This window comes from Ranitomeya variabilis, chromosome 2 (assembly GCF_051348905.1).
Source record: "Ranitomeya variabilis isolate aRanVar5 chromosome 2, aRanVar5.hap1, whole genome shotgun sequence".
In the NCBI taxonomy this organism is placed as follows: domain Eukaryota; kingdom Metazoa; phylum Chordata; class Amphibia; order Anura; family Dendrobatidae; genus Ranitomeya; species Ranitomeya variabilis.
Window position 1 is genome coordinate 599,459,108 of NC_135233.1, and position 144,179 is coordinate 599,603,286.

Here is a 144,179-nt window from a genome sequence, read left to right on the forward strand (position 1 = left end):
AGTAGGAGCCACATTGCTGCGACTCCTGGTGGAGCGTCTCACCCCCGAATCCTCTGATGTGCAGGCTGGTTGCTGGTTCATTCTGCCCCCTGCCAGCCTGGTCCGGGAAGGAGAAGCCTGGGACTTAGCTCCTTCACTCATGCCAGGAAACCCACTCCCTCCCTGGGTAAGAGAGAGAGCAGGTCCCCGGGTGGAGAGGTGGTGGTTCTCAGGAGCTCAGGAGCACACAGCAGGTTCAGTGGCGACCACACCCACAATCACCACAATGAGCAGCAGCTGAGCTGCACTCACTACTCTGCTGGTGCAGTCACTGTGTACATACATTACATTACTGATCCTGAGTTACATCCTGTATTATACCCCAGAGCTGTACTCACTATTCTGCAGGTGCAGTCACTGTGTACATACATTACATTACTGATCCTGAGTTACATCCTGTATTATACCCCAGAGCTGCACTCACTGTTCTGCTGGTGCAGTCACTGTGGACATACATTACTTATTTTGTACTTTATGCAGACATTATGTTGCTTGTGTACAAAAGAGACAAGTATGAGAGAAATATATTTTTATATTACTCCTGCCATTAAGGGTAAGTATGAATTAAGTCTCATCAATAAGCCAGCCAACATGGGACTAAGTGAATGGAGGAGAGGATGTTACATGATGTAAGATAACACCATTTCTGCAGCAGGGACATAACCAACCCGTTATGCTAACCAATAAGAATATGAACAAAGAGATTGTACTGTTATTTTCATTCATCACAGCCAATAAGCCAGCAGCAGAGGTAGAGTGTGCTGCTTCTGCTGGAGGCAGTGACCATGAAGAAATAGAGGACATATGAAATAAAAGCAGCATCTGGGAAATGTGGAGTAGAAATTTTCCAGAACAGTAGACATGGTATAGAGGAGTATATAATCATCAGGGTGTATCGAATAATAAAAGCCCATTGACATCATCACATTGTATCAGCCCCTGAAAGCCGATATTATCCTGGGGTAGAATTACATCGGCTACAATGTGACATTGACTTTATGGATTAGTTATAAGGTTGAAAACATTACACAACCCTGTGTTACGAAAATGTCTCAGTTACTAAGTCAATAATCAGACTTTCCTCCTTTTCTTAAAGGGTCATGCCCATTTCTTCAGGAACAAACAGGGACAGAAACGCTGGCCAGATCCATAGGCTAGGGGATAAGGTACTGATCGCTGGGGATGGATCTGACTGCTGGAACCCCCAACAATCATGGCTTTGGAACCCCAAGAGCATGGATCTGCAGCCCTGAACTTAACAAAGCAAAAGTTCATGTGTGGCCTTCGCTCCATTCATTGTCTTTGGGATTGCCAGAGGGCTGTACTCGGCAATGCATGTGCACTCCGCTCCATGCAGGACCACTGGTCAGCCCCCTGTGATCAGCAAGCTATCGCCTATACTATGGATTGCGGATATGATTTTTATAAAATAAAACTTTTATAAGATGAGGTAGTCCCTTTAAATTCATAGTGCATCATCCCCCCCACAAAAACAAAAAGTCTAACAGTTCTAGGGCTTATGTATGAATTATACTGCAGAGCTGACTTCACAATTCTGCTACAGAATGGTCAACAAGCTCGACATTCATGGGAGACAATAGCCTGAGATGTGTCCATAAACTAATATCGTCTGCAGGAAAAGATGGAGTACTGCCTCCCCTTAGAGGTCAGGGAGTGGTAGAGGAGTCTTTAAGGGGAAGTCCAGCTACAATCTTTGCTTACGGAGCATAAAAAGAAAAAACTTCCCAAGACAAATTTTTAGATCGGTTTGGGTTGAGCTATTTATGACCTCTGATATTGGTCTCGGTCCTTCTGCTTCCACATTGGTTTAGATACAGGTAGGGTCAGTGACATGATGGAGACGACTGGCTGTCGGCCTCGCTGGTGGCTAAGCCAGTCCCCTTCTTTGTCTCTTAAATCAGCCATGAAGACGATTGCTGGCACGTGCGATACAAAACATGCCCTTTCCAATTACCAATTCCTTTCCGCAATGACTTAGTAATAACCCCTTTTGATTACAACTCAACTGTCCTCTGATGAACACATTGCGCATAGACACGACCCTTTTAAACTTCTCCTCATCCTATACAGTGATATGCTGTCTGATCTCGGGACCTGGTCTGACGCATGCGCTACTCGGGACTCATTCTTGACTTCCGGTCCTGCGCATCCGGTTACGTCAGCGTTCCACTCTTGCGCTCCAAGCGCGGTGAACCCGAAGTTATATTTTACCTTCGGAATTCGGCGAGCCGAGCATGCACAATTACCCACCCGAGTCTCCGACATTTGAAACAGCAGGCAGCACACAGGACCTTTCAAACATATGCCAACACTGGAAGAAGCCTGTTAGGCGAAACGGCAATGTCAGGGAGGTAGCAGTGATACATTTCCAGCTGGGCAATTTACCCATTGAAAGAATTTTTATACAGAATAGCATTTATTTCTGCCTCAGTATTGCCCACTTATAGCTACAGATAGCATACACCTCGATGCTACTTATTTTTTAAATCCTTTTGCTTAATTTTAACAAATATGTTAATAATTTCTAATAAAACATTGTATTTTTATGTTATTTATGCTTATGTCTTTTTTTATCCCACTAAGTTGTTCCACTTACTGGAGACTGCTATTTATGACATGACAGTAGCGCAGAACAATAAGAAGGTCCCGCCTATCGTAGGCATAGAAAGAACAAAAGGCCAAGAATAGTTGTCAAGCCCTCCAGAGATTATGCCTACAGGGGTAAGTATCGGAACTGGATGAAAGGAGTGCTCTCTAAAGTAAGACGAAGTAGAAGAAAAAGGCCTGCCCAGGAAGGTGTGAATCAAGAAAACGGGCGGAGGAGATATAGAAACAGGATGATGAGCTGAAGAGAACCCCACCCAGCAAAAGAAGGAGCCGTGACGGGCCACAAACGGTGGAAGAAATGGCACCATTTGTTGGTTGTAAGTCGGAGAAAGGACAATGTGGTATAATGGCAGAGAGGTATGCACAGGCCAGTAGTATGAAAGAACCAACTTCTGGGTCTCAAGAGCATGATGAGGACCTCGAGCTGGCCAAGATTTTCATGGATAGAGTAGAAGTTTGTGCAGCAGGTCCAGAACAGGCAATGCAACCAAGCCAGCGGTGAGAGCCTGAGCAATGCCTTCGGACCCCCTGTGACCTGAGAAGACGGAGGTGAAATTTCTGCCGTTTGTGGAGGACCTGCAAAATATGGGTCTTTCAGCAGCCCAGAGAAGGAAAGCTGAAATAAGAGCCGAGAAGATGCAGCTTATTTTAAAGAACAGACCTCCAATGGAAAAGTTATCTTGTGAAAGAGCCATAGCAGTGGATTTAGCTGGAGGTGCTACATCTAGGGCACCAATAGAACGCTGGAGGTTTCCTTCCCCAACACGAGAACTGGATGTGGTGCAAGTGATGCAAGAAGCCGTGGCCATATTCCATATGGCTACGGTATCAGAGGCTGGGCCGCCTGTGGATCTGGTACAGGGAAACAAAGCTCCAGGAAGAAGCTAAAGGTTGTCACCAAGTCCTTCTCTGGAGGAGGTAGAAGGAACTGAGTCGCCGGCCAGGGCCGTGGGGTTACTCGGTATCGGGTCTGGTCGCAATTAAAGGGGATGTCACGGTGGCTGTGACCTGGTCCCTGGCCCTGGGTGCCCAAATAAAGGGGAAGGTCTTTTAAGGGTTTAATAAAGTTTGTGTTCGTGACGCCACCTGTGGTGTTCAATCAGTGGGGACCGACGCTGCTTTAAGGGGTCCTCTGGGGTGATGTTATGGCAGCTAGATGGTATAACTTCCCACAGGTGAAGTAGGTCCCCAGGGCTCCCGGTGTATAGATGAGGATGATGAGAGGCGCAGTAAAGAACGGAGGACACAGGTTTGCAGTCTCTTTACCTGGTTTACTGAAGGCTTCAGGCAACCACAGTCCAGGGCACCAGATCACAGGGCAGGCAGGGTCTGCCTGGCTTGGAAGCAAGTTCAGAGTCCCCTCTGCCAGGTAGTGTCAGGACTCTGAACATTTTTTACCTTTTGTGCATTACTGCCCTTTTCCAAGATGGCGTCTTTGGTCTCATGTGCACTGTGTCTTCCTGCTATAAAACTCCACCCCAGCCTTCAGTCTGTGCTAGAGTATTCTGCCTTGCATCCAGCTCCTGACCTCTGATTACTCCCTGGCTATACACCTGCTCCTGTGAACCTGTGTGGTGATCCTGCTACTCTGCTCTGAGTTCCTGCTGCATACACAAGTTTCCAGTAATCCTCCTTCATCTGCTGCTCGTGTTTACTTCCATCTGCATTTGCTGGACATGTAAGCTGTTGCTGCTTTGCAATAACCTGACACTATTAACCAGGCCTCCCTGGTTGAGCTAAGATATGATTTGAACTGCCTAATAAGCATATCTATCTGTGCCTGGACTAAGACAAGGATTTATTCGTGTCAAGTATCCTCAAGAATAACTGTGCTTCATAGACTTTCTGCGTGATTGCATTTTCCTCTGAAGTTTCCTATAGACTGCTAAGCTGCGTTTATTATTTGCACCAAGTGTTGTGGACTTGAGTTTCTCTCTGCACCTGTTTGAATCACCGTGTGATAATATAGACTTTACCACTTCTAAAACTGTGTCCTGTAGTTGTCTTGTTCCACGCAAAGAGTCTCCTGAGTTATCCCCTATAATTATTACAGGTAGAGATGAAAGCCTTCCTCATAGCACAGTGGTGTTGTAGTCCCTTACTGCCTATGGCTTCTGGCAAGGTCCTCACAGTTCTGGGACACAAACCCATATGACAGGTGGCTTGAGCCTTTTGACAGGGTCCCTATCATGACCCGGGCTCTATGTGCCACTGTGCCTCCTGGGTATTAGGGCAGACAGGTGATATGTAATCCAGCTGTCCTGCCGGTTTCTGCTGTGCCTCCTAGAGTCCGACACAACCTCGGTCTTCTGGCTACCAGAATCTGCGCTCTGCCAGGGAGGAAGCCCAGTCACAGCTATCCTCCCCAGATGTCACTCTCCTGTGCTTTGCTCTCTTGCATACTTTCTACTAACTGTCCTTTCCTTCTCAGTTCTCTTTCTCCAGGAGCTGCAGCAACTCTGGCTACACGGCCCCTTCAGTCTTTCTGACACTCGCTGTCTGACTGCTCTCTTCCTGTCCTCCTGACAGACTGCCCACTGACTTCCCCCTCTAGCCAGAATATATATCAAGAGCAGTTCCCCGGAAAGCCGGGTTCAGAGCTCCCCCTTCTGGCCTGGAGTACGAACATGTTGCATGTATGTGTTTACCTGATAGAAGAGATCTTCCCTTGCTTCCAAGCGTGACGTCACTCTCCCCGTGAGGAAAGCAATGCCACTGTGATGACCAGGACCCTGGGGCATCACAGAACAGACCCAGGATAAGTCGAAAAGTAATAAAAGAGGGAGTCAGAGGCTGAAACTAGCCAAGTTGTGCTCATTGCACCTGATCACTGGGAAAGTTCTAGATTCCTTAGGACCGAAGTTTTAGCAGGGCTTAATTGCCATTAATTGCTATGGATGGCCCCACTATATTTCCCCACAGTTTGTTGCGCTTGTTGCACATTCCCCTGCTGGATTAAGAGACATTGCAGCCACTGGTGGGTCCTATCATCCTCAATTGAGGACTGAATCTCATCCAGAATGGATGTCGTCCCTAAGGGACTATGTGTGTACCTCTCTCATGGAAAGGAGTGGAGTGAAAAAACTGTATTCCCGTCCTATGGATTGATGTGGGACAATGGGCTGTGCCAGTGGTGAAAAGCGCTACCCTTAAAGGGGGCAACTGTGTGGTTGGCTAGAGGGCCCTTGCTAAGAAAGACCAGATCGACCTGAGGGATGAATTTGAGGTCAAAGGACTTGGTCCCAGGTTCCTCAACAATGAGGACCGAGTCAGTGTTGTTCCTTGAGGAGAAAAGGATTCTGTGAAGTTGGACATTATATGTGCGTCAAAATGAGTTTTCTGGGTTCCAGTTGCCCAAGGACAGCCATCATTAAAGAAGATGGAAATGTAATGAGATAAACATACTGCCCACGTTCCACCTTGAAGAGCAAGTACATTGCTATGCTGTGTAATGTGAATTGTCCAAAGCATTGTTTAGTTTGACAGTAGGAAAAGCAAGCATTAATGGCTGGGACTTGCCCAGAGTGGGAGGGGCTCAAGTGAATGGAAAGAGACACTTTCCTGTTAAAATGTCAGAAAGGGCCCACTGTGCATAAAGAAAAGACCTAAGGTCTAATGTGAGCAGTGATGCATGACATGGGTGTCCCATCTAAGAGAGGAAGCAGAGACAGAAGATAGCCAGATTCTGAGCAGAGAAGTAGAAGAAAAGGGACTGAAGAAACAGAGTGCTTGATCAGAGATGAGTTCCTTAAAGGGAAAAGGACGTGGAACCATGGGTTGAGCATAGGACTCTTACAAACTTGATTGTAGTAAGAGGATGGGTTGTGGTGAACAAAAGAGGACAAGTGAAAAAAGAGAAAAGAATCTAGGTGTGGAAAATGCTTCGTCTTGTAAAAGAAACCTTCATCATGATATGTGCCCACTATCTCATGTATATAAACCCTACCAAGTTTCTGTTCAGTAAAAACTTTATTTTTGAATGGTGATCTCCCTCTTTGAACTGTGAAACATCTGGTCCTAACAAACCAGAGTCATTGGTTACATGCAGCACAGCGCCCTCACAACACAAGGTCACACAACCAACGAGGACCCCCACCTTCATGTAATGGTCCAGCGTGCAAGAGCCAAGTAGCTACCGCCCCATGCTGCTTTACATTGTTTCAACAAACTTTGAATAAATCACTAGCACAAGGGATCTCATTGGATAAATATGCTCCTTTCTCCGCCTATGAGGTATTTCCCTTGCCTCATGAACTCAACATTCAATCTGAAAAATACAAGAAAGGAGTACAGTAGGTGAACAAGCAAAGAGAATCACAGACAGATTGTGTTACTGATTTCTATAAAATGTTTCCTCTCACGCCAGTGTTGTACTCACAGCTACACTGCATAGTACTGATGCATAATGTTCTCATGCTGCTACTGATGATTCTGAACATATACTACAAAGAATCAGGTGAGGTGGAATCTCGCATGTCTCTGTGCATTGTGTATGGGAGACATTGTGGAAGGAAGTCTCCACTCATGAGCGCAGAGTCGACTGACAATTAGAGCCTGCAAAGGGGAAAACTGGTGTAAAATGCAGGATGCAAGTCATATAATGGCCAGAAATAGTGATATTCCTCATGTAAAAGTACAGCAGGTTATTCTTAAAAGAGACCTCCAAAGACAGGTATGCGGTAAATCTCCACTCTTGATTGATAAAGCATCAAATGATAATGAGATGACTCTGTTGACCCTACCCCAGTCTACACAGCAAATCTGACAAGTGAGCTGCAGCTTAATTATTATATACTTTATGTGATATTTTTACAACTGTCATTTTTCTAACTTTATAGAAGTCAATCTACTGTCTGCACTTCTTACCCAGATCTTCTAATACACAAGGTCTAATATGCGTGAACTGCTTTGTTGTGCGGGTTCTTATTTTGCAACAGAGGGTTAAACAAAGGAATTTTATAACAAAACTCATAGCTATAAAATTGCAGAGAGGTGGAACAAGTGAGACACATCCAGGTGCCAAGCTGTCAGAAAACTCAGTTATAGATGAAGGAACAGTGAAGAGGAGGTGACAGGAGGAGCTGGGGTCAGATCGTCGGCTGCACCTTATCAGATCCAGGTCTCATTGACTACGGGTAAGACTGTTTTCAATATTATTTTACTCATGTATCTGTAACCCCCCCACTGATAGTAACGCCATACAGAGTATCCCTCATTCTGCATCAATACTTTCACCAACATTATAACAGATACATGTCATAGCGTAGGGGCCTTAATACAAAATGTTTTGACCACCTGATCCCCCAACTGCGGTGAGCGAGTCTCTATATATATACAGTACAGACCAAAAGTTTGGACACATCTTCTCATTTAAAGATTTTTCTGTATTTTCATAACTATGAAAATTGTACATTCACACTGATGGCATCAAAACTATAAATTAACACATGTGGAATTACAGGTCCTTCTCAAAAAATTAGCATATAGTGTTAAAATTCATTATTTACCATAATGTAATGATTACAATCAAACTTTCATATATTATAGATTCATTATCCACCAACTGAAATTTGTCAGGTCTTTTATTGTTTTAATACTGATGATTTTGGCATACAACTCCTGATAACCCAAAAAACCTGTCTCAATAAATTAGCATATCAAGAAAAGGTTCTCTAAACGACCTATTACACTAATCTTCTGAATCAACTAATTAACTCTAAACACATGCAAAAGATACCCGAGGCTTTTAAAAACTCCCTGCCTGGTTCATTACTCAAAACCCCCATCATGGGTAAGACTAGCGACCTGACAGATGTCAAGAAGGCCATCATTGACACCCTCAAGCAAGAGGGTAAGACCCAAAAAGAAATTTCTCAACAAATAGGCTGTTCCCAGAGTGCTGTATCAAGGCACCTCAATGGTAAGTCTGTTGGAAGGAAAAAATGTGGCAGAAAACGCTGTACAACGAGAAGAGGTGACCGGACCCTGAGGAAGATTGTGGAGAAGGACCGATTCCAGACCTTGGGGAACCTGAGGAAGCAGTGGACTGAGTCAGGCGTGTGCAGGAAATGGGCTACAGGTGCCGCATTCCCCAGGTAAAGCCACTTTTGAACCATAAACAGCGGCAGAAGCGCCTGACCTGGGCTACAGAGAAGCAGCACTGGACTGTTGCTAAGTGGTCCCAAGTACTTTTTTCTGATGAAAGCAAATTTTGCATGTCATTCGGAAATCAAGGTGCCAGAGTCTGGAGGAAGACTGGGGAGAAGGAAATGCCAAAGTGCCTGAAGTCCAGTGTCAAGTACCCACAGTCAGTGATGGTATGGGGTGCCATGTCAGCTGCTGGTGTTGGTCCACTGTGTTTCATCAAGGGCAGGGTCAATGCAGCTAGCTATCAGGAGATTTTGGAGCACTTCATGCTTCCATCGGCTGAAATGCTTTATGGAGATGAAGATTTCATTTTTCAGCACGACCTGGCACCTGCTCACAGTGCCAAAACCACTGGTAAATGGTTTACTGACCATGGTATTACTGTGCTCAATTGGCCTGCCAACTCTCCTGACCTGAACCCCATAGAGAATCTGTGGGATATTGTGAAGAGAAAGTTGAGAGACGCAAGACCCAACACTCTGGATGAGCTTAAGGCCGCTATTGAAGCATCCTGGGCCTCCATAACATCTCAGCAGTGTCACAGGCTGATTGCCTCCATGCCACGCCGCATTGAAGCAGTCATTTCTGCCAAAGGATTCCCGACCAAGTATTGAGTGCATAACTGAACATTATTATTTGATTGTTTTTTTGTTTGTTATTAAAAAACACTTTTATTTGATTGGACGGGTGAAATATGCTAATTTATTGAGACAGGTTTTTTGGGTTATCAGGAGTTGTATGCCAAAATCATCAGTATTAAAACAATAAAAGACCTGACAAATTTCAGTTGGTGGATAATGAATCTATAATATATGAAAGTTTAATTGTAATCATTACATTATGGTAAATAATGAAATTTAACACTATATGCTAATTTTTTGAGAAGGACCTGTATATACTTAACAAAAAAGTGTGAAACAACTGAAATTATGTCTTATATTCTAGGTTCTTCAAAGCAGCCACCTTTTGCTTTGATGACTGCTTTGCACGCTCTTGGCATTCTCTTGATGAGCTTCAAGAGGTAGTCACCGGAAATGGTTTTCACTTCACAGGTGCGCCCTGTCAGGTTTAATTAATAAGTGGCATTTCTTGCCTTATAAATAGTGTTGGGACCATCAGTTGTGTTGTGCAGAAGTCTGGTGGATACACAGCTGATAGTCCTACTGAATAGACTGTTAGAATTTGTATTATGGCAAGAAAAAAGCAGCTAAGTAAAGAAAAATGAGTGGCCATGATTACTTTAAGAAATGAAGGTCAGGCAGTCCGAAAAATTGGGAAAACTTTGAAAGTGTCCCCAAGTGCAGTGGCAAAAACCATCAAGCACTACAAAGAAACTGGCTCATATGAGGACCGCCCCAGGAAAGGAAGACCAAGAGTCACCTCTGCTTCTGAGGATAAGTTTATCCGAGTCACCAGCCTCAGAAATCGCAGGCTAACAGCAGCTCAGATTAGAGACCAGATCAATGCCACACAGAGTTCTAGCAGCAGACACATCTCTACAACAACTGTTAAGAGGAGACTTTGTACAGCAGGCCTTCATGGTAAAATAGCTGCTAGGAAACCACTGCTAAGGACAGGCAACAAGCAGAAGAGACTTGTTTGGGCTAAAGAACACAAGGAATGGACATTAGACCAGTGGAAATCTGTGCTTTGGTCTGATGAGTCCAAATTTGAGATCTTTGGTTCCAACCACTGTGTCTTTGTGCGACGCAGAAAAGGTGAACGGATGGACTCTACATGCCTGGTTCCCACCGTGAAGCATGGAGGAGGGGGTGTGATGGTGTGGGGGTGCTTTGCTGGTGATACTGTTGGGGATTTATTCGAAACTAGCTGAAGAGCCCGACGTTGCCCAGGCATAGTAACTGTTAGCTATAGCACCTCACGTCTCTCATTTTCCCCCTCACATCTCTCATTTTCCCCTCACTCCTCTCATTTTCCCCCACACCTCATTTCCCCCCTCACACCTCTCATTTTCTCCCCTCACTTTTCTCATTTCCCCCCCTAACACCTGTCATTTTGACTTCACACCTGTCTTTTTCCAATCACTCCACTATTTTCCCCTTACTCCTCTCCTTTTGCACTCACACCTCTTATTTTCCCCTCAGTATATACCTGTATGTCATCTGCTCCTGTATATAGTATATACCTGTATGTCACCTCCTCCTGTATATAGTATATACCTGTATGTCATCTCCCCTGTATATAGTATATACGTGTGTAATCTCCCCTGTATATAGTATATACCTGTATGTCATCTCCCCTGTATATAGTATATACCTGTGTGTCATCTCCTCCTGTATATAGTATATACCTGTAAGTCATCTCCCCTGTATATAGTATATACCTGTATGTCATCTCCCCTGTATATAGTATATACCTGTATGTCATCTCCCCTGTATATAGTATATACCTGTATGTCATCTCCTCCTGTATATAATATATAGCTGTATGTCATCTCCTCCTGTATATAGTATATACGTGTATGTCATCTCCCCTGTATATAGTATATACCTGTATGTCATCTCCTGTATATAGTATATACCTGTATGTCATCTATCCTGTATATAGTATATACCTGTTTGTCTTCTCCTTTATATACCTGTACGTCATCTCCCCTGTATATAGTATATACCTGTATGTCATCTCCTGTATATAGTATATACCTGTAAGTCATCTCCCCTGTATATAGTATACACCTGTATGTCATCTCCCCTGTATATAGTATATACCTGTATGTCATCTCCCCTGTATATAGTATATACCTGTATGTCATCTCCTCCTGTATATAATATATACCTGTATGTCATCTCCTCCTGTATATAGTATATACGTGTATGTCATCTCCCCTGTACATAGTATATACCTGTATGTCATCTCCTCCTGTATATAATATATACCTGTATGTCATCTCCTCCTGTATATAGTATATACGTGTATGTCATCTCCCCTGTATTTAGTATATACCTGTATGTCATCTCCTCCTGGCTGTCAATTTGCCTCTAACACCTTTCCTTTCAATTTTTCCCCATTATGTAGATAGAGGCAAAATTGTTTGGTGAATTGGAACGCGCGGGGTTAAAATTTCACCTCACAACATAGCCTATGACGCTCTCGGGGTCCAGACGTGTGACTGTGCAAAATTTTGTGGCTGTAGCTGCGACGGTGCAGATGCCAATCCCGGACATACACACACACACATACACACACACATTCAGCTTTATATATTATATTGAAGGCATACTGAACCAGCATGGCTACCACAGCATCTTGCAGCAGCATGCTATTCCATCCGGTTTGCATTTAGTTGGACCATCATTTATTTTTCAACAGGACATTGGCCCCAAACACACCTCCAGGCTGTATAAGGGCTATTTGACCAAGAAGGAGAGTGATGAGGTGCTACACCAGATGACCTGGCCTCCACAGTCACCAGACCTGAACCCAATCGAGATGGTTTGGGGTGAGCTGGGCCGCAGAGTGAAGGCAAAAGTGCCAACAAGTGCTAAGCATCTCTGGGAACTCCTTCAAGATTGTTGGAAAACCATTCCCGGTGACTACCTCTTGTAGCTCATTAAGAGAATGCCAGGAGTGTGCAAAGCAGTCATCAAAGCAAAAGGTGGTCAATTTGAAGAACCTAGAATATAAGACATAATTTCAGTTGTTTCACACTTTTTTGTTAAGTATATAATTCCACATGTGTTAATTCATAGTTCTGATGCCATCAGTGTGAATGTACAATTTTCATAGTCATGAAAATAGAGAAAAATATTTAAATGAGAAGGTGTGTCCAAACGTTTGGTCTGTACTGTATATATACACAAACACCAATAGCTAAGCCCTTCATAGGAAGGCAAGAAACACTTCTTCTGGATAAAGCTGCGTGATGTAAGTAAAGTTCATAGTGGATACTGCCAACCTGGTCAAGGGTAAACAGAGAAAAATAGAAATTGATAGATAAATAAATGAGATGGATAAATAACTACAGTAGATATGAGATAGATAATTAATAGATAGATATAAAAATATTAGATATGGTAGATAATTCAACCTATAGGTAGATGATAGAAAATAATGATAGCTAGATCGATAGATAATAGAAAGATGAGAGATAGATAGATAATAGATAAATGAGAGATAGATAATAGAAAAATAAATTTGAAAGCAACACTAGCAAACAATTGCCATAGTCGGGTGTCCAAAATTCCAGGCACAGACCAATCCTCAAAATAATACAAAAAAAAACTGCCTTCTATTTTTTAGATAAATGGATAGATATATAGGCGCTAGGTATATAGATTTATAGGAGATAGATATAAAAATACATGAGATGGATGGATAATAGATAGATATAATATATAGATAGGAGATTGATATTGGATAGATAATAGATGAGATGGCTAGATAATTAATAGAGGATATAGATAATTGATAGATAATTAATAGACAAAAATAAGCTAGATATTGGATATGAGATACATAGTTAATAAATAAATGATAGAAAGATAATAGATAGATAGATAGATAGATAGATAGATAGATAGATAATAGATACAGAATAGATAGATAATAGATAGATGATACATAATAGATAGATAATAGATATAGATAACAAATAGCTAGATGATAGATAATAGATGATAGATAGATAGAACATACCACCTTATTTTTTGCATTTACCATCAAATATGGGTGCAAAAAATGAATTGAAGTGACTACATAAATTAAATAAAATAGCACGTTTTTATTAATTCTTACGACAATATTTTAAAATTAACAGGAACAAAGGTAACTGGAAAACGGAGGTGCCTTTATAACATATCCGTCATATTGATTATACAGCCACTTAAAAAACTTTACTTCAATATAAACATACTAAATTTCTACAAAAAAGTCTTAATATCAAATTACTCATATGATAAGGTGCCACAAATGTGCAAAAAACACAGAAGTAATCCCTGTAATTAGTAACTTGACCACCAGGTGACACTATTGCTTAATTCAGGGGAAATAAAGGCTATATGAAGTTTATATCAAGCTTTTAGTGACCTAATATCAAAAGAAGCGAGCACTATTGGACATATAGCTAAATATTCAATTATATCAATCGTTTTAATATAGTTGTGAAGATATGGCGTAAAAATATACCATACAGGAATATATAGTGCCAAAAATACACAATGTTGTTATAAATTATAAAACTAAAGATGGAAAAAAAAGGAAAGAAATAATCTTGTAATATTTCAACAATTGAACATGGATTTTACCTGGTTGTCCTAAAGATCTATACTGTGCCGCTGACGGTACTATGAAACCTCCTGCCCCTAGAAGTCTCTAAGGCTAGTTTCACATTTGCGTTAGAATCCGCAGCGTTTAATCCGCATCCGCAAGTGCTGGAAAAAATGCATATAAACGCGGCATTTTTTTAGACGCATGCGGTTTAAAAAACACCGCGTTTGCACGCTTTTCCATGCGTTTTTTTCTGCATTTGCGTTTTTGGTGCGCATGATGACAATTTTTACAGGAGAAAAATCTAGATAACCAGACACCGCCAATGGGACTACAGAGGGCATGTATTATGGGATATCTTTATATACACCCTTGAACAGCTGAAATCTTCAAATTTTGCTCCTGTATCCTGTGTCATGATGGATCTTCGCAAGGAGAGCTTTTATTTCAACCTGGATTTAAGCATCAAGCTGTTTCTTGCCTGTGCATTTGCTTGGGAGCAAGACAGAAATCGCGAAAGATGGAGAAGGAGACGGCGTAGGCGTTTTTGGAGACACCCCATTAACGAACTACGTGAGAGCCGTGGAGCCTATCACACGCTCTATGCCGAGCTTAATGCCAACCCGGAGAAATTCCAGGAATACACAAGGATGTCGCAAGACTCGTTCCGGGATTTGCTTGCTCGTGTCCAAGGAGTCATACGGAGACAGGACACCCAGCTCCATAGAGCGATTCCACCGGAGGAACGTCTACTGGTTACATTAAGGTAAGTAAGAAATGTAAACCAATGCCAGTGCTAATTTTGGGTGTACTAAACATGTTTTTTTTTTGTGTGGTAATTTTCTTTCTGTCTTTAGCATAACCACACCTTAAATAGAACTGATTGTAATTTTTCTTTAATTCTTTTCTTCCAGATTTCTGGCAACCGGAGAGTTTATCATCCCTCCATTTCCAATACCGGCTTGGAATATCCACCCTGTCGGGAATAGTTGCGGACACCTGCCGGGCTTTGTGGAATGTACTCCGGGATGAGTTTATACCCCTACCCACCGTCGACATGTGGATTGGAATTGCGGAAAAATTCTGGAGTGTGTGTGATTTCCCCAACTGTTTAGGAGCGGTGGATGGAAAGCACATCCGCTGTTGTGAATTTGGATTCTGGGCTCCCCCGGTGGCTACTGGTGGAATTGAACTTGTGACATCATCTTCCCTGTTCACCTGTTCTGATTAGATCTGGGTGTCGCTATATAACCTGGCTTCTCTGTTAGATGCTTGCCGGTCAACAATGTTATCAGAAGCCTCTCTGTGCTTGTTCCTGCTCCCAGACATCTACTAGATAAGTTGGACATTCGTCCATGTTTTGTTTTTGTATTTTGGTTCCAGTTCACAGCTGCAGTTTCGTTACTGTGTCTGGAAAGCTCTTGTTGATCAGGAATTGCCACTCTGGTATTATGAGTTAATGCCAGAGTCCTAAAGTAATTTCTGGATGTGTTTTGTTAGGGTTTTCTACTGACCATGAAAGTATGCTTTCTGTCTTCTGCTATCTAGAAAGCGGACCTCAAATTTGCTAAAACTATTTTCCTGCTGCGTTTGTTGTTTCATCTCATATCACCGCCAATATATGTGGGGGGCCTCTGTCTCCTTTTTTTTGGGCATTTCTCTAGAGGTGAGTCAGGTCTTATATTTCCCTCTGCTAGCATTATTTAGTTCTCCGGCCGGCGCTGGGCATATAGGGATAAAAAGTAGGACATGCTACCTGGCTACTTCTAGATGATGCGGTAGGTTTAGTTCATGGTCAGTATAGTTACATCTTCCAAGAGCTTGTTCCTATAGAGGCTTATGCTAGTTCTCTGGCCATGGAGATCATGACAGTTTGACCGGCCCACTAAAGGGTTAAAATCCTTGGCTGAGAAAGGAGAGAAATAAGAAGTCTGCTGAGAGTTTTTTTTTTTTTTTTTTTTTTTTTTCTGTGCTCTTAATTGGATCACTTGCCAGTCTGTCTATGCTGCAGTCTTTCTTTTTTTTCTCTCTCCTTATAATCTTTGAATGGCTTTGTGTTCACCTGTTAATAATGGATCTTCAGAGTGTAACTGCAGGTTTGAATAATCTCACCACGAAAGTACAAAATTTGCAAGATTTTATTATTCATGCTCCGGTATCTGAGCCGAGAATTCCTTTGCCGGAATTCTTCTCAGGGAATAGATCTAGCTTTCAGAATTTTAGAAATAATTGTAAGCTATTTTTGTCCCTGAAATCTCGTTCTGCTGGAGACCCTGCACAGCAGGTTGGGATTGTGATTTCCTTGCTCCGCGGCGACCCTCAAGACTGGGCTTTTGCATTGGCACCAGGGGATCCTGCGTTGCTCAATGTGGATGCGTTTTTTCTGGCCTTGGGGTTGCTGTATGAGGAACCTCATTTGGAACTTCAGGCAGAAAAAACTTTGATGTCCCTATCGCAGGGGCAAGATGAAGCTGAAATTTACTGCCAAAGATTCCGTAAATGGTCTGTGCTTACTCAGTGGAATGAGTGTGCCTTGGCGGCTACTTTCAGAGAGGGTCTCTCTGATGCCATTAAGGATGTTATGGTGGGGTTCCCTGTGCCTGCGGGTCTGAATGAGTCCATGACAATGGCTATTCAGATCGATAGGCGTCTGCGGGAGCGCAAACCAGTGCACCATCTGGCGGTGTCCACTGAGAAGACGCCAGAAAGCATGCAGTGTGATAGAATTCTGTCCAGAAGCGAGCGGCAGAATTTTAGACGGAAAAATGGGTTGTGTTTCTATTGTGGGGATTCTACTCATGTTATATCAGCATGCTCTAAACGTACTAAAAAGCTTGATAAATCTGTTTCCATTGGCACTTTACAGTCTAAATTTATTTTGTCTGTGACCCTGATTTGCTCTTTGTCATCTATTACTACTGACGCCTATATCGACTCTGGCGCCGCTTTGAGTCTTATGGATTGGTCCTTTGCCAATCGTTGTGGGTATGATTTAGAGCCTTTGGAAACTCTTATTCCTCTGAAGGGGATTGACTCCACCCCATTGGCTAATAATAAACCACAATATTGGACACAAGTGACTATGTGTATTAATCCGGATCACCAGGAGACTATTCGTTTTCTAGTGCTGTATAATCTACATGAGGATTTGGTGCTGGGATTGCCATGGCTGCAGTCTCACAACCCAGTCCTTGACTGGAGAGCTATGTCTGTGTTGAGCTGGGGATGTAAGGGGACTCATGGGGACGTACCTTTGGTGTCCATTTCATCATCTATCCCCTCTGAAATCCCTGAGTTCCTGTCTGACTATCGTGACGTCTTTGAAGAACCCAAGCTTGGTTCACTACCTCCGCACCGTGAGTGCGATTGTGCTATAGATTTAATTCCGGGTAGTAAATACCCAAAGGGTCGTTTATTTAATCTGTCTGTGCCTGAACATACTGCTATGCGAGAATATATAAAGGAGTCCTTGGAAAAGGGACATATTCGTCCATCGTCATCTCCCTTAGGAGCCGGTTTTTTCTTTGTGTCAAAAAAAGACGGCTCTTTGAGACCATGTATTGATTATCGGCTTTTGAATAAAATCACGGTTAAATATCAATACCCATTGCCGTTGCTGACTGATTTGTTTGCTCGCATAAAGGGGGCCAAGTGGTTCTCTAAGATTGATCTCCGTGGGGCGTATAATTTGGTGCGGATCAGGCAGGGGGATGAGTGGAAAACCGCATTTAATACGCCCGAGGGCCACTTTGAGTATTTGGTGATGCCTTTTGGTCTTTCTAATGCCCCTTCAGTCTTCCAGTCCTTTATGCATGATATTTTCCGCGATTTTTTGGATAAATTTATGATAGTGTATCTGGATGATATTCTGATTTTTTCGGATGACTGGGACTCTCATGTCCGGCAAGTTAAGAGGGTTTTTCAGGTTTTGCGGTCTAATTCTCTGTGTGTCAAGGGTTCTAAGTGCGTTTTTGGGGTTCAGAGAATTTCCTTTTTGGGATATATTTTTTCTCCCTCTTCCATTGAGATGGATCCTGTCAAGGTTCAAGCTATTTGTGATTGGACGCAGCCCTCTTCTCTTAAAAGTCTTCAGAAATTTTTGGGCTTTGCCAACTTTTATCGTCGATTTATTTCTGGTTTTTCGGATGTCGTTAAGCCATTGACCGATTTGACTAGACAGGGTGCTGATGTTGCTAATTGGTCCCCTGATGCTGTGGAGGCCTTTCAGGAGCTTAAGCGCTGTTTTTCTTCTGCCCCTGTGTTGCGTCAGCCTGATGTGACTCTTCCTTTTCAGGTTGAGGTCGACGCTTCTGAGATCGGAGCTGGGGCAGTGTTGTCGCAGAAAAGTTCTGACTGCGCCGTGATGAGGCCTTGTGCCTTCTTTTCCCGTAAATTTTCGCCCGCTGAGCGGAATTATGATGTTGGGAATCGGGAGCTTTTGGCCATGAAGTGGGCGTTTGAGGAGTGGCGCCATTGGCTCGAGGGGGCCAGACATCAGGTGGTGGTATTGACTGACCACAAAAATTTGATTTATCTTGAGACCGCCAGGCGCCTGAATCCTAGACAGGCGCGCTGGTCATTATTTTTTTCTCGGTTTAATTTTGTGGTATCGTACCTACCAGGTTCTAAGAATGTTAAGGCGGATGCCCTTTCTAGGAGTTTTGAGCCTGATTCACCTGGCAACTCTGACCCCACAGGTATTCTTAAGGAGGGAGTTATCTTGTCAGCCGTTTCTCCAGACCTGCGGCGGGCCTTGCAGGAGTTTCAGGCGGATAGACCGGATCGTTGTCCGCCTGATAGGCTGTTTGTTCCTGATGATTGGACCAGTAAAGTCATCTCTGAGGTGCATTCTTCTGCGTTGGCAGGTCATCCTGGAATTTTTGGTACCAGGGATTTGGTGGCAAGATCCTTCTGGTGGCCTTCCCTGTCACGAGATGTGCGAGGCTTTGTGCAGTCTTGTGACGTTTGTGCTCGGGCCAAGCCTTGTTGTTCTCGGGCTAGTGGATTATTGTTGCCCTTGCCTATTCCTAAGAGGCCTTGGACACACATCTCGATGGATTTTATTTCAGATCTGCCTGTTTCTCAGAAGATGTCTGTCATCTGGGTGGTGTGTGACCGTTTTTCTAAGATGGTTCATTTGGTTCCCCTGCCCAAATTGCCTTCTTCTTCCGAGTTGGTGCCCCTGTTTTTTCAAAATGTTGTTCGTTTGCATGGTATTCCTGAGAATATCGTTTCTGACAGAGGAACCCAATTTGTGTCTAGATTTTGGCGGGCATTTTGTGCTAGGATGGGCATAGATTTGTCTTTTTCGTCTGCTTTTCACCCTCAGACTAATGGCCAGACCGAGCGGACTAATCAGACCCTGGAGACATATCTGAGGTGTTTTGTGTCTGCTGACCAGGATGATTGGGTTGCTTTTTTGCCATTGGCGGAGTTCGCCCTCAATAATCGGGCCAGCTCTGCCACCTTGGTTTCCCCGTTTTTCTGTAATTCGGGGTTCCATCCTCGATTTTCCTCCGGTCAGATGGAATCCTCGGATTGTCCTGGAGTGGATGCGGTGGTGGAGAGATTGCATCATATCTGGGGGCAGGTGATGGACAATTTAAAGTTGTCCCAGGAGAAGACTCAGCTTTTTGCCAACCGTCACCGTCGTGTTGGTCCTCGGCTTTGTGTTGGAGATTTGGTGTGGTTGTCTTCTCGTTTTGTCCCTATGAGGGTCTCATCTCCTAAGTTTAAGCCTCGGTTCATCGGTCCGTATAAAATATTGGAGATTCTTAACCCTGTTTCCTTCCGTTTGGACCTCCCTGCATCCTTTTCTATTCATAACGTTTTTCATCGGTCGTTATTGCGCAGGTATGAGGCACCGGTTGTGCCTTCCGTTGAGCCTCCTGCTCCGGTGTTGGTTGAGGGTGAGTTGGAGTACGTTGTGGAAAAAATCCTAGACTCCCGTGTTTCCAGACGGAGACTCCAGTATCTGGTCAAGTGGAAGGGATATGGCCAGGAGGATAATTCTTGGGTCACTGCATCTGATGTTCATGCCTCTGATCTGGTTCGTGCCTTTCATAGGGCCCATCCTGATCGCCCTGGTGGTTCTGGTGAGGGTTCGGTGCCCCCTCCTTGAGGGGGGGGTACTGTTGTGAATTTGGATTCTGGGCTCCCCCGGTGGCTACTGGTGGAATTGAACTTGTGACATCATCTTCCCTGTTCACCTGTTCTGATTAGATCTGGGTGTCGCTATATAACCTGGCTTCTCTGTTAGATGCTTGCCGGTCAACAATGTTATCAGAAGCCTCTCTGTGCTTGTTCCTGCTCCCAGACATCTACTAGATAAGTTGGACATTCGTCCATGTTTTGTTTTTGTATTTTGGTTCCAGTTCACAGCTGCAGTTTCGTTACTGTGTCTGGAAAGCTCTTGTTGATCAGGAATTGCCACTCTGGTATTATGAGTTAATGCCAGAGTCCTAAAGTAATTTCTGGATGTGTTTTGTTAGGGTTTTCTACTGACCATGAAAGTATGCTTTCTGTCTTCTGCTATCTAGAAAGCGGACCTCAAATTTGCTAAAACTATTTTCCTGCTGCGTTTGTTGTTTCATCTCATATCACCGCCAATATATGTGGGGGGCCTCTGTCTCCTTTTTTTTGGGCATTTCTCTAGAGGTGAGTCAGGTCTTATATTTCCCTCTGCTAGCATTATTTAGTTCTCCGGCCGGCGCTGGGCATATAGGGATAAAAAGTAGGACATGCTACCTGGCTACTTCTAGATGATGCGGTAGGTTTAGTTCATGGTCAGTATAGTTACATCTTCCAAGAGCTTGTTCCTATAGAGGCTTATGCTAGTTCTCTGGCCATGGAGATCATGACAATCCGCATTATCAAACCAGCCAGAACAGGATCGGAGTACTTCAACTCTAAAAAACATTTTTGTGTTGTGCACATGGCAATAGCCGATGCGGACTGTCGCTTCATCGCTGTGGACATTGGAGCTTTTGGCCGTGGCAACGATTCCCAGACTTTCAAGAACTCAGATATGGGCCGCCGTGTGTATGTCAAAAATTTTAATTTTCCACGGCCACAACCTCTCCCCAACACTCAAGGTCCACCGATGCCATTTGTTATGGTTGGGGATGAGGCCTTTCAGATGTGCGAAAACCTACTGAAGCCATATTCCAGTCGGGACTTGAACCACACTAGAAGGATCTTTAACTACAGACTGACCAGGGCTATAGAGTGTACCTTTGCGATTCTAGTCTCAAAATGGCGCATTCTTGCATCAGCCATTAATCTAAAAATAGAGACAGTTGACGAGGTGGTCAAAGCCTGTGTGGTTCTGCACAATTACATTATGGCTAAGGAGCAGCCCAACATTGAACTGGATGAACCAGTTGCACACCCACTGCCCGATTACCAGCATCACACGCTGCGGTCAATAGCTGAAGTTGGCCACATGCGGAACCAATTTGCTGCCTTTTTTGATTCGGATATTGGACGTGTGTCATGGCAGGACAATGTTGTGTAAATGTCCTGTTGTTATTTTATCTGTACCAGTTATTTTCTTACATGTTACTAATGTTTCTCGTTAATAAACTTTTTTTTGTTGTCTTGACCGTGTCTCATATGTATTTCCTCACACTAGCAGTATTTGGTCTGTATTTATTATCAGTATTTGTAATCCAAAACCAGGAGTGGGTGATGAAGGCTGAAGTGCTAGATATGCTAATATTATACTTTTCCTCTAATAGTTCCACTCCTTGTTTTGGCTTACAAATACCAATATAAAATAGTGACCACCTTCTGCTAGTGTGACGGCAGCCATGTGGTTTCAGTGATAAGGTTGTTGACGTCATTGCATCCTGATTCTGTTCTGCTATGCAGTATCCATTGGACACAGACTGAAGAGACAATGCTGTCATACAAAACAGATCTATACTCATCAAGTCAGGTGTCAGAAATAATGAATTCATGATGCACATATAGTAGCCTCATGAATTCACTATTTCTGACACATGTGCAGGTGAGCATAGATATGTCGTGTATGACCGCCATCGTCCCTTGAGTTTGTGTGAAATAGATTATGTACACAGAAGAGAAAAAGGAGGCTATACAATGCACTTCTCTACTCAGCAGGTCAGGCGTCCCAACTAATGATTTTTTGGACACCTGACCTGTAGAGTATAGTTTTGCATGGTATTGCCACCATTTTCTTTTCAGTCTGCAACACTAGTTACAGACTAAGCAGAATGAAGAGATTAAGGAGAAAATACAAGTATAAATTTTTTGGCCCACCTCATAGCTCTATACTATAGACACACAAAGCTGCAGTCTTTTATTTGCTAACTACTGGAGCTATGATGTGGCCAAAAAATAAATAAATAAAGTGTGTGGCGAAGTTTGTTATTTGGCGCACGGTGTGTGTTGCCGGCGGCGAAAGACACAATAAAACAAACATAATTGGGGCAAAAAAAACAAACAACCAAAATATTTCTTTAACTGCGCTTGCTTGGGGTGGAGTGATGTAAATGGGGGGTGTGAAGCACTGAAGCCTGGCTAACCGTGGACGACGCAGAGGTGGCAGGAGAAGGGGCAATGAAAGTAGTGGGGTCTGGTAGTTCGGGGATAGGGCTTGACACATGAGAGGCTTGAGACGCACTGGAAGGGTGAGACAAACCTGACATTACAGACACACTGGGAGGTGAAGGGGGAGGAATACTAAGAGTCCGCTGTTTATTTATTTATTTATTTTTTTTCTGTGATTGCCGGGTTCTGGTAAGCCTCGGTGGGCTCATATGTCGTGGCATGGTCGTGGTGGGTAACCACGCAATCGACCGCATATGTTTCTAGGCAGCAAATTGACGCCTCTAAAAATTACTACATGTTGCATTTCCGTGACAAGCCTCAGACGACGAAACGACGCATGCGTCATCAAACGCGGCAAAACGCGAATGATCGCAAACGCATGCATCCCTAATGTTAAAGATAGGAATACACAACGCATGTGGATATTTGCGGAAGAAACGCTGCGGACACAACCGCAAATGTGAAACCGGCCTAAAAGCTTGCTATAAACTTCATATAGCCTTTATTTCCCCTGAATTAAGCAATAGTGTCACCTGGTTGTCGAGTTACTAATTACAGGGATTACTTCTGCGTTTTTTTGCACATTTGTGGCACCTCATCATATGAGTAATTTGATATTAAGACTTTTTGTGGAAATTTAGTATGTTTATATTGAAGTAAAGTTTTTTCAGTGGCTGTATAATCAATATGACGGATATGTTATAAAGGCACCTCCGTTTTCCAGTTACCTTTGTTCCTGTTAAAGAAGTTGTCCACTACTATAACTTTTTTTTTTTTTTCATAAATCTTGCTATTATGTGCCACTGAAAACATCTACTGTGTTTATTTTAGCAATATTACCTTTTATCATGCTGTAGCAGCACATCTTTAGTGCTGGATCCAGCTCTCATGGGGTTAATCGACAACTTCCTTTCTCCTGAGTTATTGTGCTTTAATACTACAAGTTCCATGATGCATTGCACTCGCCTGTAACTCTGCACCTGGCACACCCACTCCAAAACACACCCCAACCCCTCCCTCCTCTCCCCCCTCTGTCTTCAAAAAGATTTGTGATGTCATTTCTGTCCAACCTCCTCTTTTACATTTGTCCAACCCACACTCCATTACAGATAGATAGAGGGAAAGATAGATAGATAGATAGATAGATATGGGATGGATAGATAGATAGATAGATAGATAGATAGATAGATAGATAGATAGATAGATAGATATGGGATAGATAGATAGATAGATAGATAGATAGATAGATAGATAACAAATAGATAGATGAATACATACAGATATATCTATATATCTATATCTATTTCTATATATATGTCCATATCCATGTTTCTAAACCCCATCACCCCTGAAGCTTTTTTGTTTTCGTTTATCGCTCCCCTTCTTTCCAGAGCCATAATTTTTCTGTCAATATGGCCATGAGAGGGCTTATCTTTTGCGGGACAAGTTCTACTTTTGATTTTGGTTTTACCATGTCGTGTAACAGAAAATGTGAAAAATGTGAAAAAAATTCAAAGTGCGATGAAATTGAAAAAAAGTGCAATCCGACACTTGTTTTTTGCTTGTTTTTTTTGCTATCTTCACTAAATGCTAAGGCTGTGTGCACACGTTGCGGATTTGATTGCAGATCCGCAGGGTTTTTTGCTGCACAGAATTGCATCAAATCTGCATTGTAGTGCACAACCAATGTAAGTCTATGGGAGCCGCAGACTTGTGCACATGCTGCGGAAAAAGCCGCACCGAAACGCAGCTTTTTTTTCCCGCAGCATGTCACTTCTTTTGTGCCGAACTGCAGCGTTTCTGCACCCTTAGATTTTCATTGAGTCGGGCACATCCGCAGCAAAACCGCAGATGTAAAAAAGATCTGTAGTTTAGATGCGGATGTGGGTCCGAGAAACGCTGCAGCTCGGGAGGAGGGAAGTGTGTGGGCGGAATGTGGGCAGTGACTGTGTGCGTGTATGTGTGTGCTGGGTCTGCGGGCTGTTCAGATGTGTTCGGGACTGTTCGTGTGTGTGCGGGGCTGTTCGGGTGTGTGCGGGGCTTTTCGGGTGGGTGCCTGGCTGTTCAGGTGTGTGTGGGACTGTTCGGGTGTGTGCAGGGCTGTGCAGGGGGTCTTTTGCTGTGTGTGTGCAGGCATCATCCGATGGGACTACAAGTACGCAGCATCCAATCTGCAGCTCATGCGGATGTAATCTGGACAGTGGACACACACCCTACGCTATCCATACATCTATCAATAGATATATCTATCTATAGATATAGGAATATAGATGTATGCATCTATAGATCTATCTATATGTAGATCTGTCTATCCATTTCATCTATCATCTATCTGTCTATCTGTGTGTGTAATGGAGTGTGGGTTGGACAAATATAAAAGAGGAGGCTGGACAATAATGACATCACAAATCTTTTTTTTGTTCAATAATACATCTTTATTTAGCTTTCAAAAATGCACCAAAATGCATAAAAACTGTGCAAAAACCGCACCAAAAGCAAATTAAAAAATGCATCAAAACTGCGCAAAAAACTGCATAAAAAAGCATCAAAACTGCACCAAAAACTGCATCAAAACCGCACCAAAAACTGCATCAAAACCGCACCAAAATTGCATCAACACTGCACCAAAAACTGCATCAAAACCGCGCAAAAACCACACCAAAAACTGCATAAAAAAACGCATCAAAACTGCACCAAAAACTGCATCAAAACCGCGGAAAAACCACACCAAAAACTGCATCAAAAACGCATCAAAACTGCACCAAAAACGGCATCAAAACCGCACCAAAAACTGCATCAAAACTGCACCAAAACTGCAAAACTGCACTAGATTTTGATGCAGTTTTTGGTGCAGTTTTGAAGAATTTTTTGGTGGTTTTGATGCTGTTTTTGGTGCGGTTTTTGCGTGGTTTTAATGCAGTTTTTGGAAATAAATAAACGGAAAATGTGCATGATTTGAATGGAAACATGCATGAAAAAATGGATTCGGAGGCCGGATTCATCATTTCACATCTCAGTTTCATACGTTTTTTGCCGGATCCGTCGCTGTGCGTTTTTTTGCCGGACAGAAAAAGCGTTCCTCTGTATGTGTTTTCCGTCCGGCGGAAACAGCTTTTTTGACTGATCCGGCAAAAAACGGATAAAACGTGTGGCCATCAGGCGCAATCCGGCGCTAATACAACTCTATGAGAAAAAAACGGATCCGGCGGAAAAAATGGATCCGTTTTTTACAAAACTCGCCGGATTGTGCCTGACGGCAAAAACCTGATGTGTGAAAGCAGCCAGATATATGGATAGATACATCTATGTATCTATAGATATATCTATCTATAAATATATCTATAGCTAGATATATCCATAGATATATAATAGAAAGGCCGATGTTTCTAAGGCTACTTTCACACTTGCGTTTTTAGCATTCCGTCGCAATCCGTCTTTTGGGGAAAAAAAATGATCCTGTAAATGTGCTTGCAGGATACGTTTTTTACCCATAGACTTTTATTAGCGACGGATGGCGATGGATGGCCACACGTCGCGTCCGTCAAGTGAACGTTTTTTTGTCCATCGCGTCCGCCATTTTCTACCGCGCATGCGTGGCCAAAACTCCGCCCCCTCCTCCCCGGACTTCAGAATGGACAGCGGATGCGTTGAAAAACTGCATCCGCTGCCCACGTTGTGCACAAATTTCACAATGTGCGTCGGTACGTCGGCCCGATGCATAGCGACGGACCCGTACCGACGCAAGTATGAAAGAGGCCTTAATGAGCGTTGAATTTAATTAAAAAAACGGAAAAAAACGGCGTGGGCTCCCGCGCAATTTTCTGCGCCAGAGGGGGAAAGCCGACATCCGGGGGCCAATATTTGTAGCCTGCTATGAATATCAGCCTGCAGCTGTCTTTGTAGCCTTTACTGGCTATTAAAATAGGGGGACCCCAAAAAAAATGACGTGGGGTCCCCCTATATTTTATAGCCAGAAAGGCTACGCAGACAGCTGCGGGCTGATATTCATAGCCTAGGGAGGGGCCATGGATATTGGTCCCCCCGCCCGGCTACAAATACCAGTCCGCAGCTGCCCCAGAAATGGCGCATCCAGGCAAATCCAGCACTTAGCCCCTCTCTTCCCACTCCCGTGTAGCGGTGGGATATGGGGTAATAAGGGGTTAATGTCACCTTGCTATTGTAAGATGACATTAAGCCGGGTTAATAACGGAGAGGCGTCAATAAGACGCCTATCCATTATTAATCCAATACTAATAAAGGGTTAATAAAACACACACACATTAGGAAAAAAGTATTTTAATATTCTTCATTTCACCATACTTACCATACTTCAGCGCCTGCAAAAAACGTAAAATAATAAACCGTATACTACCTGTCCAATTAATAACGAGTGTCCCACGACGATCTCCCCTATAGAACAGTGACATCGGGTGATGTCACTGCTCTATAGGACCCTCAGTGACACACTGACAGGAGACAATGGCTCCTGCAGTGCATCACTGAGAGGTTACCTTAGGACAAAGTCTCACTTTATGGCAATTGCTGCCTGGGAAAATTTCTCAAACAGCAATGGCATAAAGTGAGACTAGGGACTATTTTCTCACACGGGTGTAGGAATACATTGTGAGGAATACATTGTGGAAGTATACCTTCCATCATTGTATTTCTGGAGCCCCTGGAGAGCGGTCGCATCAGCTGATGCTCCTGCTCTCCACAGGAGATCGTCGAGGGACACTTGTTTTAATTGGATTTCTGCGGATCAGGGAGTATAGTGTTTGTTTATTATTTTAATATTTTTTACAGATGATCCTGGCTTCGGGGATCAAAGTAACAAGTGATGGTGAGTATGTACTCTATGTTATATGTACTGTATGTCTGCATGTATGTTGTATGTACGTACTGTATGTGGCATGTTGCATGTCACATGTTGCATGTCGTTGCATGGTGCATGTCGTCGCATGTCATTGCATGCCGCATGCTGCATGTCATCGCATGTCGCATGTCGCATGTCGTTGCATGTCGCCGCATGTCGCATGTCACATGTTGCATGTCGTCGCATGTCATTGCATGCTGCATGTCATATGTTGCATGTCGTCGTATGGTGCATGTCGTCGCATGGTGCATGTTGCATGTCATCGCATGGTGCATGTCGCATGGTGCATGTCGCCGCATGGTGCATGTCGCCGCATGGTGCATGGTGCCGCATGTTGCATGTCGTCGCATGGTGCATGTCATCGCATGCTGCATGTCGTCGCATTTCATTGCATGTCGTATGTTGTCGCATGTTGTCACATGTTACATGGTGTGTGTTGTATGCATGTATGTAGTGTATATGTGTGTGTGTGTTGTTGTTTTTTTTTTTTTTTTTTTTTACATTCAACACATTAGCCGGATTATGGAACTACTACTGTCCCATCATTGGCTAATGTGTCACTTACTGTCACTGTAGCAGGCAGAGCCCGATGGGACTTGTAGTCCCATCGGACGAAGCCTGCACACAGAGACACCCCCGCTGCCACCACCACCGCACAGCCCCGCAGCAGACCCCAGCAGGGCCAGCAGACCCCAGCACCGCCCGCACATACCGGCGCCGGCCCGCACATACCGGCGCCGGCCCGCACATACCGGCGCCAGCCCGCACATACCGGCGCCGGACCGCACACCCCCGCACATACTGGCGCCGGCCCGCACACCCCCGCAAATACCGGCGCCGGCCCGCACAATCATCCCTGCCTAGCCCCGCCTGCACATCCCTGCCTAGCGAGCACAGCCCCGCCCCCCGCACACCCCAGCCCCGCCCACCCACCCCCCAGCACAGCCCTGCAGCCCCCAGCGCCGCCCACAGCCCAGTCACTCTTGATGAGTGACTGCTGACTGTGAGCCTGGGGTCACGCCTGCTCTTGACGTCACGTCATTTTCCAGAGTCTGGAAATTGACGTGACGTCAACGGAAATAAGCGGTGGCTGCAGCCTGGGGGTCACGTGACCCGGACTCAGCCGCCAGCATAGCGCCGCTCACAGGCAAAAACGGCAACGGAAGGCATTTACACAATTCATCAGGGGCCCCGGGGGGATACATTGGGGGGTTAACTCAAAGTAGTGGACAACCCCTTTAATTTTAAAATATTTTCGTAAGAATTAATAAAAACTTGTTATTTTATTAAATTTATGTAGTCACTTCAATTCATTTTTTGCACCCGTATTTGATGGTAAATGCAAAAAATAAGGTGGTATGTTGATTCATGATGAAGTGTTGCCCGTATTTGATGGGTTATTCTGATATACAAGGACTATTTTGTTTTGATCTTATAGATAGATAGAAGACAGATACAGCCAAACTGTATAGGAATACAGCCAGGAATCCTCTAGACATAAACATCTCAAAAAGTTTAGTGGAGAATGAAAGGATTTTATTTTATCGAGACTGATAGATTACTAGATAGATTGCTGATAGATGGACGGACAGCTTGGTGTATACATAGATATTATGGCAGATAGCAATTGGCGTATACTACACATCTATAAACCAAGGTGTGCCTGGTAAACAGGAGTCTCCCTCCGAAAAAAAAAACTCCAGATGGAAAGCACAGTTATCCAGAACAGATGGCGACTTGGGATCAGATGTTTGTACAGGAAAAAAATCCCAAACCTCCTTTAAAATGTCCTTGTCGTCTAGATGCGAGTTGTCTATTAAAACCTATCACTCTTTGTGCAGCTACATCCCCTCCGGTCTTTGTCTCGTGCCTTGTCATTCTTTACTGCATTTCAATAATGAACCAGGAGGCTCAGGATTAACAGTTCTCATCCAGATAGGGAAGTGCTTCAATTTGAACAGTTTTAAGCCCACACCTGGATGTACATTACAGAACTGATACTCCTCGCTGTATGAGGAAGCCCAGGTGGTCAGGGGGGAATAGTGCATAGCAATCCTGAGTCTCCTTGTTCATGTGCTATATGTAAATGCTAGAAAGGCAGTAGAGACAGATCACCTGCGGGTGAATGGCTGTTGCAATAGCAGCTTTGCAGCTGTCAGGATCCTGAAATCCTCGATTGCTGGGGCTCTCTGGTGAAAAAATCAATTAAATACAATGTCTTTGGTCACCTCTGGATCAGGCCATATTGGGGAAGTGGTGATGGAAACATGCTTCTGGTATGGTAGTCGCCTGGTATCCGGTGTCCATTAAGCAACAAATCCTCTGTCCATTTAACCCAACTAAGTGGAACTCTCAGAAACGATGTCGTCGAAGTCTTCAGTCCTCTGTCTCATTGGACCTAGCCCCAAAGACCATGGGGTACATTAGTTTAACGTGCGCCTCCACTGTTGGCTGCCTCGAGTGGGGCAGTCCTTCAACTTTTTTCCCAGACCTACACAGGTCCATCATTTGAATCTGTGCTTGTCTGGTGGGCCCCTAAGCCTTGACCGCGTATCGCCAATATAGGATCCTTTTCGTAGGTAATCTTCCGCCCCAACTACCCTGCTCCCCTTAACAACTCCGTTTACCCACCCTAGAAATTCACAAAAACACATTAATTTCTTTTGGATAATTTGGCCACAGCGGCCATTTTATTAACAAACAATTACATGAATAACAACATGTATACCATTGTAAATGTAAACAACCTTGAGGGGAGGGTTCTTGGAGCTAAAAAATCTGGCTCATAATAGGCAGAAAGCCACCACAAAAATTTTAACCAAAAACACTTATTTACCCTCAGCCGTAACCACCAGCTCGAGGGCACCATGTAACCCGTTTCGGGCAAACAAACCCCAAAGCTCCCGAGGTAAACTCCCCGTCCAGAGCCCGTAACAAAAGCCAGATCAACCCTATAAGCGTCATCACCAACTCCAAGAACCCCACCCCCCGCCACACACGAACAGCCCTGACCACCTCAGGCTCGTGAGTGCCCCACCACCGCCATAGCCCTTTCGACTCCTTCCTGTAAACCGAGGGCCCACAAATCCAAACCAATGTCATTGAGATGCACTCCGTCCTCTCTCCAAAAATTACCGATCCCGGACTCTAGTTCAAAATGTCTCACGGCAATGCCCCCGTTCTGAGACACAAAGCTCACCACCGTCCTATTCAGCTTCACCCTGGCCCTATTAATCCCTTTATGAGAACGGGCCTCCCGCCACGTCCGCCGTGGCACAATGTCCGACCAAACCGTCATTACACCAGGAAAAGATACCCACAGTCTCAAAAAATCGAACTGGATATCCCGAATCAGTTCCCTCACTGGTTTTGCTCCTAAATCGTTACCTCCAAGATGAACAACCACGATGTCCGGGGGGGCGATCCAAACGGGCGGCGCGGGAACATTCCGACAACAAACTACGCCACAACATACCCCGAAAACCCATCCATCGAATGACCACTGCATCCCTACCAAAACCCAATTGCCTACCATTCGGCCTAGCATCAGCCCGGAGGGCACCCCAGTAAACGAAAGAGTGTCCAACAATCCAAGCCAAGAAGTGGGTCCGACCTGGAAAAATAACAACAATTAACACTACGCAAAAGCTTGCCCCACCATCATGGACTCAATGTCGAACATAAGACATATAACGATTCGAACTCCATCTGCCTATTCTCTTAATCACATCCGGACCCAAGCCCAAACCATCGGCTTCGGACGCGGCCCCAATTCTAAATTAGTGCGACCCGAAATTATCCGGGTTAACACCCAGGAATCCCAAGCCTTTCTTCAGTATGGCTACAAATTGGAAACGCGACAGAAAATCCCCTTTTTGGTGTTGTAACAAAGGGCCTGACCTAACCCGGCACAGACTCCAATATGCTTCCAAACAGTGTTGCGGGCACATACCGCTACCAGCAACCCTTCCCAACACTACCTTCTTTCCCCTACCCAGCTGATCAGTCTTTGAACGCCTGATCCAGAAGACGATAAGGCCATCCCAAAAATCCACATCTTCCACTAGAAGACCACCCGCCTTGCCTTTGCTCGGGGAAACCAATTCTCCCAAGCGCAAAGCGCCAAAAAATGCTAAAGAAAAGGCCAACCGAAACAGTATCACCTCGAACTGAGAACAACAAATGTTCCCTAAAGCCTCACCTAACCGCTGCAACATCCCAAAAGAAATGGGCCTGCGCTTATCAAAAGTCACATTGCACTTTCCTAAAACCCTTCAATGCCTGACTTATCATGAAATCCTTGGTAACATCCCTTAACCCCTGCAACTGAAAACCGAAAGCTAAACCTGCAATAAACTTGTTCAACCTTGACACAGACCAACCCCACTCCACTACCTTACCTATCAGGGCCAATAACGCTAGTGTCCTATCGCTGTCGGACTCGACCGAGCCGCATTGGGCCAACCAACCTTCCCACATACCCCATGCCGCTGCATACTCTGACCATGTCCTGCTTGACACGGAAGCTTGGATCAATCGGCCTCCCCGTCCGCAACAATCTGCCACAAATGCGAAGGACATCCTGCTCCCGTCGCCTCCGAATCTGGTGCCAATTTCCGGAATCGTTCCCACTGCAAACAAGACAAAGCATCGGCTATAGAGTTTTGAACGCCTGGCACGTGTACCGCCGAAATCCATGCATTCAAATCCAAACACTTCAACACCAACTCCCTAACCAACCTAATTACTAGGGGGAGGAAGATGATAGGCTGTTGATCACGGACACCACGCTCAAGTTATCACAATGAAAACGGACCCGCCGGTCCTTAAAAATGTCGCCCCAAATAAACACCGACACCACAATTGGGAACAGCTTCAACAACGCTAAATTCTTAGTAAGCCCATTTCTTCACCAATCTTCCGGCCACACCCCCACACTCCATTTTCCTCCACAATAGGCACCATAACCAACTCCACCTGCTGCGTCCGTGTAGATCTCGCAGTCAAAGGCATTCAGATCCTCCCGCTGAATAAGCGACCTGCCGTTATAATTTTTCAAGAAACGCTGCCAAACAAGCAGGTCGTCCTTATGCTCTCTACTCAGACGGATAAAATGATGGGCCGACCAGACCCCCGCCGTAGCCCTGAACAATCTGCGGCAAAAAATCCTGCCTATCGGCATAATACGACACACAAAATTCAGGCGGACAAGCAACGACTGCAACTCCTTCAGAGTCGTTCTCCGCAATTTTCCGATCCTGAACACCTCCTGCTTAAGCAACAACAACTTGTCGTCCGGCAACCTGCACTTCATTTTTTCAGAATCAATCAAAATCCCTAGGAAACTCAACACCGTGCATGGGCCCTCCGTTTTATCCCGCTCCAAAGGAACACCGAACTGTCCGGCCACCCATTCCATTGTAGCCAGTAGATGTCCACAGACCGCTGAATGCGGTGGACCAACAAACAAAAAATCATCCAAGTAATGAATGACCGAAGGAACATCCGAAACATCTCTAACTACCCATTCCAAAAAAGTACTGAAAGTCTCGAACAACGAGCAAGAAATCGAACAGCCCATAGGCAAACACCTGTCCAAGTAAAACCCCCCCTCCCACCAACAACCTAACAAAGGAATGCTCTGCGGGTGTACCGGCAAAAGCCTAAACGCTGACTCAATGTCAGTCTTTGCCAACAAGGCCCCGGCCCCATACCTCCGCACCCACTGCACAGCCGCATCGAATAACGTGTACACTAGAGTTGAGCGACTTTCATTTTTTTAAGATCGAGTCGGGTTTTGTGAAACCCGATTTTGTCCAGAGTCGAGTCGAGTGCAGTCGGCCGATTATCGCTAAAAGTCGGGGATCGACCGAAACACGAAACCCAATGCAAGTCAATGGGGAAGCATAGTCGGCAGTGAGTGGAGGCCAGGAAAACACCTACAGTGCCCATTTTAATGCCAAAAACATCCATTCTTGTTTCTGAAGCTTGTCAATCTTAATTAACTTTATAATAATAGTTGGGCATAGGGAATTGGGGGTCATTTGGCAAAAGTTGTGGGGGGAGTAGGGCCGGCTCAAGTTTTTCGTGGGCCCAGGAAATGCGGACTACGTCACGGCGGTGTTGCAGGGAAAGGTAAGTATTTCAACGTTGCAAGTGCTGTGATCCTGAGCAAGCAGGGGGGGCCCACTCGTTCGCATTGGCACTGGCACAGGGCCCCTCAAAGTACAGCGATGTGTGTTTGCATGGCGGGGGCGCCTCCCACCAGCAGCGACACTTTTGCGTACTCTGAGGGGCCCTGTGCCAGTGACGTCGCCAACGAGTATGCCCCCCCACCTGATGAAGGAACCTGCACTTTCATCTGCACCTTCCTCTCTGTCCCTGTGTAAGGTGGTATAACATGCGGGAAGGGGAACCTTACTTTCAGCAGGGTCAGATTCTGGCTGTGTAGAGTATAAGGGGAATGTAGTGGTCTAGGTCAATGTACCAGCAGACTCATCTAGCAGTGGCTGGGCAATGGGCAGGATGAGGAGGAAACAGATATAGGGCCAAAGAATAAAGTAAGCTAAATGCAGTTCAAAATTGGTAACAGGACTAAACAGGCGGCATTGCTTTGTTCAGTGGAGTAGCAAACCCAAGAGCAGCAGACACTGTTTCAAGGGCCTAACCACACTAGTAGGCCAAATGCAGTTTAATATCTGATAGTATAGGGCGAAAGCCAGAATGTGGAAGCTCAGCTTTGTTCAGTTGAGGACAACACCAGGCAGGGGCAGACAGACACCTTTAGTAGGCCGGAACAGCCAATTTTTTAAAAAAACAGCAGTTAGTAAGAGGCAGAAGGTAGAAGCTCAGCTTTATTCAGTTGAGGACAACACCAGGCAGGGGCTGACAGACACCTTTAGTAGGCCGGAACAGCCAATTGCATTTTTAAAAATGGTAATTTGGAACTGAAGGTTGAAGCTCAGCTTTATTCAGTTGAGGACAACACCAGGCAGGGGCAGACATTCACCTTTAGTAGGCCGGAACAGCCAATTTTTTAAAAAAACAGCAGTTAGTAAGAGGCAGAAGGTAGAAGCTCAGCTTTATTCAGTTGAGGACAACACCAGGCAGGGGCAGACATTCACCTTTAGTAGGCCGGAACAGCCAATTTTTTAAAAAAACAGCAGTTAGTAAGAGGCAGAAGGTAGAAGCTCAGCTTTATTCAGTTGAGGACAACACCAGGCAGGGGCAGACAGACACCTTTAGTAGGCCGGAACAGCCAATTGCATTTTTAAAAATGGTAATTTGGAACTGAAGGTTGAAGCTCAGCTTTATTCAGTTGAGGACAACACCAGGCAGGGGCAGACAGACACCTTTAGTAGGCCGGAACAGCCAATTTTTTAAAAAAACAGCAGTTAGTAAGAGGCAGAAGGTAGAAGCTCAGCTTTATTCAGTTGAGGACAACACCAGGCAGGGGCAGACAGACACCTTTAGTAGGCCGGAACAGCCAATTTTTTAAAAAAACAGCAGTTAGTAAGAGGCAGAAGGTAGAAGCTCAGCTTTATTCAGTTGAGGACAACACCAGGCAGGGGCAGACAGACACCTTTAGTAGGCCGGAACAGCCAATTGCATTTTTAAAAATGGTAATTTGGAACTGAAGGTTGAAGCTCAGCTTTATTCAGTTGAGGACAACACCAGGCAGGGGCAGACAGACACCTTTAGTAGGCCGGAACAGCCAATTGCATTTTTAAAAATGGTAATTTGGAACTGAAGGTTGAAGCTCAGCTTTATTCAGTTGAGGACAACACCAGGCAGGGGCAGACAGACACCTTTAGTAGGCCGGAACAGCCAATGGCATTTTTAAAAATGGTAATTTGGAACAGAAGGTAGAAGCTCAGCTTTATTCAGTTGAGGACAACACCAGGCAGGGGCAGACATTCACCTTTAGTAGGCCGGAACAGCCAATTGCATTTTTAAAAATGGTAATTTGGAACAGAAGGTAGAAGCTCAGCTTTATTCAGTTGAGGACAACACCAGGCAGGGGCAGACATTCACCTTTAGTAGGCCAGAACAGCCAATTGCATTTTTAAAAATGGTAATTTGGAACTGAAGGTTGAAGCTCAGCTTTATTCAGTTGAGGACAACACCAGGCAGGGGCAGACATTCACCTTTAGTAGGCCGGAACAGCCAATTTTTTAAAAAAACAGCAGTTAGTAAGAGGCAGAAGGTAGAAGCTCAGCTTTATTCAGTTGAGGACAACACCAGGCAGGGGCAGACAGACACCTTTAGTAGGCCGGAACAGCCAATTGCATTTTTAAAAATGGTAATTTGGAACTGAAGGTTGAAGCTCAGCTTTATTCAGTTGAGGACAACACCAGGCAGGGGCAGACAGACACCTTTAGTAGGCCGGAACAGCCAATTTTTAAAAAAAACAGCAGTTAGTAAGAGGCAGAAGGTAGAAGCTCAGCTTTATTCAGTTGAGGACAACACCAGGCAGGGGCAGACATTCACCTTTAGTAGGCCGGAACAGCCAATTTTTAAAAAAAACAGCAGTTAGTAAGAGGCAGAAGGTAGAAGCTCAGCTTTATTCAGTTGAGGACAACACCAGGCAGGGGCAGACAGACACCTTTAGTAGGCCGGAACAGCCAATTGCATTTTTAAAAATGGTAATTTGGAACTGAAGGTTGAAGCTCAGCTTTATTCAGTTGAGGACAACACCAGGCAGGGGCAGACAGACACCTTTAGTAGGCCGGAACAGCCAATTTTTTAAAAAAACAGCAGTTAGTAAGAGGCAGAAGGTAGAAGCTCAGCTTTATTCAGTTGAGGACAACACCAGGCAGGGGCAGACAGACACCTTTAGTAGGCCGGAACAGCCAATTGCATTTTTAAAAATGGTAATTTGGAACTGAAGGTTGAAGCTCAGCTTTATTCAGTTGAGGACAACACCAGGCAGGGGCAGACAGACACCTTTAGTAGGCCGGAACAGCCAATGGCATTTTTAAAAATGGTAATTTGGAACAGAAGGTAGAAGCTCAGCTTTATTCAGTTGAGGACAACACCAGGCAGGGGCAGACATTCACCTTTAGTAGGCCGGAACAGCCAATTGCATTTTTAAAAATGGTAATTTGGAACAGAAGGTAGAAGCTCAGCTTTATTCAGTTGAGGACAACACCAGGCAGGGGCAGACAGACACCTTTAGTAGGCCGGAACAGCCAATTGCATTTTTAAAAATGGTAATTTGGAACTGAAGGTTGAAGCTCAGCTTTATTCAGTTGAGGACAACACCAGGCAGGGGCAGACATTCACCTTTAGTAGGCCGGAACAGCCAATTTTTAAAAAAAACAGCAGTTAGTAAGAGGCAGAAGGTAGAAGCTCAGCTTTATTCAGTTGAGGACAACACCAGGCAGGGGCAGACAGACACCTTTAGTAGGCCGGAACAGCCAATTGCATTTTTAAAAATGGTAATTTGGAACTGAAGGTTGAAGCTCAGCTTTATTCAGTTGAGGACAACACCAGGCAGGGGCAGACAGACACCTTTAGTAGGCCGGAACAGCCAATTTTTTAAAAAAACAGCAGTTAGTAAGAGGCAGAAGGTAGAAGCTCAGCTTTATTCAGTTGAGGACAACACCAGGCAGGGGCAGACATTCACCTTTAGTAGGCCGGAACAGCCAATTTTTTAAAAAAACAGCAGTTAGTAAGAGGCAGAAGGTAGAAGCTCAGCTTTATTCAGTTGAGGACAACACCAGGCAGGGGCAGACAGACACCTTTAGTAGGCCGGAACAGCCAATTGCATTTTTAAAAATGGTAATTTGGAACTGAAGGTTGAAGCTCAGCTTTATTCAGTTGAGGACAACACCAGGCAGGGGCAGACAGACACCTTTAGTAGGCCGGAACAGCCAATTTTTAAAAAAAACAGCAGTTAGTAAGAGGCAGAAGGTAGAAGCTCAGCTTTATTCAGTTGAGGACAACACCAGGCAGGGGCAGACAGACACCTTTAGTAGGCCGGAACAGCCAATTGCATTTTTAAAAATGGTAATTTGGAACTGAAGGTTGAAGCTCAGCTTTATTCAGTTGAGGACAACACCAGGCAGGGGCAGACAGACACCTTTAGTAGGCCGGAACAGCCAATGGCATTTTTAAAAATGGTAATTTGGAACAGAAGGTAGAAGCTCAGCTTTATTCAGTTGAGGACAACACCAGGCAGGGGCAGACATTCACCTTTAGTAGGCCGGAACAGCCAATTTTTAAAAAAAACAGCAGTTAGTAAGAGGCAGAAGGTAGAAGCTCAGCTTTATTCAGTTGAGGACAACACCAGGCAGGGGCAGACAGACACCTTTAGTAGGCCGGAACAGCCAATTGCATTTTTAAAAATGGTAATTTGGAACTGAAGGTTGAAGCTCAGCTTTATTCAGTTGAGGACAACACCAGGCAGGGGCAGACAGACACCTTTAGTAGGCCGGAACAGCCAATTTTATAAAAAAAAAGCAGTTAATAAGAGGCAGAAGGTAGAAGCTCAGCTTTATTCAGTTGCAGCTTCTTGGCAATAATATAAAGAAGACGCGACAGGACAACACTCGGTGGATGCCATATCTGTGTTTTCAATGGAAAAAAACCTTTCAGTTAACTACTTGCAGGAGCAAGTTTTTGTAGCTGGTGGACAATTTTTTTAAAAAAAAGCAGTTAATAAGAGGCAGAAGGTAGAAGCTCAGCTTTATTCAGTTGCAGCTTCTTGGCAATAATATAAAGAAGACGTGACAGGACAACACTCGGTGGATGCCATATCTGTGTTTTCAATGGAAAAAAACCTTTCAGTTAACTACTTGCAGGAGCAAGTTTTTGTAGCTGGTGGACAATTTTTTTTAAAAAAAGCAGTTAATAAGAGGCAGAAGGTAGAAGCTCAGCTTTATTCAGTTGCAGCTTCTTGGCAATAATATAAAGAAGACGCGACAGGACAACACTCGGTGGATGCCATATCTGTGTTTTCAATGGAAAAAAACCTTTCAGTTAACTACTTGCAGGAGCAAGTTTTTGTAGCTGGTGGACAATTTTTTTTTAAAAAAGCAGTTAATAAGAGGCAGAAGGTAGAAGCTCAGCTTTATTCAGTTGCAGCTTCTTGGCAATAATATAAAGAAGACGCGACAGGACAACACTCGGTGGATGCCATATCTGTGTTTTCAATGGAAAAAAACCTTTCAGTTAACTACTTGCAGGAGAAAGTTTTTGTAGCTGGTGGACAATTTTTTTTAAAAAAAGCAGTTAATAAGAGGCAGAAGGTAGAAGCTCAGCTTTATTCAGTTGCAGCTTCTTGGCAATAATATAAAGAAGACGCGACAGGACAACACTCGGTGGATGCCATATCTGTGTTTTCAATGGAAAAAAACCTTTCAGTTAACTACTTGCAGGAGAAAGTTTTTGTAGCTGGTGGCCAATTTTTGTACTGTACCAGTTTTTTGTTGTATGTGTTTTTGTTTTTAATGTTAAAATGTCTGCATTTGATATCTCTCCAGTATTTTCTTTTTTATAAGCAAAATACTGCAGTTTTACATCGGTTACATGGATACACAGGCAGCTTGGTGGTGAGTGGAGGAGTATTTAAAGTAGGGACCGCAGACAGGCTATCAAAGGCCTAAAATAACAAACAATAGGCTCATGGCAGCTTTACAGCGGTTACATGGATACACGGGCAGGCAGCTTGGTGGTGAGTGGAGGAGTATTTAAAGTAGGGACCGCAGACAGGCTATCAAAGGCCTAAAATAACAAACAATAGGCTCATGGCAGTTTTACAGCGGTTACATGGATACACGGGCAGGCAGCTGGTGATGAGTGGAGGAGTATTTAAAGTAGGGACCGCAGACAGGCTATCAAAGGCCTAAAATAACAAACAATAGGCTCATGGCAGCTTTACAGCGGTTACATGGATACACAGGCAGCTTGGTGGTGAGTGGAGGAGTATTTAAAGTAGGGACCGCAGACAGGCTATCAAAGGCCTAAAATAACAAACAATAGGCTCATGGCAGTTTTACAGCGGTTACATGGATACACGGGCAGGCAGCTGGTGATGAGTGGAGGAGTATTTAAAGTAGGGACCGCAGACAGGCTATCAAAGGCCTAAAATAACAAACAATAGGCTCATGGCAGCTTTACAGCGGTTACATGGATACACAGGCAGCTTGGTGGTGAGTGGAGGAGTATTTAAAGTAGGGACCGCAGACAGGCTATCAAAGGCCTAAAATAACAAACAATAGGCTCATGGCAGTTTTACAGCGGTTACATGGATACACGGGCAGGCAGCTGGTGATGAGTGGAGGAGTATTTAAAGTAGGGACCGCAGACAGGCTATCAAAGGCCTAAAATAACAAACAATAGGCTCATGGCTGTTTTACATCGGTTATATGGATACACAGGCAGCTTGGTGGTCAGTGGAGGAGTATTTAAAGTAGGGACCGCAGACAGGCTATCAAAGGCCTAAAATAACAAACAATAGGCTCATGGCAGTTTTACAGCGGTTACATGGATACACGGGCAGGCAGCTTGGTGGTGAGTGGAGGAGTATTTAAAGTAGGGACCGCAGACAGGCTATCAAAGGCCTAAAATAACAAACAATAGGCTCATGGCAGTTTTACAGCGGTTACATGGATACACGGGCAGGCAGCTGGTGATGAGTGGAGGAGTATTTAAAGTAGGGACCGCAGACAGGCTATCAAAGGCCTAAAATAACAAACAATAGGCTCATGGCAGCTTTACAGCGGTTACATGGATACACAGGCAGCTTGGTGGTGAGTGGAGGAGTATTTAAAGTAGGGACCGCAGACAGGCTATCAAAGGCCTAAAATAACAAACAATAGGCTCATGGCTGTTTTACATCGGTTATATGGATACACAGGCAGCTTGGTGGTCAGTGGAGGAGTATTTAAAGTAGGGACCGCAGACAGGCTATCAAAGGCCTAAAATAACAAAAAATAGGCTCATGGCAGTTTTACAGCGGTTACATGGATACACGGGCAGGCAGCTGGTGATGAGTGGAGGAGTATTTAAAGTAGGGACCGCAGACAGGCTATCAAAGGCCTAAAATAACAAACAATAGGCTTATGGCAGCTTTACAGCGGTTACATGGATACACAGGCAGCTTGGTGGTGAGTGGAGGAGTATTTAAAGTAGGGACCGCAGACAGGCTATCAAAGGCCTAAAATAACAAACAATAGGCTCATGGCAGTTTTACATCGGTTACATGGATACACAGGCAGCTTGGTGGTGAGTGGAGGAGTATTTAAAGTAGGGACCGCAGACAGGCTATCAAAGGCCTAAAATAACAAACAATAGGCTCATGGCAGTTTTACATCGGTTACATGGATACACAGGCAGCTTGGTGGTCAGTGGAGGAGTATTTAAAGTAGGGACCGCAGACAGGCTATCAAAGGCCTAAAATAACAAACAATAGGCTCATGGCAGCTTTACATCGGTTACATGGATACACAGGCAGCTTGGTGGTCAGTGGAGGAGTATTTAAAGTAGGGACCGCAGACAGGCTATCAAAGGCCTAAAATAACAAACAATAGGCTCATGGCAGCTTTACAGCGGTTACATGGATACACAGGCAGCTTGGTGGTGAGTGGAGGAGTAGTGCAAGGAGTGTCTGTCCCAGTACTCCCAAAATATAAATAGATGTTAATGTCTCGCAAAACAACCAAAACAAAAAAAAAGGTGGCATACTTAGGTACAGGGGTGGGCTCATCTACTGAGTTTCTGACATAGTAATTTGGCAGTAACTATTTAATGGTGCCAATATAGGACACAGACACAGACTACTTTAAGTTGCATCATAGATGTCTACAAATTTGTATTGTCAGTGCCAGACATTGAATGATGTCAGCGAATAGACTAAAGATTGGTGGAGCTGTGCGACATAATTTTGCACGTGGTAGAGCACATTTTGAGCTGGGGTAGGGGGGAACTCTCTTGAGGCCGGCGGGACCGCCCCAGGGCCCCTCATGTTACAACGGTGTGTCTGACGTTGGGTGCGCACCACCACCGCCAGAGACACTACATTGTACTATGAGGGACCCGGTAGCAATGCCGTCAACCAAAAGCGAGCACACCCACCTCTTCAGACAAACAGCAGTCTCACGGGTGCTTGCGCCAAGTCGCGATACCACGGCCCCGTGTGGGGAGTTTTGCCATTTAGGGAGGTGTAAACATGTCGTATGCTGTACAATCAGCTGCAGCAAATTAGACATTAGAAAAGTAATTCACAGGCAAGAGCTTTTCATAGGAAAGCTAGGTGTCGGCCGGGCAAGGTGGGGCAAAAGATTTCGAAATCCAGTTGTGGTTCATTTTAATGAATGTTAGATCGTCAACATTTTGGGTAGCCAGACGAGTCCTTTTTTCGGTTAATATTGAACCTGCAGCACTGAATACTCTTTCTGATAGGACACTTGCTGCCGGGCAAGCAAGCTCCTGCAATGCATATTCTGCCAATTCTGGCCAGGTGTCTAATTTGGAGGCCCAGTAATCAAATGGGAATGACGGTTGAGGGAGAACATCGATAAGGGATGAAAAATAGTTAGTAACCATACTGGACAAATGTTGTCTCCTGTCACTTTCAATTGATGCAGCAGTACCTGTCCTGTCTGCGGTCATAGCAAAATCACTCCACAACCTGGTCAGAAAACCCCTCTGTCCAACGCCACTTCTGATGTGTGCACCCCTAACACTCCTAGTCTGCTGCCCCCTGGAGCTCGTGTGAGAACGATCACATGCGCTGTGTGCTGGGAATGCCTGAAGCAAACGGTCAACAAGAGTTGATTGTTTGGTTGCTAATATTAGTTCCAAGTTCTCATGTGGCATAATATTTTGCAATTTGCCTTTATAGCGTGGATCAAGGAGGCAGGCCAACCAGTAATCGTCATCGTTCATCATTTTCGTAATGCGTGTGTCCCTTTTTAGGATACTTAAGGCATAATCCGCCATGTGGGCCAAAGTTCCAGTTGTCAAATCTCCGGTTGTGATTGGTTGAGGGGCAGTTGCAGGCAAATCTACGTCACTTGTGTCCCTCAAAAAACCAGAACCCGGCCGTGACACGCAACCAATTTCCTGTGCCCCCGGGAAAGGTTCGGCATTAAAAATATACTCATCCCCATCATCCTCCTCGTCCTCCACCTCCTCTTCGCCCGCTACCTCGTCCTGTACACTGCCCTGACCAGACAATGGCTGACTGTCATCAAGGCTTTCCTCTTCCTCTGGTGCAGACGCCTGCTCCTTTATGTGCGTCAAACTTTGCATCAGCAGACGCATTAGGGGGATGCTCATGCTTATTACGGCGTTGTCTGCACTAACCAGCCGTGTGCATTCCTCAAAACACTGAAGGACTTGACACATGTCTTGTATCTTAGACCACTGCACACCTGACAACTCCATGTCTGCCATCCTACTGCCTGCCCGTGTATCCTCCCACAAATAAATAACAGCACGCCTCTGTTCGCACAGTCTCTGAAGCATGTGCAGTGTTGAGTTCCACCTTGTTGCAACGTCTATGATTAGGCGATGCTGGGGAAGGTTCAAAGACCGCTGATAGGTCTGCATACGGCTGGCGTGTACAGGCGAACGTCGGATATGTGAGCAAAGTGCACGCACTTTGAGGAGCAGGTCGGAGAACCCAGGATAAGTTTTCAATAAGCACTGCACCACCAGGTTTAAGGTGTGAGCCAGGCAAGGAATGTGTTTCAGTTGGGAAAGGGAGATGGCAGCCATGAAATTCCTTCCGTTATCACTCACTACCTTGCCTGCCTCAAGATCTACTGTGCCCAGCCACGACTGCGTTTCTTGTTGCAAGAACTCGGATAGAACTTCCGCGGTGTGTCTGTTGTCGCCCAAACACTTCATAGCCAATACAGCCTGCTGACGCTTGGCAGTAGCTGGCCCATAATGGGACAACTGGTGTGCAACAGTGTCATCTGCCGATGGAGTGGTTGGCAGACTGCGTTCTGTGGAAGAGCTGTAGCTTCTGCAGGAGGACGAGGAGGAGGAGGAGGAGGGGGTGCGAACGCCTACAGCCAACTGTTTCCTAGACCGTGGGCTAGGCACAACTGTCCCTAAATTGATGTCGCCTGTGGACCCTGCATCCACCACATTCACCCAGTGTGCCGTGATGGACACATAACGTCCCTGGCCATGCCTACTGGTCCATGCATCTGTAGTCAGGTGCACCTTTGTACTCACAGATTGCCTGAGTGCATGGACGATGCGCTGTTTAACATGCTGGTGCAGGGCTGGGATGGCTTTTCTGGAAAAAAAGTGTCGACTGGGTAGCTCGTATCGTGGTTCAGCGTACTCCATCAGGGCTTTGAAAGCTTCGCTTTCAACTAACCGGTAGGGCATCATCTCTAACGAGATTAGTCTAGCTATGTGGGCGTTAAAACCCTGTGTACGCGGATGCGAGGATAAGTACTTCCTTTTTCTAACCAGAGTCTCATGTAGGGTGAGCTGGACTGGAGAGCTGGAGATCGTGGAACTTTCGGGTGTGCCGGTGTACATGGCAGACTGAGAGACGGTTGGAGACGGTATTGTTTCCGCCGGTGCCCTAGATGCAATATTTCCTCCTACAAAACTGGTGGTTCCCTGACCCTGACTGCTTTTGGCTGGCAAAGAAACCTGCACAGATACTGCCGGTGGTGCGGAAAATGGTGGCCTTACAGTGACGGAAGGGATGTTGCGTTGCTGACTAGCTTCATTGGCCGAGGGTGCTACAATATTAAGGGACGTTTGGTAGTTAGTCCAGGCTTGAAAATGCATGGTGGTTAAGTGTCTATGCATGCAACTAGTATTTAGACTTTTCAGATTCTGACCTCTGCTTAAGCTAGTTGAACATTTTTGACAGATGACTTTGCGCTGATCAGTTGGATGTTGTTTAAAAAAATGCCAGACTGCACTCTTCCTAGACTCGGATCCCTTTTCAGGGATTGCAGACTGAGCTTTAACCGGATGGCCACGCTGTCCTCCAACAGGTTTTGGCTTTGACACGCGTTTTGGGCCAGATACGGGCCCGGCAGATGGAACCTGTTGCGATGTTGATGCCTGCTGCGGCCCCTCCTCCACCTCCGCTTCTGAACTACTGCCGCCTGCACCCTGTTCCCCCAATGGCTGCCAATCGGGGTCAATAACTGGGTCATCTATTACCTCCTCTTCGAGCTCGTGTGCAACTTCGTCTGTGTCACTGTGTCGGTCGGTGGTATAGCGTTCGTGGCGGGGCAACATAGTCTCATCAGGGTCTGATTGTGGATCTGTACCCTGAGAGGGCAATGTGGTGGTCTGAGTCAAAGGAGCAGCATAGTACTCTGGCTGTGGCTGTGCATCAGTGCACTCCATGTCAGAATCTACTTGTAATGGGCATGGCCTGTTAAATGTTTCACTTTCTAAGCCAGGGACGGTATGTGTAAAGAGCTCCATGGAGTGACCCGTTGTGTCGCCTGCTGCATCCTTCTCTCTTGTTGTAGTTTTTGCTGAGGAGGACAAGGAAGCGACTTGTCCCTGACCGTGAACATCCACAAGCGACGCGCTGCTTTTACATTTACCAGTTTCGGAAGAGGAGGCAAAAGAGCTAGAGGCTGAGTCTGCAATGTAAGCCAAAACTTGCTGTTGCTGCTCCGCCTTTAAAAGCGGTTTTCCTACTCCCAGAAAAGAGAGCGTTCGAGGCCTTGTGTAGCCTGACGACGAAACTGGCTCCACAGCTCCAGACTTAGGTGGAATATTTTTATCCCCACGACCACCTGATGCTCCACTACCACTACCATCATTACCAGCTGACAATGAACGCCCACGACGACCTCTTGCACCAGACTTCCTCATTGTTTTAAAATCTTAACCAAAGTAACTTTATTTGTTGCTGTCAAACAACTTACACGGTGAGCTATAACTTCAGTATGATTTCAATATCCCTTAACAGGTTGGTGAGACCACAAGGAAAATCAGGCACAATGTTACACACTCTGTTTTCTGTGGCACAAAATCACAGAGATGACACACACGCAGGACTGTCACTCAAGCACTAATGTCAATATTAATCTCCCACCTAATTTATTTATTTTTTTTTCTCAGGGAGACTTTAGAAACCAAATAATATTAAAAAAACCAAAAAAATAAATAGGCTTTCTATGGCCCACTGAATGAGAGAGAGAGGTGGCACACCCAGGAGTCAAGACTGGCACACAAGCTGAAAGGGCAATATTACTCTCCCACTGTTTTTTTATGTATTTTTTGTTTTTTAAGGGAGACTTTAGAAACCAAATAATATTAAAAAAACCAAAAAAATAAATAGGCTTTCTATGGCCCACTGAATGAGAGAGAGAGGTGGCACACCCAGGAGTCAAGACTGGCACACAAGCTGAAAGGGCAATATTACTCTCCCACTGTTTTTTTATGTTTTTTTTGTTTTTTAAGGGAGACTTTAGAAACCAAATAATATTAAAAAAACCAAAAAAATAAATAGCCTTTCTATGGCCCACTGAATGAGAGAGAGAGGTGGCACACCCAGGAGTCAAGACTGGCACACAAGCTGAAAGGGCAATATTACTCTCCCACTGTTTTTTTATGTATTTTTTGTTTTTTAAGGGAGACTTTAGAAACCCAATAATATTTTTAAAAAAAAATAAATAGGCTTTCTATGGCCCACTGAATGAGAGGGAGAGAGGTGGCACACCCAGGAGTCAAGACTGGCACACAAGCTGAAAGGGCAATATTACTCTCCCACTGTTTTTTTATGTATTTTTTGTTTTCAGGGAGACTTTAGAAACCAAATAATATTAAAAAAACCAAAAAAATAAATAGGCTTTCTATGGCCCACTGAATGAGAGAGAGAGGTGGCACACCCAGGAGTCAAGACTGGCGCACAAGCTGAAAGGGCAATATTACTCTCCCACTGTTTTTTTAAGTTTTTTTTCTTTTATTTTCAGGGAGACTTTAGAAACCAAATAATATTAAAAAAACCAAAAAAATAAATAGCCTTTCTATGGCCCACTGAATGAGAGAGAGGTGGCACACCCAGGAGTCAAGACTGGCACACAAGCTGAAAGGGCAATATTACTCTCCCACTGTTTTTTTATTTATTTATTTTTTTCAGGGAGACTTTAGAAACCAAATAATAAGAAAAAAAAATAAATAAATAAATAGGCTTTCTATAGCCCACTGAATGAGAGATAGCACACACAGCAGTGGCACACAAGCCCTGACTGAGGCCAATATTTTTCTACCACTGATTGATGTAGTGTTTTTGTGTTGAGGTAGAATTTAGAACACAAATCACGGAAAAAATAAATAGGCTTTCTATGGCCCACTCAGTGAGAGATGGCACACACAGGGATGGCACTGTAGCAGAAATGCCAATCTTAATCTCCCACAAAAAAAAAAAAAAAACAGGGACTGTCCTACAATTACTATCTCCCTGCAGTAATCTAAGCCAGGTATGGCAGGCAGCAATAGGAGTGGACTGATGCACAAATTAAATAAAAAGTGTGGACAAACAAAAAAGATAGCTGTGCAGAAAGGAACAAGAGGATATGTGCTTTGAAAAAAGCAGTTGGTTTCCACAGTGGCGTACACACAGCAATACAGCTATCACGGAGCCTTCTAGGGCAGCCCAATGAGCTACAGCGCTGAGGAAAAAAAAAAAAAAAATAGCTTCCACTGTTCCTGCACACCGAAGGTGGTGTTGGACAGTGGAAATCGCTACAGCACAAGCGGTTTGGTGGTTAGTGGACCCTGCCTAACGCTCTCCCTGCTTCTGACGAAGCGGCAGCAACCTGTCCCTAAGCTCAGATCAGCAGCAGTAAGATGGCGGTCGGCGGGAACGCCCCTTTATAGCCCCTGTGACGCCGCAGACAGCAAGCCAATCACTGCAATGCCCTTCTCTAAGATGGTGGGGACCAGGACCTATGTCATCACGCTGCCCACACTCTGCGTTCACCTTCATTGGCTGAGAAATGGCGCTTTTCGCGTAATTGAAACGCGACTTTGGCGCGAAAGTCGCGTACCGCATGGCCGACAAGCACAGGGGTCGGATCGGGTTTCATGAGACGCCGACTTAGCCAAAAGTCGGCGACTTTTGAAAATGATCGACCCGTTTCGCTCAACCCTAGTGTACACAACGGAGTACAATTCCTCAGCAATCCCTTCGTTAACAGAGGATCCCTTGGGATATGACAGATGCTGAATTAGCCGAAACTTATTCAGCTCCTTCTTAGGTATGACCCCGAGCGGGGAAACAATCACACCTGCCATGGCCAACGAACTAAACGGCCCCACCATTCTTCCCAATTCGACCTCTTTTGCCAACTTAGCTGTAACAACCTCCGTATGCAAACTTGCTGACCTCAAATTTTTTGTAGAAAAGGGGACCACATGCGTCGGGTGAGGAATCTTAAAACCGTCAAGAAAACCGTCCCTAATAACCTCCACCTTTTGACGGTCCGGGTATCTATTTACATAGGGGGCCATCTTTTGAAGCCTCACTAGCGTCACCCCCTTGACCGCCACCCACTGGTGGCTTGCCCCTTGATTTTTTGAAACACTTAGATGCCTCGTGTGAGGCCCCGTTACAATGTGAGCACACGTGTTTAAACTTGCAGGTAGCGCCATACTTGCACTGGCCGTCATTAAATTGCCAGCAAGTCCCCATTCGTTCCTTTGCCCCCTGGGACCCCTGTCCTCCTCCACCTTGTCCTGACTGCTGACTGCTACCCCCCGCCCCCCTGAAAGGACTGCCCATATCGCACAGGGGCCATCACCTTCAACCACAATCCAATGTCCTTTTGATCCCATTTTATCTCGGGCCTAACCGCTTTCCGCTGCCTAAACTGTTCATCGTATCGCAGCCAGGCCTGGCCCCCATAAGTACGATGTGCTTCTCCAATGGCATCAAAATAACAAAAAAGGCCCGAGCAATTCTCTGGGGATTTCTCTCCTATAACACTCGCCAGAATGGCAAAAGCCTGATGCCAGTTTACGAACGTCTGAGGAATCAAGCGCCAACGTCTCTTTTCCTCCTCTTCCTTTTTGCTATTGCAGCGCCCCAGAGTCCTGGTCGTTGCAGTACTGTTGCTCCGCCGCTAAGGGGGGCTATGGTACGTCTGATGGCACTGAAGGAGTTCATCTGACCAGGTATCACAGACACCAATACATTTCACAGTCTGGCCTCCAGGGGGAGCTAAGGGTTCTATTTATTAGGCCACTCCTCACAATCTGGTAAAACTGGGGGTTAGGCAGGAAGTTAGAAGAGAAAGCTGACTGGGTTGGAACCAGGCAACACCTTGTGGCAGAGGGTGTTGTAGGGGAAGATTCGGAGGGGTCCCTGTCAGGGGTGGGATCCTGACAGAAGCCTAGCAACCAGAGAGAACGTTACGGGACCGCGCCTGCACGATATAGCGGCGGTACCCCAAGAAAGGACAAGAAGCGAGGTATATTGTGCTGAGTGAGAAACGAGATCAACACAACAAGGAGAATACCAGTAGGAGTCGTGCTGTAAGACGAGGCAACATCCTATGGAGGCGCATAAACGGTGGCCGGAACGCCGAGGAAGTATAGAGCTCCAGGCCAAACTTCAAACCTACGGCAGGACAGTCAGTTATAGGCGGGCTGTCTCACCCAATTGACCTAGGAAGACACAAGGGGGGTAACAACAGGAGTGGGGCGACGCTAGAGTCCCGGAAGAGCTCCGAGCCTCCCCGTCATACGGGTGCGTCCTAACCATAAGATCTGGGGGACGTGGAAGAACATCAGAATCGAGTTGTGAGGGAACACGAGAAACAGACACAACAGTTGTGCGGACTATCCCGTGGTGCTTAGCAGGGAAGGACTACAACACACAAGCGCTAGAAGGTAGGCACAGATTTCCACCTGCAAAGGGAGCTCTGGATGTGCCATCGGACCAGCCAGGCTTGCGCAGCCCGGTTAACCGTATTCCGGATTGAGGATCCTGAAGCCTTCAGTAAAGAGGTAAAGAGACTGCAACCTGGTGTCCTCGTTATTTACTGCAACCTGCGCCGCACCACTACAACATCACCACCATCCCGCACACCTATCATTGTACGCCCCTCAGCAGGGTCACGGACCGGGCCTAGCCACCGTGACAACCCCAGAGCAGAGACTCAGAGGCCCGGTACCGGGTACCCCTCGGCCCTGCGGCAGTGGGGGCGCTACAATTTGGCGTCACGAACAGGATCTACTTAAGCCTGAAGAATCAGGTCATGTGTGCCTTGGAACTGTGATTTATTATACTTGGACTGTGACTTATTGCAAAGACTGTGTATTGCTACTTGCCGCCAAAAGTTCCCGCCAAAACCCGCCGCCATTGCAGCACCACAGGGAGCGCAGGAGAAGAAGGGTGTGGAGTGGGCGTACGCAAGCTGAAAAGCGCGAAAGACAATGGCCGCCCAGTCTAAGTATTTCTGCCCCTTGAGGACGTGTCCGTCAGCAGCCGAGATCCGCCTCCTAATTCTCAATGGAGGGCGGAGACAGAGAAAATGAAACCGCCCACGAAGGAGAGAGCGGGAAAAGGACCAGGAAGAAGAAGCGAACCACGTGGAGGACGCCATGGCGAGCTGCCCGGAACCGGAGCGTGGGGTCGGAGCAGAGGACTCCCCCAGCTACCCGGAGGGACACCGTGACCAGGCCTCCACTGCTGATACTGACTTCCTGCCGGCCGGAGTGGATGAGCTCAGCGACCAACTCCTGCGGACGCAGCTGAGCACTGAGGCCGGGTGGAAGAAGACCTTCATCGGGAGCCTCATCAGACGTCTGTTGGCAGCCTCATCTGGTCCGGAGCAAGAAAGAAGTTCCAGCGCTCCAAAGCCAGAAAGCAAGGCCCTGCCGGAAAGCGAGATGCTGCAAATGGAGATGACAACGCCGCAGCGCAAGGCCCTGCAATCAGCGTTCCAGATCCCAGCGGAGACGGAGCAGATCGGCATCGGAGGGACCGCATCTGAAGCAGGTATGAAGAACGACCCTGCCCCGCCAGCAGAGGACCTGCTGATAGGCCCCGTCGCGTTACCCCCTCTCCCTGGGACCTATAGACTCCGGCACCTTACACCCTGGGATCGGGCCACGGGTATGGAGCACTTCTTAAAGGCCCCGATCTCGCCGATCAGCTTGCCGAGCGAGGTCTATGCGGAGCTACGGCCGCCAGAGCAAAAGTAAACCTCGATGCCATGGATATGTAAATAGTTAACTGCTTGTTTCCCTGCTTTTTGCTGCTTTAAACCCGACTAGGGTTATTCTTAAAGGGATCCCTTCGTTTACCCGGGATCCCTTCTTCTGCTTTTTGTTTTTGTTTCCTGTTTATTCATCATTGAAAGAACTGCTGAATCATGAACAATGCATGATTACAAACTTTTTGTACATAGTTTGCACCTTCTTAAAGGTGCTCTCTACTGGTTTTACACAAGGAAAGGACTCTTTGCGAAGACACTGGTTTTGGAACCAGCACCGGAGTCCTTACTGCGAACAGACTTGCAGCTTGAGAAGTTGCACTACCTCATAGAGACTTGGTTCCCTCTTAAAGGGAATGTTCACATATTGCACTTATGAACAGTGTTGCCTTAAGATGGTTAAATGGCAATAATGTCTTGAAAGAAGAAGTTAAATGTAACTAACTAGTTGATTGTAAGAAATGTTGGTAATGTGCTCTGAAATAAAGTCTGTAGCTCCCCCACTGCCGCAGGGCCGAGGGGTACCCGGTACCGGGCCTCTGAGTCTCTGCTCTGGGGTTGTCACGGTGGCTAGGTCCCGGTCCGTGACCCTGCCGAGGGGCGCACAGTAGAATGGTAGATTTCGGTGTAAATGGATGAAGGTGCAAGGTGGTGATGATGTTGTAGTGGTGCGGTGCAGTGAATAACGAGGACACCAAGTTGCAGTCTCTTTACCTCTTTACTGAAGATCTCTGGGTCCTCAGTCCGGAATCTGGATAACCAGGCTGTGCAAGTCCGGCCGGTCCAATGGCACCTCCAGAGTTCTCTTAGCAGGTGGAAATCTGTGCCTTCCTTCTAGCGCTATGTGTTGCGGTCCTTCCCTGCTGTGCTTACGGAAAGTCCCCACAACGGTTGTGTCTGTTTCTTAAGTTCCCTCACAACTCGATTAGATGATGTTCTGCTAATCCTCCGTCCCTCCCTGATGTTACGGTTGGGACGGCACCCGTTTGACGGGTAGGCTCGGAGCTCTTCCGGGACCCTAGAGTCGCCCCTCTCCACAAGTTGCCCCCCAAGACTGCATAGGTGATTTAAGTGAGACAGCCCGCCTTAGACTGACTGTCCTGCCGCTGTTTAGAGTATTGCTTGAAGCTGAATGTTATGATACTCCCTCGGCGTTCCGGCCACCGGTTGTGCGCCTCAGTAGAATGTTGCCTTGGTCTTACAGCACGACTCCTACTGGTATTCTCCTTATTGCTTTGATCTCGTTTCTCACTCAGCACAATCTATCTTGCTTCTGATCCTTCCTTGGGCACCGCCGCTATCCTGAGCAGGCACGGTCCCATTACGTTCTTTCAAGTTGCCAAGCCTCTGTCAGGATCCCACCCCTGACAGAGACCCTACTGTATCTTCCCCCCACAACACCCTCTGCCACAAGGTGTTGCCTGGTTCCAACCCAGTCAGCTTTCTCCCTAACTTTCTGCCTGACCCCCAGTTTTACCAGTGTGTGAGGAGTGGCCTAATGAATAGAACCCTTAGCTCCCCCTGGAGGCCCGGCGGTGAAATGTATTGGTGTCTGTGATACCTGATCAGATGAACCCCTTCAGTGCCATCAGACGTACCATAGCTCCCCTTAGTGGCGGAGCCACAGTACTGCAACGACCAGGACTCTGGGGCGCTGCACTCCCCCCTGGTTAAACACAGTACTCCGGGACTGGGAAGAAAAACAACAATACAAGTTAGCAAAAAGACATACAGTTTTGTTGAGTGCAATAACAATAAGTATATTTGAACAAAGCTTCCCTTTATGGGAGGTGAGGACACTTGAACGTTACAAACTTGGTTAACATTATAAATTACAGGCTATAAATAACTCCTGTTACCCAACCGGGTATTCTACTTAGTGCAAACTTTTGAACAATAACTTAACATCGCCTTTAAGGATGTACACTCTGAATCCGCTAAAGACCTTCTTATAATCACATTATAAGGCAATTTAACTTTTACATTCTCCTTCTTCAAATCTGCAGGACCGCCTGTCCTAACGGCACCAGACCTACTGCCTCTCCTTTCTTACAGGACCGCTCCTTTCAGCCCGAGCCTTCTGTCTTTTCAACTACTATACACAGTATAGAACATAACACTACTTTCAGTTTTAAGAGCACTGAGCCATCTCTATATGGCTCCTAAGAGGACTCAGGGTTCACCTTCTGTCCTCGTTGTCTATCAACATTATCAACCATTTTCTGTATAACATTAAACCTTCTCATTATTTTCTTACTGACATGTATGCTGGGCACTACGTCTACCCCTACGGGCCCACCGCATCCTTCTTCTAGCTTTCACTTTCTTTCAGGGAACATTATCAGCATTTCTTTACAATTAACTAGTTGGATACATATAACTTTCTCATGCAAACATTATCATCTCTTTCTTCTCGTCAATACATTATTGCTATCTGTCAGTCTTAAAGCAATATCACCATTTAAGTGCAACAAATGAACATCCCCTTTAAGAGGGGATCAAATCTCTATGAGGTAGCATATCTTCTCAAGCTACCAGTCCGTACTCAGCAAAGGTTCCAGTGTGGTATCTTCACAAAGAGTCCTTTTTGAAGTAAAACCAGTAGGGAGCACCTTTAATAAGGTGCAAACTATTTACAAGCAGTTTGTATCATGCACTGTTCATGATTCAGCAGTTCTTTTCAACAATGAGGAAACAGGAAACAAAAGCAAAAGCAGAGGAAGGGATCCCGGGTAAACAAAGGGATCCCTTTAAGAGTTAACCCTAGTCGGGTTTAAAGCAGCAAAAGCAGGGAAACAAACAGTTAACTATTTACATGTTCAGGTTTCCGAGGTTTAGTTGGACGGCTTCCAGGGCTGCACCTGGCACTTAACCCTTCTTGGCCTGGGAAAAGTGAGGTCCAGGGTTACACCCAGTGCTGGACAAACGCCGTTAATCCGTCTTTCATGTACGATTAAATCATGCGCAGCAACGGAGGTCTGCGCAGCTTGAGTATGGGCATTTGCTGCAGCAGAGGTAGCGGCTGCTGCAAGATCAGTCACTGGAATGGAGTCAGCGGTTGTGGCACTAGCAGTCACCGGAGTGGTGTCGGTCATCAGGGTAGGGTCGTCCTTCATACCTGCTTCAGATGCGGTCCCTCCGATGCCGGTCTGCTCTGCCTCCGCTGGAGTCTGGAATGCTGGCTGCAGGGCCTTGCGCTGCGGCGTTGTCATCTCCGTTTGCAGCATCTCGCTTTCCGGCAGGGCCTTGCTTTCTGGCTTCGGAGCGCTGTAACTTCCTTCTTGCTCCGGACCAGACGAGGCTGCCGACAGACGTCTGGCGAGGCTCCCGATGATGGCCTTCTTCCACCTGGCCTCAGTGCTCAGCTGCGTCTGCAGGAGTTGGTGGATCTGCTCGTCCGCTCCGGTCTGCAGGAGGTCAGCGTCAACTGTTGAGGTCTGGCTGCGGTGCCTCTCCGGGTAGCTGGGGGAGTCCTCGGCTCTGACCCCACGCTCCGGCTCCGGGCGGCTGGCCATGGCGTCCTCCATGCCACTGACTTCTTCTTCCTGGTCCTTTTCCCGCTCTCTCCTTCGTGGGCGGTTTCGTTTTCTTTGTCTCTGCCCACCATTGAGGATCAGGAGGCGGACCTCAGCTGCTGACGGACACGTCCTCAAGGGGCAGAAATACTTAGACTGGGCGGCCATTGTCTTTCGCGCTCTTCAGCTTGTTTACGCCCACTTCACGCCCCTCTTCTTCTCCTGCGCTCTCCTTAGCGCTGTAATGGCGGCGGTTTTGGCGGGGACTTTTGGCGGCAAGTGGCAATCCACAGTCTTTGCAATAAAGTACAGTCCAAGCACAATAAATCACAGTTCCAAGGCACACATGACCTGATTCTTCAGGCTTAAGTAGATCCTGTTCGTGACGCCAAGTTTGTAGCGCCCCCACTGCCGCAGGGCCGAGGGGTACCCGGTACCGGGCCTCTGAGTCTCTGCTCTAGGGTTGTCACGGTGGCTAGGCCCCGGTCCGTGACCCTGCCGAGGGGCGCACAGTAGAATGGTAGATTTCGGTGTAAATGGATGAAGGTGCAAGGTGGTGATGATGTTGTAGTGGTGCGGTGCAGTGAATAACGAGGACACCAAGTTGCAGTCTCTTTACCTCTTTACTGAAGATCTCTGGGTCCTCAGTCCGGAATCTGGATAACCAGGCTGCGCAAGTCCGGCCGGTCCAATGGCACCTCCAGAGTTCTCTTAGCAGGTGGAAATCTGTGCCTTCCTTCTAGCGCTATGTGTTGCGGTCCTTCCCTGCTGTGCTTACGGAAAGTCCCCACAACGGTTGTGTCTGTTTCTTAAGTTCCCTCACAACTCGATTAGATGATGTTCTGCTAATCCTCCGTCCCTCCCTGATGTTACGGTTGGGACGGCACCCGTTTGACGGGTAGGCTCGGAGCTCTTCCGGGACCCTAGAGTCGCCCCTCTCCACAAGTTGCCCCCCAAGACTGCATAGGTGATTTAAGTGAGACAGCCCGCCTTAGACTGACTGTCCTGCCGCTGTTTAGAGTATTGCTTGAAGCTGAATGTTATGATACTCCCTCGGCGTTCCGGCCACCGGTTGTGCGCCTCAGTAGAATGTTGCCTTGGTCTTACAGCACGACTCCTACTGGTATTCTCCTTATTGCTTTGATCTCGTTTCTCACTCAGCACAATCTATCTCGCTTCTGATCCTTCCTTGGGCACCGCCGCTATCCTGAGCAGGCACGGTCCCGTTACGTTCTTTCAAGTTGCCAAGCCTCTGTCAGGATCCCACCTCTGACAGAGACCCTACTGTATCTTCCCCCCACAACACCCTCTGCCACAAGGTGTTGCCTGGTTCCAACCCAGTCAGCTTTCTCCCTAACTTTCTGCCTGACCCCCAGTTTTACCAGTGTGTGAGGAGTGGCCTAATGAATAGAACCCTTAGCTCCCCCTGGAGGCCCGGCGGTGAAATGTATTGGTGTCTGTGATACCTGATCAGATGAACCCCTTCAGTGCCATCAGACGTACCATAGCTCCCCTTAGTGGCGGAGCCACAGTACTGCAACGACCAGGACTCTGGGGCGCTGCATAAAGTCCTGTAAAGGTGAAAGATGGAAGAAAGATGCAGCAGACCCGTAGGGGTAGACATAGCGTCCTGCATACATGTCAGTAAGAAAGTAATGAAGGAAGTTTAATGTTTTATTTAATAGAAAATGTTTAATAATGTGCTAGAAAATGAGGACAGGAAGTGAACCGTAGGGATTAGTGGTGAGTCCTCTTAGGAGCCATACAGAGATGGCTCAGTAATCCGAACTGAAAGATGGATGATATGTTCTATACTGTGTATAGTAGTAGAAAGACAGTAGGCCCGGGCAGAAAGGGGCAGTCCTGTAACAGAAAGGAGAGGCAGTAGGTCTGGAGCAGTTAGGACAGGCAGTCCTGCAGATGTAAAGAAGGAGAATGCATAAAAGTTGATTAGCCTTATAATGTTTTATAAGAAGGTCTTTAGTGGATTCAGCGAGTACGTCCTTAAAGGCAAAGTTAAATTATTGTTCAAAGATTTTGCACTTAGTAGAATACCCGGTTGGGTAAGAAAAGTATTTATAGTATGTTATTTAAAGTATTTAACCATGTTTGTAACGTTCAAGTGTCCTCACCTCCCAAAAAGGGAAGCTCTGTTAAAAAAGTTTACTTGTACTTGCATATTCAAAATTGTATGTCTTTTTGCTGACATGTATTGTTGTTTTCTTCCCAGTCCAGGAGTACTGGATTTAACCAGGGGGGAGTGCAGCGCCCCAGAGTCCTGGTCGTTGCAGTACTGTTGCTCCGCCGCTAAGGGGGGCTATGGTGCGTCTGATGGCACTGAAGGAGTTCATCTGACCAGGTATCACAGACACCAATACATTTCACAGTCTGGCCCCCAGGGGGAGCTAAGGGTTCTATTTATTAGGCCACTCCTCACAATCTGGTAAAACTGGGGGTTAGGCAGGAAGTTAGAAGAGAAAGCTGACTGGGTTGGAACCAGGCAACACCTTGTGGCAGAGGGTGTTGTAGGGGAAGATTCGGAGGGGTCCCTGTCAGGGGTGGGATCCTGACAGAGGCCTAGCAACCAGAGAGAACGTTACGGGACCGCGCCTGCACGATATAGCGGCGGTACCCCAAGAAAGGACAAGAAGCGAGGTATATTGTGCTGAGTGAGAAACGAGATCAACGCAACAAGGAGAATACCAGTAGGAGTCGTGCTGTAAGACGAGGCAACATCCTATGGAGGCGCATAACCGGTGGCCGGAACGCAGAGGAAGTATAGAGCTCCAGGCCAAACTTCAAACCTACGGCAGGACAGTCAGTTATAGGCGGGCTGTCTCACCCAATTGACCTAGGAAGACACAAGGGGGGTAACAACAGGAGTGGGGCGACGCTAGAGTCCCGGAAGAGCTCCGAGCCTCCCCGTCATACGGGTGCGTCCTAACCATAAGATCTGGGGGACGTGGAAGAACATCAGAATCGAGTTGTGAGGGAACACGAGAAACAGACACAACAGTTGTGAGGACTATCCCGTGGTGCTTAGCAGGGAAGGACTACAACACACAAGCGCTAGAAGGTAGGCACAGATTTCCACCTGCAAAGGGAACTCTGGATGTGCCATCGGACCGGCCAGGCTTGTGCAGCCCGGTTAACCGTATTCCGGATTGAGGATCCTGAAGCCTTCAGTAAAGAGGTAAAGAGACTGCAACCTGGTGTCCTCGTTATTTACTGCAACCTGCACCGCACCACTACAACATCACCACCATCCCGCACACCTATCATTGTACGCCCCTCAGCAGGGTCACGGACCGGGCCTAGCCACCGTGACAACCCCAGAGCAGAGACTCAGAGGCCCGGTACCGGGTACCCCTCGGCCCTGCGGCAGTGGGGGCGCTACACTATCATCTTTCTTTCCTTTGTCCAAGTTAAATTTTTCCAAAGGAAGGAGAGAGAAAATCTCCACGTATTCATCCTTCCAAATTTTTACCTTCACCTCTTTCTTCAAATGGGCCCCCAGCGGGCCCTCAAAACACACGTAGACCTCTCCCTTCGCTGTCATGATTCTCAATGGCGAGAGAACATAGCCCAGCATATATGAGAACTAGCTCTTGGAAGATGGAAACTATACTGACCATGAACTAAACCTGCCGCACAACTAGAAGTGGCCGGGTAGCATGCCTACGTATTTTTATCCCTAGATGCCCAGCGCCAGCCGGAGAACTACCTAATCCTAGCAGAGGAAAAGACAGTCCTGGCTCACCTCTAGAGAAATTTTCCCAAAAGGCAGACAGAGGCCCCCACATATATTGGCGGTGATTTAAGATGAAATGACAAACGTAGTATGAAAATAGGTTTAGCAAAATCGAGGTCCGCTTACTAGATAGCATGAAGACAGAAAGGGCACTTTCATGGTCAGCAGAAAACCCTATCAAAACACCATCCAGAAATTACTTTAAGACTCTAGCATTAACTCATAACACCAGAGTGGCAATTTCCGCTCACAAGAGCTTTCCAGACACAGTAACGAAACAGCAGCTGTGAACAGGAACAAAATGCAAAAACACACAAGGACAAAAGTCCAACTTAGCTGGGAGTTGTCTAGTAGCAGGAAAATGCACAGAAAGGCTACTGATTACATTGTTGACCGGCATGAAACTGACAGAGGAGCAAGGTTATATAGCGACTCCCACATCCTGATAGGAGCAGGTGAACAGAGGGGATGATGCACACAAGTTAAATTCCACAAGTGGCCACCGGGGGAGCCCAGAATCCAATTTCACAACAGTACCCCCCCCTCAAGGAGGGGGCACCGAACCCTCACCAGAACCACCAGGGCGATCAGGATGAGCCCTATGAAAGGCACGGACAAGATCGGAGGCATGAACATCAGAGGCAGTGACCCAAGAATTATCCTCCTGACCGTATCCCTTCCATTTGACCAGATACTGGAGTTTCCGTCTGGAAACACGAGAGTCCAAGATCTTTTCCACAACGTACTCCAACTCACCCTCAACCAACACCGGAGCAGGAGGCTCAACGGAAGGCACAGCTGGTACCTCATACCTGCGCAACAATGACCGATGAAAAACATTATGAATCGAAAAGGATGCAGGGAGGTCCAAACGGAAGGACACAGGGTTAAGAATCTCCAATATCTTGTACGGGCCGATGAACCGAGGCTTAAACTTAGGAGAAGAAACCCTCATAGGGACAAAACGAGAAGACAACCACACCAAGTCCCCAACACAAAGCCGAGGACCAACACGACGACGGCGGTTGGCAAAAAGCTGAGTCTTCTCCTGGGACAACTTCAAATTGTCCACCACCTGCCCCCAAATCTGATGCAACCTCTCCACCACAGCATCCACTCCAGGACAATCCGAAGATTCCACTTGACCGGAGGAAAATCGAGGATGAAACCCCGAATTACAGAAAAACGGGGACACCAAGGTGGCAGAGCTGGCCCGATTATTGAGGGCGAACTCCGCCAAAGGCAAAAAAGCAACCCAATCATCCTGATCCGCAGACACAAAACACCTCAAATATGTCTCCAAGGTCTGATTAGTCCGCTCGGTCTGGCCATTAGTCTGAGGATGGAAAGCAGACGAAAAAGACAAATCTATGCCCATCCTAGCACAGAATGCCCGCCAAAATCTAGACACGAATTGGGTCCCTCTGTCAGAAACGATATTCTCCGGAATACCATGCAAACGAACAACATTTTGAAAAAACAGAGGAACCAACTCGGAAGAAGAAGGCAACTTAGGCAAGGGAACCAGATGGACCATCTTAGAGAAACGGTCACACACCACCCAGATGACAGACATCTTCTGAGAAACAGGCAGATCCGAAATAAAATCCATCGAGATGTGCGTCCAAGGCCTCTTCGGGATAGGCAAGGGTAACAACAATCCACTAGCCCGAGAACAACAAGGCTTGGCCCGAGCACAAACGTCACAAGACTGCACAAAGCCTCGCACATCTCGTGACAGGGAAGGCCACCAGAAGGACCTTGCCACCAAATCCCTGGTACCAAAGATTCCAGGATGACCTGCCAACGCAGAAGAATGAACCTCAGAGATGACTCTACTGGTCCAATCATCAGGAACAAACAGTCTACCAGGTGGGCAACGATCAGGTCTATCCGCCTGAAACTCCTGCAAGGCCCGCCGCAGGTCTGGAGAAACGGCAGACAATATCACTCCATCTTTAAGGATACCTGTGGGCTCAGAATTACCAGGGGAGTCAGGCTCAAAACTCCTAGAAAGGGCATCCGCCTTAACATTCTTAGAACCCGGTAGGTAAGACACCACAAAATTAAACCGAGAGAAAAACAACGACCAGCGCGCTTGTCTAGGATTCAGGCGCCTGGCAGACTCAAGGTAAATTAAATTTTTGTGGTCAGTCAATACCACCACCTGATGTCTGGCCCCCTCAAGCCAGTGACGCCACTCCTCAAAAGCCCACTTCATGGCCAAAAGCTCCCGATTCCCAATATCATAATTCCGCTCGGCGGGCGAAAATTTACGGGAAAAAAAAGCACAAGGTCTCATCACGGAGCAGTCGGAACTTCTCTGCGACAACACCGCCCCAGCTCCGATTTCAGAAGCGTCGACCTCAACCTGAAAAGGAAGAGCAACATCAGGCTGACGCAACACTGGGGCGGAAGAAAAGCGGCGCTTGAGCTCCCGAAAGGCCTCCACAGCATCAGGGGACCAATCAGCAACATCAGCACCCTTCTTAGTCAAATCAGTCAATGGTTTTACAACATCAGAAAAACCAGCAATAAATCGACGATAAAAGTTAGCAAAGCCCAAAAATTTCTGAAGACTCTTAAGAGAAGAGGGTTGCGTCCAATCACCAATAGCCTGAACCTTGACAGGATCCATCTCGATGGAAGAGGGGGAAAAAATGTATCCCAAGAAGGAAATCTTCTGAACCCCAAAAACACACTTAGAACCCTTCACACACAAGGAATTAGACCGCAAAACCTGAAAAACCCTCCTGACCTGCTGGACATGAGAGTCCCAGTCATCCGAAAAAATCAGAATATCATCCAGATACACAATCATAAATTTATCCAAATAATCGCGGAAAATGTCATGCATAAAGGACTGGAAGACTGAAGGGGCATTTGAAAGACCAAAAGGCATCACCAAATACTCAAAATGGCCCTCGGGCGTATTAAATGCGGTTTTCCACTCATCCCCCTGCTTGATTCGCACCAAATTATACGCCCCACGGAGATCAATCTTAGAGAACCACTTGGCCCCCTTTATACGAGCAAACAAATCAGTAAGCAGTGGTAACGGATATTGATATTTAACCGTGATTTTATTCAAAAGTCGATAATCAATACACGGCCTCAAAGAGCCGTCTTTCTTAGACACAAAGAAAAAACCGGCTCCTAAGGGAGATGACGAAGGACGAATATGTCCCTTTTCCAAGGACTCCTTTATATATTCTCGCATAGCAGCGTGTTCAGGCACAGACAGATTAAATAAACGACCCTTAGGGTATTTACTACCCGGGATCAAGTCTATGGCACAATCGCACTCCCGGTGCGGAGGTAGTGAACCAACCTTGGGTTCTTCAAAAACGTCACGAAAGTCAGACAAGAATTCAGGAATCTCAGAGGGAATAGATGATGAAATGGAAACCAAAGGTACGTCCCCATGAGTTCCTTTACATCCCCAGCTTAACACAGACATAGCTCTCCAGTCGAGGACTGGGTTATGAGATTGCAGCCATGGCAATCCCAGCACCAAAACATCATGTAGATTATACAGCACCAGAAAGCGAATAACCTCCTGGTGATCCGGATTAACACGCATAGTCACTTGTGTCCAGTATTGTGGTTTATTACTAGCCAATGGGGTGGAGTCAATCCCTTTCAGAGGTATCGGAGCCTCCAATGGCTCCAAATCATACCCACAGCGTTTGGCAAAGGACCAATCCATAAGACTCAAAGCAGCGCCAGAGTCGACATAGGCGTCCGCGGTAATAGATGACAAAGAACAAATCAGGGTCACAGATAGAATAAACTTAGACTGTAAAGTGCCAATTGAAACAGACCTGTCAGGCTTCTTAGTACGCTTAAAGCATGCTGATATAACATGAGTTGAATCACCACAATAGAAGCACAACCCATTTTTTCGTCTAAAATTCTGCCACTCGCTTCTGGACAGAATTCTATCACATTGCATATTTTCTGGCGTTTTCTCAGTAGACACCGCCAAATGGTGCACAGGTTTGCGCTCCCGCAGACGCCTATCGATCTGAATAGCCATCGTCATGGACTCATTCAGACTCGCAGGCACAGGGAACCCCACCATAACATCCTTAATGGCATCAGAGAGACCTTCTCTGAAAATCGCCGCCAGGGCGCACTCATTCCACTGAGTAAGCACAGACCATTTGCGGAATTTTTGGCAGTATATTTCAGCTTCATCTTGCCCCTGAGACAAGGACATCAAGGCCTTTTCCGCCTGAAGCTCTAAATGAGGTTCCTCATAAAGCAACCCCAAGGCCAGAAAAAACGCATCCACATTGAGCAACGCAGGATCCCCTGGTGCCAATGCAAAAGCCCAGTCTTGAGGGTCGCCCCGGAGCAAGGAAATTACAATCCTGACCTGCTGTGCAGGGTCTCCGGCAGAGCGAGACTTCAGGGACAAAAACAATTTGCAATTATTTTTAAAATTTTGAAAGTGAGATCTATTCCCCGAGAAGAATTCAGGCAAAGGAATTCTAGGCTCAGACATAGGTGCATGAACAACAAAATCTTGCAAATTTTGTACCTTTGTGGCGAGATTATTCAAACCTGTAGCTACACTCTGAAGATCCATTTGAAACAGGTGAACACAGAGCCATTCAAGGATTAGAAGGAGAGGAAGAGAGGAAGGCTGCAGTATAGGCAGACTAGCAAGTGATTCAATTAAGAGCACACTCAGAACTAGAGGGAAAAAAAAATAAAAAAAAAAAATTGTAGCAGACTTCTTTTTTCTCTCCTTTCTCAGCCAGTAATTTAACCCTTTTTTGGGCCGGTCAAACTGTCATGATTCTCAATGGCGAGAGAACATAGCCCAGCATATATGAGAACTAGCTCTTGGAAGATGGAAACTATACTGACCATGAACTAAACCTGCCGCACAACTAGAAGTGGCCGGGTAGCATGCCTACGTATTTTTATCCCTAGATGCCCAGCGCCAGCCGGAGAACTACCTAATCCTAGCAGAGGAAAAGACAGTCCTGGCTCACCTCTAGAGAAATTTTCCCAAAAGGCAGACAGAGGCCCCCACATATATTGGCGGTGATTTAAGATGAAATGACAAACGTAGTATGAAAATAGGTTTAGCAAAATCGAGGTCCGCTTACTAGATAGCATGAAGACAGAAAGGGCACTTTCATGGTCAGCAGAAAACCCTATCAAAACACCATCCAGAAATTACTTTAAGACTCTAGCATTAACTCATAACACCAGAGTGGCAATTTCCGCTCACAAGAGCTTTCCAGACACAGTAACGAAACAGCAGCTGTGAACAGGAACAAAATGCAAAAACACACAAGGACAAAAGTCCAACTTAGCTGGGAGTTGTCTAGTAGCAGGAAAATGCACAGAAAGGCTACTGATTACATTGTTGACCGGCATGAAACTGACAGAGGAGCAAGGTTATATAGCGACTCCCACATCCTGATAGGAGCAGGTGAACAGAGGGGATGATGCACACAAGTTAAATTCCACAAGTGGCCACCGGGGGAGCCCAGAATCCAATTTCACAACACTTCGCCCTATCATCTAACTTCACCGCATCGCTCTTCCCCGTCTCAGTTTGCACCGACACAGACACCCCAGCCACTGGAGCCGGCAGCCCGCTACCAGAGCTCGCAATCTCGCTAGCCCCCCCCCGCTCTGCGACCAGAATCTGGCAACCAAGCCCCTGGGGGCGACACGCCCACACCATCCACCACCCCACCATCCAATCTCCTCAAAATCTGCGACATACCCGCCAAAAGCTCTCTAACACCCGGAACTCCTGCACTACCACCCCCACCCCGCTCCGCTAACCCCGCCACACCCGGCACAGGAAAAAGACTGGACATATACTCACGGGGCTGCGCAGGTGCTGTGTCCCCATCAGCCGTGCCTCCTGAATCCTGCCGCTCTCCCTCGTCACAATGATCGCTCCCGGAGTCGTCGCTGCCACTCAGTTGCCCCAGGCCCGCGCCCCTGGCCTTCTCGTCACCAGGGGGGATCGAGACTGGCGAAGCCGACCGGTCCCTCGACCTCCTGCTGGATCTCGACCTGGCATCCTCCGTAGGTCCTCTGTGCTCTTCAGCCGGACTGGCCCCTCTGGCCGCGGCTCCCGTGGCACGACCACGTCCCGATCCCTACCGAACCGCTGCAGCCCGCCTGTCTGACATCCTGCTCTGCCGACCTGTCCCCAAGCCGGGTGCACCGTGCGGCCGTGGTCCCGGTGCGCCCACCGCTGTCCCGTCCGCCTCCAGGCTCGTTGGTGCTGCTCTCGCTGGGCTCCTTCCTCTCCCCGTCGCAGATGCTGCCGCTGCTGGAGCTGCTCCCCGGCAGGTCCTGGCTGTAGTCCCTGGCACTGCGGCGCCCTCGCGCCCGATGCTAGGCCGCACTTCCGGTGCGGCCCTGACTTCCGGTGCGGCGCTGGCGACTGGTCATGTCTGCACCGTCGTCCCAGCGCCTCGTCGCCTCGCGCCGGCAGAGCTGCCGGATGGATTCCTGCTGGAGGCGGTGTGGCTGCACCACATCCCACAGCCCCCGCAGGGTCCCAGGAGGGGCTCCACGGCTTACGTCTGCCGCGCGGTGTCACCTCGGGAGACAATCTCTCGGGCGGCCTCGTCCTCCTGGTCCTGCTGCCCCGGCTCCCGCTGTCTCCCAGCAGCCCAGTGAGCTGCTCCTCGAGCCATCCGGCGCTCCTGGACCGAGCCTCCCTACGAAGCTGGGCGACCAAGCTGTCCACTGTGGCCATGGTAAACGCTGTGGCAGCAGGTCCACTCTCTTCACCTGTCACAGCAAGACTGATCCCTTGCCGCACTTTTTCCCCAGCCCCCACCTCCTGATCCTAACAAAACCCCGCCCCATACCATACCTAAACCTACCAATCCCGAGACACCTATTTATCTTTTTTTTTAAATTCTCCACTCCTCCCCATGGCAACGCCGTCATGTGGGGGCTTTCTTTTAGCTGCACCCAATACAGCCCCCCCCTATACCACTGTTCTCTGGGTGGAGGATACCCCTGCTTTGGTAGCTCTTCATACTGAGGTGCAGAGTTCAGTTCCGGGGTAGCTGTTGGTATTTTTCTTATGCTTCATAGCTCCCTTCTAATTTCTCACATTTCCTGCCGTAATTCATGAGCCCAGTCTGGTTTGGCATTGGGCACCACCGTGGTGGTCACTTCCTGGCTTTGAACCATACCAAAACACAGTCATAGTCTTTTGCTCTCGCACCTGCTTCAACATCGAGGAAGCTCAAGTTAGGATTGTAGTGTAAATGTTCCTTCAGGGCCTACCTCAGGCAAGTGACTCTCAGGCCTGTGGCCAACTGATGTCTCAATATTTCGTTCAGGGAGCCTGGTCCTCTATAATCACCGTCGGTTTTCTTGGTGATGTGAGCCGTTACTTCCTGCAGGAAGTTCAAGCATTGGCTAACCGTCTCTTCCTCTCTCTGAACCCGACGAAAGAGGCGGATACGTAAATTACCTAGATCAGTCGTGTCACAGTGCACGTCCGCTAAAATCTTGACCACCTTATCTAGCATATCACGGTCTCGTAGTTGTCTGAACATGACCGTCTGTCGGGCCTCTCGTCAAAAATCAACAAGGCTAATTCTGCCTATAAGGCAGTAGTCATAGGGTGCATGTGTAACATACTTTTTAGACGCTCCACATCATTAAATTGTCACCTGTAAATGTTGGTATGTTGCTAAGCATAAGCTTTGAGGGGAAGGCTGCCCCCTGTGGACTCAGTTACCGACTGATCCACCATTTCTGCACTTGAGTAATGCATCCAGCCAACTACGCCAAATGTAAACAGGCTACCTGGATGCAACAGTGCAGACAATGAGGAGACAGTGATACTTAACCAACACTATTTGAGTAACACAGAAAGAAAATCCGTACCCGCCATAGTCCGAGTATGCTCCTCTGATCGTAACACTGGCCGTAGAATTTAATACAAGGCAATAATTGTGGTATTACGTAGAGAGGGAAAGGACAAGTAATTACCGGACTTATAGAGACCCATATCTCTGTTGACTAGAGACGTTAAGATTCTGGCCAAAATCCTTGCAACACGTCTGAGTATGATAACTACCCTTACTCTAATCAGGCTGGCTTCATGCCTTCAAAATCAACAGCCATTAATATATATAGGTTATTCCTAAATCTACAAGCGGCTCAGGCTGATTCGAGTAATAAAGCGATTCTCTCCCTGGATGTTACTAAGGCCCTTGATAGTGCGGAGTGGTTATATATCTGTATTGTACTAAAAAAATGGGGCTTGGTCCTAATTTTATTAGATAGATTGTTATTGTATTATGCCCCGATGGCTAGAGTAAGGGCCAATGGGGCTATATCTGACAGTCTTGACTTAGATAGGGGTACCAGGTAGTGCTGCCTGCTGTCCCCACTGCTCTTTGCTCTTGCAATAGAGCCGTTAGCCTGCATTATTAGATGGCTCCCATCGATAGAGGGCTTTAAATAAGGAGGAAAAGATTACATAATATGCTCATAACCTGTTATTATTCATTAATAATTCTAATATTTCCCTTCCAATTTTAATGGACACAATTGAGAAATTTCTCAGACTTAACGATCAACTGGTCAAAGTCAGCTCTAATTCCCTTGGACAACGGAGATGCTTTAGTTCTGGATGTTTTTTCAAATATTAAAGTGGTTCACAAACGTAAATTCTTTGGTATTTATATTACCAGGAAGATTAATTTATACTCTTAAACTTGAGTCCTTTGGTGACTAAAATGAGAAATAAAGTCTGTGCTTGGGAGAAACCCATATCTGCTTTGGGTAGAATTGAAATGTGCCCGCCTTGCATTGTTTATGTTCTTTGTAACTCAAGTCTGACATGGTTTAGTGAATCCCGCATTGAGCAGGGGGTTGGACATGATGACCCTTGAGGTCCCATCCAACTCTAACATTCTATGATTTTTAAATATTAGTTCCGGAAAATGCAAAATATCTTTATAGAGACCTGGTTTTGAAAATGAGTATTCATAGCATAAAACTGAAAAAGCTACAGCTACTTAAAATTCAGGGATTCCTGCCTCACAATTTTTAGCCTCTCAATTCAAGCATTGGAGGTGACTCAGGAGGCGGGGGCACAAGTGTTCCAACACTTGAGGGAAGGGGATAATCTGCTAGAACTTCTAACATCTCTCAAACTTAAAGCCCATTCAAGATGTTACCCTACATTGTTTTTAATACATAAAACATGGTGGACCTGCAAAACGTTCATGGGTATAAGGGACAGCTCTAAGTGCACTCCTATTTGGAACAATCCTTGTTTATAGGAACTACAGCATCTTAAAGGATTAGGGGGAGTGGAAAAGGCAGGGACCAAAATATGTCTATCAGCTGTATCTCAAAGGACTTTTTGCTCATTTGAAGCAAGAGCTTAATCTACGAAATTTATTATTTCTTAAGGATCTACAATTGAGAGCTCAGAAGGCTGTCTCTGATCTTACTATCTCCTATAATGGATTACTGGCTAAAGCGACTAAGGGCATATTTATTTATTGTATAATCTTTTATTAAAAGTTCTAGGTGACCCTATGGCTAAGGTCCAGGCAAGTTGGGCGAGAGATTTGGGCCTTATTTCCACAGAAGAGAGGGATGATATTCTGTAATCGGCAGGGAAAGTCTTGATCAATACATCCTAGAGAAGATCTCAATTGTTTCTCCAAAAGCACTACATAAGATTGGTCTCAGAACTCACGATTGCTGTCCACGTTGCAGAGAGGAGGGAGCGGAGCTCATCCATATGTTCTGGTCATATCCTCAGCTAATTTGTGGGAAAGTGTTGAGAGGTCCAAGCCCCACATAGTCCTAAATCTTGTGTTGTGGGCCAGGTGGGAGAGGGTGCTGGTTCTTCACTAGTGCAGCTGGCTATTTCCAAAATATACTATCAAACCAGGAAATCTATTGCCCAACACTGGCTAACAAGTGTCCCCTCCTTCAATGAAAATGAAGGATGAAATAGTTCAGTGTTTAAATAACACAATTCTGATGGAAAAGGTTTATATAAAAAGGGGAGCAATTGATAAATTTGGATAACAATGGGGAGATTAAATCAGATGCCCAGCAATTGTATCTGATGTGTTGGCAACCGATGTGATTTTTAATTTATTAGTACTTTGATAAACCTGAAACACTTTTTTGCCTGAGAAAAGATGTGGATAGTATTGGTCTTTATTGTACCAGCTCCTAGTTAATTGGCATTGAGTTGTGCCCACCAAAAAAGGACAGGGGGGTGTTCAGTGAAGAAGAGGATTAAGATTTAAATTTGTATGAGATCAATGAATTTTGGTGTGCAACTCATTCGTATGTACTGCATAATATCATATTATTACCAACTGTTCTGCTGTTAATTTTGACAATTGTTTTAATACAAGGTACTTGGTTAAAAAAAAAAAATATATTTTTCCCAATTTTGGGATTTTCTTGCTCATAAATGATCATACGGACAAGGATCTGAATGGAGCATGTGGACAGAGGTTGAACTTGTCTTAAAACCTCTTTAAAAGTGATGGATATGCCGATTAACTCTAATACTACAACCTACCTTATATTGTGTCAGTCCCCTTGTAAATAGCTCTGACCGGTTGAGGGTCAGACTTCACAATATCTCTGAACATGCCCTGTGGTATGTGGCACCAAGACGTTGGCAGAAAATCCAAATATGTCTTGTAAGTTGCTCGGTGTGGCCTCCATGGATCGGACTTGTTTTTCCAGAACATTCCACAGATGATCATTAAAATTGAGATTTGAAGAATTTGAAGACAAGTCATCACCTTGATCTTTTTGTTAGGTTCCTCCAACCATTCCTGAACAGTTTTTGCAGTGTAGTGGGAGCTTCATTCTGCAGAACTGTAATTAGGGAATCCCACTGCTATAAAGGGGGTACTTGATCTGCACAATGTTATGTAGGTGGTACGTGTCACATCCACATGATGCCAGGACACAAGGTTCCCAGCGGAATCTAGCCCCCATCACTCTTGCCCCCTTCAGCTTGTCTTCTTCTACCCCTGGTGAGTGACTCCACCTGGTTGTCCACCTGATGATAAAATATACACTGCTCAAAAAAATATAGGGAACACAAAAACAACAGAATCTAACTCCAAATAAATCAAACTTCTGTGAAATAAAACTGTCCACTTAGGAAGCAACACTGATTGACAATCAATTTCACATGCTGTTGTGCAAATGGAATAGACAACAGATGGAAATTATTGGCAATTATCAAGACACACTCTCAGTACCAATGCTTTCTGGCTGATGTTTTGGTCACTTTTGAACGTTGGTTGTGCTTTCACACTCGTGGTAGCATGAGACGGACTCTACAGGCCACACAAGTGGCTCAGGTAGTGTAGCTCATCCAAGATGGCACATCAGTGTGAGCTGGTAAGGTTTGCTTTGTCTGTCAGCGTAGTGTCCAGAAGCTGGAGGCGCTATCAGGAGACAGGCCAGTACACCAGGAGACGTAGAGGGGGCAACAACCCAGCAGCAGGACCGCTACCTCAGCCTTTGTGCAAGGAGGACCAGGAGGAGCACTGCCAGAGCCCTGCAAAATGACCTCCACCAGGCCACAAATGTGCAGGTGTCTGCAAAAACGGTTAGAAACTGACTCCATGAGGATGATCTGAGTGCCCGACATCCACAGATTGGGGTCGTGCTCACAGCCTAATACTGTGCAGGACGCTTGGCATTTGCCACAGAACACCAGGATTGGCAAATTCGCCACTGGCGCCCTGTGCTCTTCACAGATGAAAGCAGGTTCACACTGAGCACATGTGACAGACGTGATAGAGTCTGGAGACGCCGTGGAGAGCGATCTGCTACCTGCAACATCATTCAGCATGACCGCTTTGGCAGCGGGTCAGTAATGGTATGGCATTTCTTTGGAGGGCCGCACAGCCCTGCATGTGCTTGCCAGAGGTAGCCTGACTGCCATTAGGTACCGAGATGAGATCCTCAGACCCTTTGTGAGACCATATGCTAGTGCGGTTGGCCCTGGGTTCCTCCTAATGTAGGACAATGCCAGACCTCATGTGGCTGGAGTGTGTCAGCAGTATGTGCAAGATGAAGGCATTGAAGCTATGGACTGGCCCGCCCATTCCCCAGAACTGAATCCGATTCAACACATCTGGGGCATCATGTCTCGCACCATCCACCAATGTCACGTTGGACAACAACCTGTCCAGGGAGTTGGCGGATGCTTTAGTGCAGGTCTGGGAGGAGATCCCTCAGGAGACCATCCGCCACCTCATCAGGAGCATGCCCAGGCGTTGTAGGGAGATCATACAGGCATATGGAGGCCACACACACTAGTGAGCATCATTTCCTTTACTTGAGGCATTTCCACTGAAGTTGGATCAGCTTGTAAATTCATTTTCCACTTTGATTTGAGTATCATTCCAACTCCGGACCTCCGTGGGATATTAGTTGCAATTTACATTGATTTTTTGGTTTTATTGTTCTCAACATATTCCACTATGTAATCAATAAAGATTTACAACTGGAGTATTTCATTCAGTGATATCTAAGATGTGGAATTTTAGTGTTCCCTTTATTTTTTTAATTCATCAGACCAAATGAACTTCTTCCATTGCTCCCAGGTCCAGTTCTGGTGCTCATTTTTATAGAAACTATTGGTGGGGTCAACATGGGCACTGTGAATGGTCAACGGCTACACAGTCTCGTGGACAACAAGCAGTATGATCTGGTACCTTTCTATAATAGCCAGCATTTCATTTTCTAGAAATTTTTGCAGCAGTAGTTCTTTTGTGGGATCAGAGCAGCTCAGCTGTCCTTCGTTCCCCACTTGAGTCAAGGAACTTTCAACCTGGTTGCTGGTTCTCCTTCCTAGGGTCAATTTTCCTGACATTTACACAAAACAATTGTACAAATGCAACAGGTTGTAGAATCAAATACGTACAAAGAATTGCTGAATGTTGTATCTTTTAATTTATAAAAGGCTGCGTAGATTATTATGTGTCTTCTTTTAACAAAACGGGAGAAGGATGAGTAATTTATAAGTTTGAGATCAGCCGTGGATCATTTTTGGTGGGTATTAATCACTGAATACTCGGAACACTCCCCAAGACCTGCTAGTCACAAAACTATCACAATATGGTCCTTGCCAAGATTGCTCAGATCCTCAGGGAACATTTCTAGTTCACAATTATCATGAACGTCCATTTCTAGGAGTGCTAGTATTGTGATAATCAGTGTGTCTATTCTGACTCATGGATATGTAGAACGCAGTGGTGCCTGGATAGGCCTTTCTTTTGGGCGCTTCCGTATTGACCTGTACTCACGTTCATACCGATTTATCAGATAGCTTAACTCAGCCACGATCTCATGTAAGAAGACTCCAGGAAAAAAGGGTTGCTTTAACTGAAACTCTTGTATTATGATGAAAGTAGCAGGTAAAAAGGAATATTCAACAGAGGACATGTAGTAGGATGCATACAGATGGAGGAATGATGACAAAATGGAGAATAAGGGCGTGAACAAACATACATCACAGGACTACAGTGGGAGAGTTGGGACAAAATACAAGGAAAAGCAAACTTCTTCCTAGAAAGAAGGATAGAACACAAGCAATGCAAACATTGAATGATTTCCCAAGTCGTGGGACATGACACTCCCCATCTGAAATCCTTGGATTTCACGATGTCCGAAATTCTTCGAAGCCGTTCGAACCTGAAAAAACAAGAGAAAAGAAAACATGCATGCAATAATAAACATCAAACATTTTTAAGTCCAACTCGTTGTTGTCGACCCGTAGATCAAACCGAAAGATAAGTCCAAATATATTAAACCCATCTTCAGATTGGGGAAGCCGCAAACATGCCAACTCTTCCACCAACCCAGAATCCAATGGGAATGTTAACAGTTCAATAAACTGGAGAATGAAGAGGAATGCTCCCCGCCGTGAGCAACGTCCAGGAGCATGTTCAGTTCATGTGATGTCCTCCTTTCGTAGAAGCAGCACGAGTTCAGTGACGGGGCGGAAAAAGGTTCGGGTAGAGCCCCCTTTTGTCACCTTAACTTCTACCTTACGAGTCTTTCCGTCCTCACTGGGTAAGACCTTGGTAATAAGTGCCATTGGCCAGTCATTACGATGAGCCTCTTTATCCTTTAAGAGAACAAGGTCTCCTTCTTGGAGATTGGGACTGGGCGTCTGCCATTTGTGACGGTTTTGAAGCAAGTGCAAATATTCGGTCTTCCAGCAATGCCAAAACACATTAGCCAGGTGTTGAACTTGTCTCCACTGACGTTTGTAAATGTCCTTGTTATCGAAATTCCCAGGTGGGACTGTAGCGGCTCCAATCTTCTGTGTAAGGAGTGTAGCTGGAGTAAGTATCGTTGGAGCATCGGGGTCGGATGATACTGGAACCAAAGGTCTAGCATTTATTATGGCTGACACTTCTGCGAGGAAGGTGACCAGAACTTCATGAGTAAGGGGAAGTTTATGGTCCAGCAACATGGAGTCGAGGATCCTTCGTGCAACACCAATCATGTGTTCCCAAGATCCACCCATGTGTGAAGAGTGTGGAGGGTTGAATACCCAAGTGCATCCATTGTCGGACAAGAAGTTGTCAAACTGCAGTTCCTTGCAGGCTCCTACAAAGTTTGTGCCGCAGTCGGACCGGAGTTGCTTGGCAGGTCCCCGGATGGAAAAGAATCTTCTTAGGGCATTGATGAAGCTGGAGGTATCCATGGATTCAATAACCTCGATGTGAACTGCACGGATACTGAGACAGGTGAATAGGACAGCCCATCGCTTACTGTTCGCGGCTCCTCCACGGGTTTTCCTGGTAACAACCGACCATGGCCCGAAGATGTCTACACCAACATATGAAAACGGTTGGTCCATGCTCAGTCGATCTGCTGGGAGGTTCGCCATTTGTTGTTGTTGGTGTTTTCCTCGTAACCTTCGACACTTGACACATCTATGGAGAACTGAAGAGACGCACCTCTTCATTCCCATGATCCACAAGCCAGCAGACCTGATGGCACCTTCAGTAAGATGTCTGCCTTGGTGCTGTACTCATTCGTGATAGTGCCGAATCAACAGAGTAGTGACGTGATGTCGACCTGGAATGATGATAGGGTTCTGCTCCTTATCGTATAGGTCTGATTTACTTAAACGTCCACCTACTCTTAGAAACTTTAGATGATCGACTACTGGATTCAAGTCGAGTAGAGTGCTGTTTTTGGACACGCTGACTCCCTTGGTAATACTGCCAATCTCATGTGAATATTCTTCTTGTTGCACACACCTGATGATAACTTGTTCAGCATGGTCTATGTCGTCGGCAGTAAGACGACGCTTACACACGTGCCAACCATGGCACCCTGAGGGCTTGTCCTTTGTAAAACAGCGAGCAATGTGAATGAGACGAGCTACAGTTCGCTTGAGAAGCGTTCAAAGCGGTGAGACTTCAAACCTTGTCTAAATGTCATTGAAGTATAGTGAACAGAGATAGTTTGTCTTATCTCCTTGTCAGAATCTGGTTCCACCAGCTCATAAGCATTTTTGGTGTTGTTCACACAGAAATCTTCATACAGGAGACTGGGAGGCGTCAACCACATGTTGTCACCAAGCTTAGAAGCAGCTGTGAGTCTTGTACCTCGGTCGGCTGGGATTAAATCGGTGGAGATGTGATGGACACCAAAGGATGGAAGATACCAACATTCTTCTCCCTCCCTCAGTGGTGGCGCAGGTTCAGCATGATTTCTGTCAAAGATGTTCTGCATAAAGTCAATGAAATGCTTCTCCATCTCTGGTTTCCTCTTTAGGGTACGCTTTAAGGATGAGAACCTCGCAGTTGCTTGCTGCAGGTTGTTCGGCAACCTCGATCTTGGGAAACGAAAGGGTAAAGGAGCTACCCAACTGTTGGAGTCATCTTGAACAAATTCTTTATCCATAACCTTTATGAATTCTTTATCTTCCCTTGTGGGTGCCAACTTATTGTCATTACTTGTGGAAACGAACACTGATCACCCGAGGTTTTCATCCCAGGGCTGGTGCGTGTTCATGTTGTTGAAGGATTCCTGTTGCCAGTTGGTGTTGCTCACTTTCTCTTTCATGCAGTAGTGATGTGGGCATGGTTGGAAATGAGTGCTGCGACCATTTGACAAGATGTGTGTCTTGTAAGAGGAGATGTTGTTAGGTCTCTTCATCTTGTGTATGCAAACATTGCCTATGATTACCCAGCCTAGATCTAAGCGTTGGGCAAATGGTGCATCGTGTGGTCCGTTAATTTGCTGACGTACCTTGTGCAGCCGGAGAATGTCTCTGCCCAGCAGAATCAGGATATCTGCATTGTTGTTGAGGGCTGGTATCTTGTTTGCTATCCTCTTGAGATGTTGGTGATGAAGAGCAGCCTCTGGCGTTGGGATCTCTTCTCGATTGGACGGAATCTGGTTGCACTCGACCAGTGTAGGTAACGGTATCTCGACGGTGTTCTCGAGAGATGTCGCTGTAAGACCACTGGCCCTTCTCCCAGAAACCTCTGTAACACCACTGCAGGTACCTAAGGTGTAAGGGTAAGCATTTCCCTTTAAGTTAAACATATCAAAGAGTTCTGACCTTGCAAGTGATCGGTTGCTCTGATCATCCAGAAGGACGTACACCTTCACGGCTTTCTCTGGGTGACCGTTGGGATATACGTTCACCAGGCAAATCTTCGCACAGGACTTGTCCCAGAGGTCTTCTCCGCAGACTTCTGTGCATGAAGAAGATATTGTTGGTATGGCTTGCAGTTTGAGCTGCGTCCTCCCCGCCATGGCTCGTGGTGGGGGAAGGAGTAAGTGTAGAGTCAGGACGGAATGGGTGGAGTGCTTGTACATGGTCCTCACTGTCACACTCCATGCACTTAATTGTAGTTTTACAGTCTTTAGCAAGGTGTTCAGTAGAAGCACAACATCTGTAGCATACCCCGAACTTCTTTAGAAGCTCCTTGCGTTCTAGGAGCGGTTTCTTCCTGAAGCCGATGCACTTTTTTAAGGGATGTGGCTTCTTGTGGATGGGACACTCACGATTTGGGTTCTCTATCTTTTCACCCTTGTTACTCTTGCCTGGGGCTGATGTTGGTAAGGGAAGAATATCCGTCTTCTTCACTGACACTGGACCCCTGCGGTTTCTATCATTCGAGCGTGCGCTCACGTATTTAGAAGGAGGTGAAGCTGGGCCACTGTATTCTTCGTAGGAAAAGCTTGGGTCGTTCTTACGCTCTGCCACATCTTATATAAACTCACAGAAGTAGGAGAACGGAGGAAATGACACTTGATGGTCTTTCTTATATTTTGACCCTAGTGTAGTCCACTTTTCTTGTACATTGTACGGTAGCTTGGAGATAATGGGATTTACTCCACGAGCAGTGTCCAGATAGCTGAGGCCAGGTAGGTGGGTGTCTGCCTTGGCCAGATGGAGCTCTAACAGCAAGTCACTGAGCTCCAGGAACTTTGAACTGTCTTTGCTTGATATCTTTGGAAAACTCTGTAGACGCTTGAACAGTGCATCCTCTATGGCTTCTGGACTGCCAAAGTTTTTCTCTAGTCTTTCCCATGCAGCCATGAGACCAGCCATTGGATTACTGGTATGTACAGACCTGAGTCTCTTGACACGCTCTGTGGATTGTGGTCCTAGCCATCTGATTAGCAGGTCCAGCTCTTCGGCAGCAGTGATGCCAAGGTCACTAGTGACGGTTCTAAAGGCATTTTTCCAACCTCTGTAATTTTCAGGTTGGTCGTCAAACCTTGTGAGACCGGTTTTAGTAAGTTCGCGGCGAATCATGTACCTTGCGAAGTCGGACATGTCTGTTCTTTCTGACTTAGGATGCACGAATGTGGGCTGAGCGGTGTTGTACATAGGAGTGGAGATGTCTTGGCCTTGAAACGTGGGTAAGTATGGAGTGGCATATGCATTTAGTCCAGCAACCGGTTTGGTGGGTATAGTCTCTGCTACATGCGGAGCTGGCACTATGCGGTTGTCGAGAGTATAATGACCTGCCGGTATATTGGGTTGCGTGCAGATAATAGCCTGTGGAGTTTGATGAGATGCAGGGTCTTGGCGCATACCGGAATACGAAGGAAGTTCAAGTTTGGGAGCATTGTACTGACCTTGAGTGTAGGGTTCTGTAAGTGGATCGGCATCCTGGTGCCCTGGAGAAGCATGAACGCCATCAGGAGTGTTAGTGATGATCTGCGGTTCGCCATTTTGGCTTAGCACGTAGTCTCTTGTGCGTTCAATAGGGTCCTCTGCCTCCACTTCACACAAACCGATGCTGTCTCTTTGACTCCCACTGATAGCTCGCTCCAGGATCCTTAACTCCGCCATGGCTGTTGCGTGCTCACATTCCTTCTCCAGAGCTTCCTTGCGTGCTGCATCCGCATCCATTTCTGCTCTCTTTTGTGCTGTGGCTGCGTCCATTTCTGCTCTCCTTTGCGCAAAGGCTGCTTGTATCTTAGACGTTTCTGCCTTAGCACGTGCCCTTATAAGCTGCTGGCTGAGAGTGGAATATTTTGATGAACTTGACCTAGATGAGCGTTTTGAGTGCTTAGACGATTTGGATGAGCGAGATGATGCATCTGGTGTCCGTGCAATTTTAGCCTCTATCTTTGTCTTAATGTCGCGTACGGTGTAGTCTCTTTCAGAATTAAGCTGCTGGAAACTTTGCAATTCTTTTAAAGTCTCTGGCAGATTCAGTTTCTTCAGGAGAATAATGTATTGGTCAGTCTTCTCCATATACCTTTGGTATGCTGTGCATAATTGTTCTAGGGCTCCCTCAAGTGGTAACTCATGAGAAGCAGGCCTTGATACAGTGTCTATGTGACTCAGCACTTTCTCCCATAGTGAAGAGACACATCACTATATACAACACATTTTTCAGTCTCTAAATTCTCCATGACTTTCCATGTAGGTTTGACTGTACGTTTTCCCCTTTCACTAGCTGGTGGATGGGGATCTGGGTCTCTTTCCTGTGTTTGTAAGTCTGGTAGGGACATTGTATACCTCGCTTCAGACATGATTTGTTTGCAGGCAGGAAGAGTGGATGATGAGGGTTATACTTCTCACTGTTTATCTGCAGTGTGTGCTTCTATGCACGCTGGGGTCTGGCTGGGAACTGGGTTACTGTGTATCTGGGAAATGTCCTTTTCCACTGAGGTTCAGCACAGACCTTGAGTTACTGTCTCTGAAGGCAGGCTATTCCTTTTTACTATTCTGACTCATGGATATGTAGAACGCAGTGGTGCCTGGATAGGCCTTTCTTTTGGGCGCTTCCGTATTGACCTGTACTCACGTTCATACCGATTTATCAGATAGCTTAACTCAGCCACGATCTCATGTAAGAAGACTCCAGGAAAAGAGGATGGCTTTAACTGAAACTCTTGTATTATGATGAAAGTAGCAGGTAAAAAGGAATATTCAACAGAGGACATGTAATAGGATGCATGCAGATGGAAGGATGATAACAAAATGGAGAATGAGGGCGTGAACAAACATACATCACAGGACTACAGTGAGAGAGTTGGGACAAAATACAAGGAAAAGCAAACTTCTGCCTAGAAAGAAGGATAGAACACAAGCAATGCAAACATTGAATGATTTCCCAAGTCGTGGGACATGACAGTGTCCACTGGCGTAGCTAGAGCTTTTGCCGCCCGGCGCTGTTCCAGAGTTTGGCGCCCCCCCCATTGCCGTCACTCAACGCAGGGCGCCGCCCCCTCAGCGCTGTTTACCCATGAAATCCGGAGCCTGCGCTGTGTATCGCTGTTTGGTGCAGGCGCAGAGAGCTTTGGCCCTCTGACGTCACAGCCAGGCTTGCAGGCTGTGCCTGTGCGGCGAGTGCGGCCACCCACCTTGGTAATCCCAGCCCCGCAGTGTGTTATGCATTATGCAGAGTGCGGGGCTGGGATTCACAAGCAGGGCGGCCGCACAGGCGCAGTGTCCAGCATTGCCCCAGTGTGTCCAGCAATCTGCCCCAGTGTTCAGCATTGCCCCAGTGTGTCCAGCAATCTGCCCCAGTGTCCAGCATTGCCCCCAGTGTGTCCAGCAATCTGCCCCAGTGTCCAGCATTACCCCCAGTGTGTCCAGCAATCTGCCCCAGTGTCCAGCAATCTGCCTTAGTGTCCAGCAATCTGCCCCAGTGTCCAGCATTGCCCCCAGTGTGTCCAGCAATCTGCCCCAGTGTCCAGCATTGCCCCCAGTGTGTCCAGCAATCTGCCCCAGTGTCCAGCATTGCCCCCAGTGTGTCCAGCAATCTGCCCCAGTGTCCAGCAATCTGCCCCAGTGTCCAGCATTGCCCCCAGTGTGTCCAGCAATCTGCCCCAGTGTCCAGCATTGCCCCCAGTGTGTCCAGCAATCTGCCCCAGTGTCCAGCAATCTGCCCGTGTCCAGCATTGCCCCCAGTGTGTCCAGCAATCTGCCCCAGTGTCCAGCATTGCCCCCAGTGTGTCCAGCAATCTGCCCCAGTGTCCAGCAGTGCCCCCAGTGTGTCCAGCAATCTGCCCCAGTGTGCAGCATTGCCCCCAGTGTGTCTAACAATCTGCCCCAGTGTCCAGCATTGCCCCGTTTGTCCAGCAATCTGCCCCAGTGTCCAGCATTGCCCCCAGTGTGTCTAGCAATCTGCCCCAGTGGTCAGCATTGCCCCCAGTGTGTCCAGCAATCTGCCCCAGTGTCCAGCATTGCCCCCAGTGTGTCTAGCAATCTGCCCCAGTGTCCAGCATTGCCCCCAGTGTGTCTAGCAATCTGCCCCAGTGTGTCCAGCATTGCCCCCAGTGTGTCTGAGTCAGACATAAAGAAAAATAAAAAGTAAAATCCTCACCTCTCCCGTTCCCAGCGCAGGTCCGGTGCACTCAGCGTCTCTCCGGCTCTGCAACGCTCAGGACAGAGAGGCTGAGCGCGCAGTGATGACGTCATCGCACCCTCTGCCCTGAGACGTCGCAGAGTCAGAGGGCGCCGAAGACGCTGCAGCTGCCGCAGGAACCAGGAGAGGTGAGTATTAGAACGGGGGCCCAATGCCAGCGCTGGTCGGGGGGCCCTGGTCGTGGCGGCGGTCGGCGCCGCCCGAAGATTTAAAGGGCCCGCGTCTCTCTTTTTTTTTTTTTCTTCCTCCTCCTCCTCTCTGGGTCGGACCCGCCCCCGGCATTGTGCCGCCCACGGCATTGTGCCGCCCGGGGCGGCCCGCACCCCCCCCGCACCCCCCTTCCTACGCCACTGAGTGTGTCTATACAGGCTGAGGAGCAACCATCTAATGAGTAAAACACTTGCTCACTGGGTAAAACGATCTTTTGTACTGTGTAGCCAGGACCTGTGCTGCCGAAACAATGACAGTCTCACCGCAATGATCTATTACTGCCACACACTTTTGTGCCCCTCCCCATGAATGAGCGAATATCAAACTTCTCTAGTGGTGGTTTATCACCCACAAAACAGAAGTGGCAGTACAAAATCGGACATGCGAGATCTTTTGCTTCAACAACATCATTTGTCGGGAGATTTAGGAAGTCCCATATGCCCTGAATCCAGTCTTGAAATTGGCAGGCTCAGCCAACTTTTACAAAACACATATATGGGGGTCTTAATGTACACCAAACATTTTGCAAGAAAATATTTGTAGAATATGTTCTTCTGGCGGAAAGTTCTCTCCTTTTGTTCTCTGCCCTTATCTAATATCACGGATCACTGAACTCCATTGTTTTAGCAGATGGGGCTGTGGTCCGGAGGTGTTTTATAGGGGCAATGAATATATAAATTTGTCATATTAACAATTAGAAAACAGTCAATTAAGGAAGCCATATACGTTACGTAGCTGTACAAAAATGCTCAATAAGGCGAGGAAGGTTTTCATTTGGAAACAAAGGTTGAAATCCAACACCCTTCTTTTCTTCATCATCTGCTATTGCATTGCAATACATTAGATGGTTGACCAGTCGGAGTGAAATTCGCAGGCTTGACTAGCTTTTACCTCTTTAGCTCTAGTGATTAGGGAGGTCTTGAGTTTAAAGGATATGGACACCTACTGAACCACTTTATTTTTATTTAAATACATGTTTATTTGGCGACATCGTTTTTGCAATTGAGTTTCATTAAAAATGTAGCACTGTTTAGCACTAAAGAGAATAACTGAGAATTGGTTACTGAGTTTGTTCTGACGGGAAGTTTGTAACTCTTTTATCTGTCTTTTCAGAGCTTCTCTCTCAGGCTTTATGACTATAACAAAGATCAGCTCAACTTTGATTTGGTCTTTGGTCATAAAGAAACTCGAGAGTTTAGAAAAGGGCAGATGGGACAAAGAGATAAAGTGTCTACTTGTGGAGAAGCCAAGCTTGATTGGGGAGGATCAAAGATCGCATCCAGGAGGGTCAAACTGAACTCACCATGTTGTGGAATTTTGGCCTACTAAACTTTGCAGAATTGTTGTAATTCAGCCACATTGGAGGTTTCTGAGCCTGAACCACCTTTTTAACCCCTTTCTGCCATTGGACGTACTATTCCGTCCATGTGGGGTGGGCCCTACTTCCCAAGGACAGAATAGTACGTCCAGCGCGATCAGCCGCGCTCATGGGGGGGAGTGTGGCCGATCGCGGCCGGGTGTCAGCTGACTATCGCAGCTGACATCCGGCACTATGCGTCATCAAACATGATCGCAGTGTTCCGGCGGTACAGGGAAGCATCGCTCAGGGAGGGGGGCTCCCTGCGTGCTTCCCTGAGACGATCGGTACAAGGCGATGTGCTCACCTTGTACCAAGCATCTCCTCCTTGCAGGCCCCGGATCCAAAATGGCCGCGGGGCTGCATTCGGGTCCTGCAGGGAGGTGGCCTCACAGCGCCTGCTCAGAGCAGGTGCCGGGAAGCCTGGAGCTGTGCATGTCAGATCGCCCCCCCCCCCCCCCCCGGGGCAAAGTAAAAATGTAAAAAAAAAAAAATTTACATGTATAAAAAAAATAAAAATAAAAAATTCCTAAATAAATAATAATAAAAAAAAATATTGTTCCTATAAATACATTTCTTTATCTAAATTAAAAAAAAAACAATAAAAGTACACATACCGTAGTTTGTATCGCCACGTCCGTAACGACCCGACCTATAAAATTGTCCCACTAGTTAACCCCTTCAGTGAACACCGCAAAAAAAAAAAACGAGGCAAAAAACGCTTTATTATCATACCGCCAAACAAAAAGTGGAATAACACGCGATCAAAAAGACGGATAAAAATAACCATGGTACCGCTGAAAACGTCATCTTGTCCCACAAAAAACGAGCTGCCATACAGCATCATCAGCAAAAAAAATAAAAAGTTATAGTCCTCATAATAAAGCGATGCAAAAATAATTATTTTTTCTATAAAATAGTTTTTATCGTATAAAAGCGCCAAAACATAAAAAAAGATATAAATGAGGTATCGTTGTAATTGTACTGACCCGAAGAATAAAACTGCTTTATCCATTTTACCAAACGCAGAACGGTATAAATGCCCCCCCCAAAAGAAATTCATGAATAACTGGTTTTTGGTCATTCTGCCTCACAAAAATCAGAATAAAAAGCGATCAAAAAATGTCACGTGCCAGAAAATGTAACCAATAAAAACGTCAACTCGTCCCGCAAAAAACAAGACCTCATATGACTCTGTGGACCAAAATATGGAAAAATTATAGCTCTCAAAATGTGGTAACGCAAAAAACATTTTTTGCAATAAAAAGCGTCTTTTAGTGTGTGACGGCTGCCAATCAAAAATCCGCTAGAAAACGCGCTATAAATAGTAAATCAAACCCCCCTTCATCACCCCCTTAGTTACGAAAAATTAAAATGTATTTATTTCCATTTTCCCATTAGGGTTAGGGCTAGGGTTAGGGCTAGGGTTGAGGCTAGGGTTAGGGCTACAGTTAGGGTTAGGGTTGGGGCTAAAGTTAGGGTTGGGGCTAAAGTTAGGGTTAGGGTTTGGATTACATTTATGGTTGGGAATAGTGTTGGGATTAGGGTTAGGGGTGTGTCAGGGTTAGGGGTGTGTTTGGATTAGAGTTTCAGTTATAATTAGGGGGTTTCCACTGTTTAGGCACATCAGGGGCTCTCCAAACGCGACATGGCGTCCGATCTCAATTCCAGCCAATTCTGCGTTGAAAAAGTAAAACAGTGCTCCTTCCCTTCCGAGCTCTCCCGTGCGCACAAACAGGGGTTTACCCCAACATATGGGGTATCAGCGTACTCAGGACACATTGGCCAACAACTTTTGGGGTCAAATTTCTCCTGTTACCCTTGGGAAAATACAAAACTGGGGGCTAAAAAAAATTTTTTTATTTTCACGTCTCTGCATTATAAACTGTAGTGAAACACTTGGGGGTTCAAAGTTCTCACAACACATCTAGATAAGTTCCTTGGGGAGTCTAGTTTCCAATATGGGGTCACTTATGGAGGTTTCAACTGTTTAGTTACATCAGGGGCTCTGCAAATGCAACGTGACGCCTGCAGACCAAGCCATCTAAGTCTGCATTCCAAATGGCGCTCCTTCCCTTCTGAGCTCTGCCATGCGCCCAAACGGTGGTTCCCCCCAAACATATTGGGTATCAGCGTACTCAGGACAAATTGGACAACAACTATTGGGGTTCAATTAACACTGTTACCCTAGGAAAACAGTGCTCCTACCCTTCCGAGCTCTCCGTGCGCACAAACAGGGGTTTACCCCAACATATGAGGTATCAGCGTACTGACTACACATTGGACAACAACTTTTGGGGTCCAATTTCTCCTGTTACCCTTGGGAAAATACAAAACTGTGGGCTAAAAAATAATTTTTGTGGGAAAAAAAAGATATTTTATTTTTACGGCTCTGCGTTATAAACTGTAGTGAAACACTTGGGGGTTCAAAACTCTCACAACACATCTAGATGAGTTCCTTAGGGGGTCTACTTTCCAAATTGGTGTCACTTGTGGGGGGGTTTCAATGTTTAGGCACATCAGTGGCTCTCCAAACGCAACATGGTGTCCCATCTCAATTCCAGTCAATTTTGCATTGAAAAGTCAAACGGCGCTCCTTCCCTTCCGAGCTCTCCCTTGCACCCAAACAGTGGTTTACCCCCACATACGGGGTATCAGCGTACTCAGGACAAATTGTACAACAACTTTTGGAGTCCAATTTCTTCTCTTACCCTTGGAAAAATAAAAAATTGGGGGCGAAAATATCATTTTTGTGAAAAAATATGATTTTTTATTTTTACGGCTCTGCATTATAAACTTCTGTGAATCACTTAATGGGTCAAAGTGCTCACCACACATCTAGATAAGTTCCTTAGGGGGTCTACTTTCCAAAATGGTGTCACTTGTGGGGGGTTTCAATGTTTAGGCACATCAGGGGCTCTCCAAACGAAACATGGCGTCCCATCTGAATTCCAGTCAATTTTGCATTGAAAAGTCAAATGGCGCTCCTTCGCTTCCGAGCTCTGCCATGCGCCCAAACAGTGGTTTACCCCCACATATGGGGTATCGGCATACTCAGGACAAATTGTACGACAACTTTTGGGGTCAATTTTCTCCTGTTACCCTTGGTAAAATAAAACAAATTGGAGCTGAAGTAAATTTTTTGTGTAAAAAAAGTTAAATGTTAATTTTTATTTAAACATTCCAAAAATTCCTGTGAAACACTTGAAGGGTTAATAAACTTCTTGAATGTGATTTTGAGCACCTTGCAGTTTTCAGAATAGTGTCACACCTGGGTATTTTCTATCATATAGACCCCTCAAAATGATTTCAAAGGAGATGTGGTCCCTAAAAAAAAATGGTGTTGTAAAAATGAAAAATTGCTGGTCAACTTTTAACCCTTATAACTCCCTAACAAAAAAAAATTTTGGTTCAAAAAATTGTACTGATGTAAAGTAGACATGTGGGAAATGTTACTTATTAAGTATTTTGTGTGACATATCTCTGTGATTTAATTGTATAAAAATTCAACGTTGGAAAATTGCGAAATTTTCAAAATTTTCGCCAAATTTCCATTTTTTTCACATATAAACGCAGGTAATATCAACATTTTTTTACCACTATAATGAAGTACAATATGTCACGAGAAAACTATGTCAGAATCACCGGGATCCGTTGAAACGTTCCAGAGTTATAACCTCATAAAGGGACAGTGGTCAGAATTGTAAAAATTGGACTGGTCATTAACGTGCAAACCACCCTTGGGGGTAAAGGGGTTAAGGTTATGCCACAGCATCTCAATTGGATTAAGGTCAGGATTTTGACTAGGCCAGTCCAAAGTCTTAATTTTGTTTTTCTTAAGCCATTCAGAGGTGGACTTGCTGGTGTGCTTTGGGTCACTGTCCTGCTGTGTAACCCAAGTGCGCTTCAGCTTGAGGTAATGAACAGATGGCTGAAACATTCTCCTTCAGGATTTTTTGCTAGGTAGCAGAATTCATGGTTCCATTTAACACAACCAGTCTTCCAGGTCCTAAAGCAGCAAAATAGCCCTAGACTATCAAACTACCTTCACCATATTTTACTGTTACCATGATGCTTCTTTTCTGAAATGCAGTGCTAGTTCTACACCAGATGTAATGGGACATACACCATCCAAAAATTTCAACTTTTGTCTCATCAGTCCACAGAGTATTCTCCCAAAAGTCTTGGGGATCATGAAGATGTTTTCTGACAAAACTGAGATGAGCCGTTATGCTTATTGCTCAGCAGTGGTTTTTGTCTTGGTACTCTGCCATGTAGGCCACTTTTGCCCAGTCTCTTTCTTATAGCAGAGTCATTAACACTGACCTTAACTGAGGCAAGTGAGGCCTGTAGTTCTTTGGATGTTGTTGTGGGTTCCTCTGTGACCTTTTTAATCAGTCATTGCTGTGTTCTTACTGGGAATGCTCACCACTGTCCCATGTTTTCACCATTTGTTGATAATGGCTCTCACTGTGGTTCAATGGAGTCCAAAGCTTTAGAAATTGCTTTAGTGTTGCTAAGGAATTTGAACTCAGCTTCCCAAAGATGTGATAAACCACAGATAATTTATGTTTTAGGGGGTGAGGGCATCACTTTTTCACACAGGGCCCTGTAGGTTTGGATTTATATTTTCCATAATAATAAAGACCTTCATTTAAAAGCTGCATTTTGTGTTTACTTGTGTTATCTTTGTCTAACATTTACGTTTTCTTGGTGATCTAAAAAATTTAAGTGTGACAAACATGCAAAAGAATAGGAAATCAGGAAGTGGACAAACACTTTTACACAACTGTATATACCTTGGTACAGTTACTGCTAACTCCAAGATAACCCAAAAAACTACTTGCTGCAACCACCAATCGTTTTTATACAGGCTGATTGGACGCCTGGTTTCTGGTAGCGTATGGTTTTCAGGAGTGTGGGTTACAGAACAAAAGGAACAGAACTATTAAATATTAAATTTAATCCAGAATGATAGGCAGTGTTTATAAAATAGATACAAAAGATTTTTTGAAGGAGACAGAACAATACAGCATATACAATTACATAAAATAAAATGGATTAACAGAGAAACTTACTGTGCTGGTCACAGAGATGGCTCAGCTTAGTGGAAGAAATAAGATTGAAAATGTCTGGTTAACGTGGATGAAGCCTACATTGATATGTATCGCCCTTACAATTGAATACAGATCATAATTCACCTTATAGTTTTCTAAGCATCTGAGTTACATCCACACACTTCCCAATTTGCAGCTTAATGACCTGGACAATTTTTACAATTATGACCACTGTCACTTTATGAGGTTATAACTCTGGAACACTTTAACGGATGCCGTTGATTCTAGGACTGTTTTTTCGTGACATATTGTACTTCATGTTAGTGGTAAAATTTCTTCGACATTACTTGCGTTTATTTATGTAAAAAAACGGAAATATGGCGAAAATGTTTAAAATTTTGTAATTTTCAAACTTAAAATTTTTATGCCCTTAAATCAGAGAGATATGTCACACAAAATAGTTAATAAATAATATTTTCCACATGTCTACTTTACATCAGCACAATTTTTGAAACAATTTTTTTTTTTGTTAAGAAGTTATAAGTGTTAAAATTTGACCAATGATTTCTCATTTTTACAACAAAATTTACAAAACCATTTTTTTAGGGACCATCTCACATTTAGGCTATGTGCCTACGTTGCAGAAATGCTGAGGAAATGTCCGCAGCATTTCTGCAACTCCCTGCCGCGGGTGAAAAGCATGCAAAATTCGAATGTGTTTTCCCGCAAAACACAAGCGTTTTGCAAGCGTTTTTAGTTTGGAGAATGCTTGCGTTTTCCAAGCGATTTGAAGCATCGCTTGGAAAAGTGATTGACAGCTTGGTCACACTTGTCAAGCATAGTGCTTGACAAGTGTTACCAACTTTTACTATTGATGCTGCATATGCAGCATCAATAGTAAAAGATAGAATTTTAAAAATCATAATGATAAAAAAAAAAATGGTTACTCTCACCTTCCGACGGCCCATGATGTCCTCAGCGGCACTACTGGTACGTTCCGTTCCCAGGGATGCTTTGCGCGAAGGACCTTTGTGACGTCATGGTCGTGTGACCGCGACGTCATCCCAGGTGATTCGCGCAATGCATCCCTGGGAACGGAAGCCGCTTCATGCACCGCTGAGAGGCGGGAGGACTCCGGGGGTCATCAGAAGGTAAGTATATCCCTATGTTTTATTTTAATTCTTTTTTTTTTACAGAAATATGGTTCCCAAGGGCCTGGAGGAGAGTCTCCTCTCATCCAGACTCAGGTACCATCCGCACATGAAGCACTCACTTTACGCATGGTGGGCATAGCCACATGCGTAAAGTGTGCATTTCAATGTAATCCTATGGCTGCGGAATCGCCTCGATTCCACAGAAATTATGAACATGCTGCGGATTTTACCGCTATGCGATCCCGCAGCGGGAAAATCCGCAGCATGGGCACAGCAACTGTGGAATCCCATAAGATTGCATGGGAATGCATTTTATAAGTGTTTAATGCGTTTTCGCTGCGGCAAAAAACGCAGCAGAAACGGATAAAAAACGCAACATGGGCAAACAGCCTAAAAGTCACTTTGAGGGGTGTACATGACACAAAATACCCAAAAGTGACACCATTCTAAAAACGGCACCCCTCCAGGTGCTCAAAAACACATTCAAGAAGTTTATTAACCCTTTACGTGCTTCACAGGAACTGAAGCATTGTGGAAGGAAAAAAATAACATTTAACTTTTTTTTTTTACAAACATTTTACTTCAGAACCAAATTTTTTTATTTTCACAAGTGTAAAAAGAGAAAATTTGTTGTGCAATTTCTCCTGAATACCCCATATGTAGGGGTAAACCACTGTTTGTACACACGGCAGAGCTTGGAAAAGAAGGAGCGCCGTTTGACTTTTTCAATGCAGAATTGGCTGGAATTGAGATCGGACGCCATGTTGCGTTTGGAGAGCCCCTGATGTGCCTAAACGGGAAACTCCCCACAACTGACAACATTTTGGAAACTAGACCCCTTAAGGAACTTATCTAGATGTGTAGTGATCTCTTTGAACCCCCAAATGCTTCACAGAAGTTTATAACGTAGAGCTGTGAAAATAAAAAATCGTATTATTTCCACAAAAATGATCTTTTCGCCCCAAAATTTTTATTTTCACAAGGGCAACAAGAGAAATTGGACCCCAAAAGTTGTTGTCCAGTTTGTCCTGAGTATGCCGATACCCCATATGAGGGGGGACCATAGTTTGGGCACACATCAGGGCTCAGAAGGGAAGTAGTGATGTTTTAAAATGCAGACTTTGATGGAATGGTCTGCGGGTGTCATGTTGCGTTTTCAGAGCCCCTGATCTGCCTAAACAGTAGGAACTCCCCACAAGTGACCCCATTTTGGAAACTAGACCTCCCTCAAGGAGCTTATCTAGATGTGTGGTGAGCACTATGAACCCCCAAGTGCTTCACAGAAGTTTATAACAGAGCCGTGAAAATAAAAAATCATTATTTTCCACAAAAATTTTTTTAACCCCCAATTTTTTTTTTTTCCAAAAGGTAACAGGAGAAATTGGACCCCAAAAGTTGTTGTCCAATTTGTCCTGAGTATGCTGATGCCCCATATGTGGTGGTAAACCACTGTTTGGATGCACGGCAGAGCTCAGAAGGGAGGGAGCACCATTAGACTTTTTTAATGCAAAATTGGCTGGAATCAATGGTGGCGCCATGTCACGTTTGGAGACCACTTGATGTACCTAAACAGTGGAAACCCCCAATTCTAACTCCAACCCTAACCCCAACACACCCCTAACCACACTCCTAACTCCAACACACCCCTAACCCTAATTCCAACCATAACCCTAACCACAAACCTAACCCCAACACACGCCTAACCCTAATCCCAACCCTAACCATAAACCTAACAACCCTAACCCCAATACACCCCTAACCCTAATTCCAGCCCTAATCACAACCCTAACCCCAAACCTAACCCTAATCCCAACGCAAACTCTAATCTCAACCCTAATCCAAACCTTAACCCTAATACCAACCCTAACTCTAATCCCAACCCTAATCCCAACTCTAACCCTAACTTTAGCCCCAACCCTAACCCCTATTTTAGCCCGAACCCTAAACCTAACTTTAGCCCAACTCTAACCCTAATGGAAAATGGAAATAAATACATTTTATTTATTTTATTATTTTTCCCTAGCTAAGGGGATGATAAGGGGGGGTTATTTACTATTTTTTTTATTTTGATCATTGTGATAGGGTCTATCACAGTGACCAAAATGACCAATAGGAAAATTCTTCCTATTGTTGCCGGGTGCAGGCAGATCTCGGCGGGCACACTGCGCATGCACCCGCCATTTTCTTACTTGAAGACGCCAGTGGCCGTGGGGGGAAGCAGGAGGACCCAGAGACTACGGGAGACACTGGTAATTATCGGGGGGATTGGGGACCCTATTTCTCTGTCCTCTGATATGCGATCACATCAGAGGACAGAGAAATTAAATGGCAAATCATTTGGTTTTTTTCGCGGTCGCAGTTATATGGTTAATAACGGTGATCGCAACCCGGTGGTCGGTAAAAAACGACCCGAATCATGTTCTCTGGAGTCTCGGCTACCCACGGGCCCGGATGGCATACATTCCTGAGTACTGCAGGAATTAAGTACAGTAATAGACAGACCATTATTTTTAATATTCAAGGATTCAGTAATAACAAGGTCTGCACCACTGGACTGGCGCATAGCAAAAGTCATGCCAATATTCAAAAGAGGGCAAAATCTCATCCGGGAAATTATAGACCTGTAAGTTTAACCTCTACTGTGGGTAAAATCCTTGAGGGTTCCCTAAGAGACGCTATCCTGGAGTATCTCAATAAAAATAACCTCATGGCCCATCATCAACATCGGTCCTGTCAAACTAATTTAATCAGCTTCTATGAGGAGGTTCCAGATTGGACCACGGAAATGCAATGGATGTTGTCTATATGGACTTTTCAAAGGCGTTTGATATGATGCCATACAAAAGGTTGATACAAACAGTCAAAAGAGAATAATGGGACTAGGGGAAAATATGTATAACAGGGATAACAACTGGCTCAGTGAAAAGAAACAAAGGTTGGTTATTATCAATGGAACACACTTGAACTGGGTCACAGTTAACACTGGGATACAACAGGGGTCAGTATTGGGCCCTCTTCTTTTTAAGATATTTATTAATCACCTTGTAGGTGGCATACAGAGTAGAATTACAATATTTTCAAATTATAATAAACTCTGCAGACTAATCAATACAAAGGGAGATAATTTAGTATTACAGAAGGCTTTATGTAAACTGGAGGATTGGGCTGAGAAATGGCAATGAAAGTTTAACATAGAAAAATGTATGGTCATGCACATGGCCAGCGGAAATAAAATGTATAATTATGTACTAAATTGTAAAACACTGGGTAAAACTTCACTGAAAAAAGATTTGGGTGTAATGCACTAAAAGACGTATAGATGCTCATAAGGAAAGCATAGTTTTGCCTCTATATACCGTATTTTGACAGATAAACATCATCATTATCGAGACGGCACCACCCTGTTCAAACAAAGAATGTTCTGCTGGTAACATGATGCAATGTTATATGGGGACAGGACGATCGTATTAACAATCGTTCTGTTCCCATCATTGTTCTTTGGCCCATGTAAACAGGTCAGTAAATAAGCAGCGAATATAACCCCTGGCAAAAATTATGGAATCACCGGCCTTGGAGGATGTTCATTCAGTTGTTTAATTTTGTAGAAAAAAAGCAGATCACAGACATGGCACAAAACTAAAGTCATTTCAAATGACAGCTTTCTGGCTTTAAGAAACACTAAAAGAAATCAAGAACAAAAAAAGTGGTAGTCAGTAATGGTTACTTTTTTTTTAACCAAGCATAGGGGAAAAAATATGGAATCACTCAATTCTGAGGAAAAAATTATGGAATCATGAAAAACAAACAAACAAAACAACACTCCAAAACATCACTAGTATTTTGTTGCGCCACCTCTGGCTTTTCTAACAGCTTGCAGTCTCTGAGGCATGGACTTAATGAGTGTCACACAGGACTCTTCATCAATCTGGCTCCAACTTTCTCTGATTGCTGTTGCCAGATCAGCTTTGCAGGTTGGAGCCTTGTCATGGACCATTTTCTTCAACTTCCACCAAAGATTTTCAATTGAATTGAGATCCGTACTATTTGCAGGCTATGACATTAACCTTATGTGTCTTTTTTCAAGGAATGTTTGCACAATTTTTGTTCTATGGCAGGATGCATTATCACCTGGAAAAATGATGTCATCATCCCCAAACATCCTTTCAATTGATGGGATAATAACAGTGTCCAAAATATCAACATAAACTTGTGCATTAATTGAAGATGTAATGACAGCCATCTCCCCAGTGCCTTTACCTGACATGCAGCCCCATATCATCAATGACTGTGGAAATTTGCATGTTCTCTTCAGGCAGTCATCTTTATAAATCTCATTGGAACGGCACCAAACAAAAGTTCCAGCATCATCACCTTGCCCAATGCAGATTCGCGATTCATCACTAAATATGACTTTCATCTAGTCATCCACAGTCCACGATTGCTTTTTCTTAGCCCATTGTAACCTTGTTTTTTTCTGTTTAGGTGTTAATGATGACTTTTGTTTAGCTTTTCTGTATGTAAATCACATTTCCTTTAGGCGGTTTCTTACAGTTCGGTCACAGACGTTGACTCCAGTTTCCTCCCATTCGTTCATTTGTTTTGTTGTGCATTTCCTGTTTTGGAGACATATTGCTTGAAGTTTCTGGTCTTGGCGCTTTGATATCTTCCTTGGTCTACCAGTATGTTTGCCTTTAACAACCTTCCCATGTTGTTTGTATTTGGTCCAGATTTTAGACACAGCTGATTGTGAACAACCAACATCCTTTACAACATTGCGTGATGATTTACCCTCTTTTAACCCTGCTGTTCTGTTCGCATTTACTATACACTAGTTCTGTTCGGGTCACTATGACCCGGCTTATTAAACCTTGATTTTAGACACTCTAACTCATTTTTTTTTATAACTTTTTGCTTACTAGACTGTTTGTGAACATGTTTGGTAGTAAAAAAAAGAAAAATGAAACAGAAATCTTTTTTTTTTGTTTTTATTCTGAAAAAACAGATCAATGAGCAAAACGAAAATAGAAAAATACACATTTTTGTAAAAAAAAAAAAAAATCAAAACAATCAAATCAAACATTTTGAAAACTTCTGAAAACAAGCAGATAAGCCAGGAAGACAGACTTACTTAGCCAAAAAAATTGTTTGCAAGACTTTACAGCTCAGATTTACAAACAAAAACCGTCTTAGACAGCGCGTTCTGAGCAGTCCGTTCTGCGCAAAATATACACGTGTAGTGCACACCTAGTGATCTCTCCGGATGCACTCTACATTTTAGAATAGACTGCGCACCAAAAATAATCAATATAAAGCCATTTTTATGGTGCGCAGATCTCAATGCATACCCCCGGTAGAGCGCGCGTACGACCCCATTGAAATAATTTAGGAAAAAAATCAATTGATATACAATAGTAGATGCAATAAATAGACCCAACTGAGGTTATAAGTCCTTTATTTCACTGAAAATATGGCCTCACAGCTGTAAAAAACGATGCCGGGTCACTATGACCCGAACAGAACTAGTGTAACTTTTTTCGTGTAGCAAAAAGTAAACGAAAAAAAAAAAATATATATATACTCATATGTAGGTCCCCCCAAATGAGGAAAAGTCAAGGAGTCTCAAGTTTTAGAGACTTACAGAAAAAAATCTACAGGGCCGCAAAAAGTCTGTTCGGGTCACTATGACCCGAACAGAACAGCAGGGTTAAGAGTTTGATAATCCTCTCCTTTGTTTCAATTGAGATCTCTCGTGTTGGAGCCATGATTCATGTCAGTCCACTTGGTGCAACAGCTCTCCAAGGTGTGATCACTCCTTTTTAGATGTAGACTAACGAGCAGATCTAATTTGATGCAGGTGTTATTTTTGGGTATGAAAATTTACAGGGTGATTCCATAATTTTTTCCTCAGAATTGAGTGATTCCATAATTTTTCCCTATGCTTGGTTAAAAAAAGTAACCATTACTGACTACCACATTTTTTGTTCTTGATTTCTTTTAGTGTAGAAAAAAAAAAAAGAATAGCAGCTGGATTGCAGTCAGAGGGCGTTTTAGGACACTTCTGTTCCCACTGAAACTATGGAACCTTACCTTGATTGACAGCACTCCCTGGCCTGAACTGAATCCTCAACCCTGTACATGCATACTGACACTACAGGAGTCCAGTGAGCACGCGCATACAGTATTAGTGAGGTCCTGCTCTCATTCCTCTCTCCTGTCTGCAGCAGCTGCAGACAGGAGAGAAGGATGAGAGCATTCCCACACTGATACTGAGTGTGTGCACATTTTCTGGTCTAATGTAGTGTCAATGCAGACCTTAAATTCAGGTAGTGCTCACACTTAGCGGAACAAAGTGCAACCAGGACCCCTTTTATATATCTATATTTTTTATTTAAAAATAAAGTTGTGAAAAATCTATATTACAGGTATGACTTTCATTGGGCTGTGTCCCCTATATGACTATGTACGTGCTTTAATTTGAGAGTTAGGGATAGCAGACTCCCTTTAAAAGCAGGGGCATTGCATGTTTAGTACTTTTATAAAAGGGAAAAGTGTAATACTCGTTCTTTGGGATTGATATGGAACCATTATGCAGTGAATATCAGTTGGCTTTTCTTTATCTATATATTATAGTTAGGTAAATTAATTATGGTTTTAGTTGCATGTCTGAAATGAATGCGTCTGACCTGTATGAAAAATCCTAATTTTTTACACTGATTACAACAAAACGAAATGAAGCATCATAGGTAAATATGTACCAGATGCTAAGTAGGACAGTCAAGAATAATTCTACCATGCAAATACAATGTGCTAAGGTGGGGTGCCATAAAATGCTGAAAAGGCTTGATAAGGACCTAGAAGCGTCATTCTCCACCTGTGTGGAAGCTCATTTGACAATACAATAAGGTAAGACAAGCTGTCTCCATACCTGGGTGCAGAAAGCTGTAGGGACCAAAACTGGACCACACTCGGATGTCATTTGAGTGTGATCCGATTTTTCCGCGGACCCATAGATTTGTATTGTCAACTCTAATCTGACACTAGGATCAAAATCTGACATGTCTCCGATATATTTTCCAAAAATGTATGAGTTCTATCCATGAAAACCACAGATAGCATTCGTATACGAAAATTGTATGTCTGAATGAGCCTTAAGGAGGAGACAATGGAGATGGAGACCCGAGTATGCAAAGTGTCCATGTACGTATAAACATCTTCTGACTAGAAGTGTAAGAAATTATAAGACCATGGATATATTTAGGCCATGAATTATCCTCCAATGATTTGGGCATATTTGCTTTCAACATTAACCCCTTCCGACCAGGCGTTTTTCTTTTTTTTTTTGTGCTTTCATTTTTTTCTTCCTCTCCTTCTAGGAGCCATATCTGTTTTTGTTTTCTGTGAACACTGTCATCTGAGGACACCTTTATGAGATTTTTAGGGGATGAGGGACAGGTTGTAATTTTGAATGGCACCATTCATTTTACAGCATAATGTATTGTAAGGCAGGAAATAAAATTACAACTGCAGTGAAATTGTGGAAAAAAAAATGCAAGTTCGCCACTGTTTTTTCTTTTCTTTTTCTATTTTGGAGGGGGTTATTTTTACAACATTCATTGTGCAGTAAAAATCACCTGGAAACCAGAGTGTCCAGGTCAGTATCATTATGACTATGCCAAACATGTATAGCTTTTTTAAATTATTATTTAAGTGGGGGGAAAAAAATGAAAATTTGCAAAAAAAGAAAAAAAAGAAAAAAGGATTTGTGTTGCCTGTTTCTGAGACCCATAACTTTTTTTATTTGTCTACAACTGTATTGTAGTATATGGACAAAATGAAGTTCTCTTATAAAACCCAATTATACGCTGGGCTGTACAGGTGGCCTCTGACGGCCATGACTACTCATCAGACCCCCGCGGGTTAATGGGATATGCACACATGGGGTACCGCACTATTTAAATCCCGCTATCAGTGATTGACAGCAGCATTTGAATTGATAGACAGCAGCGATCAGAACAAACTCTGGATGATGCTATAGAAAGATGTTGCCTGTCTATTACTGCCGGCATATGCTGGGTATGACACGTGCTCAGTTCCTGAGCCCGCTCTAACATCTCATGTACAGGTTAATTAAATTTACCCCTAGAAAATAAAAGAAAATTAAATAATAACCTGCACTAGGTGACACTAGACCACCAGGGACATTAGTATTAATCCACATCACTACCCTAAACCACCAGGTTTTTTATTATAATCATTAAAGGGTATGTGTAGCAAATAAATTAGCTTTTAAACCGCTTAGAAGTGTATAAAATAACACAAGAAGTCATACTCAAATTACTCATCCCCCGCTGCTCTGATTCTTGACGGATCCTCGCTCTATGGATAGGGGATAACTTCTGATTTTTGGAGTAACCTTTTAATTTCCTGCTGATCACTTCCAAGCTGAAGTCCATCCCTTTTCCAAATGGCCTTACCTATCTTTTGTTCTACTGCATATAAAGCAGAGGGGAAGAGGCTCCTGCTGTGGCAAATTGCCTTATACACATGCACGGGAAAAGAACATTGTTGAGACACATAAAAACAATGAATTCCATGTTCCTCATTGTTTTATATTATAGCTTATATAGCGCCATTACTTTCCACAGCGTTTTACAGACATCATTATCTCTGTCCCCATTGGGACTCACAATCTAAATTCATTATTTGTTTTTCTTTGGAATGTGGGAGAAAACCAGAGAACCAGGAGGAAACCCACACAAACACGTGGAGAACATACAAACTCTTTGCAGATGTTGTCCTTGGTGGGATTTGAACCCAGTACCCCATCACTACATGGATACAGTACTAACCACTGATCCACCATGCTAATTGTGGCATGAAATAACTAGTGTTGCAAGTTATTTTTTTTCTGTATATTTTCTGTCTTTAAACAGAGTCCTCGATAATTTTGTCCTTTGTCACTCTAACCAGAGAACGTCACTGCCCTCCTAGAAACCCAGGAACTCCCACAAGTACCCAATTCCTGTCCAAACCAGTCAATGAGGAATATTCATCAAAACAAACTGGGCAAAGTGTTTGCTCTTTAACTCAGACATCCAACGCATGACATAAAGGGCCAGACTCTTCGTCATTGATCTATCTAGAAAGTCAGAACCAGACACCACTCACTTCTCCGGACTCTCATTGCAACACACCAGCTACGGGTATACTGGCCTCTCCCTTCACCTGGGTCTGCTTCTCTCTGTTGTGCTCCATGTTGTGTTTTTGCAGGTTGCCCAGCGTAGATCAATGACATAATTTCCCTAGACTTTTGTAGGGCCCAATGACCACACACACACACACACCGATGTCTTGGGATTGAGACTCTAGTGTTCCTTGCTTGTATGCTTCATTATACACTCACCGGCCACTTTATTAGGTACACCATGCTAGTAACGGGTTGGACCCCCTTTTGCCTTCAGAACTGCCTCAATTCTTCGTGGCATAGATTCAACAAGGTGCTGGAAGCATTCCTCAGAGATTTTGGTCCATATTGACATGATGGCATCACACAGTTGCCGCAGATTTGTCAGCTGCACATCCCAAAGATGCTCCATACAAGGCAGGATGGATCCATGCTTTCATGTTGTTTACGCCAAATTCTGACCCTACCATCCGAATGTCGCAGCAGAAATCGAGACTCATCAGACCAAGCAACGTTTTTCCAATCTTCTACTGTCCAATTTCGATGAGCTTGTACAAATTGTAGCCTCAGTTTCCTGTTCTTAGCTGAAAGGAGTGGTACCCGGTGTGGTCTTCTGCTGCTGTAGCCCATCTGCCTCAAAGTTCGACGCACTGTGCGTTCAGAGATGCTCTTAGGCCTACCTTGGTTGTAACGGGTGGCGATTTGAGTCACTGTTGCCTTTCTATCAGCTCGAACCAGTCTGCCCATTCTCCTCTGACCTCTGGCATCAACAAGGCATTTCCGCCCACAGAACTGCCGCTCACTGGATTTTTTTTCTTTTTCGGACCATTCTCTGTAAACCCTAGAGATGGTTGTGCGTGAAAATCCCAGTAGATCAGCAGTTTCTGAAATACTCAGACCAGCCCTTCTGGCACCAACAACCATGCCACGTTCAAAGGCACTCAAATCACCTTTCTTCCCCATACTGATGCTCAGTTTGAACTGCAGGAGATTGTCTTGACCATGTCTACATGCCTAAATGCACTGAGTTGCCGCCATGTGATTGGCTGATTAGAAATTAAGTGTTAACAAGAAGTTGGACAGGTGTACCTAATAAAGTGGCCGGTGAGTGTATATACTACTGTGTTTCAACTCACATCCATGCCTGCTAGGTTCTACTTGTAGCGCCCCCACTGCCGCAGGGCCGAGGGGTACCCGGTACCGGGCCTCTGAGTCTCTGCTCTGGGGTTGTCACGGTGGCTAGACCCGGTCCGTGACCCTGCTGAGGGGCGTACAATGAAGGTGCAAGGTGGTGATGATGTTGTAGTGGTGCGGTGCAGTTGTGGGGTGCAGGTCGCGGTAAATAACGAGGACACCAAGTTGCAGTCTCTTTACCTCTTTACTGAAGATCTCTGGGTCCTCAGTCCAGAATCTGGATAACCAGGCTGCGCAAGTCCGGCCGGTCCAATGGCACCTCCAGAGTTCCCTTAGCAGGTGGAAATCTGTGCCTTCCTTCTAGCGCTATGTGTTGCGGTCCTTCCCTGCTGTGCTTACGGAAAGTCCCCACAACTGTTGTGTCTGTTTCTTAAGTTCCCTCACAACTCGATTAGATGATGTTCTGCTAATCCTCCGTCCCTCCCTGGTGTTCTGGTTGGGACGGCACCCGTTTGACGGGTAGGCTCGGAGCTCTTCCGGGACCCTAGAGTCGCCCCTCTCCACAAGTTGCCCCCCAAGACTGCATAGGTGATTTGAGTTAGACAGCCCGCCTTAGACTGACTGCCCTGCTGCTGTTTAGAGTATTGCTTGAAGCTGGATGTTGAAATACTCCCTCTGCGTTCCGGCCACCGGTAGTGCGCCTCAGTAGGGTGTTGCTTCGGTCTTACAGCACGACCCCTACTGGTATTCTCCTATTGCTTGATCTCGTTTCTCACTCAGCACAATCTATCTCGCTTCTCGTCCTTCCTTGGGCACCGCCGCTATCCTGAGCAGGCGCGGTCCCGTTACGTTCGTTCAAGTTGCCAAGCCTCTGTCAGGATCCCACCCCTGACAGAGACCCTACTGTATCTTCCCCCACAACACCCTCTGCCACAAGGTGTTGCCTGGTTCTAACCCAGTCAGCTTTCTGATCTAACTTCCTGCCTGACCCCCAGTTTACCCACTATGGTGGGGAGTGGCCTAGTGAATAGAACCCTTAGCTCCCCCCGGAGGCCCGACTATGAAATGTATTGGTGTCTGTGATACCTGATCAGATGAACTCCTTCAGTGCCATCAGACGTACCACAGCTCCCCTTAGTGGCGGAGCCACAGTACTGCAACGACCAGGACTCTGGGGCGCTGCACTCCCCCCTGGTTAAACACAGTACTCCGGGACTGGGAAGAAAACAACAATACAAGTTAGCAAAAAGACATACAGTTTTGTTGAGTGTAATAACAATAAGTATACTTGAACAGAGCTTCCCTTTATGGGAGGTGAGGACACTTGAACGTTACAAACATAGTTAAATGTCATAGCAACATGCTATAAATAACTTACTTTTACCCAACCGGGTATTCTACTAAGTGCAAAATTGTTGAACGATAATTTAACATTGCCTTTAAGGATGTACACTCTAAATCCACTAAAGACCTTCTTATAATCACATTATAAGGCAACTTAACTTTTACATTCTCCTTCTTTAATCTGCAGGACCGCCTGTCCTAACGGCACCAGACCTACTGCCTCTCCTTTCCATGCAGGACCGCCCCGTTCAGCCCGGGCCTACTGCCTTTTCAACTACTATACACAGTATAGAGCATAACATTACTTTCAATTTAAGAGCACTGAGCCATCTCTACATGACTCCTATGAGGACTCAGGGTTTACCTTCTATCCCCATTGTCTATCAACATTATCAACCATCATCTTTACATAACATTAAACTTCCTCCTTACTTTCTTACTGACAAGTATGCAGGACTCTACGTCTACCCCTACGGGCCCACTGCATCCTTCTTCTAGCTTTCACTTTCTTCCAGGGAACATTATCAGCATTTCTTTACAATCAAATAGTTGGATACATATAACTTTCTCATGCAAACATTATCATCACTTTCTTTCGTCAAAACATTATTGCTACTGTCTTAAAGCAATATCACCATTTAAGTGCAACAAATGAACATCCCCTTTAAGAGGGGACCAAGTCTCTATGAGGTAGCGTATCTTCTCAAGCTACCAGTCCATACTCAGCAAAGGTTCCAGTGTGGTATCTTCACAAAGAGTCCTTTTTGAAGTAAAACCAGTAGGGAGCACCTTTAATAAGGTGCAAACTATGTACAAAAAGTTTGTATCATGCACTGTTCATGATTGCGGCAGTTCTTGATAACAGGGGAAAATAGAAAAAGCAAACAAAACAATAGGGATCCCGGGTCAACAAGGGGATCCCTTTAAGAGTTAACCCAAGACGGGTTTAGCAGCAAAACAGGAAACGAACAAACAGTTAAAGAACTATTTACATATTTAAAGCATTCATGCTTACTCATTTTTCGGTGGAGACGGTGGTTTCCTCCCGGGCCTCACCAGACCAACGGGTCGCGCTTCCGGTTCAAGGAGCGGGTCCCGCCTCAGCAACGACAGGATCCCTCGCCGGGATGTTCTTCTCACGGATGAACCAGCACGCCCCCAAGGTACATGGTGGGTCCGGGCTCCCCGCTGCTCCGCAGGGACAGGTTCCATTGTCTTTTCAACAGGAGGTTCATCTTCGGATGTTTCAGCGGCGGCCTGGAGCGCGACGCACCGCTGGACGCCCCGCGCCATCCAGCCAGCTTCGCCTGTTGCCCTCCTCCACCTGGTGTAGGCTACAGCATCACCTGGCTCCAGGTCGCGAGCGAATCTTCTTCCGCAGGGCTCTACCTCCTCCCGGTCCACGTGGACTTGTAGCGGCTCCCCGATCTCCTGTATAACCCCCTTTCCATGTCGGGGGTTAAAGGAGACCACTACACCCCAGTGGGACGATGGAACCTCTGCGACGCTGGTCAGATCAACCTGGATTGCCGGTTGTGGTCGGTCTCGCCATGCAGCCATCAAGCGCCGCAGGTGTTCGGCCTCTGGCATGATCTTCAGGTCCTGCGTCCGCAGCGCAGTTTCAGCCGCGGCCGGGTCGGGAAGGGCAGGGGACACTGGAGACAAACGGATCTCTGTGGGCTGGCCCAGCCGAGCGAGCACGCGGGCATCAGCCTCCAGACGGCGTGCTATCCGGCGGGCCTCGGCTGCAGCTACACACTCCTCAGACGGCGGCAAGGGGGGTCGGCCCATCGGTGGCTCCGTGAGGGTCAGTCCCCGCAACGTTGGCGCATCTGGGGCTGTGTCGAGTGGTGCAGCCTCAGGCTGGATCGGGTCAGTCCCACGCGGTGTTCCCGGTGTCGCCATCTTTCCTTCTTCTCCAGTGTCCTCTTCCCGCGGTCTCTTTCGTGGGCGGCCCCGTCTCCATGGTCTCCACCCTCCAAACAGGATCAGGAGGCGGACCTCAGCTGTTGACGGACACGTCCTCAAGACACAGAAATATTTAGACTGGGCGGCCATTGTCCTTCGCGCTCTCCAGCTTGCCTACGCCCACTCCACGCCCCTCTTCTTCTCCTGCGCTCTCCCCAGCGCTATAATGGCGGCGGATTTTGGCGGTAAATGGCGCAGCACAGTCTTTGCAATAAAGTACAGTCCAAGCACAGTAAATCACAGTTCCAAGGCACACATGACCTGATTCTTCAAGCTTAAGTAGGATCCTGTTCGTGACGCCAAGTTGTAGCGCCCCCACTGCCGCAGGGCCGAGGGGTACCCGGTACCGGGCCTCTGAGTCTCTGCTCTGGGGTTGTCACGGTGGCTAGACCCGGTCCGTGACCCTGCTGAGGGGCGTACAATGAAGGTGCAAGGTGGTGATGATGTTGTAGTGGTGCGGTGCAGTTGTGGGGTGCAGGTCGCGGTAAATAACGAGGACACCAAGTTGCAGTCTCTTTACCTCTTTACTGAAGATCTCTGGGTCCTCAGTCCAGAATCTGGATAACCAGGCTGCGCAAGTCCGGCCGGTCCAATGGCACCTCCAGAGTTCCCTTAGCAGGTGGAAATCTGTGCCTTCCTTCTAGCGCTATGTGTTGCGGTCCTTCCCTGCTGTGCTTACGGAAAGTCCCCACAACTGTTGTGTCTGTTTCTTAAGTTCCCTCACAACTCGATTAGATGATGTTCTGCTAATCCTCCGTCCCTCCCTGGTGTTCTGGTTGGGACGGCATCCGTTGACGGGTAGGCTCGGAGCTCTTCCGGGACCCTAGAGTCGCCCCTCTCCACAAGTTGCCCCCCAAGACTGCATAGGTGATTTGAGTTAGACAGCCCGCCTTAGACTGACTGCCCTGCCGCTGTTTAGAGTATTGCTTGAAGCTGGATGTTGAAATACTCCCTCGGCGTTCCGGCCACCGGTAGTGCGCCTCAGTAGGGTGTTGCTTCGGTCTTACAGCACGACCCCTACTGGTATTCTCCTATTGCTTGATCTCGTTTCTCACTCAGCACAATCTATCTCGCTTCTCGTCCTTCCTTGGGCACCGCCGCTATCCTGAGCAGGCGCGGTCCCGTTACGTTCGTTCAAGTTGCCAAGCCTCTGTCAGGATCCCACCCCTGACAGAGACCCTACTGTATCTTCCCCCACAACACCCTCTGCCACAAGGTGTTGCCTGGCTCCAACCCAGTCAGCTTTCTGATCTAACTTCCTGCCTGACCCCCAGTTTACCCACTATGGTGGGGAGTGGCCTAGTGAATAGAACCCTTAGCTCCCCCCGGAGGCCTGACTATGAAATGTATTGGTGTCTGTGATACCTGATCAGATGAACTCCTTCAGTGCCATCAGACGTACCACAGCTCCCCTTAGTGGCGGAGCCACAGTACTGCAACGACCAGGACTCTGGGGCGCTGCATACTCATCTGTCTGTCAGTTCTTAACTTTTCAGTTAGACCTAGTCCTTACTATTCCATGTGTTCTCTGGAAGCAGCACCAACGCCTGGGGTCCATATGTCTACCTGGACAAGAGGCTTAGCAGATCCACCTCACCTGGTGAGATCTTACCCTTATTTGTGTAGCTAACCAAGAGCAGGAGCTTAAAAATGCTACCACATCTACAGAAATTAGTTTACTCAATCAATAATTTACATAGGTGCTAACTTACCAACTGCGGCGTTCACCTAAACACAAAGACTCATACATGCATCCAAATATGTATCTGTAGTATTTTATTTTGTTGCATCGGTCGCTGTATTGACCTTGTAAAATATGCTACGGTTATTATTACAATCCTTTTTTTACAGCTTTTCTCTTTTTTCTCCCTTTGCCTAGGGCTCATGTAGATTATGTTGAAGGTCTGCGGATGTAAGTTTGTTGGGTTATTCCTGATAACCGCTCAGACTGTGGGATTCATAGTCATGATGATGGGGATTCAATACTACAATCCGTCTCCAACGGTGAAGAAACCAGAGCGGATGCACATCCTCATCCTTTCTACATGGAGATCGGGATCTTCCTTTACTGGCCAAATCTTCAGTCAACACCCCGACGTTTTCTACTTGATGGAACCTGCATGGCACGTGTGGACTACCTTCCAAGGCCAAAACATTAAAGTCTTAAAAATGGCCGTCAGGGACTTGGTTCGTTCTGCCTTCTTGTGTGACATGTCCGTGTTTGATGCCTACATGCCGGAGAAAAGGTATAAGTCAACTTTGTTTCAATGGGAGACCAGCCGTGCTTTATGTTCTCCACCAGCTTGCAAACTTTTTCAGCGTACCGATATTATATCTCAGACCAGCTGCCGGATGCTTTGTAAAGACTACTCGTTTGACACCATTGAAAATTCGTGTAAAACCCACACCCATATTGTAGTGAAAGAAGTGAGGTTTTTCGATCTGCAGAGTCTTTATCCGTTATTAGAAGATCCGTCTCTGAATCTCAAAATCTTGCACTTGGTGCGGGATCCGCGTGCCATTTTTCAGTCCCGAGATATAGCGGCTTCTTATCTTTCTCCGGATAATGATATCATTTTCCGGGGAATAGCAAAAAACAAATCTGACTACAAATCAGATGACATACCTTACAAGCTGATAGAGGCGATTTGCAAGAGTCAGGTAGACATTTATCTTTCGGCCATTAATGGCAGCCACATTGCTGTGGAGAGTCGCTACATGATGGTACGTTACGAAGACATAGTACAGGACCCTATAGAGAAGGCTAGGCAGATGTATCTATTTGGTAAACTAAATTTTACCCCACAACTGAGAAGCTGGATACACAACATAACCCATGGGAAAGGCCGAGGGAGCATGTTTGTCGTCCACTCCAGAGATGCGGAAAAGGTCTCCAATGCGTGGCGCGATATTTTGAAGTTTGAAACTATCCAAAAGATACAAAACGTGTGCTCCGAGGCGATGGAAACTTTTGGGTACAAACTTCTTAAAAGCAAAGAAGAACAAAATAACTTAAATTACGAAACATTGCTGCCTCTGCTGGAAAGAGAAAAGACGTCTGAGAAACTGACCACAGTTTGAAGTGTGAAAAGACTCTTGGTGACATTCAGTTAAAGGGCTTGTACACGACTGCCAACGTATTCTTATTAGCTCTGGTTTGGTCCAGAAAATATAAAAGTGCATATTTACCTCTCGGATTGGACTGTTCTTGCGATTTCTCTGCCGTTTCCTGATGGACACGTGACTGCTGCAGTCACTTTGATGGAATAGAGAAGGCAGCAGCCAAACACGTAGCCTTATCAAGTGACTACTGGAAGCTACAGTGGGGAGATTGCAGTACTGATTTCAGTCCCAGAGTAAAGCTTTTTTTTCCTCTTAATTTTCTGTACCACATTGGAGCTAGTGGACATCTCTTTTGATTAGTAAGCTATTAAATATAAGGATTGTGTCAAGGAACATAAAAAAAATATATAATTAAATTTGTTTGCTTGTGAACGTATAGAATAAAAAATTTGATTAATACGGCCGTAGATTCGGCAGTGTGCTTTTTCTGCACCCTACTCACTTAGCCTTCAGTTCAAGACCTGTATCCTACCGTGTTTCCCCGATAGTAAAACAGCGTCCTACATTCTTTTACCACTCAAAAGTCCCACTATGTCTTACTTTCGGGGGGGGTGTCTTACATTGGAAAAAAAACCTGTGTGGTCGCTGGAGAGCTGTCACACAGACAGCTCTCCAGAGACCAACTATGCGAAGTCCCCTGGTAACCAGGGTAAACATCGGGTTACTAAGCGCAGTAACCCGACGTTTACCCTGGTTACCAGTGTAAATGTAAAAAAAAAAGAAAAAAAAGTGAGGTGTCATATCTTGTTTTTTCCAGAGGTGATTTTGGAGTTTTTGGGCTGTCGGGACAGAATACAGTGGCTCTTCCTTTGCCTTTTGGTGTTTTTAATCCTTCAGAAAGATACTGTTGACTTCCATCTCCAAGTTCTAATCGTCGCTTCGCCGGAGGGCGCCCCAGTGCAGGCTGCAGTAGGCCGGCTCTGGCGGCGGGTCCATGCGGGGTGGAGTAGATGAAGCTGGCCGCTGCTTGCTGCTCCGGAGCGCACAGTCCATGCGGGGGATGGTGCACCGGGCCGGGGGAGGACAGGACGTGCAGGTATCCGCCGCCTCCTGCGCCAACCACAGCGCCGCCCCCGGCCACGAACCCCCCGGAGAAGCTGGAGCATTTGTCGGGGAGCAGCAGCTGGTCGTGCCCGAGGTGGCTTCCCTTTCTCATGGTACGGAGCCGCCGCCTTCTCCGCTCTCCTCCTTGTGACCCGATCCGCACTGCCCGGCCTGCACCCTACAAATAGCCGGGGCTGCAGTTAGAGCAGGTCCCCTCGGTGCTGAGGTGAGCTCGTCGGAGGGCTATCGAGCACCGGGGGAGGCGGATTGTATGGCTGTGTGTGCTCGGGCCCCAGCTCCGACCTCCCTGCCACTGCCGCGGCTGAAAAATGGCTCCAGGAAGCTGACAATGAATGAAGGGGTGCGGTTTACGCGCGAAGGTCGGAGCTGGGGCCCCGAGCACACACAGCCGTACAATCCGCCTCACGAGGAGAGCGGAGAAGAAGGCGGCTCCGTACCATGAGAAAGGGAAGCCACCTCGGGCTTAGTAACCCGGTGTTTACCCTGGTTACCAGTGAAGCCTTCGCTGAATCGTCCGCATCCCGCAGTTAATGCAGCAAAAGGTACCGGTACGGCTTATATTTTTCCAACGTACAGTACTATGTCTTACTTTCGGGGTGCGTCTTACATTAGCCGACCCCGCTAAAACCCCCACTACGTCTTACTATCGGGGGTGTCTTACTATCGGGGAAACACGGTAAGAAAGATGGTTGTAGTCCACAAACTACCTGACAAAAAGGACTATCTATTCAACACACTACTGGCTAAAGCCTGCTAACAGAAGCAGAAAAGCTGCAAGTAGGGATTTGGGTTTGACCGAACTTTTGTCTAAAGTTCAGGTACCAGAACTTTTTCCCATAGAAATCAATGGTAACCTGAACTTTGGAGCTGGAAAATCAATCAGTCTCTCAGCTCCTGGAGAAGTCCGTGTTTGGAGTTCAGCACCGTACACTAGGTGTCCGGTAAAAACCTCGAACTTTACAGATCAGGTTCGCTCATCTATAGCTGCCAGTCAACAGTCATACATAACTCAGCCAGTATTAGTAATTAGATTTCTATAAAATATATTTATATTACTGTTGGAGAAACTGGGGCTGCTTACTGATACTATTTTTTTAAATGGTTTGCATGTAGAATACTAGTTAATTCTGTGACTCTCACTAACCCTTAAGTTCCCCCACAAAGTTAAAGTTTGACGATCCTTGATTGACTGACTATCCGATGTGTATAGAGCCACCAACTATTCTCCCAGAGAAGTAATCCTTTGTTCTCCTGCTAGATAACCTACTGACCGATGTGTCTTGAGCCCCCCATACATAGTAGATAGTTCGTCCGGCAGCTATCTCGCCCAACATTGCCATACACACGAGGGCTCGATTTGGATGATTCGCATAATATTGTTGGTGCAGTTTAGGGTTTGGCCAACTTTACTCTGATGAATATGGGGCCCTTTAAAGCTGCTCACTCTAATGTCCACACAGGGAATACACAAAGTTTTGAGCACTGTCACGGATCCCTACTCCGTGGTGTCACTTATTCGTCACGTGCCCGCTCTCACACGTGACTTGGGGTTGTGCCTGCAAGGGTTAATCTATCTCCCCTCTCTCAGTCCAGCATTCAACCTCTGTCCTATGCTGTAATGGGAGCATAAATCACACACCGACCCAGGCCACACATCTGCTCATACACGCTGCCACCACTCATCGAATACACGGGCGATGAGTCCCAGAAATAATAATACTAATAAAAATATGTTTATCACTCATAAGGCTCCCACACCTTAGGCTATGGATTCTTTTAGAACATTCAAGGTTCAACTTGTTAAAGTTTTATACTTTAATAACAAAAAGGTTCAATGCTTACAATAAGAAAAAGGTATAAAAATATGATAATAAAAAGACGTACAACTTATGCAAAACAGTATAAAATAACAGGAGAAAAACTTACAGAAATCATATAACTGGTAGTTTGCTTTCTGCTCCCTGAGGAGGGGTGAATGGAGTTGGTGGAACACATCACCTTCTCAGGCTGCCTGTTGTGAATTTACCTTTTGGCTCCCTCTAGTGGCTACTAGTGTTTTTACTCTGGGTATGTCTATCATCCCTTGTATGCTCACCTGGGTCGTTAGGTCAGGGGTGTTGCTATATTAGCTCCCTGGACCTTCAGTTCAATGCCTGGCAACGTTGATATCAGAGCTAATCTGTAGTGCTCTTGTCTACTGATCCTGGTTCCTGCTTGATTAAGCTAAGTCTGCTTTCTTGCTTTTTGCTATTGTTTTTGTTTGCATTTTTGTCCAGCTTGTATATTATCTGTATCCTATCCTTGCGGGAAGCTCTAGGGAGGCTGGAGTTCTCCCCCCGGGCCGTTAGACGGTTCGGGGGTTCTTGAATCTCCAGTGTGGATTTTTGTAGGGTTTTTGTTGACCATATAAGTTATCTTACTACATTCTGCTATTAGTGAGTGGGCCTCTCTTTGCTAAACCTAGTTCATCTCTGTGTTTGTCATTTCCTCTTACCTCACCGTTATTATTTGTGGGGGGCTTGTATCCAACTTTTGGGGTCTATTCTCTGGAGGCAAGAGAGGTCTTTGTTTTCCTCTTCTAGGGGTAGTTAGTCCTCCGCCTGGCGCGAGACATCTAGCGACCAACGTAGGCATGTTCCCCGGCTACTTCTAGTGTTGGCGTTAGGAGTAGATATATGGTCAACCCAGTTACCACTGCCCTATGAGCTGGATTTTTGTACTTCGCAGACTTGCTGATATCTCTGAGACCCTCGCCATTGGGGTCATAACAGTTTGCCAGGCCCGTATTAAATGTTAAATGCATTGCAGAAGCGGGATTATAAGAAAGAAAGTTCTGAGTTTTTTTTCTCTCTCTCATTTTTTTTTTCTTTTCCCCTTTACCTCTGAGTGGCTTGTGATTGCTGCAGACATGAATGTCCAGACCTTGATTACAAGTGTGGACCAGCTTGCTGCTCGTGTGCAGGGCATACAAGATTATGTTACCAGAAATCCTATGTCAGAACCTAAGATACCGATTCCTGAACTGTTTTCCGGAGACCGATTTAAGTTTAGAAATTTCAGGAATAATTGTAAATTGTTTTTGTCCCTGAGACCCTGTTCCTCTGGAGACTCCGCTCAGCAAGTGAAGATTATTATTTCTTTTTTACGGGGCGACCCTCAGGATTGGGCTTTCTCGCTGGCGCCAGGAGATCCGGCATTGGCTGATATTGATGCGTTTTTTCTGGCGCTCGGTTTGCTTTATGAGGAACCCAATCTTGAGATTCAGGCAGAAAAAGCCTTGCTGGCTATGTCTCAGGGCCAGGACGAGGCTGAAGTGTATTGCCAAAAATTTCGGAAATGGTCCGTGCTGACCCAGTGGAACGAGTGTGCATTGGCTGCAAATTTTAGAAATGGTCTTTCTGAAGCCATTAAGAATGTGATGGTGGGTTTTCCCATTCCCACAGGTCTGAATGATTCTATGGCCCTGGCTATTCAAATCGACCGGCGGTTGCGGGAGCGCAAAACCGCAAATTCCCTCATGGTATTGTCTGAACAGGCACCTGAATTAATGCAATGTGATAGAATCCTGACTAGAAATGAGCGGAAAATTCATAGACGCCAGAATGGCTTGTGTTACTACTGTGGTGATTCTACACATGTTATCTCAGCATGCTCTAAACGTCTTTCTAAGGTTGTTAGTCCGGTCGTCATTGGTAATTTGCAACCTAAATTTATTCTATCTGTAACTTTGATTTGCTCACTGTCATCGTATCCTGTCATGGCGTTTGTGGACTCAGGTGCGGCCCTGAGCCTTATGGATCTGTCATTTGCCAAGCGCTGCGGATTTGTTCTTGAGCCATTGGAAAATCCTATCCCTCTTAGGGGTATTGATTCTACGCCATTGGCAAAAAATAAACCGCAGTTTTGGACACAGGTTACCATGTGCATGACTCCCGAACATCGGGAGGTAATACGTTTTCTTGTTCTGCATAAAATGCATGATTTGGTTGTTTTGGGTTTGCCATGGTTACAGACCCATAATCCAGTCTTGGACTGGAAGGCTATGTCAGTGTCAAGTTGGGGCTGCCATGGAATTCATGGAGATTCCCTGCCCTTGTCTATTGCTTCTTCTACGCCTTCGGAAGTTCCGGCGTATTTGTCTGATTATCAGGATGTCTTCAGCGAGTCTAAGTCCAGTGCACTGCCTCCTCATAGGGAATGTGACTGTGCAATAGATTTGATCCCTGGCAGTAAGTTTCCTAAGGGGAGACTGTTTAATCTGTCGGTACCTGAACATACCGCGATGCGTTCATATATCAAGGAGTCTCTTGAGAAGGGGCATATCCGTCCTTCTTCTTCCCCTCTTGGTGCGGGATTCTTTTTTGTGGCCAAAAAGGACGGATCTTTGAGGCCTTGTATTGACTATCGGCTTTTAAATAAGATCACTGTCAAATTTCAGTATCCTTTGCCGTTGTTGTCAGATTTGTTTGCCCGGATTAAAGGTGCCAAGTGGTTCACCAAGATAGATCTTCGTGGTGCGTACAACCTTGTGCGCATTAGGCAGGGCGATGAATGGAAAACCGCATTCAATACGCCCGAAGGTCATTTTGAGTACTTGGTGATGCCATTTGGGCTCTCTAATGCACCTTCAGTTTTTCAGTCCTTCATGCATGACATTTTCCGGAAGTATCTGGATAAATTTTTGATTGTTTATCTGGATGATATTCTGGTTTTTTCTGATGATTGGGACTCGCATGTGGAGCAGGTCAGGATGGTTTTTGAGATTTTGCGTGAAAATTCTTTGTTTGTAAAAAGCTCAAAGTGTCTCTTTGGTGTACAGAAGGTTCCCTTTTTGGGGTTCATTTTTTCCCCTTCTGCTGTGGAGATGGATCCAGTCAAGGTCCGAGCTATTCATGATTGGACTCAACCCTCGTCAGTTAAGAGTCTTCAGAAGTTCTTGGGTTTTGCTAACTTCTACCGTCGTTTTATCGCAAATTTCTCTAGCGTTGTTAAACCGCTGACGGATATGACCAAGAAAAGCTCTGATGTAGCTAACTGGGCTCCTGCTGCCATGGAGGCTTTCCAGGAGTTGAAACGCCGGTTTACTTCGGCGCCTGTTTTGTGCCAGCCTGATGTCTCACTTCCCTTTCAGGTTGAGGTGGATGCTTCGGAGATTGGGGCAGGGGCCGTTTTGTCGCAGAGAGGCCCTGGTTGCTCTACTATGAGACCTTGTGCCTTTTTCTCTAGGAAGTTTTCGCCGGCAGAGCGAAATTATGATGTGGGCAATCGGGAGTTATTGGCCATGAAGTGGGCATTTGAGGAGTGGCGTCATTGGCTCGAGGGTGCTAAGCATCGGGTGGTGGTCTTGACTGATCACAAAAATTTGATGTATCTCGAGTCTGCTAAACGCCTGAATCCTAGACAGGCCCGCTGGTGATTGTTTTTCTCCCGTTTTGACTTTGTGGTCTCGTATTTACCAGGTTCTAAGAATGTGAAGGCCGATGCTCTGTCTAGGAGCTTTGTGCCTGATGCTCCTGGAGTCGCTGAACCTGAGGGTATTCTTAAGGAAGGAGTTATCTTGTCAGCGATTTCTCCAGATCTGCGACGTGTGTTGCAGAGATTTCAGGCTGATAGGCCTGACTCTTGTCCACCTGACAGATTGTTTGTGCCTGCTAAATGGACCAGCAGAGTCATCTCCGAGGTTCATTCCTCAGTGTTGGCAGGGCACCCGGGAATTTTTGGCACCAGAGATCTGGTGGCCAGGTCCTTTTGGTGGCCTTCCTTGTCAAGGGATGTGCGGTCATTTGTGCAGTCCTGCGGTACTTGTGCTCGAGCTAAGCCTTGCTGTTCTCGTGCCAGCGGGTTGCTCTTGCCCTTGCCTGTCCCGAGGAGACCTTGGACACACATCTCTATGGATTTCATTTCGGATCTCCCGGTGTCTAAAGGCATGTCTGTCATCTGGGTGATATGTGATCGTTTCTCCAAGATGGTCCATCTGGTTCCTTTGCCTAAGCTGCCTTCCTCTGCTGATCTGGTTCCTGTGTTCTTCCAGAACGTGGTTCGTTTGCACGGCATTCCTGAGAATATTGTGTCGGACAGAGGATCCCAGTTTGTTTCCAGGTTCTGGCGATCCTTTTGTGGTAGGATGGGCATTGATTTGTCGTTTTCGTCCGCTTTTCATCCACAGACTAACGGACAAACGGAACGAACTAATCAGACTCTGGAGGCGTATTTGAGGTGTTTTGTCTCTTCTGATCAGGATGATTGGGTGACCTTCTTGCCGTTGGCTGAATTTGCCCTTAATAATCGGGCTAGTTCTGCCACCTTGGTTTCGCCATTTTTCTGCAACTCCGGTTTCCATCCTCGTTTTTCCTCGGGACATGTGGAGCCTTCTGACTGTCCTGGAGTGGATTCTGTGGTGGATAGGTTGCAGCGGATCTGGAATCATGTGGTGGACAACTTGAAGTTGTCACAGGAGAAGGCTCAGCGTTTTGCCAATCGCCGCCGCGGTGTGGGTCCCCGACTTCGTGTTGGGGATTTGGTATGGCTGTCTTCTCGATTTGTTCCTATGAAGGTCTCCTCTCCCAAATTTAAGCCTCGATTCATTGGTCCTTACAAGATATTGGAGATCCTTAATCCTGTATCTTTTCGCCTGGATCTTCCGGTGTCGTTTGCCATTCACAACGTATTTCATAGGTCCTTGTTGCGGCGGTACGTTGTGCCTGTGGTTCCTTCTGCTGAGCCTCCTGCTCCGGTGTTGGTTGAGGGCGAGTTGGAGTACGTGGTGGAGAAGATCTTAGATTCTCGTCTCTCCAGGCGGAGGCTTCAGTACCTGGTCAAGTGGAAGGGCTATGGTCAGGAGGATAATTCCTGGGTGGTCGCCTCTGATGTGCATGCGGCCGATTTAGTTCGCGCCTTTCACGACGCTCATCCTGATCGCCCTGGTGGTCTTGGTGAGGGTTCGGTGACCCCTCACTAAGGGGGGGGTACTGTTGTGAATTTACCTTTTGGCTCCCTCTAGTGGCTACTAGTGTTTTTACTCTGGGTATGTCTATCATCCCTTGTATGCTCACCTGGGTCGTTAGGTCAGGGGTGTTGCTATATTAGCTCCCTGGACCTTCAGTTCAATGCCTGGCAACGTTGATATCAGAGCTAATCTGTAGTGCTCTTGTCTACTGATCCTGGTTCCTGCTTGATTAAGCTAAGTCTGCTTTCTTGCTTTTTGCTATTGTTTTTGTTTGCATTTTTGTCCAGCTTGTATATTATCTGTATCCTATCCTTGCGGGAAGCTCTAGGGAGGCTGGAGTTCTCCCCCCGGGCCGTTAGACGGTTCGGGGGTTCTTGAATCTCCAGTGTGGATTTTTGTAGGGTTTTTGTTGACCATATAAGTTATCTTACTACATTCTGCTATTAGTGAGTGGGCCTCTCTTTGCTAAACCTAGTTCATCTCTGTGTTTGTCATTTCCTCTTACCTCACCGTTATTATTTGTGGGGGGCTTGTATCCAACTTTTGGGGTCTATTCTCTGGAGGCAAGAGAGGTCTTTGTTTTCCTCTTCTAGGGGTAGTTAGTCCTCCGGCTGGCGCGAGACATCTAGCGACCAACGTAGGCATGTTCCCCGGCTACTTCTAGTGTTGGCGTTAGGAGTAGATATATGGTCAACCCAGTTACCACTGCCCTATGAGCTGGATTTTTGTACTTCGCAGACTTGCTGATATCTCTGAGACCCTCGCCATTGGGGTCATAACAGCTGCCCTCACATGTGAACACAATTCTCTGTCTGCAGCCTAAATTTATAACTTTAGTCTGGAGGTCAGGTTTCTAGACCGGCCCCTCGGGTCAATATCATAACTGCTGCCTGTTTGATTGGGCCACGGCCGCGCCTCCAAGGAATACATTATTTTCTCTTGCGATACTTGTGAAAAGTTTCTTAGGAATAGATACCCTCCGGCCGTGATTAGCATCTCCCCTCCAAGTCCTGAGAGGTGCCAAATGTTCCCTTTCTCCTTGGCCCTAGCTAGACCTTCTGGTGAGATAGGGAGACATGTCTACTAATCCCAAGGAAGTACCTGTTAACACCTAGGTGCGACTTGCCTTCAGGACAGATGTTACATTATCACTAAGCACACATAAAACCCTAAACACATCCTCTTCTAGTAGTTCTTACACACTTCAGAGTAAAGTCAACCAAAGCCTGAACCGGTCCAAAAAGATTGTGTGATGGGGCCTCCCAATTTTTCCCTACAGATGATGCCAGGAGAAAGAAGCTTATGTCATGATTAAGGGAGCTTAGTCTCCAGAAACGCGTTAAGATTCTTACCCATATGGTTCGTGCTGAAGTCTGTATCCTCCATGTTTAAAGTTTGTGAATAAAGAAAACTCTTTTTTACGGACTCGGTGAAGCTGGACATTCTTTTCTATATTGAAATCAACACCTAAATCTTTTAGTCTCCTCCTAAGTAAAGTCACCACCAGAGGCATCTTACTCCCTATTGAAAACATATGCATGCTCGGAAGAGTATGGTGGTATTGTGGGAGAGATCGCTGTTGGCTGAAAAGACTCTTCTGGTCATTAGATGTGTGCGACAAATTTTGAACTGGGGTGCAGTGCTCCTAAATGTTGTAAAACATCATTGCAAGAGTCAGCAAAGGTAGAAAACCGAAAAAAAAAAATAATAATACAGGAGACAATTATCAGGAGAACTGTACATACACAATTTCGTACCATTTTTCTATCAAAGATGGGTCTAGCGAATTGCTCATCCTGTTGCATGAACATAATAGGAGGATACACACATGCAAAGCAGTATGAAGGAGGTTGATAGTGTAACGATAATTTTGTCATTACGTGTCCAATGTGAAAAGCCAACTACACTCTCATTAGATCCCTTTCCCTACTCCTCGTTAGTTCCCAAGTGCTTGATCAGGATAATATCAAGGCATTTAAAGCGTTAAAAAGGACTACAAGCGCCAGTATGGAAGGTGCAGGTGGATCGCCCCCAGGTGCAGGGCATTGGGGTACTCGGCACCGGGTCCCTCGGTCTCGGTTCTGGGGATGTCACGGTGGCCCGACCCGGTCCGTGGCCCTGCTGAGGGGCGCCCAATTAAAGGTGTAAGTTTGTACGGTGTTCGTGATGCCAACTGTGGTATTCGGTCAGGGTGACCGACGTTGCTGGGGGTCCGCTGGGGTGATGGAATGGCAGCCAGATGGTATACCTTCCCACAGGTGAAGTATGTCCCCAGGGCTTCCCAAAGTGTGTGGATGATGATAGTGGTCGTTGTAAGGCGCAGTGAATAACGAGGACACAAAGATTGCAGTCTCTTTACCTTTTACTGAAGACTTCAGCGTCCCGCAGTCCAGAGTACCGCTCACAGGGCTGGCTGTGTCCGGCCGGTCCGAAGGCACATCCAGAGTTCCCTTAAGCAGGAGGAAATCAGTAGCCTTCCTACTAGCGCCTGTGTGTTGTAGTACCTCCCTGCTGAGCACCACGGGAAAGTCCTCACAACCTTCGTGAATAGTTCTGATGTTCTCTCTCTCTGTCCCCCAGATGATATGGATAGGACAACCCGTATGACGGGGTAGGCCTGGAGTTAATTTATAGGGACCCTAGAGATGCCCCTCTCCCACAATTGCCTCCATGTCTTCTTAGGTATTTAGGTTGGGCAGCCAACTTGGAATTGACTGTCCTGCCGTTGTCTGGAGTAATGCATAGAGTCAGTACTCCCTCGGTGTTCCGGCCACCGGCTACGCGCCTCGGAAGGAGGCTGCCGACCTCGGGGCAGGACTCCTCCCGGTATTATCTCCTTGTGCTGTGACTTCGGTTCTCACTCTCCACAATATACTTCGCTTCATGTCCTTTCTTAGGATGCTGCCGCAATGATGTGCAGGCGCAGCTCCGTAACGTTCTATCTCTTGCTAGGCCTCTGTCAGGATCCCACCCCTGACAGGACCTCTCTGGGTCTAACCCAGGCTGCTTCTCCCTCGATGTTGTCTGGTCGAAGCCCAGTCTGCTTCTCTGCCTAACTTCCTATCCAACCCACCAGTTTTACCCGTATGTGAGGAGTGCCCTAGTAGATAGAAGCTTTGCTCCCCCTGGTGGACTGGAGTGTAAAGTGTAGTGTGTGACTGTGATACCTGGCAAGGTGAACTCCTTTAGTACCATCAGACGTAACATCACTCCCCCTTGTGGAAGAGCGACCTTACTGTGCAACGACCAGGACTCTGGGGCACTGCACTCCCCCCCCGTTAAATCCAGTACTCCCGGACTGGGAAAAGAAGAACAACAATACATGTTAACAAAAGACATACAAAATTTTTGGAATGCTGTAAACAAGTAAATATAACAATGCTTCCCTTTATGGGAGGTAAGAACACTTGAACGTTGCAAACAAGAACATATTTACATTGTGCTTATGATTTTAAATAACACCTATTAATTAACTAACTATGAATAACCATTAGTACCCATATGGGTATGCTACCTAGTAAATACAAAACAGTATCTCTCCTTTAAGGGCGTGTACCCACTAAAGGTATACTATAAAACTTCAACAGTGCAAATCAACATTCTCTTCATTTCTCTTTCACTTTCACATATGCAGGACTATCTGTCTACCCCTACGGGCCTACTGCATCTTTCTTTAGCTTTCCCTCATCAATTCTAATAATCACTTTAACTTCGATTTTATTCAAAGAACATCATTAACATTTCTACTTCTAACTACATACTATCACTATGTAAGAACATTATTACTATCTAACTATTTAAGGCAACATTATCACTTTTAGGCGAAGTGAAACAACTAACATCCCTTTAAGAGGAAACCAAGTCTCTTCTGAGGTAGTGCAAACAATCAGGTTGCAAGTCAGTTTAAAGCAAGAACTTTCACGCTGTAATCAGGAACAGTCTCTTCGAAAAGCTCTTCTTTGTAAAACCAGTAGAGAGCACCTTTCAGAAGGTGCAAACTATATACATGCAGTTTGTAATCATGCGCAGTTCATGATTCCAATGTTCTTTAGTAGAAAAATAGCAAAAACTTGCAACAATAGGGATCCCGGGTAAACGAAGGGATCCCTTTAAGAATTAACCATAGACGGGTTTAAAGCAGCAAAAAGCAGGAAAACAAACAGTTAACTATTTACAGTTCTCGGTTCTCTGAGGTTTATTCTGGTGGTGGTCTCCACCAGGGCTTTACCTGACAGGTAGCCCTCTGCGGCTTAGGAGCGCTCAAATCCAAATCCACCCCCGGCGCCAGGTGCACTCCATGAGTCTGTTCTGTTGTGAAATTGGATTTTGGGCTCCCCCGGTGGCCACTGGTGGAATTGAACTTGTGTGCATTATCCCCTCTGTTCACCTGTTCCCATCAGGATGTGGGAGTCGCTATTTAACCTTGCTCCTCTGTCACTTCCATGCCGGTCAACATTGTAATCAGAAGCCTTTCTGTGCATGTTCCTGCTACCAGACAACTTCCAGCTAAGTCGGACTTTTGTCCTTGTTTGTTTTTTGCATTTTGTTCCAGTTCACAGCTGCAGTTTCGTTTCTGTGTCTGGAAAGCTCTTGTGATCTGAAATTGCCACTCTGATGTTATGAGTTAATACTAGAGTCTTAAAGTAATTTCAGGATGGTGTATTGATAGGGTTTTCAGCTGACCATGAAAGTACCCTTTCTGTCTTCCTGCTATCTAGTAAGCGGACCTCGATTTTGCTAAACCTATTTTCATACTACGTTTGTCATTTTCATCTTAAATCACCGCCAATATATGTGGGGGCCTCTGTCTGCCTTTCGGGGAAATTTCTCTAGAGGTGAGCCAGGACTATATTTTCCTCTGCCAGGATTAGTTAGTCCTCCGGCCGGCGCTAGGCGTCTAGGGATAAAACGCAGGCTACGCTACCCGGCTACTGTTAGTTGTGCGGCAGGTTTAGTTCATGGTCAGTTTAAGTTTCCATCCTTCCAAGAGCTAGTTCCTATGTATGCTGGGCTATGTTCTCTTGCCATGGAGAACCATAACAGTTTGACCGGCCCACAAAGGGTTAAATTAATTGGCAGCGAAAGGAGAGAAAAAAGAAGTCTGCTGAAAAATTTTTTTTTTTTTTTTTCCTTCAGTTCTGAGTGTGCTTTCAATTGAATCACTTGCAAGTCTGCCTATATTGCAGCCTTCCTCTCTCTCTCTCTCTCCTTCTAATCCTGGAATGGCTCTGTGTTCACCTGTTTAAAATGGATATTCAGAGTTTAGCTGCAGGTTTGAATAATCTCACCACGAAAGTTCAAAATTTACAAGATTTTGTTGTTCATGTTCCTATATCTGAACCTAGAATTCCTTTGCCTGAATTTTTCTCGGGGAATAGATCTTGCTTTCAAAATTTCAAAAATAATTGCAAGTTGTTTTTGTCCCTGAAATCTCGCTCTGCTGGAGATCCTGCTCAGCAGGTCAGGATTGTGATTTCCTTGCTCCGGGGCGACCCTCAAGATTGGGCTTTTGCATTGGCTCCAGGGGATCCTGCGTTGTTCAATGTGGATGCGTTTTTTCTGGCCTTGGGGTTGCTTTATGAGGAACCTCATTTAGAGCTTCAGGCGGAAAAAGCCTTGATGTCCCTATCTCAGGGGCAAGATGAAGTTGAAATATACTGCCAAAAATTCCGTAAATGGTCTGTGCTTACTCAGTGGAATGAGTGCGCCCTGGCGGCGAATTTCAGAGAGGGTCTCTCTGATGCCGTTAAGGATGTTATGGTGGGGTTCCCTGTGCCTGCGGGTCTGAATGAGTCCATGACAATGGCTATCCAGATCGATAGACGTCTGCGGGAGCGCAAACCTGTGCACCATTTGGCGGTGTCTACTGAGAAGACGCCAGAGAATATGCAATGTGATAGAATTCTGTCCAGAAGCGAACGGCAGAATTTTAGACGAAAAAATGGGTTGTGCTTTTATTGTGGTGATTCAACTCATGTTATATCAGCATGCTCTAAGCGTACTAAGAAGCTTGATAAGTCAGTTTCAATTGGCACTTTTCAGTCTAAGTTTATTCTATCTGTGACCCTGATTTGTTCTTTATCATCTATTACCGCGGATGCCTATGTCGACTCTGGCGCCGCTTTGAGTCTTATGGATTGGTCCTTTGCCAAACGCTGTGGGTATGATTTAGAGCCTCTTGAAACTCCTATACCTCTGAAGGGGATTGACTCCACCCCATTGGCTAGTAATAAACCACAATACTGGACACAAGTAACTATGCGAATTAATCCGGATCATCAGGAGATTATTCGCTTTCTTGTGCTGTATAATCTACATGATGTGTTGGTGCTTGGATTGCCATGGCTGCAATCTCATAACCCAGTTCTCGACTGGAACGCTATGTCTGTGTTAAGCTGGGGATGTAAGGGGATGCATGGGGACGTACCTTTGGTTTCCATTTCGTCATCTATTCCCTCTGAGATTCCTGAATTCTTGTCTGACTATCGTGACGTTTTTGAAGAACCTAAGCTTGGTTCATTACCTCCGCACCGGGAGTGCGATTGTGCCATAGATTTGATTCCGGGTAGTAAATACCCTAAGGGTCGTTTATTTAATCTGTCTGTGCCTGAACATGCTGCTATGCGAGAATATATAAAGGAGTCCTTGGAAAAGGGACATATTCGTCCTTCGTCATCTCCCTTAGGAGCCGGTTTTTTCTTTGTGTCTAAGAAAGATGGCTCTTTGAGGCCGTGTATTGATTATCGGCTTTTGAATAAAATCACGGTTAAATATCAATATCCGTTGCCACTGCTGACTGATTTGTTTGCTCGCATAAAGGGGGCCAAGTGGTTCTCTAAGATAGATCTCCGTGGGGCGTATAATTTGGTGCGAATTAAGCAGGGGGATGAGTGGAAAACCGCATTTAATACGCCCGAGGGCCACTTTGAGTATTTGGTGATGCCTTTTGGCCTTTCAAATGCCCCTTCAGTCTTTGAGTCCTTTATGCATGACATTTTCCGTGATTATTTGGATAAATTTATGATCGTGTATCTGGATGATATTCTGATTTTTTCGGATGACTGGGACTCTCATGTCCAGCAGGTCAGGAGGGTTTTTCAGGTTTTGCGGTCTAATTCCTTGTGTGTGAAGGGTTCTAAGTGCGTTTTTGGGGTTCAAAAGATTTCCTTCTTGGGATACATTTTTTCCCCCTCTTCCATCGAGATGGATCCTGTCAAGGTTCGGGCTATTTGTGATTGGACGCAACCCTCTTCTCTTAAGAGTCTTCAGAAATTTTTGGGCTTTGCTAACTTTTATCGTCGATTTATTGCTGGTTTTTCTGATGTTGTTAAACCATTGACTGATTTGACTAAGAAGGGTGCTGATGTTGCTGATTGGTCCCCTGCTGCTGTGGAGGCCTTTCGGGAGCTTAAGCGCCGCTTTTCTTCCGCCCCTGTGTTGCGTCAGCCTGATGTTGCTCTTCCTTTTCAGGTTGAGGTCGACGCTTCTGAAATCGGAGCTGGGGCGGTTTTGTCGCAAAGAAGTTCCGACTGCTCCGTGATGAAACCTTGTGCTTTTTTTTCTCGTAAATTTTCGCCCGCCGAGCGGAATTATGATATTGGGAATCGGGAGCTTTTGGCCATGAAGTGGGCTTTTGAGGAGTGGCGTCATTGGCTTGAGGGGGCTAGACATCAGGTGGTGGTATTGACCGACCACAAAAATTTAATTTATCTTGAGTCCGCCAGACGCCTGAATCCTAGACAGGCGCGCTGGTCGTTGTTTTTCTCTCGGTTTAATTTTGTGGTGTCATACCTACCGGGTTCTAAGAATGTTAAGGCGGATGCCCTTTCTAGGAGTTTTGAGCCTGACTCCCCTGGTAATTCTGAACCTACAGGTATCCTTAAGGATGGAGTGATATTGTCTGCCGTTTCTCCAGACCTGCAGCGGGCCTTGCAGGATTTTCAGGCGGATAGACCTGATCGTTGCCCACCTGGTAGACTGTTTGTTCCTGATGATTGGACCAGTAAAGTCATTTCTGAGGTTCATTCTTCTGCGTTGGCAGGTCATCCTGGAATCTTTGGTACCAGGGATTTGGTGGCAAGGTCCTTCTGGTGGCCTTCCCTGTCACGAGATGTACGAGGCTTTGTGCAGTCTTGTGACGTTTGTGCTCGGGCCAAGCCTTGTTGTTCTCGGGCTAGTGGATTGTTGTTGCCCTTGCCTATCCCGAAGAGGCCTTGGACGCACATCTCGATGGATTTTATTTCGGATCTTCCTGTTTCTCAGAAGATGTCTGTCATCTGGGTGGTGTGTGACCGTTTCTCTAAGATGGTCCATTTGGTTCCCCTGCCTAAGTTGCCTTCTTCTTCCGAGTTGGTTCCTCTGTTTTTTCAAAATGTGGTTCGTTTGCATGGTATTCCGGAGAATATCGTTTCTGACAGAGGAACCCAATTCGTGTCTAGATTTTGGCGGGCATTCTGTGCTAGGATGGGCATAGATTTGTCTTTCTCGTCTGCTTTCCATCCTCAGACTAATGGCCAGACCGAGCGGACGAATCAGACTTTGGAGACATATTTGAGGTGTTTTGTGTCTGCAGATCAGGATGATTGGGTTGCTTTTTTGCCTTTAGCGGAGTTTGCCCTCAATAATCGGGCCAGCTCTGCCACCTTGGTGTCTCCTTTTTTCTGTAATTCGGGGTTTCATCCTCGATTTTCCTCCGGTCAGGTGGAATCTTCGGATTGTCCTGGAGTGGATGCTGTGGTGGAGAGGTTGCATCAGATTTGGGGGCAGGTGGTGGACAATTTGAAGTTGTCCCAGGAGAAGACTCAGCTTTTTGCCAACCGCCGGCGTCGGGTTGGTCCTCGGCTTTGTGTCGGGGACTTGGTGTGGTTGTCTTCTCGTTTTGTCCCTATGAGGGTTTCTTCTCCTAAGTTTAAGCCTCGGTTCATCGGCCCGTACAAGATATTGGAGATTCTTAACCCTGTGTCCTTCCGTTTGGACCTCCCTGCATCTTTTTCTATTCATAATGTTTTTCATCGGTCATTGTTGCGCAGGTATGAGGTACCGGTTGTGCCTTCCGTTGAGCCTCCTGCTCCGGTGTTGGTTGAGGGCGAGTTGGAGTACGTTGTGGAAAAAATCTTGGACTCCCGTGTTTCCAGACGGAAACTCCAGTATCTGGTCAAATGGAAGGGATACGGTCAGGAGGATAATTCTTGGGTGACTGCCTCTGATGTTCATGCCTCCGATCTGGTCCGTGCCTTTCATAGGGCTCATCCTGATCGCCCTGGTGGTTCTGGTGAGGGTTCGGTGCCCCCTCCTTGAGGGGGGGGTACTGTTGTGAAATTGGATTTTGGGCTCCCCCGGTGGCCACTGGTGGAATTGAACTTGTGTGCATTATCCCCTCTGTTCACCTGTTCCCATCAGGATGTGGGAGTCGCTATTTAACCTTGCTCCTCTGTCACTTCCATGCCGGTCAACATTGTAATCAGAAGCCTTTCTGTGCATGTTCCTGCTACCAGACAACTTCCAGCTAAGTCGGACTTTTGTCCTTGTTTGTTTTTTGCATTTTGTTCCAGTTCACAGCTGCAGTTTCGTTTCTGTGTCTGGAAAGCTCTTGTGATCTGAAATTGCCACTCTGATGTTATGAGTTAATACTAGAGTCTTAAAGTAATTTCAGGATGGTGTATTGATAGGGTTTTCAGCTGACCATGAAAGTACCCTTTCTGTCTTCCTGCTATCTAGTAAGCGGACCTCGATTTTGCTAAACCTATTTTCATACTACGTTTGTCATTTTCATCTTAAATCACCGCCAATATATGTGGGGGCCTCTGTCTGCCTTTCGGGGAAATTTCTCTAGAGGTGAGCCAGGACTATATTTTCCTCTGCCAGGATTAGTTAGTCCTCCGGCCGGCGCTGGGCGTCTAGGGATAAAACGCAGGCTACGCTACCCGGCTACTGTTAGTTGTGCGGCAGGTTTAGTTCATGGTCAGTTTAAGTTTCCATCCTTCCAAGAGCTAGTTCCTATGTATGCTGGGCTATGTTCTCTTGCCATGGAGAACCATAACACTGTTCCTCCTGCACGATCAGGTCATGCGCGGCAATGAAGGTCTGTGTAGTCCGGTGGATGATGCCAGGGATGGTAGGGGTTGCGGCGGCAGCATCAGCGGCGAGCTCCTCCTCCAGGGTCCTGGAAACTGCCAAGAGGGCTGTGCATCTCTGTATATCTCGGGCCCACCAGCCGTTCCCTTTTTGGTATCTACGGTAGGTTACCACGTCTCCAGGTTTCAGGACGGGGCCTTCACAATTTCCACACAAGCAGGACTCTACCTCCTCCCGGGTGACATGGACCCTCACTGATGACCTGATCTCCTGGACAAAGCCCTTCCCTCTCTGGGGTTGGTAAAAGATCACAACACCCCACTTCGGCAAAGAGCCATCCAACAACTCGCCGCTAGCCTCCCGCTCCACTTGTTTCGCGTATTCAGCAATCAGGTGCCTCCGATACTCTCCCCATGGGAAGGGCCCAAGATCATGCCCCCCGGTGGTCTGGGGTCAGGTGGCGGGAACTCCGGGGCTCCAGTAGTCGCAGTGGCGAGCGGACCAGGTGCGGAGGGAAGGCGATCTCCCTGGGAGTCACGGCACCGGATACATACGCTTGAGGTGTCTCCTACGGCGCCACTCCAGTCCTCTGGGGAAGGCGCCAGGGCTGGTGACGGCGCAGGCAGCGGACTCCCCATAGGCAGCTCCCAGGGGTCCAGGCTCTCCAGCGGCGGCATGTTAGAGTAGTCCTCCGGTGACGGGGTCTGCGCGGGGCCATTCTTTTTCGGAGGTCTCCTCTGGTCTCCAGCTCCATTCCTTCTGAGTCATGGTTTCGTTTCTTTGGTCTCCGCTCACCATAGAGAATTAGGAAGCGGACCTCGGCTGCTGACGGACACGTCCTCAGGATACAGAAATATTTAGACTGGGCGGCCATTATTTTTCGCGCTTCTCAGTTCGTTCACGCCCACAGTTCCACGCCCTTCTTCTTCTTCTGCGCTCCTCGTGGCGCTGCAATAGCGGCGGTTTTGGCGGGAAATGGCACTACACAGTCTTTGCAATAAACCACAGTTCCAATACAGTTCTGACACAGTTCTTAGGCACACATGACCCGATTCTTGGGCTTAAGTAGATCCTGTTCGTGACATCAAAGTTGGATCGCCCCCAGGCGCAGGGCAATGGGGTACTCGGCACCGGGTCCCTCGGTCTCGGTTCCGGGGATGTCACGGTGGCCCGACCCGGTCCGTGGCCCTGCTGAGGGGCGCCCAATTAAAGGTGTAAGTTTGTACGGTGTTCGTGACGCCACCTGTGGTATTCGGTCAAGGTGACCGACGCTGCTGGAGGTCCGCTGGGGTGATGGAATGGCAGCCAGATGGTATACCTTCCCACAGGTGAAGTATGTCCCCAATGCTTCCCAAAGTGTGTGGATGATGATAGTGGTCCTTGTAAGGCGCGGTGAATAACGAGGACACAAAGATTGCAGTCTCTTTACCTTTTACTGAAGACTTCAGCATCCGCAGTCCAGAGTACCGCTCACAGGGCTGGCTGAGTCTGGCCGGTTCGAAGGCACATCCAGAGTTCCCTTAACCAGGAGGAAATCAGTAGCCTTCCTACTAGCGCCTGTGTGTTGTAGTACCTCCCTGCTGAGCACCATGGGAAAGTCCTCACAACCTTCGTGAATAGTTCTGATGTTCTCTCTCTCTGTCCCCCAGATGATATGGATAGGACAACCCATATGACGGGGTAGGCCTGGAGTTAATTTATAGGGACCCTAGAGACGCCCCTCTCCCACAATTGCCTCCGTGTCTTCTTAGGTATTTAGGTTGGGCAGCCAACTTGGAATTGACTGTCCTGCCATTGTCTGGAGTAATGCATAGAGTCAGTACTCCCTCGGTGTTCCGGCCACCGGCTACGCGCCTCGGAAGGAGGCTTGTTGTGAACTCTGTTTTCAGGCTCCCTCTTGTGGTCACTGGTGGTATGGTGTGACTTTTGCTTTGGGCTCCCCCTGGTGGCTTTGTTTGTTATCCTGCTGGTCTCTGGCTATCAGCTGGTTCGTTATCCTCTGGGAGGTTCCTATATAGCTCTGTTTTACTTCCACTTGTTGCCGGCTGTCGATGTAATCAGTGCTACTCAGATTCCTTCTGACTACCTTGCTCCCAGTCCATCCAGGACAAGCTAAGTTTTGTTTGCTCATTTTTTGATCAGCAGTGTTTATCATGTTTTCTTGTCCAGCTTGCTAAAATGTGATTTCCTCGCTTGCTGGATGCTCTAGTGGACTGAGTTTCTCCCCACACACCATTAGTTGGTGCGTGGGTTCTTGAAATCTCAGGATGGATATTTTGTAAGGGTTTTTTATTGATCGCATAGACCCCTGCTCTATTTTCTGCTTTCTAGTACTAGTGGGCCTCTTTTGCTGAATCTGATTTCATCCCTACGTATGTGCCTTCTTCTTACTTCACCGTTAATATTTGTTGGGGGCTTCTATATCTTTGGGGATTATTTCTCTGGAGGCAAGCGAGGTCTTTCTTTCTCTTTAGGGGTAGCTAGTTCCTCAGGCTGGCTCGAGACGTCTAGGAATTTTTTAGGCACGTTCACCGGCTACCTCTATTTGTGTTGGATAGGTTCAGATATGCGATCAGTCCAGTTACCATCTCCCTAGAGCTTGTCCTTAGTTTATTCACTTGCTGGTCTATTCGTGATCCTCAGCCACTAAGGATCATAACAGTACAGCCGGCCTATAAAGTGTTAATTGCATGGCAGAAGCAGGAGAAAAGAAGCCTTGAGAATTTTTTTTTTTTTTTTGCCGTGTGTCTAGCTGCTGTGGCTAGCTTCTCTCCTCCTCTTAATCTTGGTGTGGCTCTGAGTTCAGCTGCTGACATGGATGTCCAGAGCTTGGCTTCCAGTCTGGATCATCTTGCTGCTAGGGTTCAAAGTATTCAGGATTTTGTTGTTCACAGTCCTATGTCAGAGCCTAGAATACCTATTCCGGAGTTGTTTTCTGGAGATAGATCTAGGTTCCTGAATTTTAGGAACAATTGTAAGTTGTTTCTTTCTTTGAAACCTCGTTCCTCTGGTGATGCCGTTCAGCAAGTTAGGATTATCATTTCCTTTTTGCGTGGTGACCCTCAAGATTGGGCCTTCGCATTGGCGCCAGGGGATCCTGCATTGCTTAGTGTAGATGCATTTTTTCTAGCCCTTGGATTGCTCTATGAGGAACCTAATCTTGAGAACCAGGCTGAAAAAACGTTATTGGTCCTCTCGCAGGAGCAAGATGAAGCAGAGGTGTACTGCCAGAAATTTCGGAAATGGTCGGTGCTTACTCAGTGGAATGAGTGTGCCCTGGCTGCAAATTTCAGAGAAGGTCTTTCTCAAGCCATTAAGAATGTCATGGTGGGGTTCCCTACGCCTGCAGGTCTGAATGAGTCAATGACTCTGGTCATTCAGATTGATTGGCGTTTGCGGGAGCGCAAACCTGTGCACCATTTGGCGGTGTCTTCTGAACAGACACCTGAATCTATGCAATGTGACAGAATTCTGACCAGAAGTGAACGGCAAAATTATAGACGGCAAAATGGGTTGTGCTTTTACTGTGGTGACTCAGCTCATGTTATCTCAGCATGCTCTAAGCGCAAAAAAAAGGTTGATAAATCTGTCACCATTGGTACTTTACAGCCTAAGTTCATTTTGTCTGTTACCCTGATTTGTTCCCTGTCATCTTACCCGGTTAATGCTTTTGTAGATTCAGGTGCCGCCCTGAGTCTGATGGATTGGTCATTTGCCAGGCGCTGTGGTTTTGATTTGGAGCTTTTAAAATTCCCTATTCCACTAAGGGGAATTGATTCTACACCATTGGCTACGAGTAGACCTCAGTACTGGACACGAGTGACCATGTGCATGACTCCTGTTCATCAGGAGGTGATTCGCTTTCTTGTACTGCATAATTTGCATGATGTCGTCGTGTTGGGTCTACCATGGTTGCAGACTCATAATCCAGTCCTGGATTGGAAAGCTATGTCGGTGTCAAGTTGGGGTTGTCAGGGAATTCATGGTGACGCTCCTGTGGTGTCAATTGCTTCGTCCACTCCTTCGGAAGTCCCTACATTTTTGTCAGACTACCAGGATGTATTTGAGGAGCCCAAACTCAATTCTCTACCTCCTCATAGGGACTGTGATTGTGCTATAAATTTGATTCCTGGTAGTAAGTTTCCTAAGGGACGACTTTTCAATTTATCTGTGCCGGAGCATGCTGCCATGCGGAGTTATATAAAGGAGTCTTTAGAGAAGGGACATATTCGCCCGTCCTCATCCCCTCTTGGTGCAGGATTCTTTTTTGTGGCTAAAAAGGATGGTTCCCTGAGACCCTGTATTGATTATCGCCTTTTGAATAAAATCACGGTCAAATTTCAGTATCCTTTGCCATTGTTAACTGATTTGTTTGCTCGCATTAGGGGGTCTAGTTGGTTCACCAAGATAGATCTTCGTGGTGCGTATAACCTTGTGCGTATAAAACAGGGTGATGAATGGAAAACTGCATTTAATACGCCTGAAGGCCATTTTGAGTACTTGGTGATGCCTTTTGGACTTTCTAATGCTCCTTCAGTCTTTCAGTCCTTTATGCATGACATCTTCCGTGAATATCTGGATAAGTTTATGATTGTGTATCTGGATGATATTCTGTTTTTTTCGGATGATTGGGAGTCTCATGTTAAGCAGGTCAGGATGGTCTTTCAGGTCCTGCATGACAATGCTTTATTTGTGAAGGGCTCAAAATGTCTTCTTGGAATCCAGAAGATTTATTTTTTGGGTTTCATTTTTTCTCCTTCTACTATTGAGATGGACCCAGTCAAGGTTCAGGCTATTCATGACTGGACACAGCCTACATCTGTTAAGAGTCTTCAGAAGTTCTTGGGTTTTGCTAATTTTTACCGTCGCTTCATAGCTAATTTTTCTGGCGTTGTTAAGCCTTTGACGGATTTGACCAAGAAGGGTTCTGATGTGACTAATTGGTCTTCTGCGGCTGTGGAGGCCTTTCGGGAGCTGAAGCGTCGGTTTTCTTCAGCTCCGGTCTTATGTCAGCCAGATGTCTCACTTCCCTTCCAGGTGGAGGTTGATGCTTCCGAGATTGGAGCGGGGGCTGTTTTGTCGCAGAGAAGCCCCGATGGCTCTGTGATGAAGCCATGTGCTTTCTTTTCAAGAAAGTTTTCGCCTGCCGAGCGGAATTATGATGTCGGTAATCGGGAGCTGTTGGCTATGAAGTGGGCATTTGAGGAGTGGCGACATTGGCTCGAGGGAGCTAAACGTCGTGTGGTGGTCTTGACTGATCACAAGAATTTGATTTATCTCGAGTCGGCCAAGCGGCTGAATGCCAGACAGGCTCGTTGGTCGTTGTTTTTCTCTCGTTTTGATTTCATGGTCTCGTACCTGCCGGGTTCGAAGAATGTGAAGGCTGATGCTCTTTCTAGGAGTTTTGTGCCTGACTCTCCTGGAGATTCAGAGCCGGCTGGTATCCTTAGAGAAGGGGTGATTTTGTCTGCCATCTCCCCAGATTTGCGACGTGTGCTGCAAGAGTTTCAGGCGGATAGACCTGACCGCTGTCCACCGGAGAGACTGTTTGTCCCGGATAGATGGACCAACAGAGTCATCTCCGAGGTTCATTCTTCGGTGTTGGCGGGCCATCCTGGAATATTTGGTACCAGAGACTTGGTGGCCAGGTCTTTTTGGTGGCCTTTCTTGTCGCGGGATGTGCGTTCCTTTGTGCAGTCTTGTGGAATTTGTGCTCGGGCGAAGCCTTGCTGTTCTCGTGCCAGTGGTTTGCTGTTACCTTTGCCTGTCCCGAAGAGGCCTTGGACGCACATTTCCATGGATTTTATTTCGGATCTCCCTGTCTCTCAGAGAATGTCTGTCATCTGGGTGGTATGTGATCGTTTTTCTAAGATGGTCCATTTGGTGCCCTTGCCTAAGTTGCCTTCCTCCTCCGAGTTGGTTCCACTGTTTTTTCAAAATGTGGTTCGTTTGCACGGGATTCCTGAGAACATTGTTTCTGACAGAGGATCCCAGTTTGTGTCTAGATTTTGGCGGACCTTTTGTGCTAAGTTGGGCATTGAATTGTCTTTTTCGTCGGCCTTCCATCCTCAGACGAATGGCCAAACCGAGCGAACTAATCAGACCTTGGAGACTTATTTAAGATGTTTTGTTTCTGCTGACCAGGACGACTGGGTTACTTTTTTGCCGTTGGCCGAGTTTGCCCTTAATAATCGGGCTAGTTCTGCTACTTTGGTTTCTCCTTTTTTTTGTAATTCGGGGTTTCATCCTCGTTTTTCCTCGGGTCAGGTGGAGCCTTCTGACTGTCCTGGAGTGGATGTTGTGGTGGATAGGTTGCATCAGATTTGGAATCATGTGGTGGACAATTTGAAGTTGTCACAAGAGAAGGCTCAGCTCTTTGCCAACCGCCGTCGCTGTGTGGGTCCCCGACTTCGCGTTGGGGACTTGGTGTGGTTGTCTTCTCGCTTCGTTCCTATGAAGGTCTCCTCTCCTAAGTTCAAGCCTCGGTTTATCGGTCCTTATAAGATTCTGGAAGTCCTTGGCCCTGTGTCATTCCGTCTGGACCTCCCGGCATCATTTGCTATTCATAATGTGTTCCATCGCTCGTTGTTGCGGAGGTATGTGGTACCTGTGGTTCCTCCGGTTGAGCCTCCTGCCCCGGTGCTGGTTGAGGGAGAATTGGAATACGTGGTGGAGAAGATCTTGGATTCTCGTGTTTCTAGACGGAGGCTCCAGTATTTGGTCAAGTGGAAGGGCTATGGTCAGGAGGATAATTCTTGGGTTGTCGCTTCTGATGTTCATGCGGCCGATTTGGTTCGTGCCTTCCATGTGGCTCATCCTGATCGCCCTGGGGGTTTTCATGAGGGTTCGTTGACCCCTCCTTAAGGGGGGGGTACTGTTGTGAACTCTGTTTTCAGGCTCCCTCTTGTGGTCACTGGTGGTATGGTGTGACTTTTGCTTTGGGCTCCCCCTGGTGGCTTTGTTTGTTATCCTGCTGGTCTCTGGCTATCAGCTGGTTCGTTATCCTCTGGGAGGTTCCTATATAGCTCTGTTTTACTTCCACTAGTTGCCGGCTGTCGATGTAATCAGTGCTACTCAGATTCCTTCTGACTACCTTGCTCCCAGTCCATCCAGGACAAGCTAAGTTTTGTTTGCTCATTTTTTGATCAGCAGTGTTTATCATGTTTTCTTGTCCAGCTTGCTAAAATGTGATTTGCTCGCTTGCTGGATGCTCTAGTGGACTGAGTTTCTCCCCACACACCATTAGTTGGTGCGTGGGTTCTTGAAATCTCAGGATGGATATTTTGTAAGGGTTTTTTATTGATCGCATAGACCCCTGCTCTATTTTCTGCTTTCTAGTACTAGTGGGCCTCTTTTGCTGAATCTGATTTCATCCCTACGTATGTGCCTTCTTCTTACTTCACCGTTAATATTTGTTGGGGGCTTCTATATCTTTGGGGATTATTTCTCTGGAGGCAAGCGAGGTCTTTCTTTCTCTTTAGGGGTAGCTAGTTCCTCAGGCTGGCTCGAGACGTCTAGGAATTTTTTAGGCACGTTCACCGGCTACCTCTATTTGTGTTGGATAGGTTCAGATTTGCGATCAGTCCAGTTACCATCTCCCTAGAGCTTGTCCTTAGTTTATTCACTTGCTGGTCTATTCGTGATCCTCAGCCACTAAGGATCATAACAGAGGCTGTCGACCTCGGGGCAGGACTCCTCCCGGTATTATCTCCTTGTGCTGTGACTTCGGTTCTCACTCTCCACAATATACTTCGCTTCGTGTCCTTTCTTAGGATGCTGCCGCAATGATGTGCAGGCGCAGCTCTGTAACGTTCTATCTCTTGCTAGGCCTCTGTCAGGATCCCACCCCTGACAGGACCTCTTTGGGTCTAACCCAGGCTGCTTCTCCCTCGATGTTGTCTGGTCGAAGCCCAGTCTGCTTCTCTGCCTAACTTCCTATCCAACCCACCAGTTTTACCCATATGTGAGGAGTGCCCTAGTAGATAGAAGCTTTGCTCCCCCTGGTGGACTGGAGTGTAAAGTGTAGTGTGTGAATGTGATACCTGGCAAGGTGAACTCCTTTAGTACCATCAGACGTAACATCACTCCCCCTTGTGGAAGAGCAACCTTACTGCAACGACCAGGACTCTGGGGCGCTGCACAGGTAAGGCTGGGTTCACATTGCATTTACAGCAGCCCGTTCAACACATACGGTAACGGGCTGCTGTAAACGCAAGTGCCGGTATGGCAGCACGCTAGCGCAGATAGAGCATCTGCTAGCTTTATCTGCGCTAGCAGTGACGGACCCGGAAACGCTGCAGCCCGCGTCTCAGGGTCCGTCACTCAATGACGGCACATCCCTAGCGCACGCCCATTGTGGGCGTGCGCTAGCGATGCATCCGACATAGGAAGTAATGGCGGCCGTAACGGACTACATTACACCGCGTTTATGCCGCGGTGTAACGTAGTCCGTCTAACGGACGCCCATAACGTAATGTGAACCCAGCCTAAGTTCAAAGGACAGGTGTGGTGCCATAATGGAGGAAATGATGACATTTTGAAGAACAAAAAAAAAATTACATAAAAATCGTTCTACACCTCATTTCTCTCATGAAAGTCACCAGCAAAGCGCGCTTTGGGAACTAGCATTATACCTCATGCTATGGATGTCACTGCACATTCTATTTATGCTGCATACTGATACCTATCTGTAGTCTGGATGTATAACATGGTGGCAAGTTCTTTATATGCACCTATGTTTATGTGACACGATATACCTACCTTTACGGGGCACCATACTGGTATATGTGTTCTACTAGATGGTGGCCCGATTCTAACGCATCGGGTATTCTAGAATATGTATGTATGTATATAGCAGCCACATACTGTAGTATATAGCACAGGCCATGTAGTATATAGGAGCTATGTAGTATATAGCAAATAGTACGTGGCCTGTGCTATAAACTATGTGGCTGCTATATACATACATACATATGGCAGAATACCCAATGCGTTAATACAGGCCACGCAATATATAACAGTGGCCACACAGTATATAACACAGCCCAAACAGTATATAACGCAGCCCACGTACTATATAAAATAGCCCACGTACTATATAACACAGCCCATGCAGTATATAGCAGCCACGCAGTATATAACACAGGCGATGTAGTATATAACACTGGCCACGTAATATATAGCACAGCCCACGCAGTACAAAACACAGCCCACATAGTATATAACACTGGCCACGTAATATATAGCACAGCCCACATAGTATCTAACACTGGCCACGTAGTATATAGCAGCCACGCGGTATATGACACAGCCCACGTAGTATACAGCAGTGTGGGCACATATCCCTGTTTAAAAAAATAATTAAAATAAAAAATAGTTATATACTCACCCGCCGGGATCCAGCGAAGCTCTCGCGATGTGCGCGTGGCTGCCGCCATCTTCCGTTCCCAGGATGCATTGCAAAATTACCCACATGACTTAGAGGTCTCAGAGACCGCTAAGTCTTCTGGGTAATTTCGCAATGCATCTCTGGATCGGGGTCCCCATACTGCGGAGGTTTACCACGGGATCGCTATTACCAGGTGATGTGTAGTAGTTCATTTATGTGCCTTTACCTGTATAATCACTGGTTTATTTATATTTCTTCTATGTACTCTTGATGAAATTCTACTATCCTGTGGGGCTGTGCCTCTACAAATTGCACTATATACCATCTTTTTCTAGTACATTTTTACTCCTCTGCAGCTGGGGATCGCCGTACCTTGGGCTGTTTTTTTGTTCACATGTTGCTGCTGGCATTTATGTCACCTTTTAGCCCTTTCTAACACTAATTTTCTGGTTGTTATATGTACAATTTTATCCAATAAAGTGTTTTTCTAAGTTTGGACTCTATGACTGCGTGGTGCTCTTTTGTCTTTGACATCTGTTTGCAGTTTTCCTTGTGTCCATGCATGGGTGGTACATGCTATGTGGCTAGTTGGGCCCTTATATATATCATCTTTGATTGATTTATGTACCACCAATTATGCATATTGGAATTCTTTTTATATTTTCTTTTTATATTTGCATCTGACAGTGCTAGACTATATGTATAGATGTTTATAATTTTTCCCTGTGTACTTTTTTGGCATAACAGGATAAGTGCATGATGCAATATTTATCTATATCTTCAACATTTATTCCTCTCGCCATTTTGGATGTTAATATATAGTTTTAATTATTTTCTGTGTTATTTTCCTCTTGTGATGTTTTTATTCTACATTTAATAAAGGTAATTTATAAGATCCTGAACGAAACCCGTAATGGACACGTTAATAAAAATGACACGTGCCAATGATAAAACAAGGGAAAGAAGCATGCTGCATGGTGATAAAAAGATTATGCATATATATATATATATATATATATATATATATATATATATACATATATATATATGTACCATATTTTCCAGCGTATAAGACGACTTTTTAACCCCTAAAAATTGTCCCAAAAGTCGGGGGTCGTCTTATACGCCAGGTACGGCATGTGCAGGGAGCGATCCTGGATGTTCCCAGGGTCTGAAGGAGAGGAAACTCTCCTTCAGGCCCTGGGATCCATATTCATGTTAAAAATAAAGAATAAAAATAAAAAATATGTATATACTCACCCCTCCGAGAAGCCTGGCAGTCACCGCTGCAAGCGTCTGCCTCCGTTCCTAAGAATTGCAGAGCGTGAAGGACCTTCGATGACGTCACGGTCAGGTGACCGGTCACATGAGCGGTCACGGACCAATCACAGGACTGCGACGTCATCGAGGGTCCTTCATGCTCTGCAATTCTTAGGAACGGAGGCAGACGCTTGCAGCAGTGACAGCCAGGCTTCTCGGAGGGGTGAGTATATACATATTTTTTATTTTTAATTCTTTATTTTTAACATGAATATGGATCCCAGGGCCTGAAGGAGAGTCTCCTCTCCTTCAGACCCTGGGTACCACACGCCGTATAAGATGACTGGGCGTATAAGATGACCCCCGTCTTATACAGCGGGCATATCCCAAATTCCATATTTTATATGGAAAAGTTGGGGGTCATCTTATACGCCCAGTCGTCTTATACACCAGAAAATACGGTATATGTATATATATATATATATATATATATATATATATATATATATATATATATATATATATATATATATATATATATATATATATATATATATATATATATATATATATATATATATATATATATATATATATATATTAGCTGAAGAGCCCGGCATTGCCCGGGCATAGTAAATAACTGTGGTTATAACAAATTTGGGCAGCACGGTGGCGCAGTGGTTAGCACTGCAGCCTTGCAGCGCTGGGGTCCTGGGTTCTAATCCCACCCAGGACAACATCTGCAAAGAGTTTGTATGTTCTCTCCGTGTTTGTGTGGGTTTCCTCCGGGCACTCTGGTTTCCTCCCACATTCCAAAGACATACTGATAGGGAATCTAGATTGTGAGCCCCATCGGAGACTGCGATGATGATCTGTGCAAACTGTAAAGCGCTGCAGAATATGTTAGCGCTATATAAAAATAAAGATTATTATAATGGTTATATTGCACATAAAAACATTTCACATCATATATTCAATGCTACAGATTTGCAACACAAATTAACTAAATGATTACCCAAGTAATGAGCACCTCACTTCTCTCATTTCCCCCTTCGCATCTCTCATTTTCCTCTCGCTCCTCTCGTTTTCCCACTCACACCTCTCATTTTCCCCCCACACACCTCTCATTTTGACCTGACACCTGTCATTTTCCGATCAGTCCACTATTTTCCCCTCACTCTTCTTTCACCTCACACCTCTCATTTTCCCGCTCACTCCACCATTTCCTCCCCACTCCGCTATTCCCCCCTCTCTCATTTTCACCTCACTTCTCTCACTTCCCCTCACTCCTCTCACTTTCCCCTCACTCCTCTCATTTTCCCCTCACACGTGCACATAAACTTCCTGCTATGAGCACAGCGGTGTAATCCATGAGGCTCCTCCCATGGACTTATACATAACTAATCCTACAATTGTATTATAAATAAGCACACAGCAAGTATAAATTCTTTTATTTAAAAAAAAACTTGTCCTTTTTTATTTAAAAATAACAAACTCAGTCATACTCACCTAACGCCCATTCCATTTAAGCCCTCGTCTCCTGTAATAAGACAAAAAGAAAAAACAACCATATCCCTGACCTCTCCGTCGTTCTGTCTCCCGCCGTAATTCATATTTGGGGATAAAATTTTCAACTTGCCAATATGTGACTGTCAAGGCTGAGAACCACTGATGAATGAGCTGCTGCTAGCGAGGCATCAGTGAGCAGCAGTGACCTCATTGAGGTTACCGCGGGTCACTGAAGCTGCGCTCCCAGCCGGGCTGAACTGCGGTGACCTTTTTGCAGACCGGGCTTGTGTTAAAAAGCAGACATGTCAGCAAGCTTTGCCCACGGACAGACGGTCCATGGAAACACACTTACATGTGAGCAGACCCATTCACTTGAATGGGTCTAGGTGTGCAAATGTCTCCAGTACGTGTGAAAACTGTAACACACGTATCAGAGACATAGACATCTGAAAGATTCCTAACAGATATTACCTAATATATTGGATTATATTTTCTCATATAGGATTATATTGCCTGATATACAGCTCTGGCAAAAATGAAGAGACCACCACATCAAATCCCTGTCATGGCCAGCCCAATCTCTAGACCTGAACCCCATTGAAAACCTCTGGAATGTATTCAAGATATTGGAAGATGGATAATCACAAGCCATTAAACAAAGAAGAATTGCTTAACTTTTTGTGCCAGAAGCAGTGTGAAAGACTGGTGGAAACCATGCCAAGACGCATGAAAGCTGCATTTACAAATCATGGCTATTCCACAAAATATTGATTTCTGAACTCTTCCTGAGTTAAAACTTTAGTATTGTTTTTGTAAATGATTATGAACTTGTTTTCTTTGCATTATTTGAGGTCTGAAAAGCACTGTTTTTTTTTTTTCATTTTGAACATTTTTCTTTGTTAGAAAGTTATTGCTTGGAAATTCGGAGACATGTTGTCAGAAGTTTATATAGACTAAAATAACAATTTACATTTTACTCTAAAATATACCTATAAAGAGAAAAATCAGACAAACTGAACATTTTGCAGTGGTCTCTTAATTTTTGCCAGAGCTGTATGTGGACTATATTACCACATGGAACAGATATTGCCTCATATTGGATATTTCGTCATATATCAGGTTATATTGCCTCATATATCGGATACTGCCTCATAAATGTGATTTTACCACTTCATATGTCGGATATCACCTCATATATCAGATTATATTACATCACATATTGGATTATATCACATCATATATGGGTATCACCCTATATATTGGATTGTACTATTTCACATAGCATTATTTCACCTCATATCAGATATTACTTTATATATGTTTATATTACTTCATATCTTGGATTATATTACCTCATATATTGGATAGTTCCTCACATATCTAATTATATTACCTCATATCTTGGATTATATTACCTCATATATTGGATAGTTCCTCACATATCTAATTATATTACCTCATACAGTATATCAAATCAAATATTGGATATTACCTCATATATGGGATTATATTACCTCATATATTGGATATTACCTCGTCCATCGGATTATATTGCATCATTTGGGATTATGTTACTTCATATAAGAGATATTACCTAATATATTGGATTATATTATCTCATATAAAATTATATTGCCTCATATATGGAGATTATATTACCTCATATTGACAATTTCCTAATATATGGGATATTACCTCATATATCGGATCTCACATCATATAGCAGATTATATTACCTCATATATTGGCTATTTCCTCATACATTGGATTATATTACCTCATATATGGGATCTCGCCACATACACTGTGTTCCAAATTATTATGCAAATAATATTTCCTCATATTTTCTCTAAATTACCTATCTGAATTGCAGTCATTGTTATTTTCCAGTCATCTACTATTCTAGTATAATTCCAATGTATTGGAACAAACTGCCTATGAAAACAGTATCTTTAAAAAAAAAAATAAACACTCAAAATGCATGTTCCAAATTATTCTGCACAGCAGAGTTTTCAACCTTTTTTTTTTATTTTGAACAAAAAAATGGTCAATTGTGAAGTTATAAGCATTATCAGCTTATTACAAAATGAAATCAAACAGTTTTCAAGTGAAAACTTTATTCTAGGTGATGTTACATTTGCACATAGGACCCCTTGTTCGAAAGAAGCTTCTGAACTCTCTCGTCCATTGAATTTGTCATTTTTTGGATGGTTTCTGCTTCAATTGTTTTGCATGTGGACAGAATACCCTCCCAGAGCTGTTGCTTAGATGTGAACTGCCTCCCGCCATCATAAACACTCTTTTTGATGATGCTCCAGAGGTTCTCAATGGGGTTGAGGTCAGGGGAAGATGGTGGCCACACCATAAGTTTGTCCTCTTTTATGCCCATAGCAGCCAGAGATGCAGATGTGTTTTTTGCAGCATGAGACGGTGCATTATCATGCATGAAAATGATCTTGCTGCAGAAAGCACGGTTCTTCCTCTTGAATCATGGCAGGAAGTGTTGTTTTAGAAACTCCACATAGATTATGGAGTTCATCTTTACCCTTCAGGGATCATAAAGGGGCCGACAATCTCTCTCCCCATGATTCCAGCCCAAAACATTACTCCACCTCCTCCTTGTTGGCGCCTTAGCCGTGTTTTCATGGGGTGTCCATCAACCAGCCATCCTCCACTCCATCCATCTGGACCATCGAGCGTTGCACGGCACTCATCGGTGAACAAAACAGTTTGGAAGTCAGTCTTCATGTATCGTTTGGCCCACTGGAGCCGTTTCTGCTTGTGCGCAGTGGATAGAGGTGGTCGACAGGATGGCTTACGCACAGCTGCAAACCTCTGAAGGACCCTGCATCTTGTTGTTCTGGGGACGTTGGAGGCACCAGCAGCTTCAAAAACTTGTCTGCTGCTATGACAAGGCATTTTTGCAGCTGCTCTTTTAACCTTATGCAATTGCCTGTTGGAAAGAGTCCTCAATTTTTCCTTATCAGCACGCACACGTGTGTGCTGGGAATCGGCTACATACTTCTTGATTGTGCGATGATCATGATGAAGTGTCTTGGCAATGTTGATTGTAGTCATGCCTTGACCTAAATACTCCACAATTTGTTGCTTCTCAGCAGCCGACACATCCTTTTTCTTTCCCATTTTGGCAAAAAATGTAGGCTGCTTAATAATGTGGAACAGCCTTCTTAAGTAGTCTTGCCTTTATATGGACACACCTGCCAAACTAATTTGCACAGGTATCTGCAATTGCTTTCAGTGATATAAAGAGCCTTGACACACATCACCATCAATGAGTTTAAATGACAAAGAAAAAATTCTAACCTTATCACTCCTAAACTCTTTGTGCATAATAATTTGGAACACAGTGTATATCAGATTACATAACCTCATATATTGGCAATTTCCTCATCTTTGAGATTATACCTCTTATATGGGATCTCGCCTCATATATCAGATTTTATTACCTCATATATTGGCAATTTCCTCATCATCATGCCTCACAGGAACAATTCCATTCTAGACACGGCGGAGCTAGCTGTGGCCATGATTGTAGCTCGCAGCGGCTGGGACGTCACAGCCGGTGAGTTTTGCAGGATGGTTTTCGAGGTGAATGTGTCTCCTCCGCCCGTGTGAGCTAACAACGTGGGCCGTGTGGACGGGGCTTTGTGTGTGGAGTGTGTTATGATCCTTAGTGGCTGAGGATCACGAATAGACCAGCAAGTGAATAAACTAAGGACAAGCTCTAGGGAGATGGTAACTGGACTGATCGCAAATCTGAACCTATCCAAAACAACTAGAGGTAGCCGGTGAACGTGCCTAAAAAATTCCTAGACGTCTCGAGCCAGCCTGAGGAACTAGCTACCCCTAAAGAGAAAGAAAGACCTCGCTTGCCTCCAGAGAAATAATCCCCAAAGATATAGAAGCCCCCAACAAATATTAACGGTGAAGTAAGAAGAAGGCACATACGTAGGGATGAAATCAGATTCAGCAAAAGAGGCCCACTAGTATTAGAAAGCAGAAAATAGAGCAGGGGTCTATGCGATCAATAAAAAACCCTTACAAAATATCCATCCTGAGATTTCAAGAACCCACGCACCAACTAATGGTGTGTGGGGAGAAACTCAGTCCACTAGAGCATCCAGCAAGCGAGGGAATCACATTTTAGCAAGCTGGACAAGAAAACATGATAAACACTGCTGATCAAAAAATGAGCAAACAAAACTTAGCTTGTCCTGGATGGACTGGGAGCAAGGTAGTCAGAAGGAATCTGAGTAGCACTGATTACATCGACAGCCGGCAACAAGTGGAAGTAAAACAGAGCTATATAGGAACCTCCCAGAGGATAACGAACCAGCTGATAGCCAGAGACCAGCAGGATAACAAACAAAGCCACCAGGGGGAGCCCAAAGCAAAAGTCACACCATACCACCAGTGACCACAAGAGGGAGCCCGAAAACAGAGTTCACAACAGTACCCCCCCTTAAGGAGGGGTCACCGAACCCTCATGAAAACCCCCAGGGCGATCAGGATGAGCCACATGGAAGGCACGAACCAAATCGGCCGCATGAACATCAGAGGCGACAACCCAAGAATTATCCTCCTGACCATAGCCCTTCCACTTGACCAAATACTGGAGCCTCCGTCTAGAAACACGAGAATCCAAGATCTTCTCCACCAAGTATTCCAATTCTCCCTCAACCAGCACCGGGGCAGGAGGCTCAACCGGAGGAACCACAGGTACCACATACCTCCGCAACAACGAGCGATGGAACACATTATGAATAGCAAATGATGCCGGGAGGTCCAGACGGAATGACACAGGGCCAAGGACTTCCAGAATCTTATAAGGACTGATAAACCGAGGCTTGAACTTAGGAGAGGAGACCTTCATAGGAACGAAGCGAGAAGACAACCACACCAAGTCCCCAACGCGAAGTCGGGGACCCACACAGCGACGGCGGTTGGCAAAGAGCTGAGCCTTCTCTTGTGACAACTTCAAATTGTCCACCACATGATTCCAAATTTGATGCAACCTATCCACCACAAGATCCACTCCAGGACAGTCAGAAGGCTCCACCTGACCCGAGGAAAAACGAGGATGAAACCCCGAATTACAAAAAAAAGGAGAAACCAAAGTAGCAGAACTAGCCCGATTATTAAGGGCAAACTCGGCCAACGGCAAAAAAGTAACCCAGTCGTCCTGGTCAGCAGAAACAAAACATCTTAAATAAGTCTCCAAGGTCTGATTAGTTCGCTCGGTTTGGCCATTCGTCTGAGGATGGAAGGCCGACGAAAAAGACAATTCAATGCCCAACTTAGCACAAAAGGTCCGCCAAAATCTAGACACAAACTGGGATCCTCTGTCAGAAACAATGTTCTCAGGAATTCCGTGCAAACAAACCACATTTTGAAAAAACAGTGGAACCAACTCGGAGGAGGAAGGCAACTTAGGCAAGGGCACCAAATGGACCATCTTAGAAAAACGATCACACACCACCCAGATGACAGACATTCTCTGAGAGACAGGGAGATCTGAAATAAAATCCATGGAAATGTGCGTCCAAGGCCTCTTCGGGACAGGCAAAGGTAACAGCAAACCACTGGCACGAGAACAGCAAGGCTTCGCCTGAGCACAAATTCCACAAGACTGCACAAAGGAACGCACATCCCGCGACAAGGAAGGCCACCAAAAAGACCTGGCCACCAAGTCTCTGGTACCAAATATTCCAGGATGGCCCGCCAACACCGAAGAATGAACCTCGGAGATGACTCTGTTGGTCCATCTATCCGGGACAAACAGTCTCTCCGGTGGACAGCGGTCAGGTCTATCCGCCTGAAACTCTTGCAGCACACGTCGCAAATCTGGGGAGATGGCAGACAAAATCACCCCTTCTCTAAGGATACCAGCCGGCTCTGAATCTCCAGGAGAGTCAGGCACAAAACTCCTAGAAAGAGCATCAGCCTTCACATTCTTCGAACCCGGCAGGTACGAGACCATGAAATCAAAACGAGAGAAAAACAACGACCAACGAGCCTGTCTGGGATTCAGCCGCTTGGCCGACTCGAGATAAATCAAATTCTTGTGGTCAGTCAAGACCACCACACGATGTTTAGCTCCCTCGAGCCAATGTCGCCACTCCTCAAATGCCCACTTCATAGCCAACAGCTCCCGATTACCGACATCATAATTCCGCTCGGCAGGCGAAAACTTTCTTGAAAAGAAAGCACATGGCTTCATCACAGAGCCATCGGGGCTTCTCTGCGACAAAACAGCCCCCGCTCCAATCTCGGAAGCATCAACCTCCACCTGGAAGGGAAGTGAGACATCTGGCTGACATAAGACCGGAGCCGAAGAAAACCGACGCTTCAGCTCCCGAAAGGCCTCCACAGCCGCAGAAGACCAATTAGTCACATCAGAACCCTTCTTGGTCAAATCCGTCAAAGGCTTAACAACGCCAGAAAAATTAGCTATGAAGCGACGGTAAAAATTAGCAAAACCCAAGAACTTCTGAAGACTCTTAACAGATGTAGGCTGCGTCCAGTCATGAATAGCCTGAACCTTGACTGGGTCCATCTCAATAGTAGAAGGAGAAAAAATGAAACCCAAAAAAGAAATCTTCTGGACTCCAAAAAGACATTTTGAGCCCTTCACAAATAAAGCATTGTCACACAGGACCTGAAAGACCATCCTGACCTGCTTAACATGAGACTCCCAATCATCCGAAAAAAACAGAATATCATCCAGATACACAATCATAAACTTATCCAGATATTCACGGAAGATGTCATGCATAAAGGACTGAAAGACTGAAGGAGCATTAGAAAGTCCAAAAGGCATCACCAAGTACTCAAAATGGCCTTCAGGCGTATTAAATGCAGTTTTCCATTCATCACCCTGTTTTATACGCACAAGGTTATACGCACCACGAAGATCTATCTTGGTGAACCAACTAGACCCCCTAATGCGAGCAAACAAATCAGTTAACAATGGCAAAGGATACTGAAATTTGACCGTGATTTTATTCAAAAGGCGATAATCAATACAGGGTCTCAGGGAACCATCCTTTTTAGCCACAAAAAAGAATCCTGCACCAAGAGGGGATGAGGACGGGCGAATATGTCCCTTCTCTAAAGACTCCTTTATATAACTCCGCATGGCAGCATGCTCCGGCACAGATAAATTGAAAAGTCGTCCCTTAGGAAACTTACTACCAGGAATCAAATTTATAGCACAATCACAGTCCCTATGAGGAGGTAGAGAATTGAGTTTGGGCTCCTCAAATACATCCTGGTAGTCTGACAAAAACGTAGGGACTTCAGAAGGAGTGGACGAAGCAATTGACACCACAGGAGCGTCACCATGAATTCCCTGACAACCCCAACTTGACACCGACATAGCTTTCCAATCCAGGACTGGATTATGAGTCTGCAACCATGGTAGACCCAACACGACGACATCATGCAAATTATGCAGTACAAGAAAGCGAATCACCTCCTGATGAACAGGAGTCATGCACATGGTAACTCGTGTCCAGTACTGAAGTCTATTCGTAGCCAATGGTGTAGAATCAATTCCCCTTAGTGGAATAGGGAATTTTAAAAGCTCCAAATCAAAACCACAGCGCCTGGCAAATGACCAATCCATCAGACTCAGGGCGGCACCTGAATCTACAAAAGCATTAACCGGGTAAGATGACAGGGAACAAATCAGGGTAACAGACAAAATGAACTTAGGCTGTAAAGTACCAATGGTGACAGATTTATCAACCTTTTTTTTGCGCTTAGAGCATGCTGAGATAACATGAGCTGAGTCACCACAGTAAAAGCACAACCCATTTTGCCGTCTATAATTTTGCCGTTCACTTCTGGTCAGAATTCTGTCACATTGCATAGATTCAGGTGTCTGTTCAGAAGACACCGCCAAATGGTGCACAGGTTTGCGCTCCCGCAAACGCCGATCAATCTGAATGGCCAGAGTCATTGACTCATTCAGACCTGCAGGCGTAGGGAACCCCACCATGACATTCTTAATGGCTTCAGAAAGACCTTCTCTGAAATTTGCAGCCAGGGCACACTCATTCCACTGAGTAAGCACCGACCATTTCCGAAATTTCTGGCAGTACACCTCTGCTTCATCTTGCCCCTGCGAGAGGGCCAATAACGTTTTTTCAGCCTGGTTCTCAAGATTAGGTTCCTCATAGAGCAATCCAAGGGCTAGAAAAAAACGCATCTACACTAAGCAATGCAGGATCCCCTGGCGCCAATGCGAAGGCCCAATCTTGAGGGTCACCACGCAAAAAGGAAATGATAATCTTAACTTGCTGAACGGCATCACCAGAGGAACGAGGTTTCAAAGAAAGAAACAACTTACAATTGTTCCTAAAATTCAGGAACCTAGATCTATCTCCAGAAAACAACTCCGGAATAGGTATTCTAGGCTCTGACATAGGACTGTGAACAACAAAATCCTGAATACTTTGAACCCTAGCAGCAAGATGATCCAGACTGGAAGCCAAGCTCTGGACATCCATGTCAGCAGCTGAACTCAGAGCCACACCAAGATTAAGAGGAGGAGAGAAGCTAGCCACAGCAGCTAGACACACGGCAACAACAATAAAAAAAAAAAAATTCTCAAGGCTTCTTTTCTCCTGCTTCTGCCATGCAATTAACACTTTATAGGCCGGCTGTACTGTTATGATCCTTAGTGGCTGAGGATCACGAATAGACCAGCAAGTGAATAAACTAAGGACAAGCTCTAGGGAGATGGTAACTGGACTGATCGCAAATCTGAACCTATCCAAAACAACTAGAGGTAGCCGGTGAACGTGCCTAAAAAATTCCTAGACGTCTCGAGCCAGCCTGAGGAACTAGCTACCCCTAAAGAGAAAGAAAGACCTCGCTTGCCTCCAGAGAAATAATCCCCAAAGATATAGAAGCCCCCAACAAATATTAACGGTGAAGTAAGAAGAAGGCACATACATAGGGATGAAATCAGATTCAGCAAAAGAGGCCCACTAGTACTAGAAAGCAGAAAATAGAGCAGGGGTCTATGCGATCAATAAAAAACCCTTACAAAATATCCATCCTGAGATTTCAAGAACCCACGCACCAACTAATGGTGTGTGGGGAGAAACTCAGTCCACTAGAGCATCCAGCAAGCGAGGGAATCACATTTTAGCAAGCTGGACAAGAAAACATGATAAACACTGCTGATCAAAAAATGAGCAAACAAAACTTAGCTTGTCCTGGATGGACTGGGAGCAAGGTAGTCAGAAGGAATCTGAGTAGCACTGATTACATCGACAGCCGGCAACAAGTGGAAGTAAAACAGAGCTATATAGGAACCTCCCAGAGGATAACGAACCAGCTGATAGCCAGAGACCAGCAGGATAACAAACAAAGCCACCAGGGGGAGCCCAAAGCAAAAGTCACACCATACCACCAGTGACCACAAGAGGGAGCCCGAAAACAGAGTTCACAACAGGAGTGTGGCTATGCGGAGTGGACGGGGCTATGTGAAGTGGGCGTGGCTTGATATATGTGTATATAAACACACATGCATACTCAGCTTTATATATATATATATATACCGTATATATTCGAGTATAAGCCGACCCGAGTATAAGCCGACCTCCCTAATTTTGCCACAAAAAAACTGTGAAAACTTATTGACTCGAGTATAAGCCTAGGGTGGGAAGTGCAGCAGCTACTGGTAAATGTCAAAAATAAAAATAGATACCAATAAAAGTTTAATTAATTGAGACATCAGTAGGTTAAGTGTTTTTGAATATCCATATTGAATCAGTAGCCCCATATAATGCTCCATACAGTTCATGATGGACCCCATAAGATGCTCCATATTAAAATATGTCCCATATAATCCTGCATAAAGGTTAATAATGGCCCCATAAGATGCTCCATAGACACATTTGCCCAATATAATGCTGCACAAACCTTGATTATGGCCCCATAAGATGCTCCATACAGACACTTGCCCCATTTGCTGTAGCTGCGATGATAAAAAAAAAAAAAAGTCGCATACTCACCTCTCCGTCGCTCAGGCCCCCGGCACTTTCAATATTCACCTGACTTCGTTTCGGCGCCGCTCCACCTTCAGCGTCTTTTGGACTGACGTTCAGGCAGAGGGCGCGCACTAACCTCGTCATCGCGCCCTCTGACCTGAGCGTCACTGCAGAAGATGCTGAAGACAGAGCGGCGCCGGAATGAGGAGCAGGTGCGCTCCTCTCCCCGTTATACTCACTTGCTCCTGGCGCGGTGCAGTCCCTGCTTCCCCGGCACCGCAGCTTCTTCCTGTATTGAGCGGTCACCGTTACCGCTCATTACAGTAATGAATATGCGGCTCCACCCCTATGGGAGTGGAGTGGGGTCCATATTCAATACTGTAATGAGCGGTACCATGTGACCGCTCAATATAGGAAGAAGTTGTCAGCGCCCGGAGAACCAGGGATGTGCAGGTGAGTATTATTAGACAGCTGCCCCTTCCCCTCCCCTGCCGACCCCTGGGAATGACTCGAGTATAAGCTGAGATGGGCATTTTCAGCCTAAAAAAATGGGCTGAAATTCTTGG

At 45.7% G+C, this 144,179-nt stretch overlaps 1 protein-coding gene across 2 annotated transcripts; it reads left to right on the forward strand.

Moving 5' to 3' along the window:
- Positions 1–7,722: 7,722 nt before the first annotated feature.
- On the forward strand, positions 7,723–103,743 carry LOC143807242 (carbohydrate sulfotransferase 4-like). Of its 2 annotated transcripts, none has more exons than XM_077288577.1 (2): positions 7,723–7,802; positions 102,103–103,743. In XM_077288577.1, exon 2 carries the CDS (start codon positions 102,117–102,119, stop codon positions 103,302–103,304), a length of 1,188 nt encoding a protein of 395 aa, XP_077144692.1. In that variant the 5' UTR covers positions 7,723–7,802; positions 102,103–102,116; the 3' UTR covers positions 103,305–103,743. The 2 variants fall into 2 exon arrangements, with proteins under 2 accessions (XP_077144692.1, XP_077144691.1); XM_077288576.1 differs by lacking the exon at positions 7,723–7,802 and adding an exon at positions 93,444–93,496.
- The last annotated feature ends 40,436 nt before the right edge of the window (positions 103,744–144,179 follow it).

Excerpts from the sequence above, each read along its gene's own strand:
- LOC143807242 (XM_077288577.1), top strand. The coding sequence starts at position 102,117 with ATGTTGAAGGTCTGCGGATGTAAGTTTGTTGGGTTATTCCTGATAACC.